General features: G+C 38.1%; 1 protein-coding gene and 2 long non-coding RNA genes across 3 annotated transcripts; 1 reads left to right on the top strand and 2 right to left on the bottom strand.

Moving 5' to 3' along the window:
- Positions 1–22,372: 22,372 nt before the first annotated feature.
- On the bottom strand, positions 22,373–23,588 carry LOC116588437. Its single transcript, XR_004284942.1, has 2 exons — positions 23,319–23,588; positions 22,373–22,517 (listed from the first exon to the last, which is right to left on the bottom strand). It is a non-coding gene; the product is annotated as an uncharacterized LOC116588437 (long non-coding RNA).
- A 59,721-nt stretch (positions 23,589–83,309) lies between these two features.
- On the bottom strand, positions 83,310–125,535 carry LOC116588436. The gene is made up of 3 exons (XR_004284941.1): positions 125,443–125,535; positions 104,095–104,234; positions 83,310–84,582 (listed from the first exon to the last, which is right to left on the bottom strand). It is a non-coding gene; the product is annotated as an uncharacterized LOC116588436 (long non-coding RNA).
- On the top strand, positions 122,933–126,032 carry TCF21 (transcription factor 21). The gene is made up of 2 exons (XM_032339470.1): positions 122,933–123,661; positions 125,469–126,032. The coding sequence occupies exons 1-2, from the start codon at positions 123,212–123,214 to the stop codon at positions 125,556–125,558; spliced, it is 540 nt and encodes a 179-aa protein (XP_032195361.1). The 5' UTR covers positions 122,933–123,211; the 3' UTR covers positions 125,559–126,032.
- The last annotated feature ends 18,147 nt before the right edge of the window (positions 126,033–144,179 follow it).

Below are 144,179 nucleotides of genomic sequence, written 5' to 3'. Positions count from 1 at the left end.
GGCAGATGCTTAACTGACTGAGCCACCCAGGCACACACAAGTCTCCAGATTTAACAGCACAGGTGTCCTGCAGGAACTGAGGCACTGCGTGATGAATCTAAACACACGCCAAGTGCAGGAGTTGGAGAAGATGGAGGACGAAACAGGGATCCACAGGGTGAGCTGGTCGAAACATGGCAACACATGCACATCTGGGCCGCCACAGTGCCTGGTGACCCTGCGCCAACCCTCTGAGTGTAAAGCACAAATCGCCTTTTTTTTTGACAATTGGAAGAAACTAGGACCTATAGGAGAATGGAATTCTGTGAAATGCACCTGTAAATTAGCTGAATCGACAAAATACAACCATAAGGATACAAGTTGTTCTAAACTAGTGGTCTACAAGAGCTGAGAGTAGGAAGGAATTTTCAAAGCATGACATGAAAGGCAAAACACATAAGGGGAAAATGAAAATATCTGACTTCATAAATTTTTTTTTTAGTTTGCTTAAAATAACAGTAACAACAAAACCAAATGTAAATTAAAAAACAAAAAGAAAAAAGAAAAGGAAATATTTACAACACAGTGATAGAAAAGTGGTTAATCTTTTCAATATATAAAGAAGCTTTCCAAAATAATAAGAAAGAGATGAACACTTGATATTTTAATTGTATAAGGGATAACTGTTAATTAAAAAAAAAGAAATAAAATACCCCAAAATATTTTTAAACACAAAATGCCATTTAAAACCAAATAAATGTAAAGTAACTTGTTGCCTTTGTTTGACAAAGGTGTAAAAATAAGTATGTATTCTAATTTGAAGCATATTGGGAAATCAATACTTCAGTGTTTTCATATACTTCGACTCAGATTTTTTAAATTTTATTAATTTATCCAGAGAAAATAACATGTCACCGTATAACTATCAAAGTATGCCCATGACAAAACAGACACCTAATAAATATTTTGGAAGGGATGTGAAAAAAAAAAACTTTGCTATAAAGATGTTTATAATAGCACAAAATGGGAAAAAAAAACACCCTGAAATGCCCCAGAATAAGGCATTAGTTAAATAAACTTTGCTATCTTCATACAAGCAAACACTGTGCAGCGATTGACTCTTTTTAAATGTGGAACTATATATATAATATATCAAACAATTAAAAATAAACTGGTCAAAAAATTTCATTATGTGATTTCATTTGTGTAAATCATGTCATATATCCACATGTATATGCTCACGCACAAACATAGTTAAAAGTAATGAAAGGATACATACTAAAATTATTAGTAGAATTACTATTCCTTTCATTTTCATACATATGTATCATTAATGTAGTACAAGAATCACTGAAAGTTATTTTTAGGTGCTTTTAAAAATCTTGAATACATGATAGAACTTTATTTTTCCTTTCTTGTTTTCCTCAAATGTCTGTGCACTTATCGAGGGTTTGAAGCATGAAGATATTGAAAAGAATAAGATTAATTGATTTGGAAGGATGCAGGAAGCCTTCCTGAAAGAAGTAACAATGCTGATTAAGTCTTAAAGAATGGGAATGATTTTGAGTGGAGGAGTAGGGTACAGCAAATGCCAGGGGGTGCATGGAAGGGAAAAGCTCAGTTAAAGGAGGGACAGGTGCAGAATTGTGTGTTAGACATGATGCTGAAATGTAGATTAAGATTAAAACAAAAAAAAAGATAGACTTCATCTTAATGAGGAGCCTGAATTTATCAGTAAAGATAGTTCACACATCCGTGTTTCCCCTGAAGCAAGGCCAAGGAAATGTGTCTTTGACCTTTAGTTATGAGTCCCATGACTGGAACCTTGTAAAGGCCTCTGAGTCTAGGATTTTTGGCATAGTTTCCTGCATTAGATGGTCTCAGAGACTGCTCCAGGTGATCAGTTTATGAAAGCAAAAGTGTTATCACGAAACCTTCTCAATATATTCTCTGTTCATAGAAATCATTTTTGAAAATGGAAATCGATAATCTAAGTCAAAGGAGTATGAGGTACCACATTTCTTTGCTAATTTTACCAAATTACAAAATTGCTAAATAAGTGAGAAATGATATTCTTTTCTTTTCCTATTTCACCCTACATAATGTTTATGTAAGATATTTTTCTCTGGAATGTGTGCATATTACTCTTGAAAGTAAGACTTGTCCCAAGGGTTCAGGACCTCATTGCCTTGAGACAGACCAAGTAGCTCCAGATCCACAGGAATCCATCTCCACTGATGTCTATATGTGATCCCTTCAGAGCCCACCCTTCCAGTTCTAGAGTCTTTGTCTATATAAACGTGCAGTTTTCTTGTCTTAAGTAAAATGTCCAGGTGTTTCTGGTCAAAAAAGAATTCATGTTGCTTTAAAAAAAAAATTACACACACTGTCTGTCCATTTTTGTGTAATCAATTGATTCAATAAAAATCATCCAGTGAGCCCATACTTAGGTTTGAAAAGGATTCTTAATCATTCATCAGGAGAAACCACCCTGTGCTTCCCCTCTCACAGGAAGGTCTGTATGACAAGACAAGCACACTAGTTTGTTTTTACTGCACTGAGTTGCCACTTAATGCTAACCGCATATCCATCCAGCTAACCAACATCAGCAGTGGGAATGAGTCCCTCCAGATAATTACGGTAAAACCACTGATGAAATGGAAAACCACACCATTACCAATCGTGTTTAACCTCTGGCTTCTAACTAGGAATAGCACAAAATAATTATGTTTTTTTTTAATTATTGGTGAAGACCAACCTCTGTTCTCCTGAAATAAAATGGTTTCTTCTCATCCTCTATAATCCAAGCTTACCACATCCTCTGTATCATTTTCTCTAGTGTTTTAGATGATTGCTCAATTACTCGAAAAATGCTACTAATGCTAAGAGCCACAGGTAATTATTTTAATATATCTCTTCTAAGTGAAAACTTTCTTTTCTGAATGGAATTTGCTATCTAACCAAATCACACAAAGCAATGAAGAATGAAACGTTCTGATCACTGGGCTAGTCCAGAGAGTCACTGCCACCAGATCAGTCTTTGCCCATATTGCTGACACGTAGACAAGCTCTGCTTTCATTCTGTACTTTGAGATAAATTCTAGAAAGAGTAAAAGAAAAAAGTCAAAAATTAAATTATTTGAGGGGCGCCTGGGTGGCTCAGTGGGTTAAGCCTCTACCTTCGGCTCAGGTCATGATCCCAGGGGCCTGGGATCGAGTCCCACATAGGGCTCTCTGCTCAGCAGGGAGCCTGCTTCTCCTCATCTCTCTCTCTGTCTGTCTCTCTGCCTATTTGTGATCTCTCTCTCTGTCAAATAAATAAATAAAATCTTTAAAAAAAAATTAAATTATTTGATAGATTGAATAGTGTCCCCAACATTCAAGATAGGGTTGACCTTAGATCATCTCTGTCCAGATGCGCACCTAATGATCAAATTCTCACCAAAATTATGTACAAATGTAAAAAAAAAATACATTTCAGATGTGTAAGTCTATAACAGTGTTAGAGCCCTAGATATTATGGAAATTGTGTGCAATTACCTTTCAGGGGGGTTCATGAATAAATTTCCCCAGTATTTTTACTTTGCTGTCTTATAGCTTTCCAGAATTTGTTGTTTCTCATTTACAAAAAATTGGGATTTATTTCATCCACAAAAAAAAAAAAAAAGAAGAAAAAGTTGGATTTAACTCTATCACTTGTAAATATTTATGCATATTTCCAAAGAATACAGGGGTTTTTACCCCATTTTTCCCTGATTACTTATATGCCTAATACATCATGTGAGATCTCACGTCTTGCACTTCCACAATAAAACGTTGAGATGAGAAGGGGATAACCCAAACAACCTGACAACGGGTCAGCAGACACTTGGGGAAAAAAGAAAACCTGAAGTTAGATATAATCTATAAAACTGGTGCAGATTTCATTTGGCGGTTACTTTCTACTTAAAAATTTGTTGTTGTTGTTTTGTTATTCAACGATGAAATTTCTGTTCAGGGGCTTAATAAATGGCCTGACGAATGACCAGCTGGTGTCAGTGACCCTGTCCCACTTCTCTTCCACCTTCACTCACATGGCAAGCAGGATATGAGTGTGTTGTTCTGCATTGTGTTCAAAAAAGATGCTAGGGCCCCTGATTGCCCCACTCCCGTGTGTGACTGAGAAGCCCAATATGGCACCGAGAGTCCTTCCTGTCCTTTGCACATATGAAGTTTGTTGGGAGATTTGTGAGTGCAGCTGCTTTTGCAAAGCCTGCCATTGTTTATATCTCTGCCTCCAAAATACAAAATGGGCCGTTGCTAGGAATGAACCACTTCATTTCCTGACCACTGCAAGCCAGACTGATGTCTCTGTTGTTCTTTCCCAGATGTTCCCCAGCATGGCCATATTGTTGGAAGTTGGGTTTTGCCTCAGAGATGAGCTGCATAATTTAACTCAGATGACGAGCGTCCTTTTGGTTGACGATCGTGTGCTCTGCCGTGATTGACAGTAAAAACTGAGAACCAAATCTAAGTTCCTACTCTGCGTTAGACAGCTCTGAGAAGTGGTGAGTGACACAGACAGAAGTAGGAGGCGTGGGCCCTGCCGTTGAGGTGTTTACTAGGTAGACACACTCTCAGGATGGTGCAAGGCAGCCAGTGGCAGGGCGTCTGCGGAGGCAGACTAGAGGCAGAGACCATTTCAACTGTGGGTATGGAAGAATTCCTCATGGAACAGAGTACTTGTGAAAAAAGATGATCAGAGAGGACACTTTGAGCATGGGAAATATGAAAAATGATACCAAAGCGGCCCGTTAACAAAGTGTTCTGGTGTAGTGGGTATACAAGTTGGGCCCAAGGAAAGGACTACAGAGTGTAAGAAAAGAAACTTGGATGGAGGCTGGGTGGAAGGATTTAAGCCATCATAGAGATTACACTAAGATGGAAAATACTGAAGTTAAGGAGCAAATAATCCATGAACCTGATGAATAGCCCTGATTCTGGAAAAAAACTAATTGTGTGATACTGAATGGGGGATGTAAATTCTTGGGGCTTCAGGATGCCTGGGTGGCTCAGTCAGCTAAGTATCTGCCTTCCACTCAGGTCATGATCCCAGTATCCTGGGATAGAGACCCCCACTGAGGATCCCTGCTCAGCGGGAAGCCTGTTTCTGCCTCTCCACGTGCCCCACTATGCTTGCTCTCTCTTTTTCCCTTCCTGAAATAAATAAATAAAATCATTAAAAAAAAAATTAACCTCTCAGTGCCTCAATTTTTAAATCTGTCGATTGAGAGGACTAGATAAGAAAATAGTTCTCAACCCTGGGTATAGAAACATTTGAAAAATTATGAAGGAACAATTATAGCTCCCATAAAAAATTTGAGACAGTAGAGTAATACTGGCATCTAATGGACCCAGCTAAGGATACCTGATGTTCTGTTACATGTACAACAGTCACAGCTGAAAATATCCGTACAGCCTTCCAAGGTCCTCCAGGTATAGGGTGGAAACTTGTTCATAATTTTGTTTTGTTTGCATGAAAATATAAAGTATCTTCATCACATTTTAATATGTTTTATTTCTCTAGAAATGAAACACGTTTTGTGGTGTTTGAGTTACCAAAAAAATACGCCTATATTACTAAATTTTGCATTGTCATGTTCATCGTGAGTCTTAAGTATTTATGAGAATATAATAGTTTAGTCCATATTTCAAAATACCAATCGAAAATAAGGTATTGACACCATGTATTTGCATACTGTCTTCATTTAAATCCAAACTCATTCAGTCTGAGTAAGGGCAAGTCTTGGACTACTTCATGTTATTTTCAGTATAGTTGCACCGAAGTTGACACATTGTTTTATCATAAATTACTTTTGGTTTTATTTCTCCTTATTAGAGGTAGGACATTCACTGAGGTGTTTTGTTGTTTTTTAACGATTTTATTTATTCATTTGATAGAGATCACAAGTAGGCAGAGAGGCAGGCAGAGAGAGAGAGAGAGAGGAAAGCAGGCTCCCTGCTGAACAGAGTGCCGGATGTGGGGCTCGATCCCAGGACCCTGAGATCATGACCTGACCAGAAGGCAGAGGCTTAACCCACTAAACCACCCAGGTGCCCCGGACATTCACTGAGGTTTAAAAAATGGTGTGCATAGTGGAAAAACTATAAATGATATCTTAGCTAGTACAGAGATGGTACAAAATATTTATAATTCAATGGGGCACTGTGTCTGCTCAGTTCAGAGCCACTGGGTGAGATGGTCTCAAAAGATCTTTCCAGATCAAACTTCTGTTATGCTTCTAATGTGAGTGAGGCTGAGGCTCATGTGTGGCCAGGGAACTCTCAGAAGCTTAGGATACTCTTTTTTTTTTTTTTTTTAAACAAATACAGCCATAGATTAGTAAATGATTCTTTAATGGACTGAAAGAGCACTGTCAAAACAAATCTGTCTTTCACTAACTAAATATCCTTGGGATATTCACTAACTAACTAAATATCCTTGGGATATTTACCATTGGGGTAAACATAAGCATGAAATCCTTAGGACTTTTTAATAAAGTCCTCACCAAAAAACAAAAGTCTATCCCCTCTACTGTTCCGAAGCGTGCTGCTGGTACCCTGTGCCTACTAAGCACTTACTCATCTGATCAATTTTAAATGGCACTGGAAATGTCACGGTACCATTTTCTCTCCTTCCCATTCCCATCTGCCTCTTGCACGAAAGCAATCACGGCAACAATTTTCATCACGTCTTCAGTCCAGCAAACATTGATTCATAGCTTTTATACCCTCAGCATGCCTCGGACTCTCTCTCCAGCACACCTCAAGTGACAGCCTGGCTGGCAGCGGGTGCAGGCCTAGGCTGTCAGAAGCTTTCTGCTTTCTTTGTCAGCTGTGGGATGTTTGCAGGGGCCCCTGGGAGATGGTCTGCTAATGAGTTACAGCCTGCCTCATCTATCCAGTGCTTTGACTATCTGCCCAATCTTTCTAAGTTCCTAACCTCATGCTTCCTCTTTCCTCCTACTAGATGTCCTTCTGGGAGACACTGGATATGGGGATAAAACATTCTAATCCTGGGGCCTGCAATCTTGTCAGTGTGTACAACCCAGGGGTCTGTTGCTTTGTTTATCTTTCCTACTTGTCTAGTGGGAGGTTTGGCGAAAGGGGAAGGATTCAGACTGTGAGTCTTGGAAAAATATCTGAGTGGTTTGTTGTTGTTTTTTAAAATTCCAGTCATTAATAACAGAGGGCTAAAACTGTCTGACTTGAAAATGAAATTCTGTGCTTTGAATACAATCATTTTTATGCTCAGATAATAAGGAAGATCTTTCACATTCTACCATGTTCTTTTAAAACTCAAATGAGGGGTCAATTAGTGACTTTCTTGAAAATTGAGGAGAGCAGCCCAAATTGGAAGATATCTGTACGTTAAAGATGCAAAGACATAATTTCAGAAGTAGAATCCGCTTGTCCCCATTAAGCCATGCTTTGTTTTTGACATACGGAACCAATTGAAGGAAGAAGAATCGGGGGGGAGAAATTTATGAGTGCTTTCTGTTTTTTTCATAATAGAAATTTCATTTTTCATGACTATATACAATACACAGAACCTTAACCAATTCAGATGATGTTTTCACGTGGATACAGTCTGAGGAGAACAGAAGTAAAATCCCCACCCCCCCTCCAATTAAGTATGAATGTTATGAAACCTGATCATCATTCTCCCATGGGCTTAGAAGTCACAGGTCCAGTCCCAGACTATAATAATGTGGATAATCAGAACTAGATTGATTTCTGACCCTTGATGTGGTCATATCTTTCCCCTGAACACAGGGGCCTTCAAAGGGTCCTGTTCATGGAGGAGATTTTCGGTGAGCCTCGGGATGGGACATTGGTTGAGTAATTTCAGTCTCAACGGAGCTGTTCATCACAGCTAAGCTTTGTGAGTGTTGGAATGATGTGTGTGTTATATTTGGGGAGGGTCTGAGCTTCAAAGGCTGTTAAACACAGTATGTGGTATCTTACATCACTTCTCAAATCTGTGTGAATTCAGATTGCTCTCTGACAAGGCCTTCCCATTAGAATGGGAAGTTCAAAAGTACAGTGTGGTTTGGATTGACTGTTCAACAATAAACATCCCTGTGAATGAAAAAGTCAAAAGCAATGACTAAATCTGCTAGTCCTAAAGATTAGACACAATGCTTTGTCACTTATAAGATATCATTTTTCCATCAAGCACAATGAACCTTCTTCCTTCTACTTATTTCCTCTGATCCTCTATGATGATGGCTGATTATTATCATTACATCTCTGTAAGTCTGAACTTCAGGATCTGCAATAAAAGTCTTGCAAACCAAAAGAGCACAATTTGTCATGTACTGGAATTTGCCTGCTTTACAGAGGCTTTGAATTAAACACATAACTGAAGGGTTTCCTTTGTCTTTATCCACGGTCATAAAATAAGGAACAGAAAGAGGTGTTTCGATGGAAACCAAAACACTAAAAATACTCTACAGTTCAAAAGACTTCTTGAGTTGATAGCCTATTACATCTATGCTAAGCCATAGCTGTGGTTAAATAACTAATTCTCACGGCTAATCTGTGGGGTAGTTTATTAATCACAGAAAGCATAATCAGTTAACTTAACCCAAAAGTTGGTGTTGGATATCATTCTTCTGCTGCATTGTAATCATTCAGTATTTTCAACAGCTCTACAGACACTCCGTTCATGACAGGATCTTTTCTCATAAGATAAGCATTCTTGAAAGAGTAGATTGAGAGAGAATAAAAAGCACTTAGAAAAAAATTTCCACTGACATAACTTTCCATTAAGATAAAGAGTTCTTTAAGAATTAAAAACCAAGAAAACGAACAGAAGAAGAAAGAAACAACAATAACTACAATAAAAACCAACCTGGATTATGAGTTTCTAGCAGCAAAAGAAAACAAACAAACAAACAAAAAACACAAGCTATTGCATATGGAGACTTGGTTTAGAAGAGGAAGCATATCATTGAACCACTCATTGCTGTGATGGGAGAAGTAGGGAAAATGCCTAAATTGTTAAGGTTGCTTAAAATTGGTAAATTCTATGACTTGAACACCTTAGACTAACTTGAGCTCTTTCCTTTGGGCCCAGGTTATCATCAGTACTGGCAGCTCAATTTGGCTGAAGAAAGGCCATGTTTTCTTGGAGTAATTGTTTAGAAACTGTGTCAGATTTGAGCATTGGAGAACCAAAATAGCTGTGCTCTCTCCTGGTTCTTTTTTTTTTTTTTTTAAAGATTTTATTTATTTATTTGTCAGAGATCACAAGTAGGCAGAGAGGCAGGCAGAGAGAGAGAGGAAAGCAAACCTCCCCGCTGAGCAGAGAGCCCGATGTGGGGCTCGATCCCAGGACCCTGGGATCATGACCCGAGCTGAAGGCAAAGGCTTTAACCCACTGAGCCACCTAGGTGCCCCTCTCCTGGTTCTTTAGAAGGAATAAGTAACAAATAACATGGGTCATGGTGCTTTAGTGTGTCTACTAACAAAACCTAATTCTGAGTATTTTGTTGGCTTAAAACCAGGTCTCACATTTTAATATGGAAACAATTTTAAAAAAGACAGTCATATCCTTGGACATCTAAAGTATGGCTCTAATGACAAGTTCGGTGATTCCATTTGGTGATTATCTCTAATATGCTACCACACTGATCATACATTTAAAGAAGTTCCTTCTTGAAAGAAGAAACATTAGAATTTTATCAAATAGAAAACAGAAGTCTCTTCAGATTTATTGCTTTTTACTTACTCTTGAAGGCAAGAAGAGTGATTACTGCTCCATTTTCTATTCTTAGGACTATGGCTTTAGTAGCTACTGATTATTCAGAAAGCTGAAGAAGTCAAGCACATTCATGATTAGTTCTACTGCACAAATAACCTTGTAAAACAAAGGTTTTACTCCAGCTAGTTCTAAAATTACTAGATTTGAGTGGGATGTCATGTGTAATCGTTTTATTAGGTCTACTAAGGAAAACTATATTCTGTGGGGTAAAACATACTTTGAAGTCAGAAATGCAATGAGAAAGTAAATAGCCAGGAGTCATTCCATTCCCACATATTGATGGTGGTCAAATGCTTAAGAAGAAAATAAGTGAATACAGTGTCTTCCTTACTGCAAGATTGGATTTACTTGCTTCAGGCAGTATGGCAGCTCAGAAAGAGCAAAAAGTCAAGTCCCACAAGGTCCTGCCTTAGGATAAAACTTGGACTAGGAAACGTCACTTGATTTTGAGCTCCATGAAAGCATATTTTTTAAATTACTGGGATGAAATCTGACTGAGAATGATAATTCTTGGTGGTTTAAAAACATAGGACTTCTCAGGTTTTTTTCTTTCATCTTTCTTTAATTTCATCTGTGTTACCTGTGCTTCCGTTCTCTCCAAATATGCCATAAAATGGAGGAAAATATCACCAGATTGACCAATTGCATATTATTTGATGTTGAGATGTTTGGAAACTACATCTTATTGTCCTAAAATGCCATGAAGGGCAAAGAGCCAAAGGACCCCAAGTGAGCTCAAAGATTTGGAGCATCTAACAAATTCAACTCCTTACTTTAGCATGTCTATTACAATCTTTGAGTCTTTAATATAATTTAAAGCAATTGTCCCTGTAGGGAGGTCTAACATTTTGTAGAATTACATTGAAATAGTTGACCTGCCCGAGGAAACTAGAGGAATTTCAAGGGTACATTTCAAGACCCTGTTTCTGCTGATAATAGTGTTCCAGAATTTATATTTATTAATATTGCTTTATTTTGGTCAGACTCCCACAGGAAATCCTGAGGAGTGTACGTTTCTGGCATACTTTATCTTAGAGAGTTCCATCCTTTTGGTCTTGCATCCTGATTGCTAGACTGAAGAGTACCTCTGAAAGCCTCAGCTCTTTAATAGAGCTGAGGATGACAACAAGCAGGAACTTCAACACTCCAGGAAGACAATCTATCTACTTTCTCCACTTATCATTAAAATGTCTTGGAGATGTAGGTCATAACTGGAAACCTATAAATGATGTCTGTGTAGTAAGCACTTCCCACAGAGCTGGAGTCCCAAGTGATTAAAATTTATCACATTGTTCTTATGGTTACAAATACTGCTGATACGTGTCATTGCTTAGAAAGTACTATTCATAACATTTTGATTTCAGTCCAAATAGTTTTTTCCTGAAATTCCCATAAAATGCTCTTGATCTTTTTTTAAAAGGTCTAATCTGCTTCTCCTTTGAAAGAACAAAGAAAAGGGGCTGATTGTTCTGCAGTTTAAATTTTGTTTAGTGTGATATATTTATTGCCTGGTGGGATGCATCTAATTTTCCACTGGCTTTTCTGAGAAAGTAATTAGGATAGAACTCAATCCTGTGCAACACGTAGGCTCTAAAGGCTTTCATGAATTAAAAGTTATGGTGCTTAGTATGTGGCTCTATTAAAATGGTATGTAACCGCAAGACCTCATATTTTAGCAGTGCTTTGTTTTTCAAGACTCCATGCTTTGAACGTACAAATGTAACTTTCCATTAGATAACACAGCATGCACCAAAATATTTTAGAGTAGACCCTGGATATGGTAGGAGTTAGTCAGAACAGGGGATAGATAACAAGGCAGAATCACTTTTAGTCTTCTTGAGAGCTAAAGATCTAAAGTTCTCTCAACACGCTTTTCTAACCCTCATACATTTTGCCAAGCCACTTAGAGTTCATAACTTAAGGCCTGGGGTTAGTTCAGGGTACCCTCAGACATTCAGCTCTGACAAGGTTTTTTTTTTGTTGTTGTTATTTGTTTTGCTTTGTTATGTTTTCTTTAACCTGGAAAGTGGTAGATTGAACTGGCTTATATTTATTCAGAAAATAAGACAGTGAATGAAGACAGCACACCACCTGCTTTCCTGCCTTCATGTCTATTTCCTGAAAGACAAGTTAAGGAAGCAACTCTGGCTGGACAAATCTGGTTTGAGTTTTTATAACTGATTTCTAAATTCTGGAACTAAGTGTACCTTGTAATAATACTGAGATATCAAGAAAGGAAAGAAACCAAGATACTACTGGAATTTAACACCAAGAGATTTTAATTCAGGAATATATTAAAACTCTTTTTTTAAAAGATTTTATTTATTTATTTGACAGAGAGAGACACAAGCAAGAGAGGGAGCACAAGCAGGGGGAGTGGGAGAGGGAGAAGCTGCTTCCTACTGAGTAGGAAGCCCGAAGTGCTGCTCCATCCCAGGACCCTGGGATCATGACCTGATACGAAGGCAGATGCTTAATGCCTAAGCTATCCAGGCACCCTTATATTAAAACTCTTATTATGACTTTGACTCCTTAGTTACAACAAGTCCAATACCATCTAATATACACAATATTGCATGAAAATTTAACATTCTATATATTACATTTTAATCTAATTTAATATTACAAGGAATCCTATTTAAAGATGACCCAAATATATAACTTATGGTTTTAGAAATAAATGAAAAAAGAAAATATGAGTTTCTTCACTTAGAATTCAGTGGTCAAGAGTATTTGGGGGTTAAGTGGGCAAATTGCCAGATCTGGATTTTCTTTTTTTTTTTTCCTTTTCTTTTTTTTTTTTTTTTCAAAAACAAAATGTACTAGTTCTTTCCATTGCTGACATAGTTGGCTCCATGTAGCTTTTGGAGCAAATCTCTTTTTGTATAATTATCTTGCAGTTTCGAGTCATTTTGTAGTGGGGGGGAAAAAAGCCAGCTGGTGACTAGCTAAAATGAAATAGAAGGGGTGTTGATAGGTAAGAGGAAAAAAAGAATCATAGAATTGATTTTATGAATCTTATTAAAACAGACTCTAAGTGACTGACTTACTTTGTTATATGGATATTTTATAATACCAAATGTTCTTGGAAACAAGTGAACCATTTTCTGGGGCTTGACAAGGTTTTTCTAGAGGATTTTCATTGTATGATTAAAGACTAGAAAGGCACACTTGCACATAAATGCAACCAACACAAAATTTGTGATTGTAATGGAATTTTACAGTTAAGGTACTTTACACACTGCTTCGATCAGGGTTTTATGTGTATTTGTTATAACTCATTTAGCCCATTTATACTGAGAATTATATGGAAAAGGCATGCATCTTGACAAGATGACCCAATTACCAGAAAAACAAGCCATATCTTCTTGATAACTGAACATCATAATTTAAATTTTCTTTCAATCAACCTGTTGCTTTATCCATGTGATTGTTTTTTGTTTCATAATGCCACTGAATTTCCTGAAATAACTGATTGTTTTAGAAGATACACATCCCACGATAATATATATAAATATTCTAAAGATCCTTATAATTGTAGCATACCAGATATAGAAGGAACTAGATCTCCTTTGTTAAGTCATTTCTATTCAGCCTGTCCTACAGGTGACAGGTGCTGACCCCCTCAGACAGCCCATTCTATCTATACAAGAGTGACTGTAAGTCTAGCCTTATATGGAAATTTCTATGTTTTGTTCTGTGTATGCATTTGACATAAGAGAATAACCATTTTTCTCTTTAATGATAAAGTTCTTTCCTCCAGATTAAAAAAAAAAATCTACTGTTCTAGCAGTTTTCCTTCTGTTGACACAGTTTTATATCTAGTCTCTCACAAAGTACATCTTTTGTTTTTGAAAGCATGTTCTCTTAAAATGTGGTACCTAGATATGAACTCAGGATTTAAAAAAAAATTTTTTTTGGACTATTGTGGAATGTTGACTAGGATTATTACCACTTCTTTAGCTTAAAAAGTTTACTCCAAAATTGACTTAAATTCTTTTAAACTTATAGGAGCCCCACCACTCTGTTGACTCATAGTTAATTCACTATACCTTAAAAAGCCACTGCCAATTTTTTTCCAGCATTAACAATATGAGCTATTTTCCCACTTTGTTTTCTTAACCCAGGTACAGGGCTGTGTATTTATTGGTTATTTTTATTAAAATTCCTTCTGTGAGATTCAGCTACTTGTCCAGCTTGGGCAGCTCATCTGGAGCCTTGTGTAACCATCGTCAGATTTGATAAAACCCCTGTTCATTTGACAAGATGTCTGCCAAACCATTGAAAACAACATCCAGAAAGCAACCCATTCGAATATGTTAAACTCTAGCCCTTGAACCATCCTTGCTGTTATTTAAATCCTTCCTCAGGTAAGTTAAGATCTCAAACACACCATGATTTAAAAGCAGACTAAACTTACTCTTTGTCAATTCACATCCTTAAATTAATAATGGCACTTTCTTTTTAAGCAACAATAACGTGCCTACTAAAGTAAAAATAATCCAGGAAAACAATGAATCCAAATGATTCATTATGACCAGCATCTACTTTTGGTTATTTATCTGGTTTTTACATAAAAGTGTTGATGGCAAAACTCAGATTGTGTTTACTATGGTTAGATTTTTTTGTCTTTCCTTAACCTCATTTAAAGTGAAGACAGGCTTAAGCAGAAGACAGTGACATCTCCTATTAAACCACAATAAAACCAACAAAAAAGTCTCCAGGTCAAATAGAAATTTTATATGTAGTAGTTCTCAAAATATACTTCACATAGAATCCATGCCATTATTCATTAGATACCACAAAATAATAAAAAATTTTAAAATATTGTTGGTAAAATGTAATGTAAAATAACTTTCCCCAGAAGCACATTCACACACAAATCATAAAGGAAGAAGTCTTTGCATTTAACTTTAAAATGTATGCTCATCAAAATGCTTGAGCAGCCGCATGTGTAGGAGTGATAGGTCTCGCATATATTTATGAGCTGCCTTAAATCCTTTCTGGAGCAAGGAGAAAAGTAAATAAAAGACATAGTCACATATTTAATGAGGAGGGAGAGAAAAATCTAAATTGGTATGCAGTCACTGCTTTCACAAACCATCAAAATATTTTGGTGCTTCATTTCAGCCGACATTACCAAGGTAGGGGACATGCTACGCCCTTCTGTGTCACAGATACATTGGACAGATGTTGTTAAGCAAAAATATGGTAACAAATAGTTGGTTTTTTTTTTTTAAATCCATTACCTTGCAAAATTCAAATGAATGTCGAAATGCCACCTGCCATCCTCAGGGTGACTCCTAATTGTCCTCATGGGGTACTCCTTCTGTGACTCTGGGAAGAATTCCAGGTCACTGAGTCAGAGCAGAATAATTTTGGTTAAGTTTTAGGATTTTAAGGATTTGCACGGGGATAATACAATTCCATCTGCCTTTTTTTCTCACTTAAAAATTAAACAGGGAACACAAGTATACCATATTTTTATATAAATGTATTCTGCTGAATTTATTTCATTCCCCCCACCCTCAAATGTCCTCCTTTTCTTTTTTCATTTTTGCAGAAAAGAATAATCAGACACTGGTAATCTCTTTGAAAGTTTGTTGAAGGTCATTTTATTATATGACTCTTTGAACAGAAAAGTCCTTTTCACTAGAAAATGTTCTATAGCTTTTCAATTCCTTGTTGTTTTTAGCTCTGCATGAATTACCCCAGCCATAGAATAAATAGATATTCTTTTGTTAGGGGAATTCTGTTTTGAATGCTATTTTGTCCACATAGAACAAAGAGTAGATCCCCCATCGTTAATCCTCAGGCTAAGTCACTCAGCATCCCTCCTCACAAGATACACTCCCAGCCTCATACACTACCCTCCAAAGAGTCCTAAAGGCATACCAGGGCCAAATTAACCAAATGAACCTAAAGAATGCCCAGTGACTTGGATTTCAGATATACAACAAGAGCAAATATGTTAATATGAGTATGTTCTAACTATTGCATGAGATATACTTATGCTAACACATAATTGGATATTTCTCTGAAATTCAAATTTAACTGGGGCCCTATTGTATCTGGCAATCCTACAAATATATCTTCTATGCCATTGTTTTAAGCCATTTTGTGCAGATGTTTCCCCTGTCTCTCATGACCCTTGTGCCTTGTCCACAAGGAAGACTCCACTCAACTGGCTTTTTGTCCCCCTCCTTAAAATCTTGGCTGACCTGCTCCATCCCAACCCCAGAAGAGCGAATCATTCCCAACCTTGTGCTATCTCAGTGCCATGTATCTACATGAGCATGACTGAGTCATGAGTTGTATCTTATCATTTGTGTGTCTTGTTGTGAGGTCTCTGGGACACAGGACACTTTACTCATCTCCATCCCAGGGCTGGAATAAGCAGACACCACAGAACTTCCAGATTGGGTAAGAGCAGAGACCTGGAGTCAGACAAAACCGTTGGAATCCTGGTCACTGTCACTCTGTAACTGAGACTGCACTCAACACAGACGTCAGGGCCTGAAGTTTCTCATCTACATATTTTCTTTTTTAAATAAAACACCCCTGACCAAGTGATTGTTGAAAATTAAGTGAAGTTATTTATATGTAAAGGAACTATCATCAAGCCCCCTTCTTTGTTAAAGTAAGAAATGCTCTCAGAGGTACATGGTCTTTTTTTTTTCCCCCTTTCGGTTATCTCTGGAGAACTTCAGTTTCAATTTTCAAATTGAGTTTTAAATTGTGCCCAAGAATGGCCTCATAAGCTCCACTTTTAATAATATATTCCAGTTGTTTTGCCAGCTTATTCACAAATTCTGATTTAAAGCCTTGCTTTTAGATGTTGTTCTTTTATACCAAATAGCACTTCCAATCAGACCATATAAAATGTGCAAAACTCTGCTCTCAAAAGCTTACAAAGGAAGAGAGTTTCTAAAAATTACTCTTGTCTCATGTGTCTGACTCACATTTATCTAAAAATAAAAGGAAAACTAGGAGAAAAAATAAACGAACAGAGGGTGACGTGCAGCTTCATGTCTCTAAGTCAGATAACAAGATAATTTTTCTGCAAGCTCTATATTTCACTTTACTTTCCACAATGACCTTTCCACCCTCTAGCCCTATCACTAGGATATAAATCCATTAATGAGGAATCTTTTCTTCCCCTGTCCTTTTTCATATCAATCTCAGCAGGATGCTAGACTGTTCCTTGAGTTCATTCACTTTATAGGCATTTAAAAAAAAAAAAAAATAGAGTCTGGAGACGGCCTGTCTCCAATTGGTTAAGCAGAGGCTGAAGGAAGAAATCCCTGAGTTTCCAGCTTTCATCTACCATTGATTTTCTGTGCAAACTGTGGGGAAATTTCAAAAAATCCTTTTTAGAAAAATCTGTGAAATGGGCAAATCATTTAAAAAACATCATTCACCAATGCAATTTTTTAGCAGAAAATAAAAAGCTGTTAAAAGATGAATGTTTGCAGTTAGTGGTTTTGAAAACATTCTTGCCTGACTTGAGGCAACATAGGTTTTAACACATCGCTCATTATGAAATGATGTTGTGAAATGATACCAATAATAACACCAGTAAAATATAATGGTCACCACAACTTTCCCCGGAAGTGACCACATTCTAATCTAACCTTTAAAGATAAAGAGACCAGGGGTGCCAGGGTGGTGCAGTCAGCTGAGAGCAACCCACTCTTGATTTCAGCTCGGGTCATGATCTCAGGGTCGTGAGATCAAGCCCCATGTGGCACTCTGTGCTCAGTGCAGAATCTGCTTGAGATCCTCTTTCCTTCTCCCTCGCCCCTCCTGCCTGTGGACTCTCTCTCTCAAATAAATAAATAAATCTTACAAAAAGAAAGGAAAAAAAAATTAGCATTCGCAGACCTTTGCTGCCTCTCAGATAACATTTGCTCTTTTCCAGCAGCATGGCCTTCTCCTGAAGACACAAGTAACTTTCACTCAACACTGTGCATGCCCAGCGATACTGCCTTCTCTGCAAAGTAAACGATGGGGGTTGCTAAAAACTTCAAAGACATTCCTGATCTTGAAATTGTCTGATATTAAAGGAGTCTGTAAGGGAGCAGGCTCACCAAGTCACACAGTTTCTGAAGAGCTTGGTGTGGGCTTGGCTCCAATATTCAACAACAATATTTACTGTTTGCTTGCTATGTGCCCTGCTCTGGTCCATTACTTTTTCTGCCAGTTGGACATCATCTATATAAACCTAATGTAAGGAAAAACTCAAAAGCTTCCCTGGAATGTCTATTTGATAACACTTAGTAAGACATACTCTATACCAAGAAAAGATGAACAATACTTTGAAATCCAAATTCTAACATTCCCATGGGTATCTTGTGCAATTAAACTTAAATGAGCTGTTCCTTTAAAGTAGGTATGTCTATTTTAAAAGAAAAGGGGAGTAGAAGGAGTGCAAGTACGTACGACTCTCTGTGTTTTCCTAGAAATAACTTTTTCAAGATGGCTTATGAATTCCATTCCATTCTTCCATTAAGAAGTCCATCCGTGCATGTAATCTGGAATGAAGTCTTATGCTCCTTCCCAGAAAGGCCTTACCAGCAGGGAGACACAGAAGACACACACAGAGTGGAGAGGGAGAAAAAGTGAGACCAGCAGGGGCAGTCCAGGCTATCAATAAATGTCATCACTCTGTCATCTCACATCTAGGGAAATTTCTCCCAACTAAGAGAGGGAAAGATCTTGAAATAAGAAAACCTTACCATGAAGATCTCAGCCAGGCACACGGAATACACAGCACAGGGAACCCTGTGGTGGGAAGAAGCCTCTAAAGCCAGTCAGAACCACCCGGTGTTAGAGGTACTCTCATTATACTGCTTGCAGGAGTCAGAAAAATAAGACCTCACATCCTTGTCCTAAAAGAGTGATGATGAAGTCTACTTTGACTACACTGCTTAAAGTTTTGTAATAATCATGAAACATTTTTACCAAAATTGTAAAAAATTCCTAAAGTGAAAGAAGAACAGAAGGGAGAGAGAGGGGGAGGAAGGGAAGGAGAGAGGGAAGGAGGAAATTTGCTTTACTTTTGGAGAATGGATACTCCTAGGAGCCTGCAGATTGCAAGACTTGGGAACATAACCCTGTACCTGTAACCATATGGCTCTTTAGATTTTTTTAAAGACTTTATGTATTTATTTATCTGAGAGAGAGAGATCATGAGAAGGAAGGAGGGGTAGAGGGAGAAGCCGACCCCCTGCTGAGCAGGGCGCCCAATGAGGGACCCAGTCCCATGACCTTGAGATCATGACCTGAACCGAAGGCAGGTGCTTAACTGACTGAGGCCCGCAGGCATCCACCATATGACTCTCTCAAGTGCTTCATGATTTCTGAACCCAGATTCTGAATCCTGGAGCCATACAGGGTAGTGTAGGAACCTTGATTCAACTTTCATTTTCCCCTTAGTTTCTCAAGAATTCACTTTGAGTACCACCACATAGAGAACTGAAGAAGACAAAGAACCCCCTCCAATTTCAGAGAAACAGCCAAGAGAATTCTCACTCAACATTTCCCACACTGATGGGAAATAATCTTTCTTTTTTTTTTCTATTTTTTTATTTGACAGACAGAGATCATAAGTAGGCAGAGAGGCAGGCCGAGAGAGAGGGGGAGGCAGGCTCCCTGCCGAGCAGAGAGCCCAATGTGGGGATCTATCCCAGGACCCTGAGATCATGACCTGAGCCAAAGGCAGAGGCTTTAACCCACTGAGCCACCCAGGCGCCCCAGGAAATAATCATTCTTAACCTCTTTCTCTCTCCCTCCCGAGGCTCATGGTTCTTTGTAGACACAACTAGCATAATTGAATGGTTTCTCCCATATTTTCAGGTCAAGGGGGCAAGGCCAGAGTTGTTCAGATGTTTACTGAATGCCCAATAAGCACAAAAACAGTGTAATTGGCACCATACAAGTCCAAAGAAATAAAAGATATAGTTCCCACTGGAGCAAGAAAAATATGTAAAAAAAAAAAAAAAATTGGCATAGAGATTTCATAAGGTTTTTGCTAAAGGCAAATGTACAGACTATGAGAGCTTTCCTGACCAATGTAGTGCATTTTATATGCACTGTTTACTTTAAACGTGGATTCATCAACAGCTGTTAAATGCACATATCCTTGCATGCACATACATACATACACACAGTCACAAGTCTCTTAGAATAAAATGTTTTAAAATAATCAGAAGTTATAAAAATGTACAAAGTTTAAACAATTAAAAGGAGAGCAGACATTAAGAATAGGTGACATTTCACAGCACTCACCAAAGCACATACCCTCCCCAATGTCCATAATCCCACCCCCTTCTCCCAAACCCCCTCCCCCCAGCAACCCTCAGTTTGTTTTGTGAGATTAAGAGTCACTTATGGTTTGTCTCCCTCCCAATCCCATCTTGTTTCATTGATTCTTCTCCTACCCACTTAAGCCCCCATGTTGCATCACCACTTCCTCATATCAGGGAGATCATATGATAGTTGTCTTTCTCTGCTTGACTTATTTCGCTAAGCATGATACGCTCTAGTTCCATCCATGTTGTCGCAAATGGCAAGATTTCATTTCTTTTGATGGCTGCATAGTATTCCATTGTGTATATATACCACAATATTGAGCATTTTTATCACTCCAAGTACTGTGCTAAGTGCTCTGTAGGCTTTGGCTCAATTAATTCTTGTAACAAACTAAAGGGATAGAAATTATTACCATTTTCTATCTGAGGAAACCAAGACTTAGAAAAGATTAAGTAATTTTTCTAAGATGTCACAACTAACCCCATGTTCCTGAAGCATTTTGTGATATGTTAGAGAACTGCGGTCCACATTATACAGACACAGCACTAGCCGGCTCTTGGGAAACTTCGTGTTTCGGGCACCTGAATGTTTCAGTCGGTTAAGCGGTTGCCTTCGGCCCATGTCATGATCTGGGGTCTTGGGACTGAGTCCCACACTGGGCTCCCTGCTGAGCAGGGAGTCTGCTTCTCCCTCTCTTTCTGATCTTCCCCCTGCTTGTGCTCTCTCTCTCTCAAATAAATAAAGAAAATCTTTAAAAAAAAGAAAAAGTAAGGAGTGTTTCAAACTCAAGGGTGCCCTGCAGTCAGCCTCATTATTCTTATCAGAGGACAATGATTACAAGACTCAAGGGCATGTTGGCAAACTAGCTCATAAATAAGATTAACTGAGAAAAAAGTTTTGAAGTCAATGGACCTTTCAATGGATGGATTGGAAACAATCTGTAAAGAAAGGCATTTGGACAATTCACTCATATTGCATCATCCAACTCTTACTGAACACCCAAAGTTTGCAAGTCCCTTGTTTTGATGATAATAGTAGAGACATGAAAGTGACAATGAGCTGCCTTTGGGGAGATAATCATAAAACCCGTGTGTGGTGATGGGATGCTGTGAAGATGAAGAGAGAGGATACAGACAATACGGTAGATACTAAGTCTTATTCTGGAGATACAAGCAAATGTAGAAGTGGGGTAGAACCATGCAGTAAAGCTGCTAACGCTGGGAATGGATTTGCAGCGGTGGTCTGGGCTGATCTGGGCCTAAGAGCCTGGCAAATCTGACCTGACAGATAAAGGGTGGGGAACATGTCTGACAGAGAAGTATGTACAAATGCATGAACATGATAAGGTCAGGTTTTTCATGGGAGAAAAACTAAGTACCTCTAAAACACAACAAAGCGAGAGAGTATTTCACGTTAAGTTTGGCCACTGCCTGAAGGAAAATAGGGAAATGGGGGAAAGACAAAACCAGTTAGGGTGAGAAAGGGGGACAAAGAAAGAATGGTTAAGAAATTATGGCTGATCATCAAGAATCAGAAGAACCAAATGCTTCTTCTTTTCTAGCTCACACACACACACAAAAGCATCATAATTCATTCAGTTGTTCAACCCAGAAACAAAGATGTCCTGGGTGCCCCCTTCCATTCTTTCACTCCCTACACTTCATCGGCCATCAATCCTTTGGTTCTGCTTCCTAAACCTCTCTCCTGTCTGCCCACTACCCTGCACCCTACAGTACTACTGAACCTGGACATGTCTCTATGTCCTCTTGCCCTGCTAGTGCCCAGCCTCCTAACTGTGCCCTCCAGCCCATTTGCCCTCCTTGGCCAGTGCGACCTTTGTGAAAACACAAATCCAGCCATGTCCCTCTCCAGTGGCTTTCCAGTGCCCTTAAGGTTAAGTGAAGACTGGTTCTCTTGCCTCACAAAGTCCAGCCTCTACTTACTGTTCCCCATCCTCGGTGCCCTCTCCCAGCTCCCAGCTCTACACATACTCTGACAAACACACATACTCTGTGACCCCCTCCTGCTCAGTCACGTCCCCTTTCTTGAGGTACATTAGGCACTGTCTTCTCCAGACTTTTACTCATGCCATTGGTTCTGTTGAAACCCTTTCTCCAGGTCTCACTTGGCTGACTTCAACGCACCCTTTAGGTCCTGACTTACCCGTCACTGTTTCTCAGAGCCTTCCCTGATCTTCCCAGATGGATTAAGCATCCTCCTTTAATGATACCTAATAACATTGTTCTTCCTCTTCCCCAGCACTTAGATTACCTGCTTACTTATCCATATTCTCAAATTTAGCAGTTCCTAAGAGTAGGACCACATCCATCTCATTCATTTTATATCCTTTAGTAGCTGGCAAGTGTTAATCCAGTAAATGAATGACTGCATGATTCTTCTTGACTCTGGACCGGCACTGAAGGGGAATGAGAGATCAAAACATAACAGTGGATAAATCAAACGAGGATCGGTGGCCAACTCCAAGAGCAAACCAATAAGACAGCTCAGGTTTAGTCAATGTTGTTCCAGTGGGTTCCGAACAAAATCACACTGGGAGGTGGGATGGGCGTGTGCCAAGGTGTTTTGTCTGCTTGCACCTGAGCATGTAGCTTAATGGAAGCCAAGAAACTGACTGTCCCTTCAGAACTGGGACAAGGACTCTTTATAGCTGGCATCCAGGATGTCTCATAAAGAAAAAAGCTTGCATGTGAAGGTTGGGCCAAGTTGAGGGTAAGAGAGTTAAGAAAACTACCAGAAAATGATCTGGTTTGGAAGATAGGAGAAAGATAGAAATTGGTTTTTAGTTTTCTACTGTAAGAAAATACCTAAAATACGGGACATCCTATTATAAGCAGTGTAATAGATAGCAATTATAAACTATTCCCTAAAATAATAAGTCTCTCACAAAGCCATGCAAGAACCTAGTTGTATCATCTCCTAATTTGAAAGAGTCTCTCTTTCCCCATCCCCTGCTTGGCACCTGAACTTCAGTTCATTCTTCCACTGTAGCAATCTTTCCTGGTGTGTATCAGAGTCTCTGTACTGGTTTGAATAAAACAAAAAGAGCAAAACTAAATGCACCTAGCTCCCTTTCCTCAATAAGGAAAGTAGAAGGACCCAGATATGGCTAAATGAAAATTCAAATAAATATCTGGATATTTGGAAAGGTCAGAGGAGAGGGCAGGGAATGACACTAGATAAACGAGCACTGGGGTACCTGACAGAGGCATCAGTAATGCATGCTGCACTTCTGGGCTTTAGATCTGTATCTCTTCCGTGCTCTTGGTGATTGGTCACTTTGCCGCATCTGTCTAGAGGTAGGGAAAGCTGGACATTATCTGGGCTTTACATTGTGTAAAAAGTCTGATAACGCTTTCTGTTTTTCAAGAATAATTTAAGCTTTTCTGAACTTTTTTGGGTAAAAGCACACTTAATCATCATGCAGCAATGCTGGAAGCTGGCCAAATGTAGGACAATCAAAGGGCTTTCTCTCAAAAAGCCCTGAGCCGGATACCTCTGCTTTGGATAAGTACTAGCGGGAGAAATGCAAGGACCCTGGTTCTGGAAATCTTCAAAAACCTTCTGAGTTAAAGCAGATCCTTCCACCCTTTGGAGTAAAACTCAAGACTGGAGCATAAAAAGGAGTGAATAGTGCACAAATAATAATTTTTATTTAATACATAGGGAATATGAACGTTTACAATCACAAGCATTTTAAGCAAGAATTTCTTCCTTAATTGACTTGTCTGAATGTCTTTCCTCCCTTCCCCCCAAAATAAACTAAACTATTACTAACTTTGGCAGTTTTATACTAAAATGCAGGGTTATATATAATCTGGGAAGACCTAAGATAAGCACATCCTTCCTAATTGCTCTAAGTTATGTTTCTTGTAACTCCTCATGTTAGAGTCTTACACTGTATTTTCAGGGTATTTATCACATTTTATGCCTCTAACACTGGTGTTTGGCCTTTTGAGGCTATTCTAGGGAAAGTGATAGAGAGACAATTTAAGTGAATCCCTCCTTCCTTAACAAACGAACGCCAATGCTGCAATGTCATCAGCCAGATAGTTTGTGCTTCCATTGATAATAAAGCACCCATTTTATTTTATAGACAATAGTGAAAAGAAAGAGAAATCAAGGATTTGGAAATGTGTTGGGTGAGAGTCACTGGTTCTAATTCTGCTTTGGTTAATTCTCACTAAATTAACTGTAGTTAATTTTGCCTAACTTGCTTTACAACCAAGGGTTGGTAGTAAAATGTTCTCCAAGCCTCACTCTAAAATTCTAGGAGTTCCTGACTTATTCTAGAGGTATACTAGAAAAAAGTAAATGCAATTGGTCTTACATGACAAACACCCATGGTTTGTCTTCAAGTTTACTTTGCATTTCTTCCTTTTTAAAAAATATTCACCAATGTTTTAATAGTTTCATAGTCTAATATTTTAAAATGCTGATTGACTTGGCACTTTAGAAAGATTAAAATTTAATACAAGGCAAAATTACATGAACCTCAAATATTAGTTATATAAACATTAATTCATACCTATCAAAAAATTTTTTAAAAGGTCTTGAAACTTCCTTAAGTTTTTAATTTCCCAAAATATATCAAAATACATATTCCTATTTAAAGGCTTTGAAATTTTGTCTGAGTTATAAATGTGGTAAGACAGACTAAAGAGACAAAAGTTAAAATTATAAGATCTTGTTTTTTAACATTCTGAGAAATAATGTCAGCTTGGAAAAATATAAAACATTGAAAACAATGTTAACTTGTAAAATATAAAGCATTATTATATTTATTTTTAGCTAGCTCTCACTTGGTACCTTAGCAGATGGCACATTCCACACATTATTATATGCAGAAACTAATCCTTTTCTAATCCTTATGTCCATGTATTCCCATGAATAACAACATTAAAGTGTTATTACCTAGAGCACAAAGTATTGCTTTTCCTTTTGGAAAAAAAAAATCTTCTACTCTGCCTCTACTCCAAATTCCTATCTTATGTTGCAATAATTCCTATTTTTTCTGAGAACTTCTCTTACAGATTTTTTGGCCTCTTTGTAACTCATGCTCTATGGAATAGCTTTCCATTCTTCTTCCTTCAATAAACGTTTACCAAAGTGCTTACTGTAGGTGGTCAGTGACTTAGGTGTGAAGGCCACAGAACTAAGCGGACACAATCTTTCCCCCAGTAAACTCAAGAAAATATTCACCCCCTTGATTTCATCTATAAAGGGGTAATAGTAATTACTGCATTAACTATTGTGAGGATTGAATGGAATAACTTTTAAATACTTGGAAAAACGCTTTGGCCAATACCTAACACTCAAAAAATATTGTTTATTCTATTCTGCTCCTTAAGTGCTATAGTAAAAAAACAAACAAACTAACTCACAAAGGAGATGATTTTGAACCATGTCTCAAAAAGAATTGTTTCTCAAAGGAAGGAAGATTGAGGGTGGCTGGGTGACTCAGTAGGTTAAGTGTCTTGGACTTAGGTCATGATCTCAGAGTTCTGGGATCAAGCCTCATATCAGGCCCCCCCAAAGCAAGGAATCTGTTTTTCGCCCTCTTCCTCTGCCTCTCTCACTGCTCATGCTCTCTCTCTCTCTCTCTTTTTTTCCTCAAATAAATAAATAAAATCTTAAAAATAAAAAAGGAAGGAAGATGGAAAATACTCTCCAGATGCTGGGAATATACAGTCTATAGTCCACACACGCAGTGTTAGAGAACACATCATACTCTATTTTAAGCAAGTGGAAAGAGATCCCATTAGACAAGGAAGAGAAAACAGGATATGAAACTGGAAAGCTAGGCTGGTTTAGTGGATTTAGTCCTGCAGAGATTTGAGAACTGACAGGTACTCTGAAAAAAAGAAAGTTAAATGATTCTACTTGTGTACTACAAAAATCGCTGTGGCTTCAATAGGGAGAATGGGTTGGTTGTGCAAGAAACTGAAGAACATGAAATCGAGTAAGAGAATTCAAAGACCAGATTAGAGAAGATGATATCTGAACTAAAACAATGGCAGTTATTGACTAATGAATGTTGAATTAAGAAATATTTTAGAAATAGCATCTACCATATGTCATCATGGATTGACATGACAGTTGACTCTGGGGTTTTTAGGTTGGTGGCCAAATGGGTGGATATACCATTAACTAAAATAAAAACTACAGAAAAAGAGTAAGAGTATTGGGGAATGAGGTGAGGAACAGAGAAGAGATATAAAAAGTTGGAGATGATGCACATAGTTTTAGACAGGTAAAAATCCAGAAGAATACTGATCCTCAAAAAGGTAGGGCAAAGTGAAGGAACCAAGGCAGAAAGTTTGTAAAGAAAATGTATAATGGACAGTTTGGTCAGTAAAGCATTCAACTCTTTGTTTTAGCTCAGGTCAGGATCTCATGGGTCATGAGATTAAGCTCCAGGTCAGGCTCCACTCAGCAGGAGTCTACTTGAAGACTTTCTCCCTCTGCCTTACCGCCACCTCCTTCAAATAAACAAATAAATTAAAAAAAAAAAAAGAAAAAAAGAATAAGAAAAAAAGAAAAGGTATAATGAAAGAGAATAATGCATCAGGAGCCAAGACAAAAGAGTTTCAAGAAGGAATTAAAGGTTCATGCCGATATAGAGAGCTAGGAGAAATATGGCTCAATCTTCTAATCCCAGAATTAGGGGAGAAAGAAATGTACAGATTCTCTTCCCAATCAGTTTGAGGAAGGGAGTGTTATCAGAGCAAATTAATGTTTCAGTTAAGTTGAGGCGACAGGAATACCCTATAGAAAGTCTAACAATGTGGGGAAGAATTGGAAGACCCAGTATTCCAGTGAAGATAATTGGGAGGAGGGCCAGCAGGCAGGGGAGGGGGAAGTCACCAGACCACCAGGAAAGGACAAGACTGATCTGGAGAGAGATAAGAGGATGAGAGGATTAATGATGAGGAGACTCCGATTTCTTTTTATCTTTATCTTCAGTGAAATAATTTTCAGCACTTCAAAATCCTCTCTGGTATTACATTAACTTAATAATTTAATACTCTGGACGTTCTGCAATTCTACTCTTATGTGAAGATGCTCTGCCAAGCTAAGCAACAGTCATGCCAGCTACCATAATGAGAAAGCCCAGGAAAGTTGTTGCAAAATTGCAGAATCTTTCCCACTCAGGTCACAGCTTTCCTATAAATTTCTCAAGTGTCCCCTCTGCATTTAAAGACAATCTTGACATCTTATACCTATGGCTATTTGTGGTGGAATTCCATAATTTTTCCAGCAAGGAAAATCTAAATCTGCATTCTTCTCATTTAGACTCTTATTCTTGTGAAACACTGCGGAACCCCATTATCACTACCTTAAGAAAGGTAACAGAGTCTCAAGTTATTTAACAAACTAAGAAAAAAAAAATATTGGGTAAACCACATGTCTACATCACAAGATAAAGTTCTGAAAATTGTTTTTGTCACCAGATATGCCTTGTTGAGAGCCCTGTTTTCTTTTGCCAAGATGCTGAGTCTAATATTTTACAGCCAGCTTTTTCATCAGTCCTGTGGTTAGGAGAAAAGACAGACAGTTATACTGACCACTTTTGGACCAGCTGCAGAAATAATTTAATCAGCCTGGCATGAAGGGCATTGCTCGAGTGAGCAGTTTTCTCCACTGTCTAATTAGTAAATAAACATATTGTCAAGGTAATTTCTCAATATGTTTATCCTGGTATGGTAGTTTTAACACATGGTCTCAAATTCCTGATACTTCTCTTATCAAAAGGTGGGGGTCCATGTCCCATTGCCTTAAAACCAGAAAGACATATGAGTACTTCTGCCAATAGAGTAAGGAATAACCAGTGTGATTTCAAGAGTAAGTTAGAAAAGGCAATATAGCTTCCATCTAGTCCTCTTGAGACACTATTTGGAAGGAACCACACACCATGAAAGAAGTCTGACCATCCTGAAACTACTATGCTGAAAAGGCCACAGGAAGGCACTCAGTCAAAAGCCCTAGCTGAGAGCTCCCAGTGAATAGTGACACTGATTGCCAGTCATGTGCTTCGGACATCTTAGACATTCAGCCCAACTGAGCTTTCAGACAACAATATCCCAACTGCCAAGATATCCCAAGCAAGCATTGCCCATCTAAGCCTTTTCTGAATTACTAGTCCATAAAATCATGAACAAAACAAAAAATATATATTTTAAGGTACTAAATTTGGGAGGTAATTTGTTACAGAGCACTGATAACTAAAACAGAATTTGTTAGCTGAAAGTGGATACTGCTGAAAACAGCAGTAAACAACACCCCAAAACATATGCATTGACTTTGGGACTGGGAACTGAGCAAAAGCTGGAGGTACCTTAAAGAACCTGCTCTCAGAAGTGTAAAGGCCTTTGAAGGAATTGTCAATGAGAGCTTAAAGGTAATGGAGAAAACTGTTATTGGTAGCTTGAGGAAAAAACATCATTGTTCTTATTGATAAAGTTTATAGAAACTATTGTCTGGAGTAACATAAAAAATAGAAAATGTGCCTCATAAACTGATAAATCTAGCCAAGGACATCTCCAGGCAGAATGTTAAAAAAAAAAAAAATGTGCCAACTGATTTCTTTTAGCAATATATTATAAGGCATGGATAGAGCAAGAAAACACAAAGAAGAAATTTCTCCATTTTCAAAATTATGTAAAGGAAATTATAAAGAAACCAAGGCTTGATGGCCTCAAAAATAAAACTATTTCCAGTCTCTTCCAGCGGAATGTTCTCAAGGTCAAAAGGTCTTAGGATACATGTCAAATCTGGAAAAATGTGATTGTAACTAAAATTTTTAAACCTTTAGAATTATTTCAGATGGTGCCTCAGAGATATTTTCCAACAAATGGCCCTGTAAGTCTAAGGCATGTTTTGTGATATCCTCTGTTAAATAATAAGGCTTCTCACACAGTCTCATAGAGGGCCCAAAATAGAGAAGGGCTTCTCTGGAAGAAATATGGGATTGTTTCCATTATCTGATGGAGTAGGTTTTTAACTGGTACACAGGAAGCTCATAAAGTGTTTAAAGGAATTATATCAGCTTGGAATGAAATGGACATAGTGCAAAATGAAGAGAAGCCTTTGAGCAGGAAGAGGACTCAGAATTTATCCAGTTGTACCATGGGCCATTTCTTACAGAAAGTAAGGATTAATCACAAGATAGAACCAAGAATCTGAGGGCAAACCAAAATCCACAGAGAATTAGTTTCAGGAAAAAATACTGATTCCTAATTTAAAAACTGACAAAATATGCCCAGCCACATTTCTAGTATATTACAGATCAGTGACTGCTATACCAACTGTTTTCCCCTTTTTGAGTGGAATGTCTACCCATTACCCAATGCCTAGTCTACCATTTTATATTGGGTGTGTGAGAGCAGATGACCATATACTCTGGGTGACAGTATTATTAATGGCTGTCAGAAAGATTAAAAAAGGGAAACAGGTACAGGACAAAGATAGCCATGGCAAAACAAAGAAGGCACAGCAGCACAGGTGTGAAATTGGCTAAACCAGAAGAAACCAAAGTCAGGCGACAAATGCTAAAGGAGTGGTGGCTAATGGAGGGATGTATAGATAAGTAGGTCAAGGTGAATAATCAAAAGCAATGGGAATTAGAAGACTACAGACACTGAACAATAGGAACTTGGGCAAAAACAGAGCAGAAAGCAAAGAATAAGATCACTCAAAATAATTTAAAAAAATGGGATGAGGTACTAAAAGAGGACAAAACCCACAGTGCAAGCAAGAAATCTGAGAAGGAAATGCAATGGCCTAGAAGTCTGCATTTCCAGCCACGAGAACACCTGGGTATCTGAGACCAAGTCTTATCTTGGCTAAGGAGCTTCCAGACTATGTATTTGTAGATTGCTTAGTGTTGGCAGGATTAAGTGATACAATTGTGTCTAATTAGTGGCTAGTCTAGCTAGAAATTCAAAGATTATTAGAGTGAAGTGACTTACTATGGTTAGGGGCAGCATTTTCTGAGATTTAGAAGCTCTTCCAAAGAGCTATGAATGTATGTCCCAGAAGCAAATGCTAGGCTGTATCTATCTGCTCACAAATTTGACATCAAGATAGGCCATTACAAATTTTCTTTGGAAACTTCATATTGACTTTTGTCACACAACTAATTTGATTAAACTATCTTCACTTACTCGTTAGGCAGCTTGAGTTTCTTTCTCTACAGACAAATACCACTGTATTTGTTTATACGTATTCTTTAATTCATTTTTTAATCATAAACATCCCAATAAGAACTTAGTGGTCCATATGTGAATTTACTACATCCTTCAGGTGGAAATTGTGAGTATAATAAAGTTTGCACCAATCAAAAAATTTGTCTTCTCAAATATGTCTATGATGTGCATCATCCAAAATTATTTCAGAATTGGCTCTCTACACTAGAGAAAATGGTATAACTTTAAGAAATAAATTGATAGTAAAAACTGATCAGGGAAACTGTCTTCAAATAACTGCAGCAAACTTCATCCCAATAGACTCAACTAGCTCAGGCAGAGAAGAAATAATTATTCTGACTCTTTTGTCCTTATCTAATTCATGAGAAAGAGATTATATCTTCACATATTTTTATATTATCTGTTAACTACGTTCAACAACCAGGAAAGCACACATCAACAGGTTAATATAGTCTCTCCTAGAAAATAGAGAGGTGGGGGAGTTCAAATTTTTTAATCTTTATTTCATTCTGAATTTTTTATGGTAGGTTTGCAATATTTTAATACAATAGAAAATTTGTTAAATGATTTAAAAAATAAAAATCTTTCCAGGAATAATACTGACAATGGTTGACTGTGATACTCTGTTTTCTTAAGTAATAAAAAGTTAAAAATTGTTTGCGGTGAAATTATATAAATAAGGTATTACTAGTCTTTATCATTCAGGTAGTATTCAATGAGACATCCACTGTCACAACTTGATTTTCAACTTTGGAGTAAGAGTTCTGGCCATCAAGTCATACCATTCATCAAATGACAGCTCTTTAGATAAACTTTAAATGTGTCATGAGTCTTTTTTTCTTACTATTTGAGAGCAATGTTCTCTTTACTCTCAAACTTAGAGTAAATTTATTAATGGAATATTTAGGTCAATTTTATCCTACTGAAAGTTTGCTTTTAATGTTTATTATTTTTTTTCTTTTCTTTATCATAGATTTTCAGTGAAAAAACAAAGACTATACATAGAAGTTCGTATCAAATGTTGGATCTCTAAACTCAAAATTCAAGTTAAAAAAAAAAAAGATAAAGCTAGTCAAACCTCAAACTTGAAATTCCAGATTCCTTAAAAATTATTGAAGGTGAAAAGTATTTTTTATCTTTATAAAGTTTATTTTTAAGCCTATTTTTCAACTTTACCAAGTTAGATTTCAAGCCAATTTGGACTCAGCGAAAGTCTGAAAGAGAGTGGGAAAAAATCCGTAATTCAAAGTCATTTCAAACTTGGACATGTGAACTAACATGACCCAGATAGGGTGAGAAAAATGCCCAAATGTCCAGGGCCTCACAAAACTCTAAATTTTCAATGTTGGCAAATCCTCTTGGTTTATATGTGATTTAAAAATATAAGCATATTGAAGATTTTTGGGCCTATCCTTAATCTAGAACTACTTTCTTCAGTTATAACATTGGTTCATATGCAAGGTACATATTCACTTTTTAAAAACTAAAATATATTTGTATATTTGACTCAGAATTTCTTCATAATTCAGCTTCTATTAATATGGAGTGAAATGTAGCCAGATAAAGAACCTTATTCAAGTGAAGAGTGTCTGAAAACACTATGTATATTAGCTTTGACTAGTGTTTTCAGAAATATCAACCACATATTTATACAGTTAAGTGTTTAAATAATGCCACTTAAACTGAGTAATAAAAACCATTGTTTGGATTTTTAACACTGCATTTCTACGTCAAAAGCAGCACCAGAGTATCACATAACTAGAACATTTATTTTTATTGTACTTTTTAACCTGTAGTAGTATAACATCCTTAAAGCCTGTATCCAGAATAATGAAAGAGTTTTTTGGAGATAAAAATACAAGTTTAAATCCTTGGAGTGGGGAGGGGGTGGCAGGGACCAGTGATGTAACTCCTAGTAGAAACATTTATAAATAGATCATATATTTTTTGTAAGGTATAATACAGGCAAGTAATAGATTTAAGGTTGTAATGTTTTATTACTAAAGCAATTAAGTATAATTTGTTTGTGGTTTGTTGAATGTCAGAATTTAGAACATACCAAACCACCACTCTGCGCACTGTGGGAAATTGTAAGACATGAAAGATATGCTTCTTTCTTCCAAACCCCCTACATCTGTTTGGGAAAGGAACATATATATTCATGATAAATTGAATGACTTAATTGGCCCACATTCACTCTTGTTCACAAGGGATCTAAATCAGGTGGTTATAGTTATTAATAAATAATAAAAATTATGATTTTCTTTATATTTTATATTCCACAAAGGATTTGAGAGGCAGAAAGTTAATAACAGAACAAAAGCTTATAATATAGGTAGGAAATCATGAAGGGAAAATGCTATAAAATTCGGATGAAAAGAACAGATACTGCTGCACAAGGAAGTGAAATTAGAGAGAAACTGACAAAGTGTCATTGTGATAAATAACCCCTATAATAACAATTAGCATTTTATACCCATTATTTCATTAATCTTCAAAGGAACCACAACCACAAGAGAGCTTAAAATTACTCATGCTACACAAATGAGATCAAAGTGGCTGAAAGAAGACTGAACGCACATCCAGAAGCTCAACACAGGTTGTCTTCCAGATCCAAAGTCTATCCTCTATGTGTTGATCTAGCTGTTGCACAGCCAGACCTATTTTATGCCCATCCCTGGTTTTCCTGGCTTTAAGACCTTTAGAATCTCATCCTTACTTTTCTTCTGATGATAGGAGCATCACCAGCAAACAACTGTCCAAATGGAATAAAAAAATTTTTCAACAAAAACATTCTAGAATGAATAGTGCCAAGCCATTTTGGAAGTCAAAGTCAGATGGGTATTTTGTGTTTAGGAAAAATAAAAGCAGTTTTAATACCGGTCACCTGTCAAGTCATGTAACACCATGAATATCATTTTCTGCAATATGCAATACTTACTATACATGAGAGCTACTGTGGTTCTTCAAAAGAAAATGATGTCACTGTCAAGTCAAGATATTATCCTGGTGGAGTTGATTTTCACTCTGATTCTGGTCACAAAAAATCTTGCATGCATTGAATATTACCAAGGTTATCCATGACCATGTCCATTCTGGAGAAGTTAATTTTTTTTTAAGATTTTATTTATTTATTTGAGAAAGAGTATGTGAAAGAGAGAGCATGAGAGGAGAGAGGTCAGCGGGAGAAACAGACTCCCTGCCAAGCAGGGACCCAGATGTGGGACTCTATCCCGGGACTCCAGTATCACGACCTGAGCTGAAAGCAGTAGCTTAACCAACTGAACCACCCAGGCACCCAAGAAGTTAATTTTTTATGAGAGAACTAATGTATACACTTTTATTTCAAGGCAAGTTAAAGATTCCTTTTAAAAATTCTGAGCTCATTCCCTCTCTCCCTGAGAATACATGCTCATTTCTGGTATTCAGAAAGAGTAAAACTTCCCATATTGACCTATATATTTTATGTCTAGATTTCTTTTCCTTAATAGTAACTGAATATCGTGAATATGATCATGACTATTATGAATATCATCAGAATCCAGTGTTCTCAGGACATGCTTGAAAAATTATAGATATCACAATAAAACTTTCCTAATAGTGATAACTAAACGCAAACTAATTCTAGAAATTAGTATAAAGTAGTTCACCAAAAATATCTGCCAGTGGTAAAATCTAGGCTTCATTTTTTTTTATTTTGAAAAATAACACTTAAAAGACCAAAAAAAATACAAAGAATAATAGAACTAACATAATAATATGCCCACCATCCAGAACAGAAAGCTGTTAACAGTGAAATAAGTCAAGCAGAGAGAGTCAATTATCATATGGTTTCACTTATTTGTGGAGCATAACAAATAGCATGGAGGACATGGGGACTTAGAGTGGAGAAGGGAGTTGGGGGAAATTGGAAGGGGAGGTGAACCATGAGAGACTATGGACTCTGAAAAACAATCTGAGGGTTTTGAAGGGACGGGGGGTGGGAGGTTGGGGTACCAGGTGGTGGGTATTATAGAGGGCACGGATTGCATGGAGCACGGGGTGTGGTGCAAAAATAATGAATACTGTTATGCTGGAAATAAAAAAAAAAAAAAAGAAAAGAAAAAAAAAAGAAAAAGAAAGCTGTTAACATTTGCTTATATTGACTGCAAAAAAACAAAAACCAAAAAGCAAACAAACAAAAAACTTCTATATGCGCTTTTTAAAAAACTAGGTAAGTCATATAAGCCTGTATCAAAAGAAAAGAAGGAAGAGAAAGGACTAAGGGACAGAGGGAAAAAGGAAGGATGGAATGAAGAAAGAAAAAGAAGGAAAAAAGGGAAAGGAGAAAGGGAAAAGGAAGAAAAGAGGCAGGAAGAAGAGGAGGGAGGGTAATAGAAAAAAAGTCCAAAGAGGACAAAGGGGATAATGTTGAAGAATTATAGATAAAACTGAAGATCCCTTTGACCACAATTGCCATCCCACCTCCTCCTCGCCTCTGCCAGAAAGTGTCCACCATCATAACTTTAGTGTGTATCCTTCTAGTGCATTTTAGAATATTACGCTTGTGATTTACTCCATCATATTGATATACACCTCTATCATTTAACTAATTGCTTTGTTATTCAAAATAATATTTTGTATTCCAGTCATATTGATATATATATAGATCAATGCTATTAATTTTGGTTGCTGAATAAATTGCCTGGATTCAACACATTTTAGTGATCAACATCCTTATTTGATGTTCCAGTTTTTCTCTATTGCGATCAAGTTGGCAATGTACATATTTCTGCATATTGCACTGCACACAGATGTGTTTTTCTAGTGAATAAAGCTACAAGAAAAATAGCTGGGTCATATAGTATGAGTATTTTCAATTTTGCCATGAATTGCAAAATTGCTCTCCAAAGTAACTTCATAATTGTACACTACCACTGCTGTACATGACAGCACTCCTCTCTTTATCTTTACCCACCTGTGAAATTCTAAAATTTTTGTCAGTGTGATGCTAGCTCGCTGGTTTCAACCTGCATTTCCATGATTACAAGTGAGGATGAATTTTTAATATGTTAACTACCTACTCACAAATGCTGTTCTGTGATTTATCCATATATATTATTTACTATTTTTCTGTACCAATGCTTTTTCTTAGAGTTATATTTAAAGATTTTACTTATTTGACAGAGACAGACATAGTGAGAGAGGGAACACAAGCAGATGGAATGGACCTAGCATGGTGCCCGATGTGGGACTCGATCCCGGGGCCCTGAGATCATGATCTGAGCTAAAGGCAGATACTTAATGACTGAACCACCCAGGCGCCCTTTTTCTTAGATTTTTTATAATACTATAGATAATAATCTTTTGTCTACTGTATACACTAGAAATACCTTCTCCCACTATGACTTGTATCTTTTGGCATAAAGCAATTTTTAATTTTGACATAATCTAAGGATTAATATGCAAATTACAGATTTGCTAATATTAAATGCTTCTTCCATTCCAATGACAAGCCCCACTTGATTATAAGGTATTCTTAAAGCTTTCTTGGATTTAGTTACCTAATATTTTGATCAGCAGCTTTCTATCTGTGTTTATAATTTTATAGGCTCATAATTTACCTTCTCACTGTTATATTAATCCAGTTCTGAAGTCGGCTTATATTTACCTCATTTCAAAAGTTAATTGTTTTAGTTTTCTGGAATAAGTGTTCTGTTTTCTGGAGCAGCTTAGGAAATCTCACCTGGAGACTTTCTGGGCCTGAGGTTTATAACTGGGGACCTGTAGGATATATTTCCACTACTTCAATTTCTCTAATGGTTATTAATGTAGACAAGTTTTAAAAATTGTCTTCCAGTGTCAATTCCAGCATATTATATTTTTATAATTTTTCAAATGTATTAGTATATGATCTTTATAAAATCTCATATTTTCTATAGTTAATAACATATGCTCTACACACACACACACGCACATGCACACACAATCACTTCTGCCAAGGCTTTGCCTCTCTTAGTAATCTTCTGGTTATACGCTATTGCTTATTATTAGCCTTGTTCTCTAGTTCGTTGATATTGATGTGTATGGTTAGCATATTTTTATTCTTTGTTTTCCTTTTAAGTCGTTTTTTAGAAAAGCATGCAGAATAATAAGAACATGTTTTATATCACTATCCAGTTTAAGAAAGAGAGCTTCACTAATACAGTTCAGACCCTTATTTACTCTTCCTCAAAAATATCTTCTGGGACACCTGGGTGGCTCAGTGGGTTAAAGCCTCTGCCTTTGGCTCAGGTCATGATCCCAGGGTCCTGGGATCAAGCCCCACATTGGGCTCTCTGCTCAGCGGGGAGCCTGCTTCCCTTCCTCCCTCTCCCTGTCTTTCTGCTTGCTTGTGATCTCTGTCTTTCAAATAAATAAATTTTTTAAAATCTTAAAAAAAAAGAGAGAATATCTCCTATGCACTGAACATTAGAGCTGAATACTATACTGAATTTTGTGGGCATCATCCTTTTGAATTGCTTTATACTGTTATATACAGATATCCCTAAGCAATACACGATGCTATTTGGCCAAATTGTAAAGTTTCCATAAATGCCTATATATACATATCTGAAATGGTAGATAGATTGATAGAGAGATAGATGATAGATAGATAGATGATAGATAATAGAGAGATGATAGACGCTTGTTTTGCTCAGTCTTTGTGGGGTTCACCCAAGTTTCCTGGGATCATTTCCCAAATACTCTTCTCTGGAACCTCTCTCTCTGTGTCTGCTGCTAGGGGAACCCACTCTGGGACACCTTCCTAACCAATGTATTCAGAAGTTTTCTACATCCTTGTCATGGGACGTGTTAAATATTTTAAAACTTATGCATCTTGTGAGAAGGTGTCCTCCTTTCATCTCTTAATATGAGTAGTTTTAATGTCCAATAATCCTTTTATTCCCACAACAACCCAGCTCAAACTTGACCTAATTTTTTATTTAGTTTGGTAATTTTTTGTTTAGTATTTTTATCTATGATCAAAAGTGAGATTAGCCTGTGATTTTTCATTTCTAATATGCTCCTTATCTATTTTAAGTAATGAAGTTATACCATTTTCACCAAAAAAAAAAAAATAAAGACAGTTGAGGATCATGTATCCTCTTTTTGATTCTTCAGAAACACTGGAGTAAAAATAAAATTGTATTTCTTAACTCTTTGAATTAAATTAGCTCTAAAACAATCTGGAATTGGCTTTTATGTGAATACATTTCTAACTTCGATTAAATTTATTTAACAGATAAACACATTTTATTTCTTCTTGAATTGGTAGTTAAGTTGTAGTTTTCCTAACTTTTTTGAGCGGTTTTTGCATATTTTAGAAAGTATTATTCTACAATTTTATCTTCTTAGTCTTAGCAGTACTATAGTTGTCTTCTTTTTTATTTCTAATGGTGTTTATTTGTACTGTTTCATCTTTTCTTGGAGCCTAAAAATGTCTATTCATTTTTTTCCAAAACTGACCTTTTGCCTTAGCTGATTCTCTCTACTGTATATTTGTTTTCCATTTGATTAATTTTCACTCTTATCTTTATAGTTTCCTTCCTTCTACTTTCTTTGTGTTTATTTTGTTGTTCTTCTAACTTCTAAGCTGCTTAGCTCATTTATTTTCAGCTTTCTTCTTTTCTAGTATAAGCATTTGGAACCATAAATTCACTATAAAATATGCTTCAGTTAGATCTTGCAATGTGGATGTGTATTTACTATTATTCATTTTTAACTATCAATTATTTAGAAAGCCTGTTTAAAATTAATTTTCAAAGGTATTAGTTTTTTCTACATCTCTATTATAGATGTTTAATTTACTTTAAAATGATCTAGATGATAAAAATTCTATGAAATTCTGTCTGAGGGTGGGGTGTTTTGACAACTGCTCCTCATATGATCGAAACTGAGATGTAATCTCTCATTTAGGGTTATTTATCTTTCATGTCAAGTTTGTTAATAACATTATCCAAATTTTCATATACTAATAAAAAATTGCTGCTTGATTCATCAGCTACTAAGAGAAGGTTATACCTATTATACTCTTATTGTGGATTGTTCCATTAGGAACTTATGCATTTTGAAGCCATGCTACAAAGTCTATACAGATTACAATTGATGAATTAAATTTTTATCATCATGTAGCAGTCCTCTCTATGACTGGTAACTTTCACCTCAAAGTCTATTTGACTTGCATATCATCTATCTCTCTATCTACTCTTTGATTATTATGGCAGATATTGGTTTAGTATATCTTCTCCCTTTTTTTTTTTTTTTTTTTTTTTACTTTTGACCTTTTTGTGTACTGGTATGTTAGGTGTCTCTTTTTTTTTAAGATTCTTATTTATTTATCAGAGAGAGAGAGAGGAAGCTCATATGAGCACAAGCAGGAGGGAGAGGCAGAGTAGGTGGGTAGGCAGAGGGAGAAGCAGGCTCCCAGCTGACTTTGAGGTGTGATTACCCATGTTCCGGTATAGTTGTGAAACTCTATTGAGAAAAATAATAAAACAGAAGAAGGGACCAATTGAGGCATGCATTTGAGGTACAGCTATGCATTTTGAAAAACTACACTGTCTCCCACAACTTTTTGTATTAAAAAAAAATCACTATTATCAACTTGACTGATTTGCCACAGCATCCATTAATTACCTTGTGACAGATTTAAGTAATTCTATGAAGGAAATAAGGATGTTTCTTGTTCAGTATTAAGTGTTGGAAACATGTGATGACATCTGTGGTCTGTTACAGACTGGGAATTAAGAGATATTTTTGGGGGGTAATGTTTCTGTCACACACTACAACCTTGCCTGGGCCCATAATGTACTTGTTGGGTGTTAATGAAATGTGACATCACTGTATTTGGAAGATTAATAGATTTGCAGATTCGTAGCTAAAAGATAAGATAGAATTTGTGATATGGAAAACTATATTCATTATTATAAGATTATTCTGTGATTTCATTTTGTCTTCTATATAGAAGCAGATTTGCCAAGTTCCTCTAGCATGGTGAGGATAGGCAGCGATTGGACTTTTAGTTAAATCTAAACCTGATTAGTAGTTAGAATTGGCTGAGAAAGTTCTTAGAAATAAATATTCTGGAATGACTCACTCAGCCTTGGAGTATCATCTGTCTTCCCCTCTAGGAACCCTCTTCAGGATTCTCCTTAGTTCATTTCCTTCTCCCTTTTTATAATCTGTAGTTAGATTTTTATTACTTCTGTAAATTCAATCTCTCCCTATGCATCATGAAGGGATGATGACAGAGATGTTGACTATTGTCTTCTCCATCTTGTTCATAACACCTACCACAAGGCCTGGGACCCAGTAGGTGTCAATAAATATGTGAAGGAATGAATATACAAACCAAGAGAAATCTCTGCACTGTGACCCAGGAATCTTTATTTGTGAGGAGTTCCTGAGATGGTTTTGATTACCAACCCATTAGCAACACATTACACTGCCTTATGACAAAGCAATTTTCAACTAAGAAGAATATCTCCGAATTTAGAATGGCTTGGGGGCAGGGGACAGCTCTATAAGAATTGGACTAGTGGAGCCCCACAACTTTGACTCATAAGGAACTCACTCTGTCCCCTCCAGCACTAGGGCTCAAGGATCCGCAATTGCCACCTTTAAGTACTTAGTAATTTTATCTTTGAATTTGTGTTTTGTAAATGAAGTACAATAGAAGAATGGAGAGTGAACCAGAAACTTGGAGCCTCCTCCTGCTGCCTCTCCCTTCTCCCTCCCCAGGAGAGATTGTTAGCTACCTAATACCCTACCCTCACACTTCCCCCAATCCTGCCCATCAAATGTAGCCTGTCTTGTCCTAAAGTGGAGGGCTAAGCATGAGTTAGGAAGGGGCAGGACTTCCTCTTGTGCCAGTGAAGATCCACTTTTGCCCAGATAGGTTGGTGTTAAATAACAAAGAAACCAAGACATGTTGGAACATCTTGGGAAAAAGGAAAACATTTTTTTTTTTATTGTTTTTTGAACAAGGGGCCTGACATTTTCATTTTGTACTAGGCTCCCAGCGATTTTACAGGCAGTCCTGAGGGCAGCAGATGTTCATTTAACAAAGAGTGCATGAATATTTGAAAGTTGAAAAGCACCATTCCCAGGTTGACTTCCTTAAGGGCAGATTGCTATAAAATTAAGGCAAGTTGCCACAGGGTAGACAGTGGTGCCTTGGGGTGTTTTGTTCCAAGCAAATAAAATTTTCCATAACTGACACAGACATGACCTCTTTCCCACTAAATATGTTTTCTCAGTGGAAACATGATTTTACTAAAAAGTTAAGGTTAAAAAATGGTTAACTTTTGTGTGTGGTGTAAGGAAATGGTCCAATTTCATTTTTCTGCATGTGGATGTCCAATTTTCCCAGCACCATTTATTGAAGAGGCTGTCTTTTTTCCATTGGACATTCTTTCCTGCTTTGTCGAAGATTAGTTGACTGTAGAGTTGAGGGTCTATTTCTGGGCTCTCTATTCTGTTCCATTGATCTATGTGTCTGTTTTTGTGCCAGTACCATGCTGTCTTGATGATGACAGCTTTGTAATAGAGCTTAAAGTCCGGAATTGTGATGCCACCAACGTTGGCTTTCTTTTTCAATATCCCTTTGGCTATTCGAGGTCTTTTCTGGTTCCATATAAATTTTAGAATTATTTGTTCCATTTCTTTGAAAAAGATGGATGGTACTTTGATAGGAATTGCATTAAATGTGTAGATTGCTTTAGGTAGCATAGACATTTTCACAATATTTATTCTTCCAATCCAGGAGCATGGAACATTTTTCCATTTCTTTGTGTCTTCCTCAATTTCTTTCATGAGTACTTTGTAGTTTTCTGAGTATAGATTCTGTGTCTCTTTGGTTAGGTTTATTCCTAGGTATCTTATGGTTTTGGATGCAATTGTAAATGGGATTGACTCCTTAATTTCTCTTTCTTCTGTCTTGCTGTTAGTGTAGAGAAATGCAACTGATTTCTGTGCATTGATTTTATATCCTGACACTTTACTGAATTCCTGTATAAGTTCTAGCAGTTTTGGAGTGGAGTCTTTTGGGTTTTCCACATATAGTATCATATCATCTGCGAAGAGTGATAATTTGACTTCTTCTTTGCCGATTTGGATGCCTTTAATTTCCTTTTGTTGTCTGATTGCTGAGGCTAGGACCTCTAGTACTATGTTGAATAGCAGTGGTGATAATGGACATCCCTGCCGTGTTCCTGACTCAAAATGGATGAAGGACCTCAATGTGCGAAAGGAATCCATCAAAATCCTTGAGGAGAACACAGGCAGCAACCTCTTCGACCTCTGCCGCAGCAACATCTTCCTAGGAACAACGCCAAAGGCAAGGGAAGCAAGGGAAAAAATGAACTATTGGGATTTCATCAAGATCAAAAGCTTTTGCACAGCAAAGGAAACCTTTAACAAAATCAAAAGACAACTGACAGAATGGGAGAAGATATTTGCAAACGACATATCAGATAAAGGACTAGTGTCCAGAATCTATAAAGAACTTAGCAAACTCAACACCCAAAGAACAAATAATCCAATCAAGAAATGGGCAGAGGACATGAACAGACATTTCTGCAAAGAAGACATCCATATGGCCAACAGACACATGAAAAAGTGCTCCATATCACTCGGCATCAGGGAAATACAAATCAAAACCACAATGAGATATCACCTCACACCAGTCAGAATGGCTAAAATCAACAAGTCAGGAAATGACGGATGCTGGCGAGGATGCGGAGAAAGGGGAACCCTCCTACACTGTTGGTGGGAATGCAAGCTGGTGCAGCCACTCTGGAAAACAGCATGGAGGTTCCTCAAAATGTTGAAAATAGAACTGCCCTATGACCCAGCAATTGCACTATTGGGTATTTACCCTAAGGATACAAACGTAGTGATCCAAAGGGGCACGTGCACCCGAATGTTTATAGCAGCAATGTCCACAATAGCCAAACTATGGAAAGAACCTAGATGTCCATCAACAGATGAATGGATCAAGAAGATGTGGTATGTATACACAATGGAATACTATGCAGCCATCAAAAGAAATGAAATCTTGCCATTTGCGACAACATGGATGGAACTAGAGCATATCATGCTTAGCGAAATAAGTCAAGCAGAGAAAGACAACTATCATATGATCTCCCTGATATGAGGAAGTGGTGATGCAACATGGGGGCTTAAGTGGGTAGGAGAAGAATCAATGAAACAAGATGGGATTGGGAGGGAGACAAACCATAAGTGACTCTTAATCTCACAAAACAAACTGAGGGTTGCTGGGGGGAGGGGGTTTGGGAGAAGGGGGTGGGATTATGGACATTGGGGAGGGTATGTGCTTTGGTGAGTGCTGTGAAGTGTGTAAACCTGGTGATTCACAGACCTGTACCCCTGGGGATAAAAATATATGTTTATAAAAAATAAAAAATTTAAAAAAAAAGGTTAACTTTTTCTTTACTGCATTTTGTATATCGCAATTTGAAGAACTGTACGTAATAAGCACCTTACTAACCCTTCAAATTGTAGATTTTTATTCTCTGGTCTTCTAACTTCAAATTTACATTCTCCCCCTTTTTTTTCTTCCTTTGATACCTAAAGCCTTTTAACTGCTGTAGATGAAGTTACAGTAACTTCCAGTTTTCTCTCTTGCTTTTGTTATTTAACTCCTTGGGTATATGTCCAAGGGCTTCTTTCTCTAGGGGGCTCCAATCTTCTCTTCAAGTTGATTCCCAAAAGTCTCAAGTGCTATGGTGTCAGTGGGGAACCTGAGTCTGCCAAGAAATGGTCCATTTAAAGCCAGGTGCAGAGATAGCCAAGAAGTTCTCTGGAAATGCTAAGCCAGTTGGTTGAGCAAAACAATCTGATGCTGAAGCAAACTGTGCTGAGGCACTCTGCTGACCAACAATAGGCATCAGCAAATTTTTTTTTTTTTTTTACCATATCTCAGCCTTAACTTCATGGCTTACATGGCTTTACCAGTATTTTACCACGGTTCCATGTCTGGGGAAGTTCCTCCCTGTCTTCTTGACATGCCATTCATCTCTAAGTTTCTCCATAAGGGACTATTTATGCAGGGAAGGAGCACCTTTATTTCTATTATTTGTTCCTCATTAGCAATAACCTGTCTCTCTCTTTTGACCACTCTTATTCCTTTGGGGATCTCTTGATCTTGCCCCTAAGTTTATTCACCAAACTGCAGCTGGAGTTCCTGATCCAACCTCTCAAACAACCCATCAGCCAATTACTGACTAATGCAGGCTATTTAACCAACACTGGCATTACTAGATGAAGTAACTCATGACTACTCTCTGGATAGAAGAAGAGGGTCAAGACTACTCCCATCAAAGAGAATCAGAACTTAAAAGCACAGGTGTTCAATTTTGGGTGGTTTCACAACTCATGATCTTTCTAGTAGGTTACAAAACTAGCCCTTGGTGATAAAAGCATAGAAAAGTGTTCAAATCCTGAAGAATTTAGCAACTCTCAAGAGGCCAGAGTTTGCTACCCCAGCCTTCTTTTGAGACCCATTGGCATGAAAGATGCTTCTCCATCCCTTCACTTTCAGTGGATGGAGATACAAATCAAAACCACATTGAGATACCACACCAGTTAGAATGACCAAAATTAACAAGACAATAAACAACATGTGTTGGATAGGATTTGCAGAAAGGGGAACCCTCTTACACTGTTGGTAGGAATGCAAGTTGGTACAGCCACTTTGGAAAACAGTGTGGAAATTCCTTAAGAAATTAAAAATAGAGCTACCCTATGACCCTGCAATTGCACTACTGGGTATTTACCCCCAAAGATACAGATACAGTGAAAAGAAGGGCCATCTGTACCCCAGTGTCCATTAGCAGCAATGGCCATAGTCACCAAACTGTGGAAAGAACCAAGATGCCCTTCAATGGACGAATGGATAAAGAAGATATGGTCCATATACACTATGGAGTATTATGCTTCCATCAGAAAGGATGAATACCCAACTTTTGTATCAACATGGACGGGACTGGAAGAGATTATGTTAAGTGAAGCAGAGAGAGTCAATTATCATATGTTTTGCTTACTTGCGGAGCATAAGGAATAACACGGAGGACATGGAGAGATGGAGAGAAGGGAGTTGGGGGAAATCGGGAAGGAAGATGAACCATGAGAGACTGGGGACTCTGAGAAACAAACTGAGGGATTTAAAGGGGAGGTGGGTGGGAAATTGTGTGAGCCTGGTGGTGGTTATTATGGAGGGCATGTATTGCATGGAGCCCTGGGTATGGTGCATACACAATGCATTCTGGATCACTGAAAAGAAATTAAAAAGAAAATAAATAAAAATTAGAAGGAAAAAAAGAAGAAGGAGAAGAAGCCGGAGCTCAGTCTTAGAGGATGCCATCTCATCTCACTGGGATAAAGTTCTCCTGGTGGACCAGCACAGGATAACATTTATGAACCAGTTGAGTGGGGCCATGTTCTTGTTGATTCAACTTTGCCTTTGAATCTAATACAAGCTCAATTACCAAGCAGAATTGCAATTTCTTATAGTCATCTCATTGTATATTTTCTGAGTTCCTTTAAGAATAACTTTTAATGGGGATGACTGCAGAGAAGAGAGGGAGCAACACTAAAGACAAATTCCTATTTATATTTTGGACATTAAGAACATTTCAGGACGTGCCCTGATAAGCACTGATCCTTTAAAAGACGAGAAATTTTTAATATTATTATATGAAGAATTCTTGTGGTCTAGCCTAATACTCCTGATTGCATCCAAGCTAAACCCCCCTTTTCTGTAGATGCCCAGTGAACTCAATCTCCCAGACTCTATCTTTAAGTCAGGACTTTCTTGCATGGGGCTTCTGAAAGTCCATAAACTCCTTGGACTTGTATGTCAAATAATATGTATATGTCTGTATCTGTATTTGTGTATACATTTTTAAAAGGAAGTTCAATAGATTTTATTAGATTTTTAAAGAATGTCCATGATCCAAACTGTTATATCTTAATCTTGATTGATTTGTGGCTAAATGGCTTTATTGACCAAGATGTGAGACATGAGGACATTTCAGATCAAAGCCATCCTTGAAATCTTTGAAGACCCTAGCTTAAGACTGACAGTTTAGCTTGAATCCTATAATTCATGAGCTCCAGAACTATGAATTATGATAAAAAATCACGAGAAGATAAACCTCAGAGACAGTGGTTTTCAGAATGTTTATCATGAGAAGTAGAATTCCATAGGATGCCTCAGCATTTTCTATAGGGCAAAAAGTGTTTGGGGCTTCATATTTAGCTGCAAACCTGCTAATTCCTGTGTTATATGGTTTGTATGTTACAGTTATGATTCAATACCACTTCTAAAATTTTTTATTAGAAAATAAGTATAACATGTTCTTTTGAAGTTTAACAATTATTGCTCTAGGATGTCAAATCTCCTTTTTATCATTGAGTCTCAGGATCTGGTTGTTGGGACACCATAACTTCACCAAAACATGATACATCCAGACACTGAGTTTATTAATAAATACTACTACTGACATATATACCACCCAGAGTCACATTAGTAAATAGAATTTATCCTTCATGTCAATAGCAACCAGTTGGAGGAAGATTCCCAGAAGACATTCTTGAAAAGGATTCTGAGCCAGGGTGGCTCAGAAAGAAACAAGACTATAAATAGTGATGTCTGCCATAGTACCAGGAAGGTGTTGTATGACACTTTTTTCCTGGGTCTTCTCTGGAGAATAACTGGCCTCAGGCTATAAAACACAAAACATAACTTCTAATATGGCATTTTGTCTCCATAGAAACTGGAACTTAAACTTTTAAACATTTTTATCAATAACTTACAAACTCTAGAGACTCCACCCTTCCCAGTCTTTCATCTGCTACTTGGCCAGGCTTGACCTTAGATCCACAGTTGCCAACTCTATTGGTAAATATTAAGAAATAACTTGAAGGGGAAATACCTCAGCTTCTGGTTCTGCACAGACAGGAGTACCAACTTATAAATGGAGAGCAATGTGACCCAAATTAGTTATTAGCTCTTACTCAATCTTCCAGTATGAGCTCTTGGGAAACTATCCCAGATATCCAGGTCATTGAATGATTTTATTGTATAGTCATTCTTTCTTTCCATAACTCATATCCTAGTGTGTGTGTGTGTGTGTGTGTGTGTGTGTGTGTGTATGCACATATGAGATTACATTTTATCTCTTGCACTAGTCTGTGAGCTCCAGGAAAGTCTATTTTTACTCATCATTTTGTTCCTGGGTTCTTGCATTAAAAGTTTGTCATACATATTCTATTCTATGATGCATTACTGCTTTTATTTACTAAAATTAAGCCTTACAAAGTGAAAGGACAGATAACAGAAGGAGAGAAGATGACAAAAGAGATATATAGGAAAATAAAAGTAATTGGCTTCATCTGAGAACCTCATGTACTCCTAGAGCATGTAGCCTTTAAGATCAGGAAGGATTGCTCCAGAACAGAGCTGGGAAAACTTGAGTCACTCCACTTTAAAACCATCACTGAATATCCAATTTTGTTGTTTCTCTTGGGAGAACTCCCAGCTGCAACTCTGACCTTACTTTGGCCCTAGCTTAGCCCTCCATACCTTGAGATTTGCTGATAGCCACTCTGATTTCCCTGAGCAGCTCAAATAATCCTCTAATCCTTCCAGCCTAGCATCTTCCCATTCCTTAGTCCAGTACCATTTTGTTGGCATTATGCAGTAGGATGTCTGAAATCAGGCTGGGGAAGAGCTCAGAAATACCAAAAGAGTGGTGTCCCAGATACCCAAAGAAGAATGTGTTTTAAGAAAAAGAGAATGCAGCAAACAGAACAATGAATGGACGTTTTATGGACAAAGACAGAAAAATAACAACCAAAATTATATAGGTAGCAAAGTCAAATGTGATAAGGGCTATGAAAAAAATAAAATGGGCATGGGGAAAGAGAACAGCAGGTGAGAAGGATGATGACATTTTTAGTCATGCAATCAGAGAAGTTCTCTTTGAAAAGGTAGTGTCTGAGCAGAGACCTGAATTATGTGAAGGAGAGAGAGAGAACAGCATTCTACACTGAGGGAATAGCTCTCCAAATACTCAAAGGCAGGAAGGAGCACTGATGGTTTGAATAACGTCAAGAAGGCAAACATGGCTTAAGTGGAAAGAACCAAGGAGAAAGTGGTAAGATAGTTTCTCAAGGGTCTGATAATATAGAGAAATAGATTTCTGAATAGGAACCAGTGGAAAATTGGTGATAAGGATACTACAGAGGAAAATAAGAAGTCTGGTTAGGAGGCCATGATTGGAGTCCAGATATAAAATGACAGTCAATTTTTCTAAAAAAGGTGGAAGCAGTGACAACAAAGGAAAGTGGTCAGATTCAAGATACATTGCAAGGCAGATGAATGTGGATTGCATGTGGAGTATGGAGAAAAGAGAGAAATCTACTATGATTCCTGGCTTGAGGACTTAAGCAAAATATAATACCACTTATTCAGTTGGAGAAATTGGAAGTATTCTGTTTGGGTGGGAATACAAAGAATTCTACTTTGGACATATTATAGTGGAGATGTCTATTGGACATCCAAGTGGAAAATTTAAAATAACCAGTTTACATACACACATCAGACTATCAGGAAGAAGGTTGTAGCTGAAGAATATAAAGTTGAGCATACCGAGGTATTGTAAATGATCACACAGAAGATCATTCATTAGGAAAGGTGTGTAAATAAAGGCAAACGGAGGAGCACCTGTGTGACTCAGTCAGTTAAGGGGCCAATTCTTAATTTCAACTGAGGTCAAGATCTCAAGGTCATGAGATCCAGCCCCGAGTCAGGGTTATGCTGGGCGTGGAGTCTGCTTAAGATTCTCTCTCTCAGGGCGCCTGAGTGGCTCAGTGGTTTAAGCCCTCTGCCTTCTGCTCGGGTCGTGATCCCAGGGTCCTGGGATCGAGCCCCGTGTCAGGTTCTCTGCTCAGTGGGGAGCCTGCTTCCTTCTCTCTCTCTCTCTCTGCCTGCCTCTCTGCCTACTTGTGATCTCTGTCAAATAAATAAATAAAATCTTAAAAAAAAAAAAGATTCTCTCTCTCCCTCTCCCTCCTCTCTGATCCCCCAATCCCCCATGCATTTCTTCTTTCTCCCAAAAAAGGTAGAAGAAGAAGAAGAAGAAAGAAAGAAAGAAAGAAAGAGAGAGAGAGAGAGAGAGAGAAAGAAAGAAAGAAAGAAAGAAAGAAAGAAAGAAAGAAAGAAAAGAAAAGAAAAGAAGAGGAAGAAGAAGGAGAAGAAGAAGGAAGAGGAGGAGGAAGAGGGGGAGGAGGAGAAAAAGAAGAAAGAGGGCGAGGTCTACAACCTAAGATGAGCCAACCTTTAGAGATCAAGTTAGGGAAGAAGAGCTGATAAAGTGGAAGGAGTAGTGAAGTCACAAATATCAAGAAAGCAATGTCACAGGTACTGAAGGGAAAAAGTGTTCCAAGGAGAGAGCCATCAACAGTGCCACATACTGCTGAGTGCACAACCAAGACAAGGGTAGAGGATAGTGCAGAGAACTGACCAGTGGCTTGGCAAGTTGGAAGCCAGTGGTTCCATTGACAAGTACAGTTTCTGTGGGATAATGGTGGTAAAAATCTGATTAGAGTGTGTTCAAAATATTAAAATATATTGAGTATACATGAGTCATCCCAGGATTTTTTTCTTTTAAGAACAACAGCAACAAAAAAAAAAAAAAAAAAAAAAAAAAAAAAAAAGGTTGGAATTGTGTGTAGGGTCAGGGGAGGATTCGTTTTTATTTAAGACAGGAACTATTACACTGAAGCCTATGGGAATAATCTAGTAGAGAAAGATAAAATAATGATGCAAGAGAGAGGAGATGACAGTTTCTGGGGAAGGGATGGAACAAGAGGACTTATAGGAGCATGGAGCACTGTAACAGGAGGGAAGGTGACATGCAAGCATATGTAAAGGTTGGTCAGTTTAGTGATGGGAGATGAGGTCATTCTCCTCTGAATGCCTCTGTTTTCTCAGTGAAATAATAAGTGAGGTCACCAGCTGATAGCAAAGAATGGGAAGGTGGAGTTGAAAGTTTGATGACAGAAGAGATGATATAAATTTGTTTTCTCAGAGCTGAAGACAGAATATACACCAGGGAAAGGCAGAAGTCTTCATTAAGATCACTTTCCCTTCTTCCTTCCATTGCTCGTGACTAATCTTGGACACAGGCTGTCTACTTCCCCCAAAGCATGATGGTTAAAGAAATCTATTAAACTGCTCTTCAAAACTAAGATGAACTTTGTGTAAACATAGGCCTCAATTTACTTATTTTACCATATGCATAAAGAACTTACTTCTTCCTACCTTCCTATCCTATTCATATGGATAATATGAATAATGAGTGTAAAATCCTATCAGAGGAGAACTGTGGTTGATACATTCAAGTCAGAGATGTACAAACCAAATACCTTACCTTATTGGCCCAGGGAATGTCCTTCTCTTTCTGGGTGGAAAGGCCTAGAGATATGAAGTAAAGACAATGAAACAATCTCTTCGCTTTAATTTTGTAGTTTAAATTTGTGTTTTTCTTATTTTTAATTTCACATTTATTAGAGAAGTTTCACTAATGAGGCATTGCCACAACTTGATTCCCAAACTATTGACATCCAGGTTGAAAAGGAGATGCACTTAAAATTTAAAGAATTCCAGAAAAAGCCAATTAAGCCCTGGTATTGTTTTATCAGTCTTTCAGGGCTGCTAAAGAGTTGTAATGCATCAGTAACTGCACTAAACTTAAAATCAAAGTAAGTTTTTATGCAGAGAACCCTTCATCCAAATAAGTCTAAGACATAGAGGGTAATATGATTAATACCTTTTTTATGATTTTTTATTTGTGCTTTGTTTTGGCAGCTTTGAAATAAACCATTATTCATTGTATCAATGAAGACATGTGAAAATGTAGTCTTCAGAGGAAATCTGCCTGATTTAAATAATAAACATACATCATATTCTTCTATTAGGAAATAAAGAATACATTGAAGTAAGGGACAATCAAAGATGGTGGATAACACCAATGGCCCATAAATGTGTTTGGAGTTATTTGTCAATGTTGTATTTATTTGTCTGATCCCTCTGTAACTTAGCAGTGTTATGTGAGGAAGTGACCGAAATTCCTAGAAGCTATTTTACACACTCACATAGCCTGAAGTTAGTAAATTCTGCAGTCCCCTTGGCAAACTCGTCATGTTCTCCCTTTGGAAATATGATAAACTTGTTTATTCTGTTTGTCAGCTTTCCGTTTCTGAGTTTCTTCATCGAATTTGTTATCTTCTTTATGTAACCAAGCTGTCCCAAGCATTGTGTGATCACAGTTACAAAGAGAAAATAAGGATATGAGTAATAATAAAGAGGAATAGTATAGCACAGACTTGGTTAGTTGTAAATGAGATGGGAGAGTTATTTTAGCTTTAAACCATAGGGCATAATATTAAATATTTGTCTTCCAAACTGTCTCTAATAAATGAAGTGTCTTCTCTATCTCTGTGACAAGATGGAGTTTCTCCTCTGCACTGAGTGTCACACATTCCAGTGCTGGGATGTGAAGGTTTCAGAGAGAAATGACACAGCTTGTTACTGAAGCTGGAAAGCCTTCAGACCAGTGTGCTTGGCCTGAGCCAAGCTATGTGAGCATGCAGCTAGGACAGGTGAGGGTAGCATAGGAGAACCAGATTTTCTTTATTTCCCTCATATCTAGAGTAACCATGAGTGGGATAGTCATGTAGTGGTGACTATCACCACTGAGGAATTTTTTTCTTCAGTAAGCAATGAAGATAGCACCTTATAGACCAATATATCTGTGTTTCAGTGGCAGTTCAGAGCAACTCCAAAGCTCTCCTGTTCTCTCACTGTGACGACAGTGACCAGGACAGGCCTATTGGATAGTTTAAAACTTCCTAGGATGATCTCAGAGTTATCATTGGGAGAAGAACCCTGGGAAAGGTAGGACATCCTCTCATGAGTAGACTTGGTGCTTATAGTCATTTAATTTAAATGCTAGATACACCACAGTGAGAGAAACTATAGCAGTTTCATTTGTTACCCAGGCAACACAGGGAAAGTGAACCATTTCATTAAAGAAATCAGTAACTGTTTGGTAAAGCGATTATGCCTAAAATTTATAACATATCAGAAAAAGGTATTAAAGAGGTAAACAAATCTTCCAGATCATGGTATTAAATGAATTTGCTTCTTTCTTCTTAAAAAAAAAATTAAAATTCTTTGCACATCATGACCACTCAACATTTTTGAATTGAATTAAAGAATTCTGAGATTTTAAAGAAATTTTTTGAAATATGTTGCAATACTCCTAATTGACCATATCCTCATTGTTAAAATAATCAGTCATCTGGTTTGATGAGGATATGGTTGAATAAGTCTTGCTGCCTAAGAAATACTTTTTGGGGTGATAAATCTGTACACCTAGATCCATAAACAATTCTGAGTTCAAAATACTCAATAGACTCATTAAAAGTATATATTTTCTCAAAAATACAAAATAGAAAATCTTTGGATTATTTTCAAAAGATAATAATTAATGTGTGGTTAACATTTTAGGAAGTGTTTTCACATACATGATTTCATTTGTTATTCATTGCAACCTCATGAGTTGGGAATTTCCCTATTTGATAAATAAGTTAACAAAGACTCCAAAAAGATAATTAACTTCAACATTAGTAAGAGACTGAGATGGGGTTCCTCTGTATCCAAATGTCATGTCTTTTTCTCCATAATGCGCAGTCCAACATAACATGGTACTATAAATGTTCCACAAAATAGAACCATAATCAGCTTTCTTGAAATCTCAAGATTTAACCATTAGTCTACCTAGATTTCTTTTAAGTTATCATAAACCTTTCTCCACATTCCATTTAAGGAATGATCTTCCCTTGTAGTCAACATGGATCTCAATAGACAACAGATAGTAGGATATCTACCCTGCCATATTTCTCTGGACAACTAGCCACATATTTATGCTTTGTGGCCCCATATCACTGGTTATAGCTGATTGGCCAGAGGTAAATAACTCCTCCAAGTTGAGTGTTTCAGATTCTTTCTGGCAGAAATTTGGAATCAAGGCCATGAGAGAAATGATTAGGTTCTCAAAACTCAAAAGTTAAATTATGTGTATCCTGAATCTTGGAGTGACCAATTTTCTTCCAAACTAGAAGAAGAAAAAAGCACATACATGAAGAAGAGAAGAAAGGATAGCTTCTTGGCTTTGAATTTCATGAACTACCCTAATCCTCAAAATAAATCCCAGGATTGATTGATTGATTAATTGATTGATTGTTTTTTTTTTTTTTGCTTAAGCCAGAATCAGCAGGTTTTTACTATTTATAAATAACATTTTAATTAATATATCTGAAAATCCACTAAACTCATCTTACTAACTTCATTCTGAACCTTTGAGCAAAACTCCCAAAACCTATTTAGATAGATGATTAGGATAGACAATAAAAATTTAAAATTACTATAAATTGTGAGGTGTTTCTCATTAAAAACACTGCAAATAGATCTGTAGTAAAGACTTCAGCCCTGCCCATAGAGAGGTCTGGCCTTTGTCATTGGTTATTCAGAGGAATCTTTGGACCCTGGGAACATCATGCCTGGCACAAGTGTCTTTGTCTACATCCTTGAGTGACACTAAATAGTGTCTTAATGTAATTTAGAATAGGGGCTGGCCACACCAGACATTAAAAATGCATTCAGAGTAAAAGCTTTGGATCATTGGTGTCAGCTGAACTTTGGAGAAACTGGAGACTGAAATCAACCATGTGGGCAAAAATCATCCTTACATGATGGAACCCTGATAAAAAAAAACTCTGGACACCAATATCGTGGGGGTAGCTTTACATTTGGCAGTACGCAGTGTTGTTGTTGGGGAAGTAATGCTCTCCTATCCCCATAGGGAGCAGACAATTGGAAGATCCATGTTTGGTTCAGTCCTGGACTCTATCCTGTGTCTCTCTTCCTTTGGCTGATTTTAATCTGTATTTTTTCCTTGTAATAAGCCATAACCATGAGAATAACAGCTTTTAGTGAGTTCTGTGAGCTTTTCTGGTGAATTATCAAACTGTGAACAGTTTCAAGGATCTCTGAAACTTGCAAATGATATCAGAAATAAGGGTGGCCTCATGTGGACTATTCCCTCTAACTTCACAATTGGATTAGCCTTTGTAATGAATGGTCCTGTTTTGCTTTAATATTATTAGAAAAAAAACAGGCTGTTTTCTGAGTTATTTTAAACAGTATAAATAGTCCTCAATGCTAACAGAGGATTCAAGATTCAAGGAGAGTTTGAATTTTGTATATGCTTTTTTAGTTGATGACAGTGTTCATTTTATTAGGTTCATCTCTCCTTTGCCTCTTTAACTGTGATGTTCTTGAGATGAGGAACATGTCTTTCTCCTCACTGTATTTCCCAGTTCCTGGGATGATATAGGTACATAAGTGAAACTTAAAAATGTCAAATAGTAGTCAGATGGATGGATGGACAGATGGATTAATATTACAATTTTGCAGAATTACAATGAGATGTGCAATGCTCTAGTGAAATTCCTGTGAGAAAGGATCAGAATGAGCATACCCTTTCTTCTCACAACTCTGCCTGTGTCTAGAGAACCAGGTTTGCACAGAAGCTTAATAGGGAATATTAGGGAAATCTTTCCCTATCTTCCTAAGCTTTCCCAGGCTCAGAACCAACCTCAATAGTGTGGGAAAAGGGAGCATTCAAGCCAAAACCATTTAATAAACACCAGCCCCAGGCATGGTCAGAAAGAGATAATGCATTCCTGGACTTCCTGGAAAATGTCTAGTCTAGGTCAGTATTGAAAAATGTTTGTGTTAATTTTTTAAGGCCTAATATTTAATTGTTTTTGTTATTACTTCTAATATCACTTGTCCTATCACTTGTCCTATAAGGTGTTCAATATTTTATGTATTTTATATATTCTTATCTATTCATTTTAATCAGTTGGAGTCAATCATTCTAGAGATGGCAAACTGAAGCTTGGGGAGATTCTATTACAAGCGCAAGGCCAATGGCTGCAGGTGATATACCCTGGATGTGAAAGTAACTCTAAAGTCCATGATTTTCCCATTCTGTCATATCACTGGGCCTCTTTTCTTTTCTTTTCTTTTCTTTTCAAGAATGTTTAGCACATGCAAGGCACATGTGTGCTAGATATTTTAAGCAATAATGAAACAAATATTACTCTGTCCTCAGGGAGTATATGATCCAACATGGGAGAGAAGCTGTATGCACAGTGCAAAATGGACTGTGAAGCTGGCTGACCAAAGGAGAAAGCACCACAGTGACTCAGAAATGATCCCTGGTTTAGTGTGGTCAAAGAAGAGTTCCTGAAGGGGATGGTACTAAGGTCATGATTAAATAAAGGGATATCTAGAAAGAAATCTGGGGATGTTCTAGGCAGAATCAACAGAATGAGGAAAGTCAAAGTAGAACAAAGAATTTTAGGGATGCCAAGTAGCTCAGTTTGGATGTAATATGTAAGTGTACATTTTGTAGCCAATTCTCCTTCTCTCAATAGCTATGTATTCTTGATTATGTCTTTTCACTTCCTGGAGCCAGTTCTTTCATTTAAAAAATCAGAAAAATAACACCTATGGGTTGAATAAGGGAATAATAGATATAAACACTCAATAAATATTGTTTTTTGTTGGTGGTATAGAAGTTCTCAACCAAGGACAGTTCTATTCCCATCTCCAAAATGTATGGACATGTTTGTTGTCAAATTTTTGGAGGGCTCTGGTGGCATTGAGTAGATAGGCTCAGTGTGGCTGAATGTGCCATAATCCTTAGGACATTATAGTATAACAAGGAATGTTCTTTCCCAAAAGGCCAATGTTGTTTGCATTGAGAAATATGGGAAAGAATAATAGAAGGCTAGAGAAGAGAGATAAGAGAAGGGAGATGATTCTAGATCATGGTAGGCTTTGAATACACGGGCTGCAAGTTCATTCTGTTAGATAAGGAATAGCCACTGAACTTCTTAAGCAGAAATACTTAACATCTATACTTTTGGAAGATTAATAAAGCAAAGGCTTGAAGGATAGACTGGAAGTGGGGAGACTGATGAGAATGTTGTAAACTTGTGGATGCTCACCATCGCCTCAGCTTGAAGCATTAGAGGCTTGATTAGTGTGTCAGTCACAGGGCTTTCTGGCACTCTCAAGGAACTTGTGGCAGGGTAGAAAGGAAATACTTCCTTTGACACTTTTATGGAAACTATGAAAAAACCATCCCTTCAAGCGGATGCAACATTGTGCCAAGATGCATGACTTGAATTTAAGCCCCTTCACCTCTTGAAAGAGACACCTTTCTTAGTGATACTGATGGTATAAGAGGGGCTGAAAAGGAAAAGTCAAATTCTAGAAGGATCATAAAAGAAAAGGTAGAGAAATGGGTAACTGACTGCATCTCAGAAAGGGAAAGAGAGGGTCAAGCCGACTCCTCTGTGTGAGGCTTATATATATTGGCCTATAACGAGGTCATTATTAGAGAGAGGTAGGTCAAAAAAATGTCTTGGAGGTGAGATTATAAGTTTTGTTTTAGATATTCTGAGATACAGTGACTTCTTGATGACAACAACAACAAAAATGTATTAAGGTCATTGATTATAATAGAGAAGGAAAATGAGAACTGAAGAGGAATGTAGTAAAGTAGCTAACTGCTGCAACAAATAAGCACAAAACTTCCTAATGACTCAAACACAATAGACGTTATTTTTATTGTTGCTTAGGAGAAGTCTAAGGCAAGTCTTTCTGGGTGACAAAAAGACATGGTAAATCAGGGATCTAGGGACCCTCCATCTTTCAGCTTTGCCTTTCTCCTGGAATCCTTTATTATCATCTGCATCCAAACAACCAGCAAAATGAGAAAAGAGAGTAGAGGAAGTACATCTACCTCTTAAAAATCTTGGTCCAGAAGTAACAGAAGCTTATATTCCATTAATGGGTCACATGGCCACACCCAGCAGCAAGGAAGGCTGGGAAAGTAATCTACCATGTGTCCAGGAAAAAAGGACTCAAATTTTTGGTGAATAGGCGGTAGTCTCTGTCACAGAGTAGTCCCAGCCTTCATCTCTTTAAGCATAAGGTCTAAAGGATAAAGACAATGTGGATCTTCTCCCCTCTATCTTCATCACCTTGTATGGTGCCTGATACCTAACGAGCATGCAACATTTGTCAAATAAGGGTATAACTGAAGCTATGGCAGTTAAAAAAAGATCAAAAAGAAAAATTATATAAAAGAAAGAAGGGAGAGAAAGGATATTTTAATAATAAAAGTTATTTAGCATTATTATGATTATTATTGCTAATATTTGTGGAGTACCTGTCATATACAAAACCTTCACAGCAGCTCTGCAAGGTTATAGATTTTAGCAATCACATTTTAATTATGATGGAAATCACCTCTAAAATGCACACCACTAGAGAAGTTTGGAGTCACCCTTTAGCCCCAGGTCTTCTAACTCCCCATGTCAAGATCTTTCTAGAACAGCACCTTCCATTTAGTGGGGGAAGGATGATGAACCTTGACTATCCTGTTGCACCCTAGAAAGAGATGTTTTGAGAACACATGGAACTGCCCCAAAGGTAAGTCAGGTGACTTAGCAGATTTCACTTTCTTGGGTTACTTTGGGGCATGAGCAGAGTTGCCTGGGAAATCATGAGCCACTCCATATATAACCAAGTATTGAATGTCAGGCTTTGTTGCTTCATTCAGCAAGCCTTCCCAAGAGAACTCCCAGCTGTTGCTGCCGACCTTAGTTTGGCTGCTATCTTGCCATAACTTTGGCTTTCCTGTTTCTGAGTGAAACTTTTACCACGTGATGGCCAATTACTCATCTACTTTCTTCAGCAGCCACCTTTGCTGATGTCACATAAATGCTACCTGCCCTTCAGTAGGGGAGAAGATGGTGCCTCATCAATTTAGGTTTTTCTCCATGCTTCTAAGTTTCACTAGGTGAGAAGTCTAGGATCTCTCCTTTGATTTTATCTTCTAGAAGTCCCTTGGACCTCCCTACTTCCCTCTCTCTCCACCACTACTGCTATCAATTCTCCCCCAAACGATTTGAATAGGGCCTGAGCTGGTCTTCCCTCATTCATTGTCATCTCCCCCTCTGATTTATCCTTCACAGCAGACCAAGAGTGATTTGTTTAGATGTCCATGTGGTCTTGCCACCTCTTTGTTTAAAACACTTTAAGACGTTACTTCAGCCTTAGCATAAAGATCACAATCCTTAGCTAGATTTTATTTTTTAATTCTATTTTATTTTAATTTGTTTAACCACAAATAAGGCTGATGTGTTTTTCATATTAGCCCATAATCTGTTTTTTCCAATTGAGGTAAAATTTAATTCAGTGAGTTGTTAAACATACACACCTATATAACAAGCATCCCAAATAAGATATAAAATATTTCCATGGCTCCAGAAAGTTCCCTTGTGACTCCTCCAAGTCTATCCCTAGTCCTTTCAGTTTTTATCACTAAATGGAAATCTAATTTTAAATTCAATGGGTAAACAGAAGAAAATATTAGCTACCATTTATCCCAACTCAGAAATAAACTTTGGAAGTTACACGTGTGAACTAATTCATAACTCAGATGTTTATTTTTCCTTAGCTAGACTTCAGACTCTAATAGCCAGTTTACCTGAAGGACACTTCCTTCCTCAATTTCTGTCCCCTGGACACAGTGGCTTTCTTTCATATTTTCACACATACCATACTACTTCCCACCTCAGGACCATCACACACACTGACATGGCTTGCTTTCTACCTACTTGTCTCCTATTCATTCTTCAAATCATAATTCAGTGGTTACTTCTTCACAAGTTTCTTCCCTATGATTCAGCCTAAATCAGGTCTTTCAGGATTCCCTATGTTTTTCCCTCATAATACAGATTACAAACGGTGATTACATAGATGTGTATATGTGATTATTGGATTAATGCCTATTTCTTCCTCTATTGTGTCACAATATTAGCCCAATACCAGTTGGCACTCAACAGGTATTTATGGAGTGAGGAAAGAAATGAGTTTCCTATCTCAGAAAATGGAATGCATAACCTTGGCAGAAAATCTGCACCACACAGAACCCTTGGAAAAGAACTTGTAATTTTGAATCACTTCATAATAATGTTACTTGTTTGCATCTTAGTAATTTTATTTTAAATAAAAATATTTTGTGGTTGAAAGGCGCCCGGGTGGTTCAGTGGGTTAAAGCCTCTGCCTCTGGCTCAGGTCATGATCCCAGGGGCCTGGGATCGAGCCCCACATTGGGCTTTCTGCTCGACGGGGAGCCTGCTTCCTCCTCTCTCTCTCTGCCTACTTGTGATCTCTGTCAGTCAAATAAATAAATAAAATATTTTAAGAATATATATTTTATAGTTGAAAAGTTAATACATTATTATGAACCATAGAAGGAACCACCAAAATTAAACTTCCTGGTATTGGTGTCATTCTCTTCTCAGTATGAATTTATACTACTTTATATTTATTAGTAAAAACATAATTTTTAATGTGCTTTTCTGTTCATCTAGATTTATAATATTTTTGTTCTTCAAGTTTTATATTTCTCTTAAGGATTAACCCAAAAGTTTAGTAAATGAAGTATATATACAGTTCATGAATGTATTTTAAGACTTTTGGGAAACACTCAAAAGTAAAAGCTATTTTGAGGATTAGGAAATAGCTTGTCTGGATATTGCCAAGTGAATTTGGAATGACCTTTCTTTGGGATGTAATGAAAAAGAAAGGCAAGAACTTCAACATTCCCAGTTCAAGGTTACAAGGGAATGTGAACAAAAAGTGTTTCTCATCCTGTTAACACTTGGACACACAGAACATAAAAACAGTGTCTTCTTTCATTTAAAAAAATTTTAAACATACACAGGGAAACTTTGACCTTTTTGCCTTTTAACTTCTCTGGGACGGATTGACAGAGACTTTGAGCTCTTTTTCTCCTTCTCAACTTCTTACTGTGTATTTAATGAACCTTGGATACCTGGACATCCCACTATATACATATTAAGTGTGCTGGCAGTGGGAGAGGAAGAAAGAGCTGCCAGAGACTATGTGTGTAGTGGGTAATGCTATTGTAATGTCAAGACTTCCCTCTTGCTATAAGGAGAAGGGAAAATGCTTCATTCATAACATGTTAAATATAAATACCCTTTAAAAATGGGCAAATATAGATGGTTACTGGCAGAGTCAGGCCAGTTAGGGCAACAACAAATTCTTGGGCAAAGATGATGGTAGTTCTTAAGAATTAGGAACTTTATTTGGGTGGGTATAGATAGATAGATTTAGATTTATTTATTTGAGAGAGAGAGAGAGAGAGAACATGAGGGAAAAACAGGCAGAGGGACAGAGAGGGAAAGAGAGAACCGTCAAGCAGACTCCCTGCTAAGTATGGAGCCCGACTTAGGGCTCTATCCCAGGACCTGAGACAATGACCTGAGCTGAAACGAAGGGTCTGTCGCCCAACTGAGTGAGCCAGCCAGGCACTTCCGGAAGGGTCTATGTCTTGAATCAAATGCTTTGCTCCATTATTAAGAACTTCAGAGCCTTAAGTACTATTTGGTTTAGATGAAAACTGCTAACTACTGTAAGAGTGTTGTATATAAAATATGTGTATTAAATAAAGGATTTAAAATAAAATAAAAATGTGTTTAAGGAGAGATTTCATGCAAAAATTACATTTCACAAACGGAACCTTAAACCCAAAGGGAATTTCAGTTAAACCAAACATAGTGTGGCCAGCGCCCCTACTGGAGAACTGAGGTACTGCATACAGCCCCCAGGCCTGCTGGGCTTTGTCAATGCCTACTCACAGAGAGAAGTAAAGATTTTTCAGGAACTTGGATAGGGTTAAAGTATTCCCTAGAAAGAAGATGCCAGCATGATGCAGTGGAACAGGGAAGCTGCAGAGAGAAATACTGCAGGGAAAAAGCAGGGAAGCTGTAGAGAGAAAAACTGACCACGAATATGAAATCCAAAAGGTGTTAGATTTGAATATGAAATCCAAAAAGTGTTGCTATTAGATAAACAGGAATTCCCCAGTGAAAACAAATCCTCCCTGCCTATGGCTGCCTTGATGCTGACCAGCTTGTTCACCTCTTCTTTGCCCAGTGTTTCCCCTTAGTGAACTGAGGCCAACTTCCTGCTATGAGAATACATACTATTTTTTAGAAAAGAACCTTAAAGAATAAGTAATCCAGCATATTCATTTTACAGGAAAGACATTATGACCTAGACCTAGATGTGGGGAAAATATATTTATCCAATATGCAACTAAATATTATTTAATTTATTCAATTACTATTGAATACAAATAAGTTCATTTACTCATTATACTACTAAATATAGAAAAAATAGAATTATTCTATGTAGTACTAATTCTGAAAATTAAAAAATAATATTCTAAAGCAAGAGGCTGACAGAAACTAATAAGTAATAGTTTGGAGAAAATCTAATGAAATACTACTTGCAATTCACAAAGAATGAATATTGTACATAGCAACAGAGGCAGGCTATGATAGGACAAAGTAACTAAAAGCTGATTACATTCTTAAGTTGGCCAAGAAACTACAGCAACTCTTACTTTAAAAACAGGGTCTCTTCTCTAAATATAGCTTCCTTCGAAGTAGCTGTAGTCTAAATTTCTTTGTATGATGATGGCAACCCAAAGCCCAGGCTTCTGAGATCACACAGCTACCAGAATGGCAAAATCAAAACTGAAACTCAGGTCATCGTAGAGCACCCAGAAATCCAGATCTTTGTGTGATATGTAGTCTTTGTCCTGCATGTTTGCTCCCCAAATCCTATGCTTAAAAATGTCTCCCTTCTTTAAAAGTGATCACAATACCCTTCATTTTTTTATCCTTATGTATCACCTAATATATATCTGAATCTACTTCAAGCATTGATTAGTATTTTATTGGTTGAGTCATGAAGTTTTTTATCTGTAAATATATAATCAAACTTAAAAACTGCCTTGGTTAGGATAAACTAAACTACTGGGAAGAATAGGTCTGAAAATTTTAATGAATGCAAAGAAATAGAAATTTATTTCCTACTTGCACAATCCAGGGCTATTATCCATGCTAGTGGAGCTCTCTCCTTTGTCTATTGTGTGGCTCTTCTCTCCTTGAAAGACACATCATCATCTCTAATCAACTAGTAGAATCTGAAGGAGAATGTAGAGAACCCCACACACACCTTTCTGAAAAATCTCACCCCAAATTGAAACAAGTCACTCCTGCTCAAAAGATAAGAGAAAAGTATAAGTGACATCTGGGCATTGTTTAGCTATCCTCCTTTTACTAAAGCAGAGGAGGGCCTGGGCCTTGGTAGGTAGCTCACTATTCCTGTCATAGTCGCTCACTCAAATCCATTACTTAGGCTTAAGGCTTAAGCAGTGGTGGAAGTGTGGGGGGGAATGTCATATCTATAGCTTCCTTTTTCCCTTGGATTTCTTTGATTCATCTATTATTTACTGAGCAACTAGTCTGTGCTAATCACCATAATAATAAATCCCAAACTTTTGAAATCTGTATTAACTAACAAAGAATACAAGGCTGTGTACAATTAAATGTAGGTTTCACAAATAAGTTTTAAAACATCAAAGTCATACTCAATGTTAAATTGAAATTAACTTCCAATATCACCCAAGCACAAAAGTCTGCTTTTTTAAATTAATCTATCGGTATATTAATACACAGTCCCTAAACATATACTTTGCACAGAGCACCATCTTCAATCATGCTCTAGACACAGACAGATCTAATATTTACAGCCTAACCTCAGAGTCCTCTCTAGTTGAAGAACTAATAATAAAAGGTGGTATATAATTTCTTTCTCAATTTCAAAATCTGCAGTGCTACTGCTACACATCTGAGCTAGTCATTTCCTCATTACATATACTCCTGAGCTCTTTCCTTTTGGTTTTTGTTTTGTTTTGTTTTTGTTCAGATGGTTTTTATTCATAGAGTTTCTCTGTCCCCAACATATTACTCCTGCATCAAATATTTGAGGTATATGTGATAAGTTCTTCATCTCCTGTATCACTAAATCTTACTGTAGACAAAGCAAGAAATGCCACATGCTTGGTGTAATTACAGCTTAGCCAAATGAGTACATAGTGCACAGTGTCAGCCCAAATCAACAGACCACCCACCAAGAGAGTGAAAAAGAAGATACTGGTTCCTCCCACAGAGGACTGGAAAAGCTTGTGATGGAAACGGGTGATAATTGTGCCATTGGCAAGCACACATAGTGCCTAGCACAACAACACATGTACTATGATATTTAATGAATATTATTGAAATTGTGATAGTAGCAGGAAAAATAGTTGTTTGACAGATGCATGTCACAGTATCTTCCCCCCCACACACACCCTCCTTATGCCTAAAGAAGTAATTCTAGGAAAAGAAAAAACAGTTGCTTATGGATATATATGACTGGGATTTTTTTTAAGTTTTTTATTATTATTTTTTTTGACTGGGATTGTTGAACTAAGATTCAAAATACTGTTAAACTAAAAGATTGTGAAACTTTAAGGTCTAAAGTATTTTTTTTAATATTACCTCCTTTCTACTACATTCTAGTGCTCCATATAGTTTTTCACTTCACAAAAATGTTAGTTTTCAAGTATTAGTTTAAATTTTGCCAATTGGAAGCAAAGAAAAACTTGCGGATGTGTTCTAGATAAGTGATTCTGAAATGGGAGTTTGTAGGAAAATATCCGCATCCCTGCAGAGATAATGGAGCTAGGAATGTGCAGTTTGAAAAACCTCCCCAGGCTGATTCCACAACTCCTCCACCCTCATCCTCATTTAGAACCACTGTTTGGGCTTTACTTACTCACCTAAGACTGAACTAATGTCATAGCTATGGAAAACCAAAACAAATGGCTAAAAACCTTGTGAATGAAAACCACAGCCCATGGAATGTAAATCTGTTCAGCCACTACGGAAAACATCAAATATTTAAAAAAGAGTTTCCTCAAAATATTAAAAATAAAACTATCATACGATTTAGCAATGCCACCACTGGAACTACTGTCTTGAAGAGTTTTCCTCACTCATGTTCATGCAACTTTAGTTATGATAGCCAAGACATGGAGACACCTAAGTGTCCATCAACAGGTGAATGAACAAAGATGTGGTGTGTGTGTGTATATATATAGAGAGAGAGAGGGATAGATACAGATAGATAGAGATAGAGATAGAGATAGAGACAGAGATATAGATATATATAGATATATAATGGAGTAGTACTCATCAATAAAAAGAAAGAAATCTTGCCATTTGTAACAAGATGGATGGACCTTGGCATTATGCTAAGTGAAATAAGTCAGACAGAGAAAGGCAAAAGTAATCTCACTTATATGTTGAATCTGAAAAAGATTGAACTCATAGAAACAAAACAGTTTGGTGGTTGACAGAGACAAGGGTAGAGGGGAAGGGAAATGGATGAATGTGGTCAAAAGGTTACGATCAGAAGCGCCTGGTTGGCTCAGTAAGTTAAGCATCTGACTCTTGATTTCAACTTGGGTCATGACCTCAGGGTCACGATCTCAAGGTCATGAGACTGAGCCCCATATCGGGCTCACGCTGGGCATGGAGCCTGCTTGGGATTCTGTCTCTCCCTCTCTTTCTGTCCCTCCCTCTCCCCTCAAAAAATAAAATAAAATAAAATAAAAAGAATTACCACCAACTTTTTCTAAGTAATCAAAATTTACTTGGTGTTCTGATTCTTCAAAGTTAACTTACACTTCTATGATTTGTCAGGTAAAAAATAGAACTTTCTCCAGGGTTTAAGATAAACAACAGACTCAACTTTTTTGATAGTTAGGTACCTCTTGTCTCAATGTCTGATTTCCACAACATAATAGTTAGTGACTACGATAGTAGCCAACATCTTCTTTATTTTTTTTAAAGATTTTATTTATTTATTTGACAGACAGAGACCACGCGTAAGCAGAGAGGCAGACAGAGAGAGAGGAAGGGAAGCAGGCTCCCTGCTAAGCAGATAGCCCAATGCAGGGCTCGATTCCAGGACCCTGAGATCATGACCTGAGCTGAAGGCAGAGGATTAACCCACTGAGCCACCCAGATGCCCAATAGTAGCCAACATCTTAAGAATATCAGTAATTCAGTGGATGATGCTGACAGGGATGAAATCCCAAGATAATATTTTATAAAACGTGACATTAAGCCAAATACTGAACAAACAACCAATTTTAACACTTTAATATATTGAGATTTTGATAAATGATTAGTGCATCTTTGATAGGAACTGATATCAGTTACTGAAGTAATACCCAACAAACTCCTTCCTTATTCAATGTGACTTTGTATATTTTCATTCTACATAATCTAAGGTAAGCCAAAGTGATTCCTCATGATGCTTCAAGTATTAATTTAACTAAACTGTGAAATCTCTTCTAATAATTTGAAATTTACATGGATCAAAGTCATGAAAAAAGGAAGTGAGTTTAATTGAGGGATTTAAATGAGAGGAAATGTTTAAGAGAAGAATTTGGATGAATTGGGGTAGCTTCAGAGTCAAAAACTTCCAAGATTTTGTCCTAAGTCCTACTCAGTTGCTCAGTTTCATAGGCATATCCTAGACCCTGTCATTACTAATTATCACAGCCTCTCTATAATCTAGAGTTTAAGCAGCCCATTTTCCAACCAACAGCTTCTATTTTGTACTTTATTCCTCCTAGTCTCCAACTTCAACAATGCATGCATAAGAATACCTCTTCATTGTCTCACTCCTCACTTCCCTTCCAAAAGTCCATGGTTAGTCCTTGTAATTACACCCCTCAATATACTCTTAAACTCTTTATCCATCTTTGTTTTGTTGGATTTGTAGGATGACCTCACACCATAGCTAAATGCATTTTTCCTGCCCTCCATATTTACCCACATCCTGCCAAACATGAATGAAGAAAGATATATAACCATGTCAAATCTCCAACAGCTCTTTACACATCCTTATTTTCAATGGATGCCCTTGCTTCCAATTTCAGTGAGAAACAGAAACAATCAGAAGCACCAAGTTCTCACTCCACCCACCTGAACCCATGGCCCTTCGTCTGTACGCGCCTGCCTTCTTTCCATCCTGTTCCTATAAATGAACTGTACGTGGTCCTGTCACAATCAACATCCCCATTTGTGTACTGCACTCAATCCCTTCTCAGCTAGCAAAAGGCATCTTTCTACCTATTCTCGTCTCTTTCTTCGGCCCACCAATTGTTTCCCTCCCTGGCATATCATTCCCATCAGCACATCAGTATGCTGTTATTTCATCCATTTTACAAAATAAAACGAAACACCAAGACTTTTTTCAACCCCATTTCACTTTTCATCATGTCTCCACTCCTCTTTACAGGAAACTTGTCAAAAGAGTTGTCTACCCTTGCTGACTCATTCCTTTCCTACCAATGGATCCTGAACCCATCTCATTCAAGCTTTCTCCATACCACTCTACCTAAGCTGCTCGTGGTAAGATCATCAGTGATTTCCACATTGTTGCATCCCAAAGTCAATTCCTAGTCCTGACCCCACTTGACTTATCAGTACCCTAGGACACAGATAATCATTCTTGTGATACTTTGTTCTGTTTGTTCTAGTACACCTCACATCCTGGTTATCTTCCTACCTTGCTATCTATACTTCTCAGTCTCATTTGTTAGTGGTGGGAATACTCAAGTTCCTGGACTTCTTACCTATCCATTCACCTCTCTGGTAGTCCTGTTCAGTCTTAGGCTGTTGACTCACAAATGCAGATCCTTAACTTGTACTTCTTTCTTGAACTTCAGCTCCTTATATCCCACTAGCTACTTAATCATTCCCTTGGCTATGTAATAAACATCTCGAATCTCACTCATCAAAAGTGAACTCCTGGTCACTCCAAACATACCTAAAACCTGCATTTCTAGCAGGTGTTTTCATTTGATTTTGGTGAATACCAACTACATTTCTATTAATCAGGTTAAGCTGGGTGATGTTGCAAACTGAACATTTTACTGGCCTCCAACAACAAAGGTTTGTTCCTTGCCACATATCATCAGTATATCTCTTCAGTTATAAGCTACAATGGGTCTGCTCCAGGAGCCAAACTAAGAGAGTAGCCTTTAGCTGGAGCATTGCTGGATTTGTAGCTGAAGAAAATGTGACGTGGTAAGCCAAATGCTAGCTCTTAAAGCCCTGCTTATTTATTTTTTTAAATTTTATTTTATTTTTTCAGTGTTCCAAGATTCATTGTTTACGTACCACACCCCGTGCTCCATGCAATACGTGCCCTCCTTAATACCCACCACCAGGACCTCCCAACCCTGCACCCCCCTCCCCTCCAAAACCCTCAGTTTGTTTCTCAGAGTCCACAGTCTCTCATGGTTCGTCTCCCCCTCCAATTTCCCCCAACTCACTTCTTCTCTGCTTACATATTCCTGATTAAACAAGTCACATGGCCTCCCGGTTTCAAGCAGACAGATGTGCAGTATTCTCCCACAGGAAGGGACTCTACATTGAAGGAAACTGAAATATTTGCTAAAGAGAAGAACAATCTACTACACCAGTCCTCTAGTTAATCTAGCTAAAACTTTTGGCTCTTCTCTTTTTTATAAATCTAGTCATCAGTAAATTAATAAATCAATAAGCTACCTACCAGTGCTAGCATTCTGGTCCAAACCATCATTTCTAGGTTCCTTATTGGTCTCCTTGCTTTTGCCCTTGTCTTTCTAGTCTATTCTTCATGTAGTGTCCAAAAGTGATCATTTTAAAACACAAGTCAAATTTTGTCATGCTTCTGCTCAAACCTCTCCAATGGCTCCCCATCTCACTCAGAGTAAAAGTCAAAATCTTTTGAACAGCCTTCTGAAACTTCCCAAAACTTGATTTTCCCATCCATTGCCTCACCGACTCCATGGCTTTCTTCCTCATCTCTGCTTTACTCTCTTCCAGCCACATGGACTCTGCTGCTTTCAAATATGCCAAGTACATTCCAGCCTCAGGACCTTGCACTTGTGGTTTCCTCTTCCTGGAACACATTTCTCCCAGATATCCACATGGCTCACTACCACCTCTTCAGGTATTTGCTCAAATGTCACTTTCTCAGTGAGTCTGTACTTGGCCAACTGACTTAGAATTTCATCCTCAACCCCTCCCCATGGCTCTCCTTTTCTCCTTTCTCACTTTAGTTATGTCTATAGCATTCATACCTATGTGATTTTTTTGGTGTCTTGTCCATTATTTCACTCCACTAGACTATACACTCCCTGGCTGTATGGATTTTTGTCCTTTTTATTCATTATTGTAGGATAATAATATATGGAACAATGCCTGGACAGTTGGCATTTAATAAACATTTACTTAATGAATAAATTACTGAATGACATAAACGATGGAAAGATTTGAGGAACTCAAACATAAAAAAAAAAAAGATGTAACTTAAAAGTGTGGAAAAAAATATGGTAAACATTAATAAATATTATACAGTCACACCAACTCAAAAAACTTGATGAGTTATTTGTCTCAAATTAGAAAAAAATAAAAAGAATCTGAAGAGGAAAATAAGACACACAGAAAAAGAAGCATTACTTCGAAAGCTATAATATTTATGATCAAGGCAACACTGTAGGGTTTACTATTTAATTTATTAAAGAGGGTTTAATTTTAATCTAAATTTGAAAGCAAATATATTTTAATCCTTTATCAAAGGATTAAAACTACCAAAGCAAAAAACTAGTATACCCTTTCAGTTTGGTTGTACCACTTTGGAAGAAAATCAAAATTTATTTCACCTCTGACACCAGACTAAAGTAAAGCCTTTCAGCCAGATTAATTATCTGCCTCCCAGGCTGACATTACCCTAGAAAAGTGTTTCTCAACCTTGACACTATTCACATTTGTGGCTGAGTAACTCTTTGTTCTATGAAGCTATCCTTTCGTATTATAGGATGTTGAGCAGCATCCTTGGTTTCTGTCCACTAGATGCCAGTAGTACCTCCCCAGTTGTGACAATGACAAATGTCTCCAGACATTGCCAAATATGTCTGGGGCAGGGGTATGGGGTAGGGATATCACTCCTGGTTGAGCATCCCTGCCCTAGAACATGACAATGTCTATAAAGTTAGCTTTCCTGTATGGGTTCAATCTCTGACCCATAAAATGCATGGTAAGATCATTATAGAAATACAATATCAAAAATAGGCAAGCAGATCCTACATGTATAATTTAGAAAAGTACTAAGGGGCACCTGGGTGGCTCAGTCAGTTGAGTATTCAACTCTTGATTTCAGCTCAGGTCTTGATCTCAGTGTTTTGAGTTCAAGCCCAGTGTTGGGTTCCACTCTGGGCATGGAACCTACTTAAAGAAAAAAAAAATGTACTGAAAAAGCTCCCTTTGAAAAAAGCATACCTGAGTTTTTCCAATTGCATTACTCTGATTTAGTGGTGAAGAAAGATGTACCTGGAAAGTACAAATTATTAAGCCATTTTGGTCACTAATGTTTTAATGATAGTTTGGAAATAAAATTCAGGACCAAGAGAAAAATAAGGAAAAAAAATGTCTTAACAAGGAAAAGTAAGAAAACTCCAGAACCAGTGAAGAGGGCTCTGAAATGGGGAACTTAAGTTATTTAAGGAACTACATTAGATCTTTGGCTATGATGAGATAGAGGTTGAACCTCTGAGGAAAAATTCCATTTGTTGACAATTGATTTAGCATTAGTTCTGCATAGTAACATTAACTGAGGAAAAAATAAAACTGAATTAATCAATTTAAAATAATATGACAATTTTCAACCAAGATTAAATAACTAATTTTACTGTTCCTATGGTCTGTGCTAATGTGGTTCAAATTTTTAAATAATTAAAAATGAAATTATTTAAAACTAACAGGAACTTGGACATAAGAGTATTGGTCAAATCTGGAAAACTTTTCAAATCTACTTTTAAATTATCTCCTTGGGTACTAAATTTTTTTTTTAAATATAGTCTTTAAGGATTAAAAAAAAATTCTTGTTTTTTTCTGGAAGTTGTTAAATTCTCATATTTAATCTTAAAAAAAAAGAGGAATAAGAAAACTGATTATGCCAAAGAGGACCCATCACTATTGTAAGTAGAGGAACCAACAACGCTGGCTTGATTCTTTTGGAAACCAAAAATAAAAGAGTTTTTAGACAGATATTTTAAACCATAAGTAGATCTCATTTAAAAAAAGCATATGATCTGGGCTCCTGGGGGCTCAGTGGATTAAACCTCTGCCTTCAGCTCAGGTCATGATCTCAGGGTCTTGGGATGGAGCCCCACATTGGGCTCTCTGCTCAGCAGAGCCCGCCCGCCCCCACCTATCTCTCTGCCTACTTGTGATCTCTGTCTGTCAAATAGATAAATCAAATCTTAAAAAAAAAAAAGCATATGATCAAAGTAGTCTATATTTCTTTCTTTCCAATAAAGACATCCCAACATTTGAAATATGCATGGTTCCCATGATTTAAATAATTTTTCAATTATAAACAATAATTAAAAGAACTGGTATAAATACTTCTACATGCACATATCATTTGAAACTTAATTCCAGTTTGTGGAGTTATTTAAATCTTCTCAACTTGGTCTACCTTTATAGTGAAGCTATATCCAAGGAACGGAATCAATTAGTTTGAGTTTCATTTTCTATCCTCATCCTGACCAAAAAAAAAAATACACACCTAAATTATAACAGGACCAGAAAGAAAATGTTAATTGAAATTTTTAGAAATTCATGGATCTCTTGGGTCTACAAATGAGATGCATATCCTCTATAATTATGCACTAGTCATAATTACACATACTTAAGATACTTAGCCTGACATCTGAATACAAATTGACAAACCAAAAAAAGATTTGCCTTCATTTGTTTTAAAAACTCTTGAAATAAGCCCTTGTTTGATATATGTTATTTTTATATGTTTGCATTGTATGCTATAATTTCAAAAACGATTTTCTTTTTTTTTTTTTTTAAAGATTTTATTTATATATTTGACAGACAGAGATCACAAGTAGGCAGAGAGGCAGGCAGAGAGGAGGAAGCAGGCTCCCCGCAGAGCAGAGAGCCCGATGTGGGGCTTGATCCCAGGACCCTGAGACCATGACCTGAGCCGAAGGCAGCGACTTAACCCACTGAGCCACCCAGGCGCCCCTCAAAAACGATTTCAACCAGAAAAAAAAAAAAAAAGCTTATCTGTCAGCAATACAAATTGGGGTTTTGAATTTAAGAAACAAATTGTGTACACAGCACAGGTTCTTAATAATCCATTAACAGAGGATCTGGTGCATCCACCAGAGATGATTTTTAAAGAAAATGTATTAAGAAATAGAGCAGAAAGAAACGTGCAGGAGCTTCTTGCCAAACCTCTGGCAATGTGCATATTCTTTAAAGTCTCAGCTTTTATTTAGTAGTATTTCCAACTGTTTAGTTAATCTTTATTGACTTGTGTTTAACTTTCATGAACAGGAACGTATCTGTGACTTGAGAGAAGTTTTCTGGTGTGCTAAAATGCCTGTTTACTTTCCTTTGCTAATTCTTGTGTCCCACTGAGGATTTAGATATTTGCAAGACCCAAAATAGTCACCTGGAATACTGTACCTAGGGGAACAGATAACATTTTCTTGATCTGTGTCCTATTTGAATTGTGGAAAGAGCTGTTTTTGTTTTATTTGGGTTAGCACTAATCAATTCCGTTACTTGTCACTAGAGCTAAAAACCAAGAGCTCAGAAGACATCCTATAGCAGATGGAAAATGAGTCAAAGAAACTGTGGGATGCATGACACAGGGCAACTACAGGTTATGGTGTGACCATCTGAACACCAGACAGAGTAGGACAGAGGTGTTTTTGATTGGATGGTGACAAAATAATCAAACTCAAAATATCTCAGTCTGAATTATCAATGCATACATTCTTGTCAAACAAAAACAAATTTGTATTGTGTCCCCTGTCTCAATGAATGTCAAAAATTCGAGCCACGTTATCTCCAATTCCTGGTCCCCTAAATTCATGAAGCCATTAGCGATGAAATCTTCAGTCATGCCTCAAAAATATGTCCAACAAAACTTCTCCTCTCTCTCTCTTTTCATTGTCATTGCCTAGCTTAAGACTTGATTCCTTTCCCAGCCACATATGATGAGAGTCTCCACCCTCAACCTATACTCTTGCTTCACTAGACTATTTGCACGAACTAGAAATACCAAGTACTATTCAGTTGTTCCTTGAGTTCGGACTTTGTTACCTCTATTCTGGCTTCAAGGCCACCCATGCCCCATACTTCTAGTAGAATGCTTCTCTTTTTAGTATCGTCCTAGAAATAGGTTGAAACCTAGAAATAGGTTGATAACACACCATTCCCATGAGAATAATAATTAGATGAAGGTAATCTGTATCTCCCCTATTACACAAGGCTTTCTATTGAGGAGAGACTTGTCTCATCTGACCTTCGTAGCTAGCCCGTAAAACCATGTCCAGCACCTTGTTAGTGCTCAATAATATCCTTTGGTTTAAACGATCGAGCAACCAGAGAACAACTGGTCAAACATTTAAGTGTTCAAAATTAGCAATGAGGTAAATGTATTCATCAATAATTTATGAAGGATTTCATTTGGCTTCAGCATTTTTTGCAATCTTTTTCCATGCTTTACAATACCCTCATAAGCTAGGGGTCAACTCATGTTAGAAGAAATTCAAGGAAGAAAGTGAGTTGGAGTAAAACCTTTAGTCTAAGCAGATGTGCTTAGTAAACCATCAGCCTCCCTCTTCTAAAGAGTGAAACGTTCTTGTATTCTATGTTTTATATCATGTCAGCATGCAAATGAGTGCTATTCAAAGAAACAGCTTCACTCAGCATTTGAACAGGGTCACAAAGACAAGCTGATAATGGGCAAAATTAAAAGAATTCACTTCTGAATGTTGAACCTGCTCTTACTTTATATTAACTTTTATTTCCCTAAATAGAAGAGATTCCCATATGCCATATACACTTACAAATTTCATCAAGAACAAGAAATAACAATTCACATAAGGAATAACACGGAGGACATTAGAAGATGGAGAGGAAAAGTGGGGGAAATCAGAGGGGGAGAAAAACCCTGAGGGACTGAGAAACAAACTGAGGGTTTTGGAGAGGAGGGGCTGGGGGGTGGGTGAGCCTGGTGGTGGGTATTAAGGAGGGCATGTATTGCATGGAGCACTGGGTATGGTGCATAGACTATGAATTTTGGAACACTGAAAAAAATAAATAAAATAAAATAATCTTAAAAAAAAGAAATATCAGTTGGCTAGAGCTATAATTATATTTTCTTTTCCTCAACATAAGAAGTACTTTGATACCTCTCTATGGGTTCATTTCTACATGCTATACATAACAGGCTAAGAGACCACAAAGATCATTTAAGAATTTACAGTGCCTATAAATAATAGCAATATTTCACATTTAATACTTTTACAAATGTGATCTATATTTCCCTGATTAAATATTGCTAAATCCTGTTTAGTTAAGAATTAGTTTTAGCTTCATTTTACAAATTACAGAGCATAAAGGCTCAAATATTTGGATATGGTTACACAGCTAGGAAGTGTCAGAGCCTAGAATCAAACCCCGTCCATGTTTTGAGGGGAAGAAGAAGGGAGAGAGGAGAAATGCTACCAAGCAGTAAAGCCAAATTTTATTATTTGGTAACAATATGTATGAGCTTTAAATGTTTTTGTCCTTTCTATGTTGAAACTGTCCAGTGTATATGTATGAGTGTATACATTTATCTGTTTTACCTTGAACTATCTGGAATCTTTTGTCTAGGATGGAGAAATAGAGAAAATAGACAAATGCATTTTGAAGTGGAAGAGAGTGAAAAAAGGCTTTAAGGATTCTAGAAGTCTTAGAAATGACAAGTCTAGATATCATGAGATTAAAGAAGAGTAACCACGTTTAAAAATTATCCTGGGAGCAAAAGAGTCGGGACCTCAATACACGAACATTTAAATTCTCAATTTCTGTGGAGATTGGGTTTTCATCAATGCTGGGAGCCCTTTCCATTAGCAACAAAGCCCAAGCATCCCCTTTCCTCAGCTTATGCCTTCAAGTGAGAACTGAATTATGACTGGTCGTCTTAGGAAGAAAATGACTATTACAGGACACAAGATGGGGTGGGGTGTGGGTGGCTAAGGAAAGGCCTGACATGTAGCTTGTCAAGTGCAGCAGCTGTGGCCTGTTTTCACAAATATCTGACATGTTTCTTTGGCCATTCGCCAAATTGAGCTGTACCCAGCACTTCTCCCATCCTTCCTGTGCCTCCAAGAGCCTTTGTAACTGCTACTTGAGACTCTAGTCCACTCCAAATCAATCCCCTCGGTTCCTTCCTCCCCTTAATGTGCAGGCATCCCACCCTAATTAATTAACCCAACACCAACTTCATGCAGGACCTTCCCACACTTTGCCCCTCCACGCAGCCCAGAAACATCAGCACATTCCTTACTTCATCACTTGTCAACTCCCTTTCTGTTAAAGACCAGTGTCCCCTTTCCCTGACCTGGCCTCTGATTTGATCTCACTTTAAAGTATCCCACTTTAAGAGACAGTAACAAATGCTGCCTTTTTCCTGTTTGGTTTGTTTATTCACATTCACCAGACCTATTATAATTACAGCCCAAGGAACTTAGAAGAAGAGCCCAGGAAGATACTCGATGCATTTGATACGTGGATAAACTCAATACTGGATTTACAATGAAGCTTTACTTTGCCTATTACTAAATGTTTGGTGTTGGGTGAGTTTCTTAGACTCTTGCCATTCATTTGAATACTTGCTGGGCACCCATGAGTGTGCTAGGTTCTATTCTAAATGCTGATGCTGCAATTAAAAGAAATAATAATAAAAAATGTTTTATTTAAGACTGCTCTTAGTGAAGCTTATATTTTAGGGAGACGACCATTAATAAATAGATGAGTCTTTATCAGACACATGAAAAAATGTTCATCATCACTAGCCACTAGGGAGATTCAAATTAAAACCACATTGAGATACCACCTTACACCAGTTAGAATGGCCAAAATTAGCAAGACAGGAAACAACGTGTGTTGGAGAGGATGTGCAGAAAGGGGAACCCTCTTACACCGCTGGTGGGAATGCAAGTTGGTGCAGCCACTTTAGAGAACAGTGTGGAGATTCCTTAAGAAATTAAAAATAGAACTTCCCTATGACCCTGCAATTGCACTCCTGGGTATTTACCCCAAGGATACAGATGTAATGAAAAGAAGGGCCATCTGTACCCCAACATTTATAGCAGCAATGGCCACGGTCGCCAAACTGTGGGAAGAACAATGGACGAATGGATAAGGAAGATGTGGTCCATATACACTATGGAGTATTATGCCTCCATCAGAATGAATGAATACCCAACTTTTGTAGCAACATGGACAGGACTGGAAGAGATTATGCTGAGTGAAATAAGTCAAGCAGAGAGAGTCAATTATCATATGGTTTCACTTATTTGTGGAGCATAACAAATAACAAAGAGGACATGGGGAGATGGAGAGGAGAAGGGAGTTGAGGGAAATTGGGAGTGGAGATGAACCATGAGAGACTATGGACTCTGAAAAACAATCTGAGGGGTTTGAAGGGGGGGGGGAGGTTGAGGGAGGCAGGTGGTGGGTATTAAGGAGGGCACGGATTGCATGGAGCACTGGGTGTGATGCAAAAACAATGAATACTGTTATGCTGAAAAGAAATAAAAATTAAAAATTAAATTAAATTAAATTTTTTTTAAAAATAGACGAGTCTAATAATATACACAGATATCCAAGAAGAAATATAAAGCCTGAGGGAAGAAAGGTGGGGAGTTCTGAGAATGGGGGCAGGGGAAAGGTGACAACTTGGAAGGGAATAATCAGGAATCACCTGACACTGTGATCCTTGACTAGCCCTAAGGAGGTGAGAGAACCAGGTGATAATCACATGAACCATGTGATTACCTGGGAAGAAGTATTCCCAACAGAGGAAACAGCGAGTGCAAAGGCCCTTCCTTAGTCAGGGGGGGTCTTGTCTGGAGTGATGAAGGACCATCAGAGATTCAGCTAGAGCCAGTGGAGAAACAGCAAGGAGTAGGAGGTGATATCAGAGTAATAGAGAACTTCTGTGTGATGATACGGGCTATGGATTTTTATTAATTGAAATAGTGAGTTACTGGAGGTTATTGATTAGAAGAGTGACATCGATTTGACTTACCTCTAAAAAAAAAACCTCAACTAATTCCTCTGCAAAATGGAAAAGGTAACATGTGGTGAAGACTAGACTTCCCTCTGGAATCCCTGGGCCACCGCTGACTAGCAATGTGGCTTGAAGCTAATCACTTCACCTTCCTAAGCCTCCATTTTCTCAGTTTAAGGTAGACTTTGTAGTAGTTCCTATTTTCTAAGAGTTTTCTGAAAAATAAATTAAATGGTACATGCTGTCAAGGTGTTTAGTACGGAGCTTACCACATGGAAAGGCCCAATACTTGCTAATATTCTCAGGCCTCTGAGGATCAGGGGACATGACTTATGTGGAGTACTTGGTGTGTCACTCAGCCCAGGAAGCACTTAAATGTCATCCTAGCATTACCAACAACTAACCCACTAGCTGTCTCGAAGTGACTTTGTACATTTTATGTTTTCATAATATTACCCTTAAAAAGAGAGTAACAAACTTTTGCGGGTAATTTTCAGGTATCTCAGACAGTCGATATAGCATTGGTTGGGTGTTACTCTGCGCAAAGCACCTTACTAGGCAGTGGAAAACCATACATACTCAGGTGAGAAGGAAGAGATGTAGTCAGAAATAGGAAGAGATAGAGGAATAAAGATGATGGATCAATCGACAGATGACAGATGATAGACTCTTGTCTATTTTATACATACCTATCTTTAAATCTGTATAACTTTTTCAAAAGAAGAGAAAGAATTACACGAGACAAGTGTCTATGTGTTCTGACCCCTACTGTGAGGGAAAAGAAGACCCAGTCTCCTGAAAGAAAGAAATGTGAGTCATCAACATCCTGGTCACATACCAGATCTGGAACCTGCTCTTCTCCATAGCAAGATGTAGTGACTCTACGCCTTTGGCTGTAGTTGGGGGTGTTGGAGGCATTGTGATTCTCCACAACCCTGTTCCATAATCTGAAACTTACTTGCCTCATACCTATTTTTTTTCCTGTCACTTTAGTCTGAGAGGTTGGGTCTCACCTTGCTTTCCTTTGCCCTCCACCACCTCCCTCCCCCCATAAACATACTTTCAAAACAAGCACACTCACTCAAAGCACGTGTCTTTTGGGAAACTCAGTGATGTAACTTAAATATGGTTTAGTAGCCCTTCACAAGGAGAAAAGGAAGATTACTGTAGAAGCCTGCAAGAGAGTAACTCCTGATTCTTTCCTGCCCTTCACACATCACTTTCCTGAGGGACAGACTAAACTTTATGTTTTTTCTTCTCATTTTACCTAATAAAAATCCAAGAATGTCCTCTTAAAATTAGCTGGGAAAGTATCCTTGTCTTATTGTTACTTTAAAAAAAAAAGTTATTCTTCACAGGGCCAGGTAATACTTGCATTAGACATAAGCACTAAAAAGAGCTGGATGTCTTTCATGTATAACTTAAAATAAAGTTAAACTCTAAAGATGGTTTCATCTTTCAAGCTATACAAGAGTTGCAATATGGTGCAACTAAAATAGTTTTCTTGTTAGACTTCTGATCCTGTATTACCTATTTCCTTCCCCCTTTGCCTACTTCTTTTGGTGCCCTGCTTAGCTGGTGCCCCCAAGAAGCCCAAATTTATCTGGTGCCGAATCCTGCCCTAAATCTGTCCTGCCAAGATTGGTGCTCTAGAATATTCCATGCTGACTCTTCATGTAGTAGCAATCAATTATACTACAAATCAGATCTTTTCTTTTGCTTTATTGTAACAGGAGCCATCAAATCATCAAAAGAGGTAAATAATGGCAGAGAGAAATGGCACTTAGGCCTTAATGAGACCTAGATGCATGATTCGAGTAACAAAATACAAAACTTCAAGAAATCAGGTGTACCCTTTTTAAATACATCCTTAGAAAAAGCACAGTTAGAAATACTATTTCAGGGACATAGTACACCTGGATATACTCGGTTTTGTTTAAGCTTTTGCCTGAAGGGACAAGTGGGGGAAAATGAAAACATATAGGACAATACTTCCACTGTCTTTTCCCTCCCAGCTGATATACAAACACTTGAGAAGAAAATGTGGTCTCTTCACATCAGAGGTAAGGATTCGTGGGTTCAATTTCTCCTGATATACTCCCACACTGTGAGTGAGATGTTGGAAGGAGGAATAGGGGAGCGGTTCTAACTTGAAAATTCACAGCTTCTCTTTGTCTTCCAGTTTAAGTAAGTCTTTTTTACATAAATACCCTGGTGTCCATGATTTTTATTTTGGGTCTTCCAGCCAAGGCGAGTCTCTGCTGATGCTACCCCTCTTCTCTTATCCTCCAGAGGGCGCCATATCCACAGGTGACTGGCTGAGAGCTCCTAGGTTTGGGGTTTGCTTTGGGTGGGGAAGAGGCTGTCTTGCATCTGTGCCAGGCACCTTTGTGTTTGTACCCCCATGTTCCCCGGGCACAACTCATCCATCCTCTGTGACTTCATGCCTCAGTGGGGTGCACCGTCTTCCTACTCTGCCCCTCCCCCCCGAAGAGCACTCAGCACTTCTCCCTGGGTGGAAGCCAGAACCCGCACAGCCCTTTGTGATCAGCTGTCTCTGGTCTTGGAACTTCTACTCCAGGAAGCTGGGACACAGGTGTTCCATCTTGTACCCTTTATTCTCTCCTCCTTTTACCTTCCAAAAATGGAAGGTGTCAACTTTCCCCTCTTGCTGCAATCTAAACTTTACCTCCTTTGGAGTAGCTTTGGCCTCTTTCCTAAACCATGAAGATGCGTGAGGAGCAGGAAGAGAAACATTGGCTAGCGGATAAGGAAACATTAATTGGGAAGCATTCCTGAAATATCACATACATTTTCATGAATAGACTACTGATCGCCTGTGTTAGGAGATCTCTGGCTACAGATGTCTCTCCCATACCATGCTAGAAGCACCTCAAGAAGGGGGCTGCTTTTATTCTGGTTTTGAATCCTCAAAAGGTACAGGGCACAGCCTGGCATTTGGCATAAGAGTCAATCACTAATTAATCAATAATGACCTAGGTGGAGATTTGGGTGAGTTTTCATCTTTGTGTTCTTACTTCTGTTTGAACTTGACCCGATAGTGGAGTGCAACAGACCAATATCTGGTTGAAAATCTTCACAGATAACCCCATTCATACATACAATACAAACAAATATTAGTAAGACTGTGCTAGCTAAAGCATCTGACTGTGGTTTTGATTGTTAATAGCAAAATGATGGAACATGTTTGCTTTTTAAAAATTTTGAAGTATCTCAGAGAAATCTGACAACGCTTATAGCATCCTAACATCCATTTTTTTTTTTTTTTTTTACTTAAAGCATCAGAAATTGATTGCCTATAGTTCTGAAGCTTAAAAGTCTGAAATCAAGGTGTTGGCAAGGCCATATTCTCTCTGAAGACACTAGGGGAAGATCCTTTCTTGCTACTTCAAGTTGCTGGTAATTACTGCTAATCTTTGGGCATTCCCTGTTGTGTGGCTTCATAACCCCAAACTCCGCTTTTATCTTCACATGTTGCCCTTTGTGACTGTGTCCAAGCTTCCCTTGTTATATAAGGACATCAGTCATTGGATTAGGACCCACCCTTACCCAGTATGACCTTATTTAACTTGATCACACCTAGAGACCCTATTTTTAAATAAGGGCACATTCACAGATTCTGGATAGACATGTATTTGGCAGGGGGAACACTATTCAACCCAGTACGACAATTACATTGGGGGATTTAGACACTCCAGGCTCGGTAAGTGACAGAATGAGTAGACAAAAATTAGTAAGTATATATCAACCAACTTGACCTAATTGACATATATGACACTATAAATAACAATGGTAAAATGCCATTTTTCAAGTGCACCTGAAACAGTCACCAAAATGGGTCATACCAAAACAATTTATACTCAAGTCCAAAGGACTGAAATCACACAGAGTATGTTTTGTAATAAAAATGGAATTAAAATAGAATCATCAACAAAAGACTTACAAAAAACCCAAATACCTAGAAACTGAGAACAACACTCTAAATCACACATTCTAAATAATTTTGGAATTATACAATAGGCTTCTAAATTTCTTCTGCCTCCATGGCAGGAATCACAAGGAAGCATTTTGAACTGAATGTTACTGAAAACATAAGGGAACTAACATCCATTCTTCCTTTTACAAACTTACCTAGAAAACTGGCATGTCATGAACATTTGAAATCAAAAACTGTTAAAGGGATGAGGTAAGGTGGTCTCACCAACCACAGTTAAATAAATTACCTTTGTGTCAATTACTCATTTTTAACATGCTTTTATTTCATTAAATATTGTTTCCTAATTGTTAGCACATCTACCTGCATCCTGTAGAATTAAACTTCCCATAGATAGAAACAACTAAGTTTTCCATGCTTTTAGCTAATTGGGGAGATTTTATTTTTTTTAAAGATTTTATTTATTTATTTGAGAGAGAATTAGTGAGAGAGAGCATGAGAGAGGAGAAGATCTGAGTGAGAAGCAGACTCCCCAAGGAGCTGGGAGCCCAACACGGGACTCGATCCTGAAAGTCCGCGATCATGACCTGAGCCGAACGAAGGCAGTCGCTCAACCAACTGAACCACCCAGGTGCCCTAATTGGGGAGATTTTAAAAGAAATTTTAAAATAATAAATAAATGTATATTCAATAGCACATAAATGCATACACATGTATTCTATATCAGATATAAAACATAAACATATAAATTTGACATAGGGGTTTCTAACCTGTGATCTATGAGCCTAGGGGCATGACGAGCCTCAATGTACATTCAAATTTTTTAAATATATGCGCATCTCTCTCTACTGTTTTTCATTAATTCTTGGAGGAATCCATTAATCTGAAATTTTAAAAAACAATTTAAGAAATGAGAGTATATTTCAATCGTATTCTTTACACTCCATAGTCTCTTCTCCCTAGTGATCTGTTATGGGCTTGGTCTGTTGTTGACATTTTGGATATCCAAGCAGCAAACATTGCAAAATATTGAGAATAATCCTTTTAATGCAAAGAATGACCAGATGTGATAACATAACACAGCCCTGTTTGGGACTCTTGATTTGTTTAAAATTTAAGTAGCGTTACATCTCTTTACAGAACTGGCTTAGAATAAGCATGGAAACAGCTTTTATGCTGTCTATGAGGCCAAAAAATAAATGCAAGTCTGCACATTTTTTATTTGAAAGCATTCACAAATGACATGCAAGACATAAACGTTGGCCAAAAGCCACAGCAAAGCATTGTGTCAAAAAAAAAAAAAAAAAAAAGACGTATGTTTTTGAGCCAAACACTATTTAGGAATCAGTTATTTCCCAATTATTAAATTAAGAATAAAACCAGGAAAAAAAATTTAACGGGATGTGCTTTAACTATTGACTTCCAGTCTAATAGCCATGACAATTTTAAAAATCCAAGTACAATTGATCAACAGCCTCTGTAAACAGACATGCAGGACTGAAGAGAACACTCCTATTTATATTAACAAGAAATTGTGCTAGAGGCAGCTTAGTGAGATGCTGAGAAGTGAAAATGATGAAATAGATGTGTATTAGGAGCCATGATTCTACACACATGTTCTGAATACTTCTGTTTAGATTAATGTTTTCCTGCAAATAAAACTGGTTATCATCTAGTTTGGATCAAATAATGTGGCCACAAAGATGAATCTTCAGCAAGCAAGGTATTTGGTCATTCAGGGCCAAGATATGAGAGTTGTTCTGGGAAAATATTAAATGAGCAAAAACATTTTGGACTCTACTGCAGCACATATAAAAGTTTTAGACTGTGTGACAATGGATAATGAAACTTCAAAACAAATCCAAGCTTAATGTCTTCAAGGTATAAGTGTCAACGTTATAGGGCATGGGAAAAACGTACCTTATTTGATATTCCATTTAAACAATATGGCTCTCCTCTGTCTCCAAATAAAACATTCTGACACTTATCCTTAATTATGATGCCAGCATTCATATTGGAATCCATGCCCATCTTGGAAAGGTTAAGTGAGATGCACTTGAGTAAATACCTCTAACAATCTTGATCATTGGCTTTCAGAAGGGGATAGTCTGGGAATGACATCACAACCAAAACATCCTGTTTGAACCCAAAGGCCAAGATGTAACAACGCATTTTCCGCATGAGGTGCTTTGTTTCAGGGTTCCACCAAAAGTGGATATTTATTAATAACCTTATGGATGAACAAATATGGCATATTTAGTAGGAGTCCGGGGAAAAAAGACACTTAGAAGTCTGTGTCACCTTTTCCAGCTGTCTAAAATTGGTCTTGAGAAAGTCCAATGCACAGTGTTATTACTTCTGCTGCTTTGTCTTCCCTGACCATCTGCATGGTCTAAACCCAACAAACCCACATTCTCAAGCTGTGTTTCCTAATCAGTCTGACTCGAAGTGTTTCAAGCTGTGGTTTAGGCCCATTTGCTTTTTCCATTCTTCAGTGGTGATTCCCAAATGACTTAAAGGTACAAGGAAGAAAACTGAGGCATTCTGAGAAATGATGTTTGGCGATTGTAATCATTATCAGTGAGGAATCCCTCCCTCGTGGTTTCATAATTTTTGTCTAGGACTCAGAAGGCGCATACTCCAAGGTTTGCAGGGCCCAGTGGTTCATAAGAGGTGAGTGGAGAACAGCATAAAATGAGCCATCATTATTCCAGTTCACCTGTTGCTTTATGAAAAGAACCCTGTCGTTCTCAAGGTTATTTTCAAGGCAACCTAAATATCTGAATGTTTGTGTGAAGACTCCTGTTTTGTAACTGCAGACACTAATTCTGTCTCTTAACTATTGTGTAGGCCTGCAGGCCAGACTCGGCAGCAAATGTTTTATATGCCTGTGATCCTGGAAAAAGACCTCTTGAAGCTAGTGTTGCCATGTTACCATGAGAATTTGGACGAGTAATCTCATGTATAAGATGGATGGGAAGGCTGCCCTAGCAGCAACTTCTTGAGAAAAATGACATCATTACCAAATGCACTTTTTGGTAGCCTGTCTTTTTAGTTCCTATATTCATTTAAGAAATACTGATTCTTTAAAAAAAAAAAAAAAAAAAGTATAAATGCAATTCTTACGATAAGATTCATTGCAATTCACTTTCTCCAACATATGCACAAATACACCAAATTTCTCAAGAGTACAGTGGTGAGGATCAAAATAAAACAAAAGGGCAAAGCAACCCTCCCTGCAAAATAACAGCTTTCCTCAAGCCACTCATTGATTGTATGATGGGATTTTTTCAAAATGCTAAGAAATCTAAGATTATTATGCTGTAATAATAAAGCTTTAGAGATCTAAAGTCAAAATAGGGAAAAATATATTCATTATATCAGGATTGATGTGCTTTAGCCAAAAGGACAGGATATTGGAGAATATCAAGTTGTTAGTCTGAAAAATGAATCAAGAAAGATGGGGAAAGGCGGAGGCTCACTGCAACCAACTCTGAAAAGTCTACAGGGCATATGTGATTGGAACAAAAACAAATAAATATAACTCATGGAAAATGGTAATAAATGTATCGATGCATTATATGCTAATAGAATGCAGCATATGTTAATAATATGATACATCAAATGCTAAGTATTTTGAACTGTCTTCTTTACCGGACCTCTTACTGATCTAAATTAATATGAAATTAATTATAACCTTTTTTATTTATTTGGGATTCAGCAGTGGCATAAATTTCTGTCCATGGTTTTCTAGGAGATGTTACTTTATGAAAAAAGTGACCAACAGACTAATTAATAGCTGAGAAAAAAGAAATCAACATTTTGGAAGGGGATGACTTTATTGCATCTCCTTCCATTCTGTGGCCTTCTCTTTACCAGAAAGTGACTATGTTACAGAAACACATAACCAGGAACAAGTGAGTTACAAAACAAATGTGAAAAATACATATACAGCACAGCAAGATAGTGAAATGTTTTTCTCAGGAAAAAAACTCTCTCTGTCAGCAGTTCCAAATACTAATACAGACTTCATTCCCAAACTAGTTTTCTTCACAGATTCTCTTTTAAATAAAATTTACATTTTGCTTTAAAAACAAAATGTTGTGGCCAAACATATATCAGTGGATAGAGTATTTTCCATAGAGTCTAGGTCATGTTCACCAAAAATACTGGGTTCCGTGACAATAACAAAAGAGACCCACAGAAAAAAACCCATTAAAGATTCTGTGTTACCTGTCTTATACTAACATTCAGAAATTATTAGGTCTACCTGTAGTTAATACAGCTACCCATATTTTCATTTGCTTCCTGGACACAAAGCTACTGATAAATCCCTTTCCTGCTAAGCATCCTGTTCCCCATTTCTGAGATTCAATAAATCAAATTTATGAAATCATCTTGTAATACTGATGCTCCCTTTTCCCAACCCACATATTCTTATAAAAATTTAACAATGAAATTAAAAAACATCTCATCAACATTGTTTTTACAAAGCAACTGTTGGTTATAAACAGTGTTTTAGGTCTCAAGGAGATTTAAGACACTTCAAAGGCTTGGTCTAAACCCCCTAAATCCAGGTTGCTCTTGTGAATTTTCTCAAGCCTGGTATGTGAAGTTAAAGGCTTAAGTTTTTTAAGTGTTTTGTTATGCGCTGGAAAAATTGAAACGGATCTCATTCTCAGAAGCAGACATTTCTGGAATTTCCATTTTCACTAGTTTCTTTCTTTTCCAAAGATAAAGAAACTAATGCATATGTTCACTGTTTTTGTATAAACATCTTTGAATTTCCATAAGAGATAACCTATCTCATCAGCCCAAGACAATGTATATGAACATATTTTGACGCATGACAAAAAAAAAAAAAAAAAGAAAGAAATCCTCACAACCTGGTTTTGCGGATGGTCTTCTTGGTTACTTTTCTTATCAGGAAAGAGGCTGGTCTGTTTTCTTTTGGTATATCCTATGGGCCAGTGGAAAGAAAAAACAAATAAAAGCCATCTTGATAATTATTAGAAGTTTTTGCAAATATTAACTACAAGCTAATCTGAAATGCTCAGTTAACATTCAGTAGTACATAGCCAGATTTTTGAACTTCTGACTTGAATAATTTATAAAAGCATGCACAATGGTGAGTATTTATTTTAAACTAAAAGTCATGGTGCATGTTTCTTCCCTTAAGCTTTAGGTGATAATATAGGTCAGGTTTATGCTGGAAGGTTTGGATTACGTGGATAAAAAAAAGAATCATGTTTTTTGAGGGCAACATTTTTTATTTCACCGAAAGACCCAGTTAGACCAAACAAATAATTCCTTAGCTTTTAGCTGTTCTTTGCCTTAATAAGAAAGAACTATAAGCAACAATAATTTATTGTCTCTTACTTTAATACATATTTCAAAAATCTTATAACCAAAAGGAACACAGAAAGTTCTTTAAATGTTCCTTTCCTCTAAAATAAAACAACGAATAGCTCTTACCACTGACTAAATATATTCCCCTCGGCTTAAAACGTGCAGAGTAAAAAGAGCAAATGTTTGTTCTATTTGTTATAATGCCAATCCTATCCAGGCAAAGTAGAAGAAGCTTTAAGAGGCATTCATTTGCATACCTATTCTGCCAATGAGATGTGACTCTTCCCATCCTATGTGTAATATGTAGGGAGAGATAAATGCTCAACTGGATACTGAACAATCAATCATCTTTAACAAAGATAACCTTATTATAAAATTTATTCAGAACTGAATCATGCTTGTGATTATTCTTTGCTTTGTGCTTTCTGCACTTAGATTTTTTTTCCCCAAAATGAATGAAATACACCTCTTAAAAAAAGAAGTAAATTTAAATCATGGTTTCTAAAGTCCCAAGGACTTGTGACTGATTAAACACCATCAATTCTGGCCCAGCTCCAGAACACAGAGACATTAATAAAAACAAAAGGTATGAGATCTCCCATCCCTCAGAAGAAAAAAATTTAATTTATATCTAGTTGATATTGTATAATAAATTACTGCTAAAAGAATGTAGTACTTATAGTAAAAACCGAATTTATTCTGTCCCCCATTACAAAATTAACCCCTTAATAATTTTCTTTTTTATTTCATACTAACAATCCTCAACAAGAATCTTTCTTTTGTGCACTTATGTGCCAAGTATTGTTAGTTACTAGAGAGTAGTAGGTTTAAATTCTTTTATTTCCCCTTCTCTTCTTCTCTCTCTCTCTCTCTCTCTCTCACACACACACACACACACACACACACACATACACACCAAGCACAGAGTCATGTATCTGGGTACACGGTAATTATTCAAGCAATTTTTGACACTTATTGGACAGTAAGGGTATTAGTTGGGCAATGGCACTCTACCTCTGATATTTCAACTCAAAGTTACAGTAAGGATATTTTGCATGGTTCTTAAACTCTAAGAGCTTGGGATCCTACAACGTAAATATCAGTATTTACGCCAGTGGCTTTAAGTTTTCTTTGTATTTTCTTCAAGATCCAGCTCCCATCTGTCAATAGAGAATGTCCAAATGACTTATAAAAACAATTTGAAATTCCCAGTGAGATACATGTTTATTTTCCACTCATTCCCTGTTCGCAGAACATGAGCTTTGACAACATATAAAGTAGCCTAAGATTTTAACTGTCCAGATTATAATAGTAACTAACATTCTTGCAGTGTAATTAGATAAGACAAGATGATAAGTACCCTTAGAATGAAATACAAATGACATAACTAGATTGCCAACCTCTGTACTAAATTTCTCTTTCCCTCTCCTATAGACAAAAGGTATCTGATTTTATGCTGTATTTATTGCATCAATTACTCTCATTAATTCACCTGTTTTTGTATCTTATAAGTTTATTTATTTTTATTTATTTACTTGGGAGAGAGCAAGAGCTAGATAGAGCACAGAGGGAGAGGGCAAAGCACACTCCCTACTGAGCAGGGAGTCAGACAGGGGGCTCGATCCCAGAACCCCAAGATCATGACCTGATATGAAGGCAGACACTTAACCACCTGAGCCACCCAGGTGATTTTTTAAGTTTAATTGGAAGCCAGTGCACATTCCATACAATGGTTTTGGTGGGTGACTGTGTGCTACTCATGTCAATATATCTGTAAGATTAATTACTGTATCCTATTCTGAGGACAGCTTGTCAGGAGGCCACTTGTCTTGCAATAGGGAAGCGACATGGAGTTAAAACTCTCTGTATAATTAAGAAGATACACATGTTTAGCTATAAGAAGGTCTAAGCTTGCATATTCCCATGAAAGGAAGTCAGGTCTCATTTCTTTTGTTGCAAAGAAAAATTTCAGAGAATCATTCTGCAATGAAGAATCCTATGCCTAGGAATGCCTGGATGGCTCAGTCAGTCAATCGGCTGCCTTTGGCTCAGGTCATGATCCCAGGGTCCTGGGATGAGTCCCACAACAGTGGTCCTTGCTCAGTGGGGAGCCTGCTTCTCTCTCTGCTTCTGCCTGTCACTCTGCCTGCTTGTGCTCTCTCTCTCCCTGTCTCTCTCTCTCTGATAAATAAATAAAATCTTACCCCAAAAAAAAAAAAAAAGAATGCTATGCTTAGGACCTGTAAGCACATCAAATAGTTTAATTGTTCTCCATTGCCCTGAAGTACCCTCCTACAGTATTGAGCACCCAAATATTTTTTTGTCCCGTGTAGGAACACACATGGAAGGAAGCATTTCCAGAGTTCAGGGGAGAATGAACTCCATTCACTTGGCAGGATCTCTTTGGAAGTGCTAAAGCAAGAAAAGGGAGTCCAAAGCTTTGGCCAATGGGATGTCAACTGAGTGGAGTATCTTCATAGGGACTCCATACCTCAGGGGTTCATGCTGCCAAGTCTAGAACCCCATTCTCAGATCACTAACCTCACCTAATTCCAAAGCCACTTCTTGGCTACACTCATTTTTTTAAAAGGGTCTTCAAGGTAAAGGATAGAGCTTGTGTGTGGGTTTCAAACATAGATGCATTTAATCAAAATGATGCAGAAGAGAAAGGGAATTGGAAAGCCCTGAAGTCCTGTTGATTCTCATCGCATTAACTCTAAACCTCACACAGCTCAGGAAAATCGGTTATTTTCTTTCAAATAAAGTGTAATCTTGGATTGGGGCTGCTGAGGTTATAAAAGAGTCAATGGTATTTTTATGGGGATTATGATTTTTTAACCCTACTGCCATAGCTGAGCCTCAGTAACTGGAATCTGTCTCTTTAAAATTCCCTCTTGCAACTTGAATGAGCTCTACTTTATTTCCTTTGAAACATACACGTTGAGATTTTTACAAAGGTGATGCTGGTGCTGCCGAAGTGGACTTTCTTTTTCTGAATTTTCTATGATTATTCGCTATTAGTATCTATGTAGTAATAACCACTGGCTCTGTAATTCACTCTGTACAATGTAAACCTTAATCAGTTGGAACTAGGTTAGTTATAAGGTATCTCAACAGAAATGACTGAATCTCAAAGACAGTAAAGTGTGTACTACAGATTATTTTCCATGTAACTGGTGGGTTCCAAAGTCTCAGGAATTTTAGGAGGTGCTAGGTGAGACTATAGAGTAAATCTACATAATAAATAATATCCTAAAGCAAAAAGATATTTATACTTATGCTTGGAAATTTTATTTAAATACATTACACAAGTTCAATCTCTCTCAAATGATGCCACAATTCAAAAGTGGCTCAGGCTTGAGCAGTATTTTAATGGAGAGAATGTAAATTCTTAGCTACATTAACACACACAGAGAGAGAGAGAGAGAGAGAGAGAGAGAGAGAGAGAGAAGAAACTCATCAACATCAAAATACCAGCACTGTTGACAGGTAATCAATCAATATCTGTTCCAGTGGATGTATGACCCTTTTTTGCAGAGAACATTTCAAGAGCTAACAGCTGTCCGTTTTCTCTACTGTCATACCATCTGCTCTCCTTAGAGTTCTACTTTGGAAACAATAAATGTTTTAAAATACAGTTGGAGCCAGGTTCATCACACCTGCCCGGCAGAACAGTAAAAGTGTTCTACCTACGCCTTAAAAAACGCAAATGAGCCTGCAGTTACAGAAATCAAATGCCTACGGAGGGAACCGAACCAAAAAAAGTCTAAAGAAGCACTGCTTACCAAATGGAAGAGAGAACTTTGTAATGTGTAAGATGAATATTCTGGGGAATGTAGGAATTACAATAGCAAGCAAGCATCCAAGAATTTAGAGTTAGCAGAATCAACAAAAAAAGAAAAAATATAATCCAACTTGCTCCAGATCCAAAGTCTATAAGTCCTAATACTGCACTTGAATATAGATTATTTATTATAGATTAAGTTGGCTAACTATTAATTTGCCTATCTACAATTACAACCATTTTCTCCTGTTTTCCAGCTCCTTTTCTTCTAATTGGTTCACATGAGGAGAAAAACGAAATTACTCTTTACTCCTACAGTGCTGCTTAGAGATGAAGTGAGTGCACAGTTCAGGGAAAACAGTTCACAATGAGCAGAAAACTTTCAGTTAGAATTTTATTTTCTTCAAGGTGAAGAGTGAATTTTCACACAAGGACAAACATGTCAAGCAAAGTTTGGCTTCATCTATGCAAGCAAAGCGAGCATTGAGCATAAAATACTTGTACCAAGGGGTCCATAGCAATATTTATAAAGTCCAAAAAAGGGAAACAACCTAAATGAGCGTCAACTATAAACGGATAAATCAAGTGTGGTGCATCTATGCAATGGCAAACTGTTCAGCTTCAAAAAGGAGTGAACTTCTGATCCATGTTACAATGTGTATAAACTTCAAAGACATCATGCTAAGTAAAAGCCGCCCATTACAGAAGACTTCATAGTATATGAATCTACTTATCTGAAATGTCCAGTATAGGCAAATCTATAAATACAAAGTTTGTTGGTTTGGAAAGGAGAGAATGGGAATGACTGCTACTGGGAGCTTTGGGGTGGTGGGGGCAGTCTCTGTGGTGGAGGAGGAGATGAAAATATTTTAGGTTAGATTGCAGTTATATTGGCACAATCCTGTGAATACACTAAAATACCTTGAATTGTATATTCTAAATGAGTGAACTGTATGGTATGTGAATTAGATCTCAATAGACCTGTTTTTCAAAAAGCGGAGGGAGGTTCGAAAAATTATCTGGACTTAGATTTATTTGGAAGCACAATTATTTAGTTTTTCTACCCAAATTAAATTCACTAGAAAGTTGCTGTCAGTGCTACTTTTTTTGGTAATGTAATTCTTATATTTTAAACTATTTTAGGGGCTTTTTTTTTTTAAAGATCTTATTTATTTATTTGTCAGAGAGAGTGAGCACAGGCAGACAGAGAGGCAGGCAGAGGCAGAGGGAGAAGCAGGCTCCCTGCTGAGCAAGGAGCCCAATGTGGGACTCAATCCCAGGACCCTGGGATCATGACCTGAGCCGAAGGCAGCTGCTTAACCAACTGAGCCACCCAGGCGTCCATATTTTAAGGGCTTTTTAACCTGAGAAAGTTACAAAAGACAGCATCATTTTTCAAAAGTATGTCAAAGGTGGAAAATCCAAAGTGATACAATTATTACAATTGGCATTACTGTTTTTATCTTAATCTTTTGTTCTCCATTCCTTTGTTGCCATTTTTCTGTCCTAATACTACAATAATTTGATTTACTCAAATAAAGCTTTGTTTTCATGCTTCTCAACTTTGACCTGAAGCTAATCAGTTACCTTGGGTGTTGTCAAAAAATGACTTATTTTCAGGTTAATAATAATAAAACAACACTGTTATGCTCTGTCACCCACCAAATACTCTGGCATGAGAATCAAGAATTCGATTAGTTAACTGAGCTTGCACACTTTAATTATGAAATAAATTCCATAATGGACAACTCGGAAATTTAATTTGAGAATCCTGAGAAACTCCCTCTTGCCCCAGTGCCTGCTCCTTGCTCTCTGAAAGGTTCAAGAAACAGCAATAGCATTGGCATTTACCTCTAATTTGTGGAGTATTTCATATATTTTCCTTGGTATTCTCCTTAAAATCATGCTAGCTTTCCTAGGACCCAGAAGATGCTGTCTTTAAGTTACAATTTTTATTTGCAGATATTTTCTACCATTTCTTTTTGGCAGAAAAAGAAACCGGAAAATTTTATAAACAAGAAATATCTCATGTAACAAATTGTATGTCACACTTGGCTCCACAAAGAGCTCCAAATCTGAAATATGGCAAAATTTTCCCACAGGAAGATGTTACTAACTCTTAGCATATATCTGTACCTTATCTTCAACCACTGTTTAAACTCCATCTCTGACTGAAAATCAGGCAAGCTCTCCATAAGTGATTTACAAAATGGGGAACTCTACTTCACAGAGTCCAAAAGTCCATGACCATAAGAGTGATACCACAGTAGAAAAACGTAGAGTCATGGATCTTGACTGAAAATTACACCTCGAGCCAGCTGAGTTCATCTCAAGATAGCCTAGGTGACAGGGAAGTTGGAGTAAGACAGACTTTCTCTCTGGCTGTCAACCAAACTGAGTTCTGTAAGCATTTAATGCTCTGGTCAGCAGCACAAAGGCAGGGCCAAAGCAGAGAGCAACTCCAGAGCTAAATCTTCCCTTTTGAAAGATAATTTTCAGGCAAATTTTCAGGTAGTGGCTACTTGAAAGTAGCCACTATCTCTCTAACAAATTTTAATGTTTAGAAATATTTTTAAAAAGCATATACTTTCTTTTCAGCATTTTATAATGCTTAAGAGCTTTGCCCAATAGTCGTATTCATGCCAAATAATTTGTAAAGAGTGAAATTTGAAAAGGATGGGATAGACAAAGTTCCATAAGAAAATTCATTAAGGCAAACCATGAGAAACTCTGAAATATAGGGAACAAACTGAGGGCTGCTGGAGGGGTAGTGGGTGGGGGCATGGGGTAACAGGGTGATGGGCATAGAGAAGGGCACTTGATGGAACAAGCACTGGGTGTTATTTGCAACTGATGAATCATTAAATTCTACCCCTGAAACTAATACTACGTTATATGTGAACTAACTTGAATTTCAATAAAATTTTGGGAAAAAAAAATTCTTTAACAGTCAAAAATATTTTATTACTGGACTAATTGGTTTTGCTTTTGTGAAAAGAAATGTTCTAATATATTTTATTTGTACAAATAAAACCCATTAAACCTTCTTACAAACTCTTAGGAAGAGAAAGTTCGTCTTCCCTTCCATTTATCGTTTCTCTCAACATCCGGGCCATCTACATTCATATAACACGGATTCTTTATGAGGTCTCATCTTACATATGAAATGTAACTGATATTTGCAAATAAGTCCATTGCAAAATTATGTTGCCTGTTCAACCTTGCTAGTTCATCTAACTCACCAAAGCAAAACTTTGCTGCTTTCTTCAGAATATATATATATTTTTAATTTCTTACTTTAGTAGTGGTTTCGGAGGCAAGTGAAATAGTTGGGTTTTACTGTAGGTATTTTACGTTTTGCTTGAAGACCCGCTAGATTCTTATTACAAAAGCTACCTGCGGACCAATCTTGGCCTCGGGTTAATTGTCTCACCGAGGCCTGTGCACACAGCAGAGGAGGGCAGAGCGGGGGAAGCAACATGTAAAATAGCAATCATCGGGGCTATTAAAGTGGTTCCAAATCGCCCAGCTCGGCGCTCAGGATTCACAGTAATTCCCGGTGTTAGGGCTCGCTAAGCGACAAGTTGATGGGGCAGAAGCTGGGCAGGAAAATGACCCTGGAAGCAGAGTGTTGGTTTTACCCCCGCTGGTATCTGTTACAAGTGAATTTCCTCTGGCGCCAGCAGGTATTTTGAGCAGCCATCCAGAGGGACCCCAGAGGGGAAGGATGGAAGTGGGGAAGATGAAGCTCTAAGTTTGGGGATCAAAGCTTTAAAGGTCCCACAGGAAATTGGTAAGATCCGATGGATTCGCCCAAAGGCTTCAAGAGGGACACAGATGATATTTCGAATTTCCGAGGCTTAGGACAGCAGGACAAGGGGATGGAAAGGTAGGGAGCAAACAATAGCCCAGAGGAGACATCTCCCCACCAACACAAGACGGTCAAATTCCAGACATGGCCACAAAAAAAGAGAGGCTTTCCCTCGCTTTTCCCCCTAGGAGCGCAGAGGACAAGCCAGCCGGCGGATCGCACCAGCTTGGGCTACCATCCCGCGCGGTGGCGGGAGACGCAGGCTGAGGCTCCCGGACAGGCGCGCGGGGGTGCGCGCGGAGGCCGGGGTGAGACTACCCCGGAGGTCTGGGAGGCACAGCCATTAAAGCCCGGCTGCCCCCCGACGTGCTCAGTAAAAGTGACTACGATTTATTTGGATTAGTCACTATAAAGGTCTAGGGAGACAGCTATTTATCGGATGCGGTACCTTGACAAATTAACTGGGCTGTGCAACGGAGGACAGTCCCTCTGACCCCGGGCCGTCCTGGGGCGGAAAGGAAGATCCTCCCACCTGCTCCCAACCCAAAGGGGAAAGCAAGGCCTCGGAAAGGCGCGTCTTCACCTGCAGACGCCCTGCGGGGACCCCTGGCAGCCCAAGTTCCCTGTCCCGGCTCAGGCTCCGTAGTTCGGGCTGCTGCCTCCAGGCCAGTCCGAGGACATTCCCGCTCACTCTCCAGTCACACCTTCCCCGCCAGGTTCCGGGAAGGTCACCAAATCTGAGACCTGGTGGGGTTGCCCTGCAGGTGACCCAGTCCTGAGCACACACTGCAAGGCCCACGTTGATAAAAATCCTTTGGTCTTGCAGCATCCATCCAGGCCATATACCAGTGAGGTCGTTTAGAAATCTTTGGGTGTTTTGTGTGTGTGTGTGTGTGTGTGTTTAAAGAAAACAAATTTGAACCTGAAATTTAATTCCACTTAATATAGAATAGGACCGTGTAACTGTGGTTCTTAACTGAAGATAACTTAGATCCTGGAGTCACGAATTCTACCCACAACTATTGCCTTTACAGCTCCTACACCTAACAAGAAAAGAACGAACCACCGTCAAGTTCATTCTTGACTTTCTGAACTTAATGCATTTCTGAACTTAATGCATTTCTTGGGATTTATTTGTCATTAATACGTGAAGAGTTACACTGAAGTCCTCTAAAAAACAAAGACCTCGGGGCGCCTGGGTGGCTCAGTGGTTTAAAATCTCTGCCTTTGGCTCTGGTCATGATTCCAGGTTCCTGGGATGGAGCCCCATATCGGGTTCTCAGCTGCGCAGGGAGCCTGCTTCCCCCTCTCACTGTCTGCCTGCCTCTCTGCCTACTTGTGATCTCTGTCTGTCAAATAAATAAATAAAATCTTAAAAAAAAAAAAAAACAAAGACATCTGTACTAAATATTGACCAACAAAGATAAATAGGTGAATTTCTAACTTGCAATTCAATCAAAAGGAATTATTTTTCAATAGTGTATGCTTTTAATGTAATTTATTGTTGCTTCATCTTTAAGGCCAACGTTACATTATCAGGTAATGCGAGGATGCAAGGCTAGACACCTAGAATAGGTCATTCTGAACAGGAACTGGGACTGTTGATAACAAGTAAACAGAATCACTTTGCTTTCGGGATCTGAAACAGTGCTTTTCGGGCAATCTCTAAAAAATTCTGCATCAAGAGGTGATGGTGATGTTCATTTCTTTCATTGTTTGCCTTTATGTTGGTCAAAGACCTAAGGCTGGGAAGATGATTTGAATACAGTCTTTCTTATTCAGTAAAAGAAATCGGATCCCTTCAGTTAAAAAGATGAAAGTTCCATGTGTCCAGAAGATGAGGGTTTTAGCTCTTTTGATGGAGACTATTTGAACCCGAAAATTTTGCGTAGCTATCTATCTTGCTAAAAGTCAGGGCGAGATAAAGCGTAATCTGGCTCTGATTTCTGCTGGAAAGAAAACATTGAAATGACTGCTCATTTATCACTGCTTCCCCCTCCCCCCTCTTCCACCTTGGTTTAATTGACAATGTAACACCGAGCTGTTTGTGTCTTCCCTAGACTGCTGGAAATGAAACCAACCTCTGTGAAGGGAGAGTTTAGTATGTAAAGAAATCATAAGGAAAAAGATATAGAAAGCAGTTGTAAAAACTTTACCATCATCAAGAATACTGGAGAATCATCTGAATTCTGTGATGATTCACCAAGTTTTTCTTCTTGCCTGAGTGTTTGGTGAATTTGCATAGGTAGGTTTCCTGACTAACAGCCGCTACTCAAGAGCTCATAAGTTAAGAAACTATTTGTAAACTTTATTCCTAAACTGATTGCAAGAATACCTACTCTAGTGACCATAGAAATCAAAATGATCAGATCATTTGAGCCAAAGAAAACTCAGCATTTCCAGATTAAATGAATGCTTAAAATTGTACCAAAAATCTCAGTAGCCATAGTAACCATTTCCATAATATTAAAATAATAATAGGATACCTTTTCCAATGGTTTAACTAGTCAAGATTTTTTAACATAGTAATTCCCAACTTTGACAGGAATCCAGTGAGACATCTGCTTCCAAACACTTCTTGAAAATATATAAATTAGAGCAATCTAAGAACGTCCAATATTATGATTTAGAAGATTTTAAAATTCATATGCCCTTCAGCCTAGCAATTCTATTTCTGAGGATTTATTCATTAGAAATAATTAGGGATGTACACAAAGATTTTACTTAAGGAATCTTCACAATAACAAAAAACTGGAAACAAATATATATGACATAAAAATGAGTTTGTCATTCAATTATGTCATAGAAGAACATTTAATGATACCCAAAGATATTTATAATATACAAGATAACAAAAGAGATTATTATAAAATCGAATTCCATTTTTGTGAAAAATATATACATAGAAAAGATTTTAATAAGATATATATGAAAGTGATTTATCATGGGATAGTGGTAGATGAGTTTTCGTTCAAAAGTTTTTTATGATGGGAAATGAATCTTTTCTTTTGTGTCTTCTATCCATGGTGCTATCTGAGTTGTTGGCCTTTTCCATATTGGTTTGAAAAGATCTTAATAGATTAAGGACATGGATCCTCAATCTATCATATATTTCCAAATATTGTTTTCTATCAGAAATCTGTCTTTTGATTTTAAAATGTATATGAAGCACATTTATTACTGTTTCCTTTCAGGACTTTCAGGTTTTGTCTTTGTTTGGAATGCCCCCTCCCCATACACACACACATACCTAAACACCCACACGCACACTAAAATTATACGTTTTTAAAAGTTCTTCACTTTTCTTCTAATAGTTTTATAGTTTTAATTTTTTTTAACTTTAAGTCTTTTTTTTTTTAAAAGATTTTATTTATTTATTTGACAGAGAAAGAGAGACAGGGAGAGAGGGAACACAAGCAGGGGGAGTGGAAGAGGGAGAAGCAGGCTCCCCGCTGAGAGCCTGATGTGGGTTAGGGGGGACCCTGGGATCTGGACCTGAGCCTATGGCAGAGGCTTAACCACCAAGCCACACAGGTGCCCCAACTTTTAAATCTTTAGACTATTTAAAATGTATTTGGGTTCAAGCAGTGAAGTAAGGATACAGCTTATTTCTAGGAAGAAATATATTTTTCCATTGATCTGAAATGCCACTCTTTTCAGAAACTAAATTTTCATTTATATTTTGATTTCTGGGTGCTTTATATCATTAAGTAATGTATGTGTTTACTTAGGTGTCAATGAACAATTATGAAATTATCATATTTATAATATATTTTATATAAGGCATCATTCCTCTCTTATTGTTTGTTACTAATTTTTTTGGCACTAGAAGATTTATCTTATCTAGTTTCAAAAAATCTTCAGTATATTTGTATTGATGTTACAATAAATTTATTTTTATAGGGAAAATGTACATCTTCAAAATAATCAAGTCTTCACAACAAGAACAATGTATGTTTTTATAGTGGATTTTTCCCCAGTTTATTAAAATGTTTTTCAGACATTCCTGCCCAGGAGGAATTATATTCAACTGATTAAGAGTATAGGTTCTCAGGACGCCTGGGTGGCTCAGTTGGTTAAGCAGCTGCCTTCTGCTCAGGTCATGATCCCAGCGTCCTGGGATTGAGTCCCACATCCGGCTCCTTGCTGAGCCGGGAGCCTGCTTCTCCCTCTGCCTCTGCCTGCCATTCTGTCTGCCTGTGCTCGCTCTCTCCCCCTCTCTTTCTCTGATAAATAAATAAAATCTTAAAAAAAAAAAAAATGTATAGGTTCTCAAGTTTAAAATATCTTAAGTAAGTAAACATTCTGTGCCCACATTTTCTCACAAGTAAAAGAGAAATAATAACACTTGCCTCAGAGAGTTGAAATAAGAGTTAGTGAGATTCAGAGCACTTAAAATAACATCTGGCAATAGTAAGTGCTCAAAATAATCCCTATTACTAGGTATTACACATAGCTTTTTGAGTTTTTCCTAAGTATTTAATCCTTTGTTGTAAATGGAACCTTCCCTTCCTTTTTATTTTCTAGCAGGTTGTTAGCTTGTATTAAGAAAATCGTTGGGTTGTTTTATTGGCTCAGTCTGTTGAGCGTGTGACTCTCCGTTTTGGCTCAGGTCATGATTTCATGGGCTCTGGGGTGGAGCCCCACACCCACATGCGTCTGGGCTCCCTGCTTGGCAGGGAGTCTGCTTGGTGATTCTCTCTTTCTGTCCCTCCCCCAGACCCTGTACTCAAACTCTCTCTCTCTCTCTCAAATGAATACATATTTTTAAAAAAGAAGATTATTAATTTTGTACATCAGTTTACAAGCTGCCATCTTTATTGGTTCTTTAATTTTTTTCTATAGCTTTTCAATTGGTTCTCTTCAATTACCCAGGTATATAACTTTATCATCTGAAAACAATAATAAATGGACCTTCTCCTATACAGTTTAACTAACTCATTTCTTCCTGTTGTTTAATTGCCTTGGCTAAGACTTCTAGAACCATAATAAATAATAATAGAAATAATGTAAATGTTTTTGCCCTCAACATCAATGAGAATCTGTCTAGTGCTTCATCATATGCTTTTGCCACAGTATAGAAATTTCTACTTAATTATGTAAATTAATTAATTATAAGAAAAATAAGATTTTTCTTTTTTCTACTTAATTATGTAAATTAATTAATTATAAGAAAAATAAGATTTTTCTTTTTTAGTGTACCCCCCTTTAGAGGGGGTAAAGGAGCTGCAGAGGGAGAGGGAGAGAGAGAATGTCAAACAGGCTTCACACCCAGTATAGAGTCTGACCCGGGGCTTGATACCAGGACCCTAAGATCATGACCTGAACTGATATCGAGTCAGACACTTAATCCGACCGAGCCACCCAGACACCTCATAATAACGTGTTCTGAATGACTGTATGTTAAATTTTTTCAAATGTCTTTAACACATATAGATATGCCTATGTGTTCTTTTTTCCTGTGATCTATTAACAAAATGAATACACTAATGGATTTTCTAGTATTAAACATAATTGTATTCATACATGTAGAAGTGTATTCATATTTTGGTTAGGATTTTTCCAAAGATTTGCATAAGAATGTACTTATATTCTTAGATATGGTGAATGGCTGTTAACAAGTTCAAGTACACTATCACTTTTAAAATCTGATACCAATATTACACTTGCTTTACAAAAATAATTTCAAAAGTTTCTTTTCTCTCTATCCTCTGAAACTATGCAAGTAATAACAGAGTTATGTATTCCTTAGGGACTACAGAATCTATGATAAAACCATCGAGTCCTATTGCTTTTGTGGTGGGGAGTGTAGTGGAAAGTCTTACAATTTTTCAATTTATTTTCAGAATTATTAGATTTTTGTCCCTTCTGGTTTGAGTTTTACTGTGTTGTATTTTCTCCAAAGTCATAAGTGTGTTTTCTATAGTTGAACAAAGTAATCTCTTTAAATTATTTCGATTCTCTAGTTACCTGTGGTCATTTCCTCTTTCTCATTTCTAATTTAAAATTTGTTTCAACATGTATGAAAAATACCTACACTTAGGTATTTTTGCTTAGATCTCATTTATTGATCTAATGACAGTTTAGGAAAAAAAAATTGTATAGTGTTTCTCGATTTCATGTTACTTATCTGCCCATAGAACCTAATGAAAACAGCTTTGATTTACTGGATTCTTTTTATGTGCCAAGGTCTCCAAAGCAGATTTCACATGTATTATATCTTTTAATCCTCACAATAGAAACTGTTTCCTTTACTTTCCAGATGGAGAAATTGAAGCCCAGAGGGATCAAGTGAGTTTTCCAGTGACAAGGAACAGAGAAGCATGTTTCAAACATTGGTGGTCCGACTCCCAAACACATACTGTGAAGCCTTCTACTATACCACCTTCTTATCTAACATATTAGTTCTGCAAGTGAACTTAAAATACACCAGTACTAATATCACGGTTCAGAAAATTCTCTAGAGAAACAATTTTTGTCTCCATAGCAGGCCACGGTAAATTTTCATAATATCAAGTCATGAGAAAAGGCATGAAAGACACTACTGCTTTGTACATATTTGAAACATCACATCGGTATATGTGCCACACTCAAATCTACCTCCCACCAAGAACTAGTATTGGTCTCTATTTTAAAGGCAATGAAAAGCCAAGGGTTTGCAACAAAGAACTGAATTGATTAGATTTGTGCATCCAACGATCACTCTGGCTGTATCATGACATGTCAGGAGACAACTTGGAACAAATCCAGTTTGGTTATCAAGGTGAGTGGTGGCAGTAGCTTGAATACCAATGTTGACTGGGAAAATGGGAGAAATGGATAGATGCCATCAATTTTTAGGAGGTAGAATCAACAGAACTTGATGATGGATTATCCTATATGGAAGATGAGAGAGAAAGAGGTGTCAAGAACCAGTCCTGTGTTTCTGTTTGCTGTTGATGCTGTTCCCAAGGAATGAGGCTTGCTTTCTCTGAATCTGTGGCTTAGAAACAAAGGTACTCCAGGAACAAAAGTATCTAAATTTTGAGATTCATGAAAGTATGAACATAATAAGTTAATATACATATCTAATACAATTAAATAGGTATCACATGTTTTGCTAAGACACCACACTATGTCCTTAAAATACTTCGAGCAATTATAAAAAGATGAGTCCCCAAGAATCTATGTCAGAGAAAATATCACTTCATCTGACAAGTAAATGCATTCAGAAGTTTCTGTATGAAGAATATTATCAGAAACAGGTCATTAAGGGGGCACCTGGGTAGCTCAGTCAGTTAAGCATCTGCCTTTTGATTTTTGCTGGAATCATGATCTCAGGGTTATGAGATCAAACCCCCTGTCAGGCTCTGCACTCAGTGTGGAGCCTGCTTAAGACTCTCTCTCTCCCTCTCCGTCTGTCCCTCCTCTGCTCATTCTCTCTCTCTCAAGAAAGAAAGAAAGGAGACAGGAAGGAAGGAAGGAAGGAAGGAAGGGAGGAAGGAAGGAAGGAAGGAAGGAAGGAAGGAAAAGAAAAGAAAGAAGGAAGGAAGGGAGAGAAAGAAAGAAGAAAAGAAAAGGAAAGGAAAGGAAAGAAATCATTGGGAAACAGTATGAGGCCGTGGAAAAGAATCAATCAAAAAAAGATGGGTTCTATCAACTTCTTCCTGCTTCTTGAGTGAGTGAACTTAGCCAGAAAATCACAGTATTAGTCTTATGTCTATAAAGAGAGACGATAATATCCACCCAGAAACAATATTGGAAGATTAATTGTGATGACATATGTCAAGCACTCAGCCCACATGGCATAAATATTTTTCTAGGAATCAGTGATTTTCCAAATTACCACATGAGTAATTCCTGAGAGCAAACCAGCCAGTCCTTCACACCTTGGTGCAAACTATTTACTGCCTTTTAAATAAAAAGTATATTTTTGGAAGCTAATATTGTTGAGATGAGTTTGTAATCTTGTAACTTCTTAATATCTAATACAGAAAAGTTAATAAAATGAGTATATAAACTTTTACTTATATGAAATTGCCAAATGTTTTGAAGAAATGTAAAATATAATTTTGTCACAGTGGAATTTGGTCTTTTGAAAGGCACAGGACACAGATTTTTCAAATATATTCCTTTGCTTTTAACTACTTTAAATGTTACATGGCAGATAGGTGATCTTACATTTGTATAACAAAGCTTAGTAGTTCCCTCAAAATTATAATAACGATACAGATGTAATTCTGTTATAAAAGAAAATCTTGAGAACTGCTCAAGTACTTTGATCATCTTGAAATTAGTGTTTTAGTCACTGTTTATTCGAATACATCAATTAATACCATGGGCTTTATTTTATTATACAGAGATTTTTGTTGTGAGTGGGTTTGCTCAGACACATAGGATTAGAACTGATAGCTTACAATTCACTAAAAGTTCACATTTCACACATTATAATGATTAGTCTCTCTAGAAATTTTAAGATGCAATCTAAATGATCAGAGAAATATTGTGTTTTATCTAGAGAAAATGGAAGAGAAAGGAACCTTCTTCACTTGGAGCATTCAAGAAACACAAAATAGAGTATGTCAAGTAAGAGTTAGGGCGCCTGGGTGGCTCAGTGGGTTAAAGCCGCTGCTTTCGGCTCAGGTCATGATCCCAGGGTCCTGGGATCGAGTCCCACATCGGGCTTTCTGCTCAGCAGGGAGCCTGCTTCTCTCTCTCTCTCTCTCTGCCTGCCTCTTCATCTACTTGTGATCTCTCTCTGTCAAATAAATAAATAAAATCTTCAAAAAAAAAAAAAAAAGAGTTAATACTTACTGAGACTTAGGGGGTGTGTGTGTGTGTGTGTGTGTGTGTGTGTGATATAACACTCCATCTTCATAACAATCCTATAAAGCTAAAAGGGGTTGATCACGCCCAAGCTCTCCCAGAGCCATCGAGAAACAAAAGGCGGATGACCCATCCATCTGGCTCCAAACAGGACTGTGTTCTTCTGCCCTCACAGGTACCCATTTCTCTCCAGTGGTCAGTTCACTGGAAGAAAATAAGGGCCACAGGAAATTAAAGATCTTTTTTGCTTAATATCTATTCTGCAGTCAAACAAACTCATTTTTTTTTATTTGAAGCACAAATTTAAATTTATAAAAGAATTTGTTGGAGAAATGTTTGAATTTCAAATGTGGGTGAAATGGAAGGAGAAAAAAAAAGCCCATCCAACATTGGCATCTGCTGACTTGCAGTTTACAAGTACGGCCCACTACCTCAAACCAGGTCCTGTGGCAAACTAAGCATGTTGAATTCCAGCCTCATGAGTCAGATGGAGATGAAGATGTTCAAGAGGCAGGCGAGTGAGAAAGTCAACAGGGCCCTTGTCTTTTACTTGACATGTGGAAAGTCCTAATAAACATTTGCTAAATAGTGAAAGGAGCCTGCGAGATGGACAATAGGCATGGGTTGTTAAGCATATTTATAACATTATTTGATATATTTAAGGAGAGTCCTGCTTGGGCATCCCTATTGTTTGTACTTTGATATTGTCAGTTTATTAAGTTTATTAATTTTATAGTATTATTAAAACAAACATGATTATACAATAATAAATAATAAACCTATATATAATAAATAAATGAAAAACCTACGAATTAACCAAAATTTTCAGGGGCACCTGGATGGCACAGTTAGTTAAGCATCCAACTCTTGCTTTCAGCTCAGATCACGATCTCTGGGTTGTGAGACTGAGCCCTGTATTGGGCTCCTTGCTCACTGCAGAGTCTTTGCTTGAGATTCTCTCTCCTCCCTGTGCCCCTCATGGTTGTGCTCTCTCTCTTTCTCTCACTCTCTCTAGAGTAAATAAATTAAAAAAAAAAAAAGACAAAAAAAGACAACAAAGGTTGGCAAGGATATGGAGAAAGGGGAACTCTTTTACACTGTTGGTAGGAAAGAAAGCTGGTGCAGGCACTCTGAGAAACAGCGTAGAGGTTCCTCAAAACATGAAAAATAGAGCTACTCCATAACCCAGCAATTCCAGTACTGTATATTTACCCCAAAGATACAGATGTAGTGAAAAGAAGGTTCGCACGCACACCAATGTTCATAGAAGCAATGCCCACAATAGCCAAACCGTCCAAGGAACTGAGATATCCTTCAAAGGATGAATGGATTAAGAAAATGTGATTTATATATACAACGGAATATTGCTCAGTCATCAGAAAGGATGAAGAGCTACTGTTTTCATCGATATGGATGGAACTGAAGGGGATTATGCTAAATGAAATAAGTCAATCAGAGAAAGAAGACAATTGTCATATGGTTTCACTCACATGTGGAATATAAGGAATAGCATAGAGGACCACAGGGGAAGGGAGGGAAAACTACGTGGGAAGAAATCAGGGAAGGAGACAAACCATGAGAGATTCTCAACTCTGGGAAGCAAACTGAGGGCTACAGAGGGGAGAAGGGTGAGAGGACGGGGTAACTGGCTAATGGGTATTAAGGACAGCATGTGATGTCGTGAGCACTGGGTATTATATCAACTAATGAATCTTGAACACTACATCAGAATCTAGTGATGTACTATATGTGGGTTAACTGAACATTACAAAAGAAAAAAGACCAGTCAGGAGACTTAAGACAAAGAGAGGTATGTTAAGTTAGGCAGCTTTGAGTAAGTAGATAAGATGGTTGTGTGCAGGTGTGTATATGTGTGTGCTTGGTGATGGATTGCCAGTACATTTATTGCTTCTAGCCATTAATCTTTTTGTTCTCTTAATATCAGTTGAAAAATATAATTTGTGTTTATAATGAGAGGAAAATCTTTTAACTAAATGTTATGCTAAATAGTACATTTAAAAAAGGGGGAATAAATAAGAAGAGCAGCAGCAGAACCTTAGAGAGAACCCACATTTAGGTGACTTGTGAAGGAGACACAGTGAAAATAAAACAGGTGATCAAAGATAATGTGAAGAGAGCATAAAGTTTAGTAGATCGAGAAAATTTTAAATATATATATTTTAAATATATATATGATGATATATATGTATGTGTGTGTGTGTGTGTTTCATCAATGATTAAACTATGGTTCAGTAATACCATAGAGTATTGCATAATCATTGCAATGAAGTGGATCTATGTTTGTTACCATGGAAAGACTTCCAAGCCATTTTGTTAAATTTACAAGTCAATAGATAGATAGATAGGTAAATACTACACATATATCTGTCTATTATCTAGGGTATATTATATATATAACACATACAAAAATATATATGATCCAAATTTATGAGGAAAACAATCATTACATAATATATATTCATATATTCTTCACATGTACCCATGTACACATCTACATACAGGCATACCTCAGAGATACTTGATTCCAGACCATACTTGGTTCCAGACCACTGCAATGAAATGATTATCACAATAAAGTAAGTCAAATTAATTTTTTGATTTCTCAGTGTCTACAGAAGTGATGTTTATGCTTTAATGTAGTCTCTTAAGTGTGCAATAGCATTATGTCTAAAAAAAACCCCACATAACTTAATTAAAATTACCTTATTGATGAAAAATGCTAACCATCACTGGAGCTTTCAGCAAGTCAGTCTTTTTCTGATGGAGGGTCTTGCCTCAATATTGGTGGTTTCTGATGTATCAGGGTGGTGGTTGAAGGAGGTTGGAGGGGTTATGTCAGCTTCTTAAAATAAGACAACAATGAGGTTTGCTGCATTAATTGACTCCTTTCATGAACAATTTGTCTGTAGCATGCGATGCTGTTTGATAGCCTTGTACCCACAATAGAACTTCATTCATAATTGAAGTCAATCATCTCAAACTCTGCCCCTGCTTTATCAGCAAGTGTATGTCATAGTCGAAAGTCTATTTCTGTTGTTTCAATAATCTTCACTATGGAAGGAATTCACTAGGAATAGATTCCATCTCAAGAGACCACCTTTTTTGCTCATCCATAAGCAGCTCCTCATCCGTTCAGGTTTGATAATGAAATTGCAGCAATGGGGGACCCATCTTCAGGCTCCACTGCTAATTCTAGTTCTCCTGCTGTCCACTATATCTGTGGTTACTCCCTCCACTAAAGTTCTGAACCCTCACAGTCATCCATGGGAGTTGAAATCAACTTCTTTTTTTTATTCTTCTTTATTTTTTTAATTTAATTTTTTTCAGTGTTCTAAGATTCATTGTTTATGCACCACATCCAGTGCTCTGTGTAATACTTGCCCTCCATAATACCCACCACCAGGCTCACCCAATCAACTTCTTCCAAACTCCTTTCAAGCTCCATTGTTTTTATCATCAGAAATTGATGACGACCTTAAAAGAGCAAGTTCAGAATACTGGTAAGGAAAGAATCCTGATTACAAAGAAAGAAGAAGTGAAAGCGAAGGTCACACATATGACCTGCTCAAGGCGTGTGTGTTTGTTCATTTGTTTTAAAGAATTCAGTTATTTATTTGAGAGAAAGAGAGATAGGGAGAGAGAGCACAAGCAAGGGGGAGAGGGAGAAGGAGGCTCCCTACTGAACAGGAAGTTGGACATAAGGTTCAAACCCAGGGGCACCTGGGTGGCTCAGTGGGTTAAGCCGCTGCCTTCAGCTCAGGTCATGATCTCAGGGTCCTGGGATCAAGTCCCGCATCGGGCTCTCTGCTCAGCAGGGAGCCTGCTTCCCTCTCTCTCTCTCTCTGCCTGCCTCTCCATCTACTTGTGATTTCTCTCTGTCAAATAAATAAATAAAATCTTAAAAAAAAAAAAAAAAAAAGAAGAAGGTCCTGACCTGAGTTGAAGGCAGACACTTAACTACCTGAACCACCCAGGTGCCATGACCTGCTCAAGGTTTTTATCTTTACCTCAGGGAAGACTAGAGAGAGCAGGTAATCAGAGTTTTTCAGGGTTAAATCTTTGTGGTATGAACCTATCAGAGTCACTGTGTTGCCCTGAGCTCTTTCACTGGAGTTGTGGGAAAACAGCATTCCCCCCTCTTCCACTTAGGTAATACATGGGAGTAAGTACATTCAAACTTTCAGGCAAAGATTCTAATTCCATTTGGAGCTTGACACAGAAGTCAGCCCCTCAGGAGGCAGAGGAGAAATGTGGACTGAGTTCTAATGATGAATTTAAGTGCTAACCCTGGAAGTACTGACCCAACTACATCCTTGGACTTTTCACCTATAAGAGCCAATAAATTTCCCTTTGCTTATATCATAATAGGTCTTCTGTCACTTGAGGCAGAACCCATCCAAAAGGCCCATTTTTATTGGAACTATATCTAAAAATGTAAGAAAAAATACCTTAAAGTGAATTTCACAGATTAACAAAAATATTTGGCATGCCCATTAATTTCAGCATTTGTCCTATAGCTCTTAAGAGCCCAGCTAGCTAACCAACACTGAAATAACATTGAGCGTTTTGAATTTCACCTCCTCTCCTTTCCTTTCCCTCCTCTCTAATGGAGGTGCTTAATGAGTAGTGAAAAGTCCCAAAAGGTGAACAAGGAACAGAACTGGATAATCAATCCCAAAGGCAGTGAACCCCAGAGATACTCAGTCTGTAAAAAATTGTTTGGCCTCACTAAAGTTACCACTTTGAACAGGTAGTCCTTCCTGGCATTCTGCTGGAGATGGGACAGCAGATTTTCTTTTGAAGGTTAACATCTGAAATATTTACTACTATCAAAGAAGAACTTTATTAGAAATAAAAATCTATTTCCATATCATTTGAGAGGACATGATAAATTAATGACTTCACAAATCATGTGAGTTGTGTCAAGCTTGTTTCCTGGTTTATATCACAGAAGGATATAATTATATAATATTTAATCCACACAAAAGACATTTATACAATACATATGTAAGTTAGGAACATACTATTAAAAACCACTGTCATAGACAGAATGCTTATTTTTACCCCCAGATTCATATGTTGAAAGCTAATCCCCAATGTCATGGTATTTGGAGGCGAAGTGTTTTGGTGGTGACCAGATCATGAGGGCAGAACTCTCACGAATGGGATTAGTGGCCTTATAATGAAGACTCTACAGAACTCCTTAGCTCTCTTACCAGGTGAGGACACAGGGAAAAGACAGAATCAGGAAGCAGACCCTCACCAGACACATGAAGGCTAATACCTAGAATACTACTTAATACACCAGTGAATCTATTTTTGTGCTCCCTCAGAAACCCTTCTACTAACCTTAGATAAAATCACTAATCTGAGTTTCGTGTTTGTATATAGCTTCATATATATATTATATATTTATATAAACAGTTACAGTGAGTCTTTTGTGGCCTGATTTTTCATCGAACATTTTGTTCCGTGATTAACCCATAATGTTGAGTGTAATTGTAGTTTGTGTAATTTTCCCTGATGTGTAATTTTAAGCCTTTGTTTTCTGTCTTATATTGTTACTGATTTTTTTTTCTCTTTCCTCATATCTATTGTAACCTGGGGGACTAGAGCTGGGAAAAATATATCTCAGCCAATGTCTGTATAAAGAGATCATGTTAGGAGCATAGTTTCTCTCTCAGGAGTTATTGATGCATATTTTTAAAAATCCTCTCTTAACAGCCTTCCCAGAACAAACTGCAGTGTTATTTCCACTCTAAATAGAAATTATGAGAAACTAGTCATCATATTCCATTAGTTTTCAGAAGTGAAGAGAAAGTACTTATCTCACTGTCTTTCTTTAAAACACTTAGCATATAGTTGCAAATACTAAAGTATTAATACTAAATTATTACTAAAGTCAAAGCTCTGTCCTTTAGCTGACTCTGTATTTCCATATTGTGCCAAATACCTGGTTAAAAATTAAAATGCAAGACTATCACTCACCAATTAAAAGGAAGAAAATACTAATATACTATAACATGCATGAGCCTTAAAAATGTTATGCTAAGTAAAAAAGGGAAAATGCAAAGAAAGAATCATTATTTTCTGAATTATGTCATTTATAAATTATATAATGTGTCTAGAAAAGGCAAATTTACACACACAGAAAGCAGATCAGTGACCACATAGGACCAGGAGCAAGAGTGAAAATAAACTACAAATGAGCAAATGGGATCTTTTTGGAATAATGGGAATGGTCTAAAATTGGATTGTAGTGATAATTGCACAACTCCATACATTTACTAAAATCATTGAATTATAAAGGTGAAATTTATTTATTTATTTTAATTTTTTTTTTGATCAACATATAATGTATTATTTGTTTCAGGGGTACAGGTCTGTGATTCATCAGTCCTATACAATTCACAGCACTCACCATAGCACATAACTCCCCAATGTTCATGGGTGAATTTTATTTAAATAATACTTCAGTAATTGAATACTCCAAAATATACTCCAAAAGCAATTTTAAAATAAACTCCAAAAACATTAAATACTCCAAATCATACTCCAAAAATTAAAATGCTATCATAGTGCCTCCAAAATTCTAAATCTGATTCTTTCATTGTGTGTGTTTGATTTACTTAACACAATCGTAAGTTGTTGAGCTTTTGAAGAAACAGCTTCAGTCAGCTAAATTTTAACATTTACGTGGAAATTTAATGAGCCCATTTAAAAGTAAAACTGAAATGTGAGAGATAGGCATCTTGGGAAGACCTGCCCATGGAGATGGCATGTCACCAAGAATGAGTTGGATTACTTGGCTAAGGGGCCTAGAACATGACATTGGAAAGATAATCACTGCTCCGTATGGAGTAGAGAAATCTTAAAACAGCAGCAGATTTCCCAAGGGATCCTATGTCATGAAGAGGAAGGATTACAGGAAACTTCTACTAACACTTTATTTTCCTTCCCCGAGCTCCGGGAGAGGTTTCAGTAACTCTGTGGACAGGTCAATAGCTACTTACCCTATAGAGTTACCCACAGCCCTCATGATAACTTACACCTCACCTACTCTTTTTAAACCCTCTCTTCTTTTGTCAAAGGCATTTAAGTTTTTTTTTTGTTTCCACTAGTTTGCAACTCTCAGCTAAGCTTGTTTTGTGATGTGGTAGTTGTTAACTAGAGAACATCACGTACCAAACATGCCTTCAAAGGAAAGCAACTTAGAAAAGCCAAAAATAAAAGCATAATTTTGCCAAACTGATCCCCCTCTTTTGGATATAATTTTAAATAAAACAGAGCATTTTTACCTGAATATGGATGAAACCCAAAACTAAAGATAAGAAATATAAGAAAGCTGGGGCGTCTGAGTGGCTCAGTGGGTTAAGCCTCTGCCTTCAGCTCAGGTCATGATCTCAGGGTTCTGGGATGGAGCCCTGTATTGGGGGGATCCTGCTTCCCCCGCTCTCTCTGCCTGCCTCTCTGCCTACTTGTGATCTCTGCCTGTCAAATAAATAAGTAAAATCTTAAAAAAAACAAAAACAAAAACAAAAACAAAAAAACAAGAAACATAAGAAAGCTAAAATATTTAAAAATGTGTTTTAATTCTCTAGGTGTATTATCATCATAGGTGTTTATATTTGTTGAACAGAGAAGAAAGGCAATAGTTTAGATCATGTAAGCTCTTCCCCAGAATACTAGTTTTATCAGTTATCTTTATTTTTCAGGAGGGGGAAAAAAACAATGGGCACTGGGTTGTCCTAATGTTGAAAATTCCCCTAATTGTTTTCTATAGAGAGAAAAAATGTAAGTGAAGTGTGTTGGTGTAGAATCTAGAATTCCAGAAACAAGCAGTCAAAGAAAAGGCATCATCTCTCTCAATGTTTTCCCTGTAAAGGAAATTGTAGGATGACGGAGTGTGAAGCCATCACAAAGAAGATCGGTCCAGGTATTTGGTTTCTCAATTGAAATGAGTTCTATGGCACTTTGAATAATTAAAAAAAAAAAAAAAGTCAAACATTTGCTTTAAAAATGAGTATTCAGGGATGTAAGAAAGAATGTTTTATTCCTATATTTTCTATAGCTAAAAGTTAAAAAAAAAATCTATGGAACCTTAAGATAACATTTTCTTTTAGCTATTTTCACATGGTATGTGTCAATAAGACTTCTAGTGCCAAAACTGATGACTAATACAACATGGGTTGTTTTTATAGACGTTTTATTTTTTAAATAAAAGAACACAACGCAACCAAACATCACTAAGTAATTTAGTGATGATAATACACCTAGAGAATGTCTGAAGAAGGTCACGTGTTAGTATTTCTCCCAACAATTTAGTGGTTTTTTGTTAGTATAAGTTGCTGTTCAGGATCTAAGTCAGTTCTCCTATCTCACCAAAGATCCAAATATAGAAAGAAAACTGAGGGGAAAAAGTGTTTGCTTGTCATCTCTACCCTATTCTTCAACCCATCAAGGTCACGTGTTGAAATTATGTTTCCCAAAAGAGTGAAAAGCATTAAAATATATATTCGTATAAATCAGACAGCTCATTGTGTGATGTCCCATGCTCTGCCTAGACCCCAGAAGGCATTCCATAATTTCTATGAACCTGCAGTGCAAGTCAAGGACTTTGTCCTGACAATACCTTGCAAAGAAAGAAGAGAAATATGCTTTTATTTCCATGCTAAAGTTGAAATCAATCCCAAAGGTCACTGAGACTAGAATTTGATGAAAACCATTATATTAAATAATAATCTCAACCAATTATCATAAATCTCATAATTAAAGGTAAATACCAGAAGCTTCTGGTCTTTTGCTTTCAGAAGACCTTTAAATTAATGTTTTGCAAATCTGTATTTTAACAGTGGCATCTTTAATTCAAACACACCCTTCTCTCATTTGTAACTGTGTTTGTATTTGATTTATGTATCTTCAATTTTATGATCAATGGCTCTTTATAAATAGCAGTCATTCATTCTTTTTTTTTTTTTTAAGATTTTTTTATTTATTTGACAGACAGAGATCACAAGTAGGCAGAGAGGCAGGCAGAGAGAGAGAGGGAAGCAGGCTCCCTGCTGATCAGAGAGCCCGATGTGGGGCTCGATCCCAGGAGCCTGAGATCATGACCTGAGCCGAAGGCAGAAGCTTTAACCCACTGACCTACCCAGGCACTGAGCAGTCATTCATTCTTTTCTTAATTTGTATTTGTCAGTGTTAAGAAGAAAATGTTGTGGGATGCCTGGGTGGCTCAGGAGGTTAAGCATCTGCCTTTGGCTCAGGTCATGATCCCAGAGTCCTGGCTTGAGCCCCATGTGAGGCTCCCCGCTCAGCAGGGAGTCTGATTCTCCCTCTCCCTGCCCCTCCACCCTTTTGTGCTCTCTCAATCACTCATTCTCTCTCTCAAATAAATAAAATCTTTATAAAAAATTTTTAAAAAGAAGAAAATATTGTGTACTCCCAAGATTTGCTACATCATGGAAAAGAAGAGAAATTCAGTTAGCTGCCTTGGTTTAGTGGTAAGCTAGGTTCTGTGAGCAGAGATGAGGTTCTGTGAGCACTTGAGCTGGGCAGAGCAGCTGGTTGGATTGGATGGAGGTCCTCACTGGCTCCAGCTTCCACCGAATGGCCAAACAACACAGATCCTTACCTGTGCCCAGAATAAATTTTCATTGGTTGTACCATATTCATGTCATCTTTTAAATTAATATTTTTTAATCAAAATAAGAGAGCATATCCTGACCTTTCAATGTAGAAGTAATAACACAACTGAAAGAACACAAAGGAAAAAAAACAGAGAGAGAGAAAGAAACCTATTTCATCAGGCTTCTTCCACTCTGAAAAAAAGATTATCGTAAATAAGAAAACAAACAAACAAAAAAACCTACCAAATTTACATACTGTTTCTATTGTTTCGGAAATCTATGAAACTTTGATTCAATGGCTAAAAGTTCACAAGGAAGGAGGATGGGTACCATATTTATTCTAAGATTATCCAGCATTAGAGACTAACTTTTTTATAACTTATTTTATTTAAGTTCAATTAGTTAACATATAGTGTATCATTAGTCTCAGATGTAGAGTCTAATAAATTCTCATTTGCTTATAATACCCAGTGCTCATTACATCGCATGCCCTCCTTAATGTCTATCAGCTAGTTAGCCCTCCTCTCACCCACCACCCCTCCAGCAACACTCAGTTTGTTTCCTATAGTTAAGGTCTCTTATGGTTTTTCTCCCTCTCTGATATCATCTTATTTTATTTTTCTTTCCCTTCCTCTATATTCCTTTTTTTGTTTATTAAATTCCCCATATAAGTGAAACTATATGATAATTGTTTTTCTCTGATTGACTTATTTCACTTAGCAAAATACCGTCTAGTTCCATCCGTCTTAAATGGCAAGATTTCATTTTTTGATAACTGTATAATATTCCATTGTAGATATCAATACCACATCTTCTTTACCCATTCATCTGTTGATGGACATCTGGACTCTTTCTGTAATTAGGCTACTGTGGACATTTCTGCAAAACTATGAGCACTTTTTAAAGAAAGGGAACTTAAGAGAGAGCTAAGAATGCAAAATAATTGGACTCAAGTAATTACTTAGTAGAGATAAAAAACTCAAAGGTGAAACACTGAAGCGTTTCATGCTCTTCTTAATATAACTATAGACTAATTTTCAAAATTTCTTCTTAAAGACAAAATAATGAAAAATACATGCTATAAGTGGTTAAGTTCTTAGATAATTTTTAAGACTTGAATTTTTAAAACTTTTAATACTTGAAATGTATATGAATATAAATACATATATAAAAATTGAAATAGGGTGCCTGGGTGGCTCAGTGGGTTAAGCCGCTGCCTTCGGCTCAGGTCATGATCTCGGGGTCCTGGGATCGAGTCCCATATCGGGCTCTCTGCTCAGCAGGGAGCCTGCTTCCCTCTATCTCCCTCTCTGCCTGCCTCTCCGTCTGCTTGTGATCTCTCTCTGTCAAATAAATAAATAAAATCTTTAAAAAAAATAAAAAATAAAATAAAAAAATAAATAAATAAAAATTGAAATAATAAAGTATGTATTTGAGTAACATTAAAATAGAAGCTTCATGATTTTATTACTTATCTCCATTTAATGGGAAATCAGGTATCAATATAATATTAGAAAGATATGATTATTTTCCTTCTGTTCTATAAGTTTAAAATTTTATAAAAAGTGTTATTCTAAAAATTGTTTTTGTATGTTTGGTTTATTGATTGGTGGATCCCCCCCATCACTAGAGGTAAAGTTTGGCTGCATTTTTCCATATATATAAGAATCCAATGTAACTAAATTTCTTTAAGATGCAAATAAATGACTAAATATATTCTTTTATTCGCCCTGATTTTTTCAGTCCATGGGGACCCAACTTGAGACCCTTGGTCATGGTTGTGTGTAGTGTAAATCACAAAATGGAGACTTCTAGTAGGTTGAAGTACCTCCCCAAAATTCATGTCCCTCCAGAACCTCAGAATGTGACCTTATCCAGATATAGAATCTTTGCAGATATAATTAAGATAAGAATCAAGATGAGATCATATTGGACTCAAGTGTGCCTTAAATTTAATGAGAGTATGATTATAAAAGATAGAAAAAGATGCAGGAACACAGAGAAAAGTCCCTGTGATGATAAAGATGGAGAGCAAAGATAGGTGGCCACAAGCAAGGGAACACGTGGGGCCACCAGAAGCTGGAAGAGGCAAGGAAAAATACTTCTCTAGAGCTTTCAGTAGGAACATGGCCTTGTGAACATCTTGAATTTTAGCTTCTGGACTCCAGAACCCTGAGAGAATAAATTTCTGTTGTTTTAAGTCACTCAGTTTTTGGTCATTGGTTTTAGCTGCCCCAGGAAATGAAGACAATTCTTGTACTTCAAAATTTCTGCATTTGTTTGTCAGTCATGAATACCAAAGATAAGTGCTATTCAAGATATTGGCTCTTTTCTGTGAGAATGAACTTGGAGGCCAGGATCCCAGGATGGGATCATTTTAGCTGTAGGTGAGAACAATTTTGTTTGTTATTTTCTTTTGTTTTGTTTTATTAGGCTTACTGAGATCTAATATTTTGGAAATTAGTAATACAAAACCAAAAATAGGAAGCAGATCATTTTCATTGTAAATAGTTCTTTTTCTCTTTTAAGAACCCCAAACAATAATTTAGAATGTACCCCTACCGAGGCAAAAGAGAAAATCATTTAATAGAATTTTAACATTTCTTATAAAAATGACAAAAGAATTCAAAAGGGATGCTAACCCAGTATCAATTTTAAAATAACCATCCCAAATAAAAGTGGTTGTATCTAAGATTTAATATTTGGTGATAGTTCTTTTTTTTTCTTTCTTTTTTTAAAAGCCAAGTTATTTGCATAGTAGAGAGCTGTGATTTTTTATCACTAGGGTTAAATGCTTGGTGATATAACTGACTTACTGTGAGGCCATTACAAAACATACTTTATCCTTATCCACCATGATCTGGACTAAACAAATTCAGTTTTCAGGGGGAAAAAATAATTGCTAATGACAAAATCCTTCAAATCACCAGAAAGTAAAGGGGAAGACTAAAATAGTCATAACTTAATACTGAATAGAATTTTAATTTTATGACTGGCATAATAGCTGCTTTTGGTCCAAAATAAGAGAATTCTAGATTTTATTGAAATTACTCCTCCTTGACCACACACACTTTTTTAGGGTTTTGTTTTTAGAGAAGGTATTTCTTCATTCTGTATGATTGTTATTCTTATTGAAAGGTTTCTATCTCTTATAATTCTACTCCTACCCCAAAGTGAAAATGAAAAAAAAAAAAAAAATCCAGACTGCTACTGTCAAAAAGAGCCTTAGAGATAATTATCATAGCATCCACCATCACAACAGCCACCAATATTTGTAAGTGTTTACTACATGTTAAGGACTAAACTAAATCACTTTACAGATATCATCTCAGTTAATGCACCCCAAACATGGGGTCCATCCCTGCTGTCGCCATGTTAAACAGGACACTGAAAACCAGCAAAATTAAATTAAGAGACTTGTTTGAGTTCACACAACTAGTTAGTTGTATAAGCAGAAGTTGGATCTGGTCTCTTCTTACACAGTGCAAGTATTCTACTGAGTTACAGTGACAAGAGAAGAGGATAAGAAGAGCAAAAATCATGGTCCTTTTAAGGACATTCATTTTTTATAATTCAGTGGGATGTGAGCATTATATTCTCCATTTAATATTTAGTTCATTTGAGAAATGTTTTACTCTCCCCTTCTTGGGTGGATTTTCTCATTTTGGTCAGTTTTGCAACTGGGTTAAAAGAAAAAAGAATTCACTTATTCATGTGAGGGCAAGTTATAGTATCTGCCTAACATTCTAGCTGAAAATAATACTGGCTTTATCTAAAATATGTCAGAGTGACCAGTTAAAAAGACCCCAGTGAAGCTAATTCACTGTTTGTTTTGTCTATAAGTAATCCCCCAAAAACGTTTGGCAAATTTTATTACTGAATTGATCTAACCCATGTCTATTTCTGTGTGGGAGCTATGTGGTATACTCAAAGGCACTAGATAAAGAATTCCTAGATTCTTCTGCTAATGGGCTCTGTAGAATTGATTTAGAGCTTCTGACTAAAGAATGGTCCTACTTTCTCTAGGAGGATTGCCCTTTGCAGATTTTAGGAATGAGTATCAGATGACCCTCCTCGTCATAGACCATGAATTTAGATTTAAAGCTCTTCCTCCTAGTGTCCTTAAAAAGAAAACTGAGACAAACAATGCTGGGAATTTGTTATTCTCATTCTTGGCATCGACATTGGTATGGTGACATTGATGACAGCAGACCCTCAAATGACACAAGTGTCCTAGGCATATCTTTTCTTAATCCTGAGTAATTGGAAAGTTGAAAATAATAATGAATTTAAAAACACATATTTTTCCAGTCACAATTTCTAAAGATAAATGTTATGGACTGATTTGTGTTCTTTCCCCTCCCCTGCCAAATTCGTATGTTGAAGCCCTAGTTCCAGTGTGATGCACTGGAGATAAGATATGTAGAAGGCAATTCGGGTTATGACATCATAAGAGTAGGTCCAATAGGATTGGTGGCATTATAAGAAGAGAGCGATCTCTGTCATTGCACATTCTCAGAAGGAAGACCATGTGAGGATAGAGTGACAAGGCAGCCATCTGCAAGCCAGGCAGAGCTCTCACCAGACACCAACCATGCTGGTAGCCTGATCTTGGACTTCCAGCCTCTGGAACTGTAAGAACATAGGTTTGTTATGGCAGCCCAACCTAAGACAGCAAACTATTACCAAATCTTGAAAGTGTGTCAGAAAAACAAAAAATTTTTTAAAAGAGAGGAAAAAAAAGTTTTCTACTCAGTCTCAACCTTGCCACCACATGACAAAATTGATAGAAATTAAACAAGCAACTTAAAGGACTTTAGTGAGGGCCAATGGTTGTTAGTAATAACCTTAGCAACCTACACATTTTTCATTGGTCTATCCTCAAAAACAGCAAATTTACAAAGCCATTTACTAAGCAGAAAATAGTGACGTTTGCTGAAATGACCCACACTGATGAGTGCTCTTGCATACGCAGTTAAAGATAGCTTGCTAAATATTTTTCTGAGCTCCAAGTAAGAACTGAAGTCCACTAGTACTTGATTTGAACAAATTTTAAACTTCATAGAATTGTGATCTGTATTTTTCCATATATGTTAACCTAATCCTTTATGCTACAAATATATGGCCAGAGACTGAATTGGCTTTCCTTCTTCTTACTAATGGATTCCCCCAACTCTGAGTTTAAGCTGAGCATATTTAGAGACTGTATTTCCAAACTTTTCCTTTTCCAGCTAAAGAGGCCAATATGACAGGAACTGAAGTGATATGTCTAAATTCCAGATCTTGTTATAAGAAATCCACTTGCCCTTCACCTTCTTTTCCCCCTCCCTGAGAACTGTTAAGGGTAAGGGTAAGCTGACCTCACCTATGTATGGGAAGGTACTTCTGCTCAGGGACAACAGAGTTACAAGAGCGAAGGAACCCGAGTCCTGGTGTGTCTTTTTGGAGCAGTCACTCACCCACCCTGGACCACCTGTCTAGATCTAAAGTCCCTGCACTCCTAAAGCTTTCATTATAGTGAAGAAGGGGGAAGGGGAGTCAACAGACAATAATAAAGTAAACACAGTTAAACAAAACAAGTAGGACATATTAGCTATATAAAATAAGGCTCTAGAGCTAGATCGTGTTTAAATCTTGGTTTGCAGTTATCCACTGTAGTAACTAGCCTCCAAGGATGACAACAACCATCCATGCCCCAGCCAATGAACCATAATACATCCTGGTATTCAGATTCTTGTATAGTTCCCTCCCCCTTGACTCTGAGAAGACCCCATGACTTGATTTTGACCAAGAGAATGAGGCAGAAATGATGTTGTGCATTCTTCCAAGCTAGGTCGTAAGAAGACTTTCAGCCTCCATCTGGGTATTATAGAATGTTCATTCAGAAGGAGGCCAGCTACCCTATTAGACTGTCAGGCTGAGGAAGCCATGCGGAGAGACTATATAGAAAGAGACGCCCAGCCAGGCCCTAGTTCTTCTAGCCATCCTCGCTGAGACACTGAGTATGTGAATAAAGAAGTCACCTTTGATGTTCAGTCTAAGCAAGCCTTCAGATGACTCCAGCTCCAGATGCCTTCCAGCTACAACAACAGGAGACACCAGAAGTAAAAACCAACCATCAGAACCTTGTCAACCCACAGAAATAAGAGAAATAACTGAAGTCACGAATTTGAGTTATTACATAATAATAGACAACCAGAATAGCAACTTTCTGAATGAAACACTTTTCTTAATCTCTCTGTAAGTCAATTTTATCTGTAAGTTTCCTAACTCCTAAAGTTGCTATTAGAATTAAATGGGTTAATCTGGAAAATACAACAGTGTCTGATTTGTGGTAAACTTTGGCTACTGTTATTTGTTACTAATAAGTAAAATGGGATGATAGGACAAAAATATTCCTAAAAGGATGCTCAGGGTAGTTCTTGCTTTGAAGGTGACATTTGAAATTAGACCTGAAAACTAAGAAGTCAACCTTGCAGAAAGCCAAAGAGAAACCTCCAAAAGAACAGGGACAAAGGTCCTGACCTAAGCAATGATACAGTATCATTGAGGGACACACACATGACTTTGTATGGTTGAAAGTGGTAAGCAAAGTAGAGCCATGCCAGCCATGATAAGGAATTTGGACTTTATAGCAAACACAATGGGAAGCTTTAAGGAATTTGAAGTAGGAGAATGACTTGGACAATTCCTTTGGAAACGGATTTTAGAAGGGCAGGAATGGAAACAAAAGGTCCTCTAGGAGACTTCTATAGTCATCTGAGCAAAAGATTTTGATGGCTGGAACCAGAGTTTTAGCAGAGGAGATAGAAAAAAAAATGTAAAAAAAGAGATTGAAAGAGTGGCCCTTGGCGACCCATCAGGCCCTCATGGTAGAGATGAGATTTTAACAAGGCTATTCTGGAACTTACATTACTAAAACACCTTTAGATGAGGTTCTAGGCATTATGCCCAGGGATAGCTTAAATCTACCTCATTTTATGTAATTCAGGATTCAGTTGTTACAGGGGATAACAGAATATAAGTTTTCTCACATATTTAGTTGTTATTCAAATAGGAAGAACAATTCAAAGCACTCTGGCTTTGTGCAAGGAGCATTAGAAGGCAAATCAGGACATAGGTTCAAGTGGCAAGTTGGTCACAGATAACTCATGTGAACCTGCACAGAAATCTTGGCTAGTTAGGTCTCCCTTGGTCCTCCGCCCTTCCAATTCTGACCATCTATTACTTGAGGGTTCTATTTTTTAAAAGTATATCATCTGGAAATATTTCATGTTTCTGAGATCAGGAGTCACAGTCTCAGGACTTTGTTGCCGGTCCTGCGATCCAAACTCCATGACTCTTCACTCCTCCAGCCGAAAAACACCTGCCACAAGGTTATGATCAGGAGATAATCACCAGAAATAGGCTTCAATTCTAGCGCACGTCTTCTCCTAACCTGACAGGAAGGAGGTTGACAGCAAGTTGGCCCATCTCTGTTTTATAGCCACCAATAAACATGTCTCACATATATGTGTTTTACAGGTATCTTTCGTGTAATCCACAAGATTTATTCTTTTTAGGAGAATTTAGGAGGATTTGTTCTCAGGCTTCACATTAAGATACAGACAAGTCATCTTCAAACAAGCTTTTCTAAAACTCTTTTATTAAGGGGGGGAAGTCTCTGGCACAGATCTCTATTAAGATGGTCACTTTGTATATCAACTCTTTCCTTAATAGTGACAACAGAAAGGAAAGATGCTACATAAAATAGAGGAATGGAGGCAGAGTTCCTCACCCAGTACCCAACTAGAGGGGGGTTGTTCAGGTCCCCCCCCCTTTTTTTTTCTCAATATTGAGTAGGACTGATACAATTATTCTAGGATTGGGAGGACATGAAATTGAATTTGGAAAGTTTTATCTCTCACTATCTTCCAGAGTTCCTTCAGCCAACTTGCTTCTTAAGGTAAACTCTGTCCTTGAAGCACATGGGCTTGGCTGCTTTCAAAGTCACATTATGGAGCATGTAGATGCAAGGTTGCTTCTTGGGTATAAAAGCCATGAGATGTTTGGACTTTCTTTGGACTTTACTGTTGTTGGTTTTGTTTTGTTTGCCAGCTTTAAATCTTAGTGTTGTGGGTTTGGAGCTATAATTCATCGAATAAAATGTGGAAAGGGCAGAAAGGGTAGGTGAACACGAAGAGGACTTCTGATTGTTGATCATAATTGATGCCAGGCATAGATAACGCAACACCTGTATTGCTATATTGACCTCCTTAAATAGACACCAATCTCACTCACTAGTGTTCTACTCACTTTAACTGCTAAAATATGATAGACCAGCACCATTACAATTTGGAACACATAAGGAGAGACAGTACTCACTTTATAAATTAAATTAAAAATGTAATTTAAAAGAGGGGAGGCAGCTGGGTGACTTAGTCGGTTAAGGATCCAGCTCTTCATTTCCACTCAGGTCATGATCTCAGGGCCATGAGATGGAGCCCTGTGTGAGGCTCTGCACTGGATGTGGAGCCTACTTAAGATTCCCTCTACCCTCTGCCCCTCCCTGCCCTTGCTCTTAAAAAAAAAAAAAAAATAGAACCAGATTTAAATAAGCTTATGAGCAGGAGATGGAAAGCAATCAATTAGTTGCAGCCAAGGATACAGTGACAATTTTGTTGAATGGAAAAAGAGCCACTGATTTGCACAGAAAGCCCAGACATTTTTTAAGTGGTGGTTGCCATCAAGTAAAGAGAATAACACCTCAGGAGGTGTTCATTAGAAGAGAAAGGGAAAAAAAAAAAAAAAAAGAATTGGCAGTTTCTCCAATTTGTCAGCCTGTGTGCTTTCTGGCCAAAAAATGGAGAGTATGAGAAAAGAATTAAATTTTTAATTGGAAGATATAATTCCCCCCCCTTTCACCCCAGGAAAGAGAATGTGATGGCATATAAAGTCAGAAAGAAGCCTGTAACGGTTTCCTTCTCATAAAAAAAGAAGCAAATTATTTCATCCAAGCACAACTGAATCAGATTTGAACTTCCTGAAAATTTATCAGCTGATAGACCAGGATTTAAGTTCAAGGACACATTCCACACCTAATCTTCATTTTACAACCTTTGGAGATAGATTTTCCTTAGCCCTGAAATCTTTCAAAGATAGTCTTTCTTGCAAAACAAATCGTTAGAAGTGTACAGCAAATTGGCCAGATGTCTCTGGGGCATAAACTCTCTCTTAAGAGTAAAGCAAGAACTTTTAGTAACTACCTCCTGCTTTCAAACCACAAGCTTTCTAGTTGGCGTTTTGAAACAGTAATGTTCTAAGTATTTCTCTTTTATCGAAAGAGTTAATACAGCTTCTCAAAAGTGCTTCTCTTCTCACAGAATATAGTTTATATTTGGGGAGAATTTGGCACAGCTTAAGTTACAGCTTAACTGGTTTTCTTAGTAGAATCCAATAAGGCATTTCTCCCACCCATTTGCCCCTTAGTGTTTATTAGCAGGGAGAGACACAAAATGTCAAGAGGAAAGAAAAAAAAGTATTATTTATACTAATGGACTTTCTTCCAGACTTCACATCCAGATACCTAAATAACAGCCTTCTTCACATCTTCACATCCCAAACTGGTAACCATCCCCTGGAGAGTGTTCACAGACACCCCAAAGTTCATTACTAACCTAGCTGCCCTTCCCACTCTAAATGTATCACTGCAGGATAAGTGGACTTAATCCTTGCTTATCTAAAAAACAATAATAATTGCTATGCACATAAACCAATTTGTGGCATGAAGCTAGTTTTTCTCTCTTCCAAAAATTGCTCATCTTACACTTCAGACCTTGAAAAAATCGCAGAAATCTGTTCAGCAGTACTTATTTCTATGATGGTTGCTGTCCTTCTAAGAGCCTGAGCAGCCTACCAACTGAGGTGTGGCAGATAACCAGACCCTATCCCCCCTGACCAAAAGAGAGTGCTCAGAGAAGCAAAATCTATACAGCTTAATAGCTTGGTATGTGGCCATAGTTCTTTTTCTTAACTATGATCCCACTCCAGAGCCTAAATAAATACATAAATAAATTGTGGCTAGTTTGCAGATATCTCAGGAGCTGCAAACATACATTTCACAAAGTGTGACCAATGCCTACTTTCACAATAGCTCTTTTAACCTAAAAATAACTTCCATGTCTACCTAAGGGCAAGAAAAGGGAGGGAAAATCCAAAGAAACTAGTTTGGGAATGAGTGGGGAAATGTTTAACAGGCCTGCTGGGTGTTCTCTTAATGCTGTCTTGGATCTCAGATTAAATTATTATATTTTTTCTGTGTTGTAGTACTGGTTCCGTTGTGCATGAGGACAAAGGCAACTTCAACTTGATATTTCTGTCATCCCTGCTGTGGGAAGAGTCCTGTTGCTGGTTTATAACATCAATCACTCTCACAATAAATCTTGGTGGTGGATATGGTCATTTAAATCTCCACCTGCACAAACAACAGAAAATAAGAGAGCTCATAAATCTCTACACTGGTGATTAACAAATTTTGGATCCTGGGCAAAGATGTTATGGGGAGGGGTTCTCACTAATTCATTAATAAAGACTGATTTGCTGACAATCTGTTTAGTTTACAGCATGGGGGAAAGCAAACAAGACCCTGCTAACAAAACAAAACGTTAGAGGTTAGTGAATTCCCAGCTGAGCCAGGATTAGAGATATGATATCTTAATGTAGGAGAGGGGTACAGACCGCCAGCCAGAAGTTCCGAAGCTGCTCTTACACTCTGCTCCAGCCCTCATCTTTGGTGCCTAATTGCAAGGAAAGAAAACCTAGAGAAGAATCAGTAAGATCCATGCGTTCCATCTCTCCAATTTTATTTCACGGATTTTGTGCAAGCTCTTGGTTTCTGGCGCCCTTTGCTTTTCTACTTAGCTCTCCAGATTTTCTTATGCTCCAGGAAAAAGAGGGTCTTGGCTGGAGTTAGAGATAGGAAAGGAAAAACAAAACAAAACAAACAACAACAACAACAAAAACCTTTCCTGAAGGGATAGCAATGCTTTGTGTTCTGTAATAGCAACTTCGTGTGGGGAACCCGGGTAGCAAAGAGGTCCTAAGGAGGAGGCCAAGGCAATGGGGGAGGGAGAAAACAAATCCCAGGCAAGATAATATCTGAGAGCCGCTAAGGTTCTTAAGACATTCTTAAATGCATTTCTAGAAAGAAATTTAGGGGAAAGTTTTAATTTCGTCACAAAAAGATTACCAATTAACAAAATGCTTTCCATACACTTGCGTGACTCTCTCTCACCGCGACCCCACTCCCACTAAACTGTGTATGTTGCTGTGGGTGTGCGAGTCTCAAGGATGTTTGTGTACACACAGGCAGTTCCTTAATAGCTTTGAAGGGACCAGGTGCAGATGGATGTTTGGGTCCTTTCCCTGCATCATCCTAAAGGTTCAGTGAAGTGCTTGTTTTGTTAATTTACCCCAGTTCAGGAGAGAAGATACCTTGGTAAAGCCACAGTCTCAGGCAGGAGGGAGTTGTTCGCTGTCTGGATTTTAATTGGTGTTTTAATTGCGGTGAAGTGAGGACAGGGAGATGCTTGTGAAATTTGTGTTTGGAAGGCCCGGGAAGAGCAAAAGAATCTGGTCATTTTCCTGAAATCCTCACTAACCACCAGCTATGACCTCTTAAGAGGGAAAGCGGGCCTTAGGAGATGGCCCAGGAGAGGGGCTGTGGGTGGGGCGCTCTCCTCCTGGGCCAAAGTGGAAGGTAACTGGTATTTGCGTGTTGCAGTTGAGAGGATTTACATTTCAAGTTGGAAATCAGGGTCTCTGCCCGAGTTTCCCTCCGGTTGCGAAAGGGGTCTAAGAGTCCGCTAGGGCCTAGTAGGCCCCTCCCCTGGGCTACAAGGATCCGCCTCTCTATTCCCCCAGATAAATTCCTAGTGTCCACCAAATTCCTCAGCGCTCTCTCACACTCCTCTGCGGCCACGACTCCGGGGGTGGGGAAACACAGCCGGGTTCCTCCCCGCAGAAGCCCTCTCCGTTCCTTCTCACAGCTCTGGGAAGGGGAAAGGGGTTTGAGACTCAACCAGACCCCAACTCCAGTTCCCAACACGAAGTGGCTGCTCCACATTCCACACCCGGGGGCCCCCTGGTTTGGGGCTCGCTCTCGCGCGCTCTCTCTCTCTCCCCCCACTCTCTCTCATCCTCTCCCCCAAACATGTCCACCGGCTCCCTCAGCGATGTGGAGGATCTTCAAGAGGTGGAGATGCTGGACTGCGACGGGCTGAAAATGGACTCGAGCAAAGAGTTTGTGACTTCCAACGAGAGCACCGAGGAGAGCTCCAACTGCGAGGCGGGGTCTCCCCAGAAAGGCCGCGGAGGCCTGGGCAAGAGGAGGAAGGCGCCCACCAAGAAGAGCCCCTTGAGCGGCGTCAGCCAGGAGGGGAAGCAGGTCCAGCGCAACGCGGCCAACGCGCGCGAGCGGGCCCGGATGCGGGTGCTGAGCAAGGCCTTCTCCAGGCTCAAGACGACCCTGCCCTGGGTGCCCCCGGACACCAAGCTCTCCAAGCTGGACACGCTCAGGCTGGCATCCAGCTACATTGCGCACTTGAGGCAGATCCTGGCTAACGACAAGTACGAGAACGGTTACATTCACCCGGTCAACCTGGTAAGTCCGCGGGTGCCGCTGCGGCGACCCGAAAGCCCCCGCCCGGCGCGCCCGCAGCCGGCTGTGCCCAGTGTGTGTGCGCGCACCTCTGCCGCCCCCAGCCCGGCGCGCCCCTGGGGACCTTTGCAGGAGATCCCACGCGGCCCTCGCTCGCTGCCCTGCAAGCCGCGGGAGCAGGGATGATTTATGCTAGTGTTTGACGTGGCAGCCCAATTAAGAGTTTGCAAGTGTATTGAGCTGGCAAAGAGGAGGGCTCCCCGAACCCGCGCCAGCACCGTCAGGGCTGGTGTGGAACGGGGAGCACCGACCAGCTGCTGCGCGCCCAGAAGGCATTTTATTAATGCCTTTATTTTTCTTTGAGCTGAAGAACTTGGTTTTTTTCTCTTTCTCATTTTTTTGTACGCAAAAACACCCAACTCTGCTTCTTTCCCAAGCATATTTGGAACCATTAGATACAGACAAATTCGTGCCCGCATAATTGTCATGTAAGTTCCCAAGTACTTCAATATTCGGCTCTTCTCTTACAGGTAGGTTAACATTTTTAATTCCCAGAAGTTCTAACAACTATCAGCATAATCAGTAAATTCTCACAAATATTAGTGTAATAAATGATACGAGTCTATAATAAATAACATTAAAATAGGTCACTCTCATCGAAGATTTAAAAACGTGATATATTTTATGTTAAAAAGTATGCCTATTCAGTCTGTCTTTTAAAATTAAAAAAAAAAAAGTAATGCTGGTTGAGGCGAATTTTCTTTCAAATGTATTTTGCTGTATAAGAAGTATGGGTTAATTCCTTTTTCTATTCGATTTAATTTTAAGACTTCCAGGCTCTAAAGAAAAACAAGGACCACAACTTACTAGCACCTTTGTTTATATATGATAAGGATGAGAGGTTTTCCTCTTAAAAGTCGTCTTATCGGCCAGCACTAGTGGGAGAGGTTTGAAACTTTGAATTGTCTTCTCACTGAATTGGTTTCAGGAATTGGGGGGAGGGGATCCAAAACGACATTTTGCCCCGGTAAATATTTCTCCCTCTAATTAAAAGTTTATTCTTTTTCGAAAAAAAAAAAGATGAGTAATTAGCTTTTAGAAATATGGAACTAAAATGAAAGTAATCACTTCGTTTATAGTTGCTGCTGCGCTCGTCTTTGAAGAAACGTTAAGTGAGCTTTATTCTAAAACACCTCGGAAAGGAGAAAAGGCAATGCTCCCTTAGCCCAGTAGAAAGATGATCTTAAATAAAATATGAGTGTATATTATTTTATTAGCATTATTCCCCTCCCCTTAAGAACCACCGATTAATTTAGGAAGTGTGTTCAAAAGCCCGGGTTTGTGAGGGAGGAAATGAAAGCTGGCAGTAGAAAAACAGACGGGGAGGAAAGCAAGCGGTCGGAAACCTGGCCAGAGCCTCAGAAGATGGGCCCGAAGGCACTTCGCCTGGAACCTGGTGTCCACTTGGTACGAGGACCTTCTCGACTTCCCTGCTTGGGCTCACGGGGACAGGGGCCTCCAGATTGTGCCACGGTCCCAGCACCTTTGGGCTTTCCAAGGACTTGTTCTTTCCGGTTTCTCTTACAACTAGGATGAACCCCTTTGCTCTGTCACCCCGAGCTACGGCTCGGCACCAACCCTTTTTCATTATTCAGCCACAGGCGCACTAGAACACCTATCAAATTGCAGCGATAACGGGTCTCTCCAACTGCCTGCCCCCAACTCGCCTTCTCCTTTGGTCTCAGGCTCGGAGCCCACCCTACTCCTCCTCCAAGGCCACTTACCTCCTCCACTCTCTTCTCTCCTGCAGACGTGGCCCTTTATGGTGGCCGGGAAACCCGAGAGTGACCTGAAAGAAGTGGTGACCGCGAGCCGCTTATGTGGAACCACAGCGTCTTGACCCTGGAGGTGCGAGTCTGGGAAAGGCGCGCTCCCAGGGGGGAGCGGGCCCCGGGAAGGCGACCCCTGCCCTCCCTGCTCTCTGTCTGTGCTTCCCCCTCGCAACGCTCCTCTCCCTGTCCGCCCCCGCCCCCACCCCCGCGAGAACACTTTACAGCGACGAGGAGATTCGTTTCCAGACCTGAGGAGATCAATTGTACTTACAAAGATTCCCATCTATTTAACTTTATTAACTTCTACCGTGAATGACTCTGCAAGCCTTGCTGGTCCAAGTGCAATATGTAATTATAAATATATAAATAGATAATAAGAGCCTATCAACGTGTATCTTTTGTACAATATGTTGTAAAATGTAGATCATAGAATAGCTGACTTTGACAGTCACATTTATAAAGTAATTCACTTAAAGATATATATATTTTTTCAAACAAGTTTTGCTACTTTCGAAAATAAATCTCTCTTTATATTGCTAAAAGCCCTGACATTGGTGTGATTTTTACAAAATATAGATAGATAGGTAGAGAGATAGATACCTTAGAAAAGTGGGAGAATATGGGGAAGCCTGATAAGACAAGTGATTTGTTTGAACCTCAATCCAGACTTCTAGAAATGGGAAAGATTAAACACAATTTCCACGGGGAAGGTGCAGCTCATATTTTGCAATGAAACCTCAAAAAGCAACTCAGGGCTCAGGTTTGCAGGTTACTTTTAAGATAATTATAAATAATGTAACCGTGAACCAAAAAAAAAAAGAAAAGAAAAGAAAAAAGAAAAAAAAAAAAGGTTGGGGGATAACATTACTAACAGTTACACGATTCCAGGGGAGAACACACCAAAAGGAAAATCCGATTTTCAAGTATTTCACAGTAAAATTGATGACAGGAGCAGGAAGATAAATTTCACTTTTTGTTAGTTTTCTGGGCGCAGACGTGAACCTGAGCAACCCGCAGTACCAAACTGTGAAGAAATAATGGGAGCTATGAAAAGTGTAAATTCCATAACCTTTAAGAAGTGCGACAACATACACTACATATTTCTTCTTAGTAATTAATGAATTACTTCTAACATTGTTCATGCCTGCCTATCGGTCACAGTTAGCCGTCGCCTTCAGCTCCCGGCCACGACTTCCGGCGGACTGGGTTTTAATTTAAACATCTTCCATGCTTCGGAACAGCTCGTTGGGGGAAGATTAAGTTGAGATAAACAGAGAGGCGAGGCTGAGGAGCCTGGAACCGGGTTCACTCGCTGCCCCAGAGCAGCCCGCAACGGCCGATGCGCCAGATGCCACCGGGGCTGTTTAATGTTCGGGGTTATGACCGCAGTGTTTACAAGACGTCTTCGGTTATTTATACTGTTATTCCTCGCAGAGGGCCTTGAAACTTCCGCTTCATTTGCTCTTTCTTTTCGATTTTTTTTTCCTCTTTTTCTCGGCTCAGTTTGGTACCTGGAGTAAGAGTTCCCTCGGTCCATCCTGTGCACCTACCACCAACCCCTAGTCTGCTTAGTGGGTAGAAGCCTGGCCCTGGCCTTCTGGGAAGGAGCCGGTGACACTGGTCCTGACAGGTGAACCGGGGAGGTTCTCTGCCCGTGAAAGCTACCACATTATCAAGTGCAAATCTCTCCTCTCCGATGGCTGGGAACTTGGCTCACTCCTTACCTGCCTGCCTGTCTTTTGCACGTCAGAGGACCTCTCCTGGTGTCTGGCTTTCCTACCACTCCCCCATCCCCCACCTGACTTTTAGGAGTGCAATTCAAGCCCTGACCACCTCCACCCTCTCCAAATTCCTGCATTTGGTCACTTCAACCATAGGGCCATTGTCCCTGGCTCCTGGATTCAGAATCCAATTCAGAAATGAGTCCCAGAGTGATTCAGATGTTTGCTGTTCATGTTCAACAAAATTTCCGAGCTCCCACTCACATTCCTATAAACCAAATGCTCAAAATTCTGAGCACCCTACTCAGGTGGCCCACAGAGAAGAAATTTCTGCTTGCTCATTCTGGGGACCCCCCAAACTGCAAACGGACTTTTTAAAAGTCCTATACCTCCTTCCTATAATTTGAAGCCTTTGCTTTCAGCATAAGGCATGAGGCTATGAATAGGGAACATGTGAGTTAAGCCCGGGTTCCGCCTCTAGGTTCTCCCTGAAAGGGCTTGGATCCTCCGTTTTCTCATCTCTGAAAATGGAGATGAAAGTTAGAATAACCTTACTGGTACTTTTCTGCTTTTGCCTCACAAAACCTCAGTGGGACACAAATGAGATTATATTTATGTAATCACTTTATGAAAGATCAGTGTAAGTATCAGTTACTTTCACAAAGTAGCCAGAGATGAGCTGTCCATGCTTGACCTGTCCTCAAAGTGTCTCCAACGGGAAACTAGAAGGGTGTGTGTTCATAAGGCACAGGTGATAGTCTTTCTATTGCCCAAACAAAACACCTTTCTGTCTTTGATGCAGTGCTGAAGGTTATAACTTTTCTCTCTCTCACACACACATGCGTTTACCTCTCCCCAGTGTTCTCCAAATTTGTCTAGAGCTTTCTACCAGTGTGACTACTTCTTGAAAATCTAGAACCCAGAGTTCAGAGAGCAAATACAGGGCCCGAGATTAGTAAACAGAAGGGCTACCCTGGGGTCTTGCTCTCAGGAAAGCCTGCTAACAGGGGCCTCAGCCACAAGGCAAGGGTGTACTTGGAATACCAGGTTTACTCACTGAAAGGAGCAGGCAACACTATAGGAATGACTGGGTAATGACTCCCACTAGGCACAGAAATGTGGCAATGTGACCACCCCAAACACCTTCATACACACATCTGCAGTCTAAACACTTCTTCCCCATGGACCCTTGTCTTAGGCCAGCCAGCTCTCCCCCATCCACCATGCCCTTCTTTCCAGTGTCTGTAGTCCTGGGACAGCCATCCTACCCTTGCCCTGTCCAGGTACCTGGTGTGCCTTGATTTGAAAAGGAGGCAAGTGGTTGTTGGGGAAAGAATGAGGACCTCTTCTGCTGCTCCTCAGATGAGGGTGGAGGGGTAGGGTGTGACTTGCCCCTGGCCACTTCCTTATAAAAACTGTCTTAGAAGGTGCTTTCAGGAAAAACAAAACAAAACAAAAACAAACGAAACACAAAACAAAACCTGGGAGAACAAGGAAATCAGACTGCAGAAGCTTGGAAAATAAACATGTCTGTGAGTCCTCAGGAGCAGTAGACAGATAGTAAAACTGCCCTGTAGTGCAGGAAGTCCCCCTTCTCGCTCTCCCTCTCTCTTTCTCTCTCTCTGATTGCTTGTAGGACTTACAAGCAATTCATTGTGTTTCTACCAGGTTTTTCTACTGCCAAATTGGAGACTTTCCTTTTTTTTTTTTTTAAGACTTTATTTATTTATTTGACAGACAGAGATCACAAGTAGGCAGAGAGAGGGAGAAGCAGGCTCCCCGCTGAGCAGAGAACCCAATGCGGGGCATGATCCCAGGACCCTGAGATCATGACCTGAGTGGAAGGCAGAGGCTTTAACCCACTGAGTCACCCAGGTGCCCCCAAACTGGAGACTTTCTAAAAAGAGAAGTGGTAAAGGAGATCTGGTACCTCTGGTTATATTCGGTGATCAGTGGGAAATTCTGCCCAAGGTGACTTTTAAGCCAGGAGAATTACCTAGGTGGCTGGTGGAAGTCCATGATCAGGCTTCATCCCCTCCCCCAGTTCCAGATTAACGTTTAAATGCCTGTCGGGAAATCAAATCATTCGTCCTCAGAAAATAAAAGATTTCTGTGGCCCTCATGTATCGAAGGTTGTGCGCGCATCTCGTGCCCTCGAGACAGATTTCAGTCATCAGATGAATTACAACCCTGGATGGATTAGGGTCCTTCTGCTGTTGGTTCCTTTGAGACCCCTAAAGGGATAGGAAAAAATGGGCACCAGGACTCACGCCCCCTCCAGCCCCCACCCCTCACGAACCCCCGATTGCGCAAAGGGTCCAGCAAAGATTTCCCTTTCACTCCAGTAGAAGTGGGTATGTTGGCTTTGGGCTGGGGCCCCGTCAGTCCTATAGGAAGTGGTCTAGATTTGGGTGGAGGGGCTCCGGAGGTGATGGTGATCGCAGAGCGAGCTTCGGCTGCGGCTGGCGGGCAGGTCAGAGACCTGAGCCCAGAGGCAGAGTAAGGAATCACAGGTTTTCATTGGCGGCTTTTCTACTCCCAAGTGTTGATGAAGTAGGCTGGAGGAGGAGAGACAAGGCTCCGAGTTCCGAGCCCTAGCCTACACAGTCTCCTGGGTCCACGGCCTTTTCTGAGCACCGCCCCCGAGACAGCCGGGTCCGCGTGCGAACCGCCTGGCGCGCAGACACTACCCCGGAAGGTTCTAGGGTTAGGACCCCGCACAACCTCGGAGGGAAGGCGCCCTCCTCACGTAGTTGGCTTGCCGAACTTCCTTTGCTAGCTTTGCATCCTTCCCTCCAAACGCTGGCTGTGCCCCTGGAAGCTCGCGTGCTGCCTGCTGCATTGTTGAGAGCTCGTCTGTCTGGCTTCCTCTGGGCGGCTGGGGTCGACTTGACTTTGATCTTCTGGGCTGGGCCAGCTCCGCAGGTCCACCTTCCTGCGGACAGGATTCTCCACCCCGGGGACCAGGCTTAAAATCTCCTCCCCGAGCAGAAGGAGGAGAAAAACTTGAAAAGGGCGGAGGGAACTGGCGTTTAGAACTTTGCGGAGACCAGACTTCTTCAGAGCGCCATCATCTCCCCTGCCCCCAGAACTCAGCGTAGTGCCCCACACCTCCATGAATGTTGAGTCAAGAATGAATTTGAATCATTGACTGTCTGAGACTATGGTGAAGGAAGCTCGACGGAAGAAATTGTGAGATTGTTGCTGTGCTTAAATGGAAACTCAACTCTTGCCCTGACGTCTCAGTGCGTATTTGAGAAAAGCACAAAGCGAACAGACAGGATGGGACTCGGTGGCACAATCGGGGCGTGGGATGTTTCAACTGCCCCTCCCCCTCCAACTCAGATGAAATCTGCTTTTTCCCTTCCCAGAGACGACATTTTTAGTTATGAATTTATCCGGCCCTTAGGCCAGAATTATTAGCTTAAAAGGTGCTTTAAATACTAGAAATAATATAAGACACTTTGTAAGAATAAAATGTTTACAGGACCTTATTTTAAAATTAACCAAGTTGGTGATAAGGAAGTAGTCTGTTGGCTTTTACAGATGAAGTTAGATCTATATCTAGTGTATAGTGTAATGGAAGGAGCCTTTGAATACTTGACCATTCAGACCTTGGTTCCTCTACATGTAATAATGACTCCTTTGGTGACATAATGCCTGGAACATGTTAGACACTAATTAAGATTGGTTTTCCTTCTCTCTTCTCCCTTTCTTCTCAGCGCTGAATTATAAAAGTACTTCAAAGAATGATATACATTTCCCCTAAGTAGTTTTCTAGCCAATAGAAAACAATAGTAAATTCTTATGATAATCTCATTGCTCAGGTTGTTTTAAGTGTTTAAAACAAGTTACATTCAGTTTTTGTCTTTCTTATCTGCCGTGGATCCTGCTCGGAAGTTCTGTATTTCAGCACCTATCACTTTACCCGCAACAGGTAATTCTTATTTTCTTTCATTTCTCTATTATCTAGTTGTGTCTATCTAATCTAACTCCATGAGGGCAGGGACCACAGCGTTGGCTGGTTCACCTTGGTTTCCCCAGCACCTGGTGCAGTGACAGACACATAGCAAGTGCTTGAAGAGGAATGAATGCAAAAGCTTAGTAATAAGCTTGTTAGAGGGTTCCTGGGTGGCTCAGTCGATTGAACATCTTCCTTTGGCTCAAGTCATGATCCCAGGGTCCGGGGACCTAACCCACATGGGGTGCTTGCTCAGCGGGAAGCTCCTTTCTCCCTCTGCCTCTGCTTGCTGCTCCACCCTACTTGTGTGCCCCCGTCTCTCTCTCTCTCTCTCTCTCTCTCTCTCTCTCTCTGTGTGTGTCAAATAAATAAGTAAAATCTTTAAAAAAAAATAATAAGCTTGTTAGAGATGTCTCTGTCTGCTGGGTAAGTTCCTGTAGCATTGCTATAACCCCAGGCTGTTTCAAATATATTGCCTAATCTTAATGTTAGAATTTGTGATGAAATTTACTCTATAATAAAAATAAATCTATGATGAAAAAATCACCATCAAGTCTATCAAAGGAGAATTAACCTAAAACATGAGTTCTCATTACATATGGATTTTTTTTTTTGAATACCAAAGCCAAGAAAGGGGTCTTTATTAAGTATTGTGTCTTTCAAAACACTGTGGGTCTCCCTTCAAAATTCTTACCATCACTGGGGAGTCCTCAGGTCTAAACTGTTCTGGTTGGTTCCTGGGGTCTTTCACTAATGAATCTCATTAGAATCCCTTTTCTTCTCCACACTTTATGTGAATACTATCACCTTCTGTGGCTTCCCCAGTCTCTTACTTTCAGGCATCTGTCACCCACTCAATAGCTCCTTCCTCCATCATTTCTTTTTTTTCCTCAATAGGCTTTTTTTTTTCCCCCACCAAGAACTAAAAAGAAATCCAAGAGATCACTAAACCCAGGAGAATTTTTCAAACCAGCAGGGGTCATTTGGTTACAAGGAACAAAATCCTTCCAAACTGGCTCAAATAAAAAGGGGAATGAGGCATTGTAAAGATAGTCCAAGGAATCTGGCTGACATCTCCAGGCATAAAATAAACAGTAAAGAAAATCTACTGGGAAACAGAAAGTCTGGAGTGAAACACCCTCTCTTTCTCTCTGGGACCTTAGCTCTGCTTTTTCTGCCAGTGTTCTGCATTTTCTCCTCTGATTTTCTGTGCTAACTTGCTTTCTATTCTTCCGGAACTTTCTCTTTCATATGTGGTTGATCTGTTAGGTTACTGACTGTGCTACCAGTTCTATATGTATATTCAGACTCCACTCTCCAAAATTTTAATCTCAGCATGGCTTAATTTGAATTCTCAAGACCAGGACCACTACAGAGTCGTTCTAAGAAGCTCTAATTAAATTCCCCAGATCAGTTGTATGTCTCTTGTCCCATCAACTGTGGTTGGCTGGGGATGGATGGATAGGTTGGCTATTGACTGAGGCAGATTTTTTGAGAGGGAGCTTCTAGGTGAGACAAGAATCTCAAATCTCCTTGCTACAAATGTAATCTAATGCAGTCAGGACTGGGATGTCTGCATATGGGCCACCTGGTTTTATTCTGTTACACCAACAGTGAGCAACATGTGATGGGAAAAAGATCATGTTCACAGATCTCATTATATCTACGTTGTGGGAAAGAGTGGGGATAACCACAGCAAGAAAAGATATAGTCACATAACCAAATGATCTACTTTATGGAATAGAAAAATTTTATTGAAAAAAATCACCATCACTCTTGAGCCAATAAAATGTTACTATTGAACATTTTTAGAAATATGCTAGTTAGCATAGATTCAGCTTTCTTAATGTTTTCATCCATTTGCATTACACAGAGCACATTTGTATGCATTATCATATTTTATCTTCAGAATAACCCTAACCAGGAGGTATTATCATCCTCACTTCCCATATAGGACAACTGATACTCAGAGAGGGGATTATATCACCTGAAGTTATATAGTGAAGAAGTGGCAGAAAGCTAAGCATAGAATTATTGTATTTAAGCTGAAATGGACTTCTGCCTTAAACATAGGAGAGTCCCCAAGATAAAAGAAATTAAGGATGGTTATAACCCTAAAAAAAGGAATACCTCCAATAAAATCATGACATGATGCTTTTTTCAATTCAAATTTTTATTTTATACTTATTTAAAGATCTCTCAAACTTTTTAGTGAATATATTTTTATCCTATGTCACCATCAGGGATACAAAAAAGAAATTATAAACAGAATAAATTCATTAAAATATTCCAAAAATATGTTTTACATTCAGAATCTAATTCATTCCAAAATATTTATTTATTCTGTCATTAAAATCTGGTGATTTTCTACCCATGATGTGTTAGTTAGTTTTTAATCATATAATAAACCATACTAGAACCTAATGGCTTAAAACAATAAACATTTATTATTGTTCAGAGACTGCAGGTCACTTGGGCAGTTCTGCTGGTCTGGGCAGGGCCCTGCTGGGCTCACTGAACTTGCTCATTTATCTGTGGTTGGTTGGCAATTTATCTGAGAGCTAGCTGGTTAGGGATGACCTCACTCACAGGTCTGGTGGCAGGCGGGCTATTTTATTGGCTGGAGTGATGAGAGGGACTGAACCACATGTCTCTCATCACCCAGTAGGCCAGTTTGTACTTGCTCTCATGGTGACTAGAGAAAACAGAAACAAGGCCTCTTAGATCTACATAACATCCTTCAGCTGTGTTCTATTGGCTAATGCCAGTCATAGGACATCATAGATCAGAGGGGTGAGGAAATAGATTTTAACTCTAGATGGGAGAAGCTGCAAAGTCATATTGTATAGAGTGTGGATCAAGGAAGAGTGGAGATTTGGAACATTTTTATAATTAATCTGTTATATTAAATTTATCTTAAAACTTCTTCATGTTCAGAGTCTCGCCCTTCTGAATCACTTCCCACATCACATGGCCAATATCCAGACATTTGCTATCTAGTTGTGTTCCCTGGGCCATTATGAACATTCCTTAGAAGAGTTCTTTGTTGTCACTGAGTTATTCTTCCAAGCCACTGATACCAGTTCTGCAAGTTTTAATGATTTTCTGATTTTGTCAGAAGGAAGCATAAAGAAAATATCACTATTAATTAATCACACCAACCTTTTACTTATTCTTAGAAGTCTGGGTTTGTTTTTTTGTTGTTTGTTTGTTTGTTTGTTTGTTTCTGACTCTGGTTGTATTGCTTGGTATGTGTAGTGGGCTGAATGGTGGTCCCAAAGATCTCAAATTCTAATCCCTGAAAACTGTAGATGTTATCTTATTTGGAACAGGATCTTTGCAGATGTATTAAGTTAAGGATACTGAGATTGAGAGGTTATCCTTGATTATTTATGTGGGCCCTAATGCCATTACCAGTGTCCTTTTAAGAGAATGGGAGAGGGAGATTTGATACAGGGAAGAGGATAAGGTGATGTAAAGACAGAGGTAGAAATCAGAGTAATGTAGTCACCAGAGGCTGGAAGAGGCAAGGAATGGATTTCCTTCCAGAATTTCCAGAGGAAGCAGAGCAATACCCACCTTGATTTCAAGCCAGTGAAACTGATGTTAAGATTTTGGCCACCAACTAAGGATGAATAAGTTTCTGTTGTGTCAAGCACTAAGTTAATACAGCGTGTGATAGGCAATCCCTCAATGTATCTCAGTAACAAAAATGTAACAGGGTTATCGGCTCATGGATTACTTCCTTTCTTAAGTTCTGTAAGGCACTTGGATATTGCTTTGTAGGAAAATACAATGACAAATACCTTTGTTCCTACACATTACTTTTCTATTTTCATGCCTTTGGGTGTATGAGAAAATAATATTCGTATTTATTATTTATATAACAAAATAAATTTTGTTTCTCACTTTTAAAAGCATTTTTAACAGCAGTTGAACCCAGCATTGATAATACCAACAATATAGAAAATTCAGACATATGTTAAGATGCATCTTAATTTTAGAAATATGAAAATGTGAAAAATAATGTATCTTAGAATGATCAGTAGCTCATTGCCTTCCATGCATCATCATTGAGTGTCCAGGATCCTGTGTTACACCCTGGAAATTGATAACACCTTCCTCATCTCTAGCTTAGGTCTTCTCTTGAGTAACCGTAGAATAATCTCTTCTCTTCAAGGACCAAGAAGAGCAAGGCAGCCTTGTATTCTGAAAAACACCACTGGGGCTCTTGGGTGGCTCAGTGGGTTAAAGCCTCTACCTTCAGCTCAGGTCATGATCCTGGAGTCCTGGGATCAAGCCCCACATCAGGCTCTCTGCTTAGCGGGGAGCCTGCTTCCCCTTCTCTCTCTCTGCCTGCCTCTCTGTCTAATTGTGATCTCTGTCTGTCAAATAAATAAATAAAATCTTTAAAAGAAAAAAAAAAAGAAAAACACCACCTATGCCAGTTTCTGGAAGAACAGGCCACTGATAAATGCTGGCTTCCCCGACATACTCTAGCCACTATGCTATAGGCACTCAGCCTGTCATTCATGAAGTTAGGTCAACATGCAGTTCTTCCAGCTGCTTCTACCCTACACTAACCAATCTCCCAGTAGTGGGCAAATATCTGGGGATGTGATTTCAAAAGGTCCCTTTCTGCATCCAAGGGGCTTGTCCTGGAGGACTTTATTTTCCTAAGGCTAATACTAGATCTCAAGCCATTTGGAGATGGGCTATATAAGATGGGCCATCATTATACTACACTGATGTAGGAAGCCATTTTGCAAATAAATACTCTTGGTTCAATGCAAAAAAAAAAAAAAAAATCAGGATATGATGGGTGCATTAGCATAAACTTCTCTTCATTACTGGAAAATCAACAGACATCAAAACTACGAATGATATAGATCTCCAGAGTCACTTAGGCCCCATGTTAGCTGAGCTTAACTTTTCATTCCCCACCTGCCAAGCGTTCTGAATCATCTCAGAGGCCTTCTGCTCAAACAATTTATAAGTTTTCTGAATACTTTTTGTCTTCAACTCTGTCTTTTGCTTTTTCTTCTCTTTGAATTTTATAAATCAACTCATAGATTATGTGATATTGAATTCCACTATCTTTCTCAATATTTTTTATCAGGTATGGTCTAATTTACTAGAATAAAGTTTCTTAAAAAATGGTACTTCTAAGGCTTCATAAATAGGGGGCCAGCCAGTAAGTTGCTCTGACCCCAACCTAATCATTTAATCTTTCTGTGCTTTGGTTTCTTCACCAGTAGTGAGATTTCTAAAGTTCTTCTAGCATTAAAAAAAAAAAAAAAAAAAAAAGTCATGACTGTAGAGAAAACTTCCTGTGATTTTGAGCCAGACTACTCATATTTTGCCAGTTAAAGGCCCACCCAGTCTTAACTGTATGTTATAGAAAATCCCAGAAATCATTGGTACATGATTAGTTTTGAAATCTTGGCTTGTCCTGACTATCAGAAAAGGGCACGAGATTTCTTCTAAGAATCATTAGAATGATTTCCTTTCCCACAAGTTACATACCATTTAGAGAACAAGTTATACATAAAACAAGTTATATGTTCACATCTATTTAGTTACCATTCTGACCCTGGTCTGAGGTTCATTTCCACCAATGGCTGGACAATCAAAATGGGGCTAAGAAGACAGGGATGGCCCAAAGATATGGCAATCTCTGAAGATTTACTAAACCTACAGAAGATTTAATTTTTTAAAAATATTTTGTTTATCCCATCCATAGTTAAGCTAACCATCCCACGATTTTTTACTGTTTCATTATAGGCCATGATGCCCATCTTGGATCTTGGTCTGTATCTTCCAGAAGTAGAATTCTGAGCCATAAAATGGGACTAATTTTAGGTTCTTCATCTATATTGCCAAAATGCTACTTATTTTATTTCAGAACAGCAATTTCTAGGTGACTACTCAGACTAAATTTTAAATTTAACTATTTTTTTCCCTTTCCCATATAAGGAGGTTAAACACCTGAGCAGATAAAAAGAATAATGGGTTAAGATTAGTGAGTTTCTTTCTTTGACACTAATTCACACTATCACTCCCTTGGATAGAAATACAACTTAAAAAAAATAATAGTATTTGTTCTTGGGCATGGCTCAAGGAGAACATGAAATGATAAAAATATTAAAATTGTAAAGCTATTGGGGAAAAGAGTAAGCTGGTTTCTAAATTCTTGTCTTTCCATTTCTTTCCCAAAAACCTTCCCAAAAAATTCTATCTTGTATGTCTCACAGGAAAGGTCTACCCCGCAATCAGAAGCCCCCAAAAGAGATTGTTGCCAAATTAAAATAGATTTTGTTAACTAACCTTTTTCTCAAAATAAAAATAATCTTTGATTATTTCAAAGCATTTGAAAAGAAAAGATTTACTTCCAGAGAGATTGATAAACATAACAAAATGAGGTTAATATTGTACATACAGTTTTTATTCTTTTTGTCTCAATATTATAAACTAAGCTTTTTATCATATCATACAATTATTTTTTGGAAACATGATTTTTAAAGATAGGGCAATATTCCATTTCATGAAAAACTGTAACTTATTTCATACATTTAGGTTGTTTCGAATTTCTCCTATGATAAATGATACTACATTGATGATCCTTATACGTCCTTGCAAATATTTCATTATTTCTCAGATTATTCCTTAGGATGGATTACTGGAAGTAACTTTTTAAAGGTTTTTTGGGGGAGTAAGATTTTATTTATTTACTTGACAGAGAGAGACACAGTGAGAATGGGAACACAAGCAGGGGAAGTGGGAGAAGGAGAAGCAGGCTTCCTGCTGATCAGGGAGCCAATGTGGACCTTAGTCCCAGGACCCTGGGATCATGACCTGAGCTCAAGGCAGCCACTTAATGACTGAGCCATTCAGGCACCCTAGAAGTAACTCTTTTTTAAAAAATAAAGAGTATAAAATTGCTTTGCAGAGTCTATACTCATTCAAAATCTCACCAACAATGTATAAGAAGATACATTACAATGAGTAGTTATGAGCCCTGAATATTATTTCTATATTTTTGTTGAAAACATATCATTGTTTTTCTCCAGGTTGCTTTCAAACCACATCTTGGTAACTTTGCTAGTTTACTTATATGGCATTTACCCAAGTCAGGGGAAGGATAGAGGGAGGGAGAGGGAGAGAGAGACAGAGGGAGAGAGATGGTAGAGTTTGTGTCCTCGGAATTATTCAAGGATTGCTCTGGAAACCAAGTTATTTCCCTTTATAGCATTAGGGTTGAGATAGCTGCTGAGTTATGTGGTCAGTTGGAATTAGGTCCCACCACCCCCTTGAGATTCCCTTTATGGTCTGGTTTCATTTGCTTCACAATTAACTTCACTGTTATGAAATATTAAGGGAGATGTAGAATAGCTGCCAGGTCATATCCCCTGTTTCGCATGAGCTCAGAAGTCCTGTGAGACATAACTTGAGCTCTGTTGATAACCTGCAAAAGTAATCTAGAGTAAAGGGAGAACAGTGAAGGCTGAATGAAAAATATCAGCTTGAGTGAGGAGGAGTGGAGTGGAGCGGGCTTAAATGTGCAGTAAGGTGTGGATGTTGAAAAGGACACTTGTTCCAGGGAGAGCGAGAACCTGGGCCCAGCTATCCTCTGAACCAGTCACTGAAGGCTGAAGGAATAGTTCACTTCCTTCCCAGCAAATTGCTGGGCTGTGGTAGACCCTTTTTAAAAGCAAGACATCAGAAATAGATTTCCTATAGTTAGTGTGAAAAAAAAAAACACCAAGAAACTGCCCCAAGAATGGCAGAAATCCATGGGAAGGGAGGGTCAGCTGTCCCAAAGCAACTGATTTTCCTTCCAGCAGAAGAACCACAGCTATAAACGGAGCAGGAGGGGGAGAGGAGCTGACACGGGCTCAAAAGAACCAGAGAACCCCGCTCTCATTAGCTTGAGAGAAAAGCCCACCACCACTTCAACCCAACTCCTACGCCCACAACTAGTCTTCCAGAGATTCCAACATTGAGAATGACCCATACAGGATCATAGTTCTAGGAATTCATTAAGCAAAACACCACAGCTTGTGAAGCAAGATGAGGGGACTCTGAGCATTGGGATGTTTGGGGTACAGATATGAAAGATTTATTTATCAATTGGAGAGCTCTTTTTTTTATTGTTATGAAGCTTATGCACATAGTTTCATCTGACTGGAACCTAGTGTGTTCATCTATTACTTATAAAGAAAACCTTTGTATTTCTCAAGTTAGAAACTTATTGGTTATTATAAATTCCATCTTTATATATGCCAATGTGTGATTGTTAATAATGGGGTACAGATTCTTCCAGTTTTCTTTGCTTACAGAAAATACACACACACACACACACACACACACACACACGTAATACTAAATACATACATGTGCATTTCACATGTTGATTAACAGTTTTAACTGCCTAAGGATAGAAACACAAGCCACTTTTATTTTCCCACTATTACTGTGTATGTTGAATCTCCTTTTCCTAGCAGGGAGCAGATCTCTAATGATATCCTGAGCAGATACCACAGCACTTCCAACACTTTGTTAGTAAAAGACAAATTCAGGGGCGCCTGGGTGGCTCAGTGGGCTGAGCCTCTGCCTTCGGCTCTGGTCATGATCTCAGGGTCCTGGGATGGAGACCTGCATCGGGCTCTCTGCTTGGAAAGGAACCTGCTTCCTCCTCTCTCTTTCTGCCTACTTGTGATCTCTCTCTCTGTCAGATAAATAAAGAAAATCTTAAAAAAAAAAAAAAAAGACAAATTCAGTATTGTCCAGTTTAAAACTCAGATCTCACATCTGATGTAAAATTCATCTCTTCTGCTAGCTGTGGTCCATGGCTTCAGGGACCTGCAGTGGGTTTGCCCTTTGGCTCTTCCATCAAGTCACTGACTTGGGTTGAAGTGAAGGCAAAGAAGTTTGGCTCATTTCTTCCTCTATATTATTCAGGAATTTATTTATCTGGTAGTAGGTATTGAAAGAGAGTATGAGACAGGATGCTTCTTTATGGACTGCCCTCTGTGGTGGTCTTCTGCGATTTGCTTCTTGCTTGCCCTGGCTGCCCTCTATGAGGGAAGGGTTCAAATATGCTTTTTCACCTGGGCCCAAGACTAAGTTATTCAGTCTCTTCTTCTTTTTTCTTTTTTTAAATATTTTATTTATTTGTCAGAGAGAGAGAGGGAGAGAGAGCGAACACAGGCAGACAGAATGGCAGGGAGAGGCAGAGGGAGAAGCAGGCTCCCTGCCAAGCAAGGAGCCCAATGTGGGGACTCGATCCCAGGATGCTGGGATCATGACCTGAGCAGAAGGCAGCTACTTAACCAACTGAGCCACCCAGGTGTCCCTGTTCTTCAGTCTCTTTTCTGGAGGGCAGTACACTGTGGGGGAGAGAGTGCCATGAAGCCACTACCTTCTGCATTGTTTCCTGACAAGAGTTTGTCTCTATATCTTCCTGTCTAGCTTTCTCAATGCCTTCAGCTCCTGCCTTCTGTGATCAACATTCATCAGTCTGCCATCTCTCTCCAGTTCTGCTTTTCACTGTTTATATGATTACCCAAGCAGTTGGTGACTCAACTGCTTAAGCTAAAATCCCAAAAACTCCTTTGGGGAATGAAATGTCAGTCTCATAGTTTATAAGGTATTCTTAAGGTCTTTAAACAATTACCTTGACTCTCCCTCCTTTACCTCATTTGTGGAGGGGGATAAGCAGCCTCCTTACTTTTCCCATGGGAACCCAATGGAAAATAAACAGAGGTCCCACCTAAGCCAACAATATCTGACTCCAAAGACTTTCCCCTACTCTATCACTCTCCCCAGGTCTTTTGTTTTAGAGGACTGTAGGAAGTCTTGGGGCGATAAATGAGGTTGAAGGAAGGCAATGGGTGATGTGCTGGGATAATGATTGGAGGCAAGAAGGCTAATCTGCCCAATTGTTTGTAAGATCTAATAGAGGTGTTAGCCTACAGATATTTGAGTTTTTTTTAGAGGGTGTCACTATAGAATAACATAGTTGATGTCCCTTTATCCCTTATAGCCTTAGTTTCCAATTCTAAACAATAGGAAAAAAGCCACTCAACAAATTTTTTAAAAGATTTTATTTATTTATTTGAGAGAGAGAGAGAGAGCGCATGAGAGAAGAAAGGTCAGAGAGAGAAGCAGACTCCCTGCTGAGCAGGGAGCCTGATGTGGGACTTGATCCTGGGACTCCAGGATCATGACCTGAACCAAAGGCAGTCACCCAACCAACTGAGCCACCCAGGCGCCCCAACAATTTTTGTATGAGAAATGAGAACATGCTATACATATTTTTTGCAGCTTACTTTATAAAAAAAGTGATGGGTGCATGTAATTTTATTTTTTGTATACCACAATATTTTTAACCATTTTTCTATTTGTTGATGAATTATTTCTAATTATTTTCACTTTTACAAATAATGCTAAGATAAGCATCTTTATTATTTATGTATTCATTTTAGTAGTTGTGTAGAATAGATTCTTACAAGTAGGATTGTTAATCTTGCTAAAATTTTTGGATATCTACTATCAAATTACTCTCACCAAAATTTTAAGAAGTTCGTAATCCCAGTACCAATTGCCTCACAACCTTGACAGTATTCAATGTTATCAAACTCTTCAAATTTTTGCTGAGGATTTCTGCTTCCAAGAAGTTGAAGCAGATACACTTTTCTCTATTCTGACTACTAAGTACAATTAAAAACTCTAGACATTTTATATAAAGTGAACATACGATGAAGGAAAAACATGGAAAAAACCCCACCCCCTACAGAGTCAGTGAAGATGATGTGAGGAAACTGGACTTCCATCCCCATGTGTCACTAAGTGGGGGGCCCATCCTATCCCTGTTGGAGTGATATTAGAGAAGGTCTAGTGGAAAGTCAAGACTTTTTCCAGAAAAGGCAAAATTATGGAGACAGTAAAAAGATCAGTGGTTGCTAGGAGTTGGTGTAGGAGGTGGAGGAATGAATAGGTAGAGCACAGAGAATTTTTAGGGCTGTGAAAATACTGTGATTGATACAATAGTCAAAATATGTCATTATACATTTGTCCTAACCCTTACAATGTGTAACATCAAAAGTGAGACCTAGTGAATAATAATGATGTATTGATATAGGTTCATCAACTATAACGAATGTACTACTTTGGTGTGGGGTGTTCATAATGGGGAAGGTTATTCATGTGTGGGGGAAGAGGGTATAGGGAAATCTCTGTTCTTTTTTCTCAATTTGGCTGTGGACTTAAAATTGCTCTTAAAAAATTAAAAGTCTCTTTTTAAAAGAATAACAATCAATAGATGCCAACACTGAGATGACAAAGATATTAGAATTATCCAACAGATATTTTAAAGCACCTATGATAAAAATGTTTAAATAAGCAGTTACAAACATGCTGAAACAAATTATAAAATACAAACATTGACACAGAAATAGATAGTCTTAGCCAGGAAGGAGGAGAAGGAGAAAGGGGAAGAGGAAGAGGAAGAGGAAGAGGAAGAAAAAAGACAGAGGAAAAGGGGGAGAAAGAAGATATAAAGAATTAAATGAAACTTTTAGAACTGAAAAATATAATAACTAAACTAAAAACTCAATGGATGAGCCCAATGGCAGAATGGAGGGCACAGAGGAAAGAATCAGTGAGCTGGAAGATAAGACAGTAGAAATTACTCAATCTGAACAAAAGAGAAAAAAGTATGCTGAAAAAAGTTTGTTAGGTCTGCAGGGTCTTACTGGATTATTAAAAACAAAAACAAAAACAAAACAAAACAAAACCAAACCCCTGACATTTGTATCATCAGAGTCTTAGAAAGAGAGGAAAAGAGAGCAGGAATGAAAGAGCATGCAAAGATATATTGGAAGCTTCCTAAATTTGGCAAATATATAGACCTACAGATTCAAGAAGTTGAATGAACCTCAAACATAACACTTCTCTCCCAATTCAAGACTAAGATACAGCATAATTAGAATTCTGAAATTGTTAGACAGAAAAAAGTTATCTTGGAAGAAATCAGAGAAAAATGATACCTTAGCTATGTGAGTAAAGCAATTAAAATGACAGTGAATTTTTCATCCAGAAACAATAGGGATTGATGAGAAGTGAAATAATACTCTTTAAGGGCTAAAGGTAAGAATTGTCAAGGCAGAATCCTAGGCCTATAAAATTTTTTTTCAGGAATGAAAGGAAAATCAAGACTAGATCAGGTTAAAGAAAGCTATGGCAATTTGTCATCAACAGACTAACCTTTAAAAAAAATGGCTAATGGAATTTTCTAAATAGGAAATTATATAAGAAGAAACTCTGGAACAGCAAGGAGGAAGAAAGAGCAAGCCAAGGAAAAATATGGTTAAAACACAAAAGATTTTCAGTCTCTTCTTGAGTTTTCTAATTTGTGATTGACAATTGAAGCAAAATTACTATAACATTGTCAGATGTGGTTCTTAATGTATGTAAAGGAAATATTTATGACAGACAATTATATTACAAATGGGACAGGGTGAATGAACATAAAGAGAGGTAGGATTTCTATATATTTTTTGAACTAATTAAATAATGTATCAATAGACTATAATACATTTTATATATGTAAAATATATATATATAAAATGTATTATATATAAAATATACACACACACACACAAGGTAATGCCTAGAGAACCCACTGATAAAACTATACAAATAAATGCACTGAAAAACACTATAGATCACAAAAGGGAATTCTGAAAACATTCAAATAACCCACAGTAACACAGGAGAAATAAAAACAGAAACAAAACAGAGATAAATAAAAACAAAGTGGCAGGCATAAGCCGAACATATCAATAATTACATGGACTATAACTGATATAGATATATAAATTAAAGACAGAGATTGCCAGAGTGGATGGTCAAAATATATGATGTCTACATGAATTCTCTTCAAGTATAACAATATAGATAAATTGAAAGTAAAAGCATGGAAAAAGATGTATCATGCAAACAAT

This window comes from Mustela erminea, chromosome 4 (genome assembly GCF_009829155.1).
Source record: "Mustela erminea isolate mMusErm1 chromosome 4, mMusErm1.Pri, whole genome shotgun sequence".
Taxonomy (NCBI): Eukaryota; Metazoa; Chordata; class Mammalia; order Carnivora; family Mustelidae; genus Mustela; species Mustela erminea.
Note: the sequence above shows the minus strand (reverse complement) of the source record. Positions and strands in the feature narration are given on the sequence as shown.

Bases quoted from the DNA above. Each gene is read 5' to 3' on its own strand.
- TCF21 (XM_032339470.1), top strand. From the start codon at position 123,212: ATGTCCACCGGCTCCCTCAGCGATGTGGAGGATCTTCAAGAGGTGGAG. The intron at 123,662-125,468 runs GTAAGTCCGCGG...TCTCTCCTGCAG, and splicing joins ACATTCACCCGGTCAACCTG to ACGTGGCCCTTTATGGTGGC.